The sequence below is a fragment of the Argopecten irradians genome, chromosome 5, assembly GCF_041381155.1.
Source record: "Argopecten irradians isolate NY chromosome 5, Ai_NY, whole genome shotgun sequence".
Classification (NCBI taxonomy): Eukaryota; Metazoa; Mollusca; class Bivalvia; order Pectinida; family Pectinidae; genus Argopecten; species Argopecten irradians.
Genome location: NC_091138.1, coordinates 22,669,237 through 22,809,698, shown reverse-complemented (window position 1 = coordinate 22,809,698; position 140,462 = coordinate 22,669,237). Strand labels below are relative to the sequence as shown.

Sequence of the window (140,462 nt, the reverse complement as noted above, 5' to 3'; positions counted from 1 at the left end):
CTAGGTCGGGTTAGCAGGGCGCGGCGCCCTGCCCTTAATTCCCAGCGCCCTGCCCTTTTTCCTTACGCCCTGCCCTTTTCCCAACGCCCTGTCCTTTTTTCGATTTCCCCATACTGTCCCGATATCGTATGTTGATTCGCCGGCTCTAATTCCGGACTTAGCAAGTCTAGCTAACACAACTTCCTGCTTCCTGTTTGCTCGCGCATATCATTGATGTCTTCAACTTCCGACTCACAATAAACAAATTTACAATGTTTTCATCTCGCCAAGAACTCAACAAATCGGCAAAGAAATGTCACAATCTTTTGTGGATGTTCAGGTATGTAGTTATATGCAATTTTCGTCGTATATTTTGATACATTTTTGCCTCGGTTGCTTAAAAATCGGTGTAGCATTTTCGCGGGTCGGCTTTTCTTTGATGTGCAAAAAGTAAATAAATTCACAAAATAAGAAGCTTTATCGATCAAGAAGCGAGATTTTGAATCGGCTATCATTATTCTATGCCACCGATAACACTTTTGAATTGATATCTTACGTAATTTGTTGTTTGATTATGCATTTTATGGCTAGTGTGAGCCGTGAGACATGGCTTCGTTAAGTCCAAGCACAAATCATCAAAATACACCGAGATATTTCAGTCATCGAATTCCTCATTTAATCCTGCACATTTATTCAAACTTAATTTGAACAAAAAGTATTACTATAAGCCGTAGTTTCCGTTCACCGAGTGTAAAATACATATTTCATGACCAGTATCTTAAAGATACTCCACCGCCGACAGAGCATAAATGATATTCATCATTTGAACAACAATTGGTGTTTAATCGTGTATATATATGCCTAATTAACACAAAAACTGACATGAAATAATTTGTTTTGCCTTTGGTGCATGCGTAATCATTACTTCATTCTATATGAAATATAGTGCCACGGAATTTTTTCGGGATGCAATTAATTATTTTTCATATTTTTAACTTGAAGTAAAATTAGAAGCTCAAACTTTTCAATGTTGGTAATGGTGTAAAGTAAGTAACTTTTTTAACTGAAGAAAAATACAAAATCGTCTGCTCCTGTTTTTGATAGTGTAAAAATAACATTTGTCAGCGGTGGAGCATCTTTAAACGTTATTTTTCAGAGACATGTAATTTCGAATAATTAACATTGAGAATAAAACTTGAATAATGGTCCAATTGTGTCTAATATTTTGATTTTCTTTTTAATTTGTAGATATTCCTTCTACTCCATAGATGACAAATCTGATGCTGAGGACTCCTGATGTCCAGTGCTAGCTTCACTTTTGAACACCTCACAACCAGCCTTATTTTATTGTGTGTTAGTGATTTAGTGTATGTGTGACAAATTTCCTAGGTTATATATACACATACTTTTATCAAAGAACTATTTTTGAAGTCAATTATAATTGTTGTCAACTACTTAATTTGGACATGCAACTTTGTTACAATTTATTCATATTTTTTATTTCAATTTAGTAATTATAACCTCTTGATATCATGGATCAAAGTGTGTTTGTTTTAATACTGATAACTTGTTATGTCTGAGAGATATGTAGGTATATCTACTGAGTGCATGGTGAGATTACAGAGAGCTGTACATGTGGATACATTGCTTTCAACATCTACTAGTTGTTAAATAAATTTAATTTAATTGAAAGAATTTTGTTTCTTCTCTTTTCATTCTGTAAATCCATTCAAGCTCATGGATAGAACTAAATTCTGAAACAAAATGGTAAACACATAATCACTTAAAGACAAATTGTGGCAATTTGTAATACTTATTTGGTAAATTTTACTTGATGTGAGACTGAATGGACTTTGCAAATGACAACACGCATTGCAAAGACAAATATATGGAAGATGTTTCTTGAAGTAAGACTTAAGGAATCAGCAGAGAGTACAAAGACAAATACAGAACTGAAACAAAGCAGATATTGTGACATCCTGTTAATCAAAATAAAAATTAAAAGAATCATTATCAAAAGAGTCAACAGTTTCTTAAATTTCTATGTTTTGGAAATTTTGGAGAATTAACAAAACATTCCCAAAGTCTACTTGATGCCATAATGTAGTTAATGATATTAGAATCATAGATGATTATGATGCAATAATATACATATACAGTTGATTCTGATATTAGCTGTGTCGTATATAAAATGCCCTACAAGTTTTATGTCGCGAATAAAAATGCCCTTTTTTTGCCCAGCGACCTGCCCTTTTCAAATCCTAGCTGGAACACTGGTACATCCGGGCGCTCAAAGGTACAACTCTTATATCTGTACACATAAACATTGTGGGAACACAGCCGCTTGCGATGTTTGTTTACATTTTATTGTAATAAATAGTACGCCAATCCGAGAACTATTGCGTTATTTGCATTTCAAAAAGTGTAAATAAAAATATTTTATAATACTATACAAATTTAAACATATAGTATTCATATATACATACAAATTTAAACATATAGTATTCATATATTTTACTCTGTTTATACTCCATTTTCGACGGCTACGAGAAAACACGGTCGCCATAACGTTTAAACATTGACATATATATTGCAAATATCAACTTGAAATTACAAATTAAATTCAAAGTCCCTCAAAATATAATTATAAGCAATTACTGCTTTCGAAGTGTTTCTTGATAAAACACTTTACGATTTGTGATTAGTGCAAAAAATTAAACATTTGCTTTCGTAGATTACCCCAAGCCCACGGCAGCCATTACAGTACAGCCGAGAACCCGAATTTCGTCCATTTTCAGTGTCATTAAATTACGTATTCTGGTTATTTTTTTTGTCATCAACTTTGGGATTTAGTTTATAACATACAAATGAGTCAGTTTGTAGGTTCTTTTTATCATATTTTTAAACAAAACTTTGAGTATTTAGGATTCTCGAAGTCGTGCGCAATGTATCCTGGTCGGCATTTACAGTACTACGATCTGTAATTTACATGTATATCAATTTAAATGAAGTCTACCTAATATGTATTCCAATTATCTAAAAGTAATTCCACTTCAGTTTGAGACTTAACACAGCAGTCCATGGCATAAAAGCGACTGAAAATAAAATATTAAAAATGAAATCTGCAGCATGAAAACTGAACGATTTCACCATATTATTTACGTGTAAAACAGTAGTTTAATTACTATTCGTAATTTGTTATGATACAAGAGTATTCCATTAAAACAACATGTACATATAAAATAACGAGTATATATCTTAAACAAGCACTTTTTGAGATAAAAGTGTTGGTAATTATTAATATGATTTATTTCCCTAACAATGCTGTGGCCTGCGCGCGGTGATCTACCAGCGACGAAGCCATACACGAGCGGCCGTGGTCTGGTCAGGTGCACGTTTTGTTTATATCATATCGTATTGTGAACAGTTTTTCATGTATAACAGAAACATTATAAATTGAAATAGATCATCTTTTCATAAACACCTTTTCACAACCTGAATTTATACGTATTAACAAAACCGGGTAGGCCTACGTGTGATGGCCCGACAGCGCTTCGATAGGTGGCTTCGACACTAAAATTTAGCAATAAACAAATGAAAATATAAAAATGTTATCATCCGTAACCTGTGAAACAATAAGAAACCATTTCAAAATCAGAATTTGCAAGTATGAAAGCGTAAACTTTTGACAAAGTATCGATTATGAAGCAGGGATGTACGTATCTGTTATTGTTTTTATCAGTCGCCATACTGTGTTTGTACCTTTGAGGACCCGGATGTAAACTTTCTGTGACGTCACGCCCATCTTTTCTGAAAGGTTACCTCTATGTACTGTGACTACATCAGGTCACCTCTCCCCTCTATGTACTGTGACTACATCAGGTCACCTCTCCCCTCTATATACAGTGACTACATCAGGTCACCTCTTTGTATTGTGATTACATCAGGTCACCTCTATGTACTGTGACTACATCAGGTCACCTCTCCCCTCTATGTACAGTGACTACATCAGGTCACCTCTTTGTATTGTGATTACATCAGGTCACCTCTATGTACTGTGACTACATCAGGTCACCTCTATGTACTATGACTACATCAGGTCACCTCCCATCTATATACAGTGACTACATCAGGTCACCTCTCCCCTCTTTGTACTGTGACTACATCAGGTCACCTCCCCTCTATATACAGTGACTACATCAGGTCTCCTCTATGTACTGTGACTACATCAGGTCACCTCTCCTCTCTATATACAGTGACTACATCAGGTCACCTCCCATCTATATACAGTGACTACATCAGGTCACCTCTCCCCTCTTTGTACTGTGACTATATCAGGTCACCTCCCCTCAGGTCACCTCTCCCCTTTATGTACTGTGACTACATCAGGTCACCTCTCCCTCTATGTACGGTGACTACATCAGGTCACCTCCCCTCTATATACAGTGACTACATCAGGTCACCTCTATGTACTGTGACTACATCAGGTCACCTTTCCCCTCTATGTAATGTGACTATATCAGGTCATCTCTCCCTTCTTTGTACTGTGACTACATCAGGTCACCTCCCCTCTATATACAGTGACTACATCAGGCCACCTCTCCCTTCTTTGTACTGTGACAGGTTACCTCTATGTACTGTGACTACATCAGGTCACCTCTCCCCTCTATGTACTGTGACTACATCAGGTCACCTCTCCCCTCTATATACAGTGACTACATCAGGTCACCTCTTTGTACTGTGACTACATCAGGTCACCTCTCCCCTCTATGTATTGTGACTACATCAGGTCACTTCTCCCTCTATGTACGGTGACTACATCAGGTCACCTCCCCTCTATATACAGTGACTACATCAGGTCACCTCTATGTACTGTGACTACATCAGGTCAACTTTCCCCTCTAATTACTGTGATTACATCAGGTCATCTCTCCCTCTATGTACAGTGACTACATCAGGTCACCTCCCCTCTATATACAGTGACTACATCAGGTCACCTCTATGTACTGTGACTACATCAGGTCACCTCTCCCCTCTATGTACAGTGACTACATCAGGTCACCTCTCCCCTCTATGTACTGTGACTACATCAGGTCACCTCTCCCCTCTATGTACTGTGACTACATCAGGTCACCTCTCCCCTCTATGTACGGTGACTACATCAGGTCACCTCTCCCCTCTATGTACTGTGACTACATCAGGTCACTTCTCCCTCTATGTACGGTGACTACATCAGGTCACCTCCCCTCTATATACAGTGACTACATCAGGTCACCTCTATGTACTGTGACTACATCAGGTCAACTTTCCCCTCTAATTACTGTGATTACATCAGGTCATCTCTCCCTCTATGTACAGTGACTACATCAGGTCACCTCTCCCTCTATGTACGGTGACTACATCAGGTCACCTCTATGTACTGTGACTACATCAGGTCACTTCTCCCTCTATGTACGGTGACTACATCAGGTCACCTCCCCTCTATATACAGTGACTACATCAGGTCACCTCTATGTACTGTGACTACATCAGGTCAACTTTCCCCTCTAATTACTGTGATTACATCAGGTCATCTCTCCCTCTATGTACAGTGACTACATCAGGTCACCTCTCCCTCTATGTACGGTGACTACATCAGGTCACCTCTATGTACTGTGACTACATCAGGTCACCTCTCCCTCTATATACAGTGACTACATCAGGTCACCTCTATCTACAGTGATTACATCAGGTCACCTCTCCCCTCTATGTACTGTGACTACATCAGGTCACATCTATATACTGTGACTACATCAGGTCACCATTATGAACTGTGACTACATCAGGTCACCTCTATCTACAGTGACTACATCAGGTCACCTCTCCCCTCTATATACTGTGACTACATCAGGTCACCTCTATGTAGTGTGACTACATCAGGTCACCTCTATGTAGTGTGACTACATCAGGTCACCTCTCCCCACTATGTACTGTGACTACATCTGGTCACCTCTGTTTATATTGCTCTTCTGATGTCAATGCACCTGAAAGATGTTATTATGCCACAAGACTTTCTCCTGATCATATATGACAACCAGTAATTTATCTCTGATACACATTAAGTTTGATTTATGTATCATTTCCTTTTAGGAAACTTTGGCCAGTTGTGGTATGTGAATAAACATAAGTTTTGATTGATGTATTATTTACTTTTAGGAAACTTTGCCCAGCTATGTGAATTTATAGGTAAAAGTGCAGACACACTAGCCAAGAATGCCAGCCACTTGGATAATGTATTAGCTACTCTTGACATTCAGCAACACTCTTTGGGAATTCTAGGAATTCTGTAAGTATTAATTCAATCATATCTATATGTATACATATCACTCTCATCCTCATATCATCATAAAGTGAGTGGAGCAACTGATTTGCCCACTGTGACATTGTCATTATAATGTTATCGTGTGGGATGTGCTTGTTAAATCCTAATGAATGTATGATATTTTAGATTGTGTGAAAGTTATCATGTAATTTATAACTGAAGCATTATGAGCACCATTGCCTCCATAATATAATCTATGAGATAGGTTTTACTAGTGTACTTGAAAAAAATATTACCTAGTTGAGCTTAAGTGATTTTGTGGTGACAATCTATTTAAGAGTAAAAATCCTTCTTTTGCAGTTGTGTGAAGTATAACATGCCGAATATCCCAGATTTTGAGACGTTATTTGTACAAACTCAAGAATTTATCAACAGCTGTAATGGAGAACATGTCCGGTACGCCACTGACAGCTGTGAGTATATATTGAAAACTTATCTTATTGGTTTATAAAGTTTAGCCATGTATTATGATATTGTACTTCATAGAAATGTTGAAAGATTGATGGAAATCTGGTTATCATTAATATACAGTAGGATTTCCCTTAACTGATATCGATCTTAATTGGTGCATAGAATTTTGGTAGGTTTAGAGAGGATTATGTCTTGAGAAGTGAACCCAAACTTAATTGTTACCATCCGAATATAGTTTGACTGTAACTTGTTTTCTGAAATGAGTATTGGAAAGTTTTAATTACTAATAATGTAGAGAAAGTTATTCTGTACATAACATATCTATGTTTGGTTTCAAGGGGTGATCAGTTTTGAGAAGGATCGGTTTTGGGAAATTACACTCTACATTTGTACTACTGGATCCTTTTGACATTTTCTTGTTGTTATTATAATATACATAAATAAATTCCACTAAAAATTATTTTGATACTTTTTTTGTGCATACATTTTAAATGAATGTTTCATATTTCAGATTCTGATCTATGTCACAAGCTGACACTAAACCTAGTGGAACACAAACAGCCATCGAGAGGAATCAGTATCCTTACCAAGTCCATTAATAAGATCCAACTCTCTGATTCTCAACTCACCTCTATACATGCTGACCTGTGTCAGGTAAATACTCTGTCTGCTTGACAGCGAGAAGATGAATGGATACCTTGAATCTGTTTTATTCCATTTTAGGTTAGTTGTATTGCCTTGTTAGCTCACCTGGTCCCAAGATAATGAAACAGCTAGTCTTTATTCTAAAACATTCCTAAAATTTACGTCATTTTTGATTGGCTGAGTAAAAACTTAAGTCTAAGACTTTCATGATCCTGAGGCGAGATTCAAAAGACCACAGAGTTTAATTATGCCATGGTATGTTGTACATCTGTCCATCTGTCAGTCAACATTTAATAGAAATCGCTTCTAGTCATAATGTTTTGCATGGATTGTAACCAAATTTGACTAGAAACACCCATGGAGGAAGAATCCTTTGGTGAAGGGGAACAGAGTTTGTATAAATCTTGGCTCTGACCCTGTGAGGCAGGTAGGCAGGTCTCAATAGGGAAAAATACAGGTTCACTGTAATTCTTTATATCGCTACAAGTCATTAAGTTTTGAATGACTTTAAATGAAATTTGACCAGAAACATCCTTTGAGGGAAGGGGATCTTAACTCCGACACCTCTGAGGATGATAGATGAAAATAGAGGTAATTTCTTTTAATTGCTATTAATAATACAATATAATCTAGTGTTGTAAAGAGATGACTCAATTGATTCTTAAAATTATCAATTAAGATACCCGTAATCTGTTGGATTTTCTTCAGAGGATTTTCATTGATAACAGTTTATAATCAACCATTTTATAGTCAATTTTTTTTTTTTTTTTAATGATGATGGGATCAGTTGAGAATCTTCCAATTGTCAGCTTCACTTTATCTTTGTTTGGTCTCAGGTTTTTATCTTTAAAATATTTTTTATGTCCCATGCTGCCATGTTTTTTCGTTATTTTGTAGTTATGCCTACTATCTAAGAATATGAAGCCTGCCCTGCAGTTCCTCGATGTCGATATTACAGACATCAGCAAAGAGGTATGTGTCCTTTACTTTCACTCTCTAGATTGTGACTTAGTCTTGTATGCTATCTCCATCTGAAAGAGGATGGAATTCATCTCGAAGACTCATATGCCATTTCTATGTACAACAAGATAACCCCTTCCCTGAAATGTGCCATATAGATGAAACACTAAACTCTGTAGCAAATTAAAATAAAAAATGATGCGCAGAAATTCTCCCATGAAATTTAATGGTCATTTTAAAAAGTCATGTGTTAATTGACCTATAGATTACAGTACAAATTTGTGTCTAAAACATCATTGAGGTGACGGTTAAGGCCCATAGGCCTCTTCTTTGTTTTTAAAGTAATTTAACAAAACTTGAAAATCCCCTCTTTTGTTTCTTTTACACTGACCTTTGTTGAACTCATTGTTTGATATAGAATATGGCAAAAGGGACGTTTCTTCATTTGAATGCCGGGATGGTAGTGATTTTTTTTTCCTGTTTACATATTTTCTTTCAAATTGTAGTTTCATTTCAGATAACATTTGGATTATCTTGTCATTTACAATTTTGCCTTTTTATGATTAATTGTAGTCAGTAAATAAACATTAAATGCAAAAAAAAAAAAAAAAAAAATGAAGATATGAGTAAATTAGGGACATAAATTGATAATAGGATTGGTTGTGGTTCATCTAGTAGTTGTCAGTCATCAGTATGACACTCATTTCAAACAAAGAATATTCTGAATGTATAACTATGTTGTGACAGGGAGGACACTACGATGCCAAAGATTTCTTGCTTTACTATTACTACGGAGGGATGATCTATACCGCCCTAAAGAACTATGACAGAGCACTATATATGTATGAAATCGTGAGTATAGAATTTACTTTAAGTTCTGTAACTGAACACTTTGTATTTACAAATTGTAAAAAAACAGTTTGTATGTACAATAAAACATGTTTATAATGAACACACTTACAACAAATTCATGGTTATAAATAAGTAATTTCATTCCCCATCAAAGTTTCTCTAAGATATTTGTTATATTTGTATCACAAATTATGATGATAGCGAAGTGATTTCTTTGGTCCGCAGAAGTTCATTATAACTATGTTTTACTGTATGATATTGTAAGTCGATCAACTTGCATACTGGATGACATATTCATGTACATCTGACAATAATTTCTACATATTAACTAAACAATATTGAGAAACAAGGCTCTGACTCGTCTTCATCTACCATTCAAATCTAGTGGACCGATATGGTGTCATGAAATAGTACCCGACAGAGGAGCTTATAGTAATAAACTACTTAACTATACAGCACACTGAAGAAAGGAGACAATTTATAACAAATATGTTATTTATATTGTGAATGTTAAAGTGTCTGCTAAAACTTCAACCATGCTCATACTAATGCTATATAGCCATTTATTTTTGCTTAGATGATGTTTTCAAGATTTTGGGATAGTTCTATTGGTTTTGAATTGTTCGTATTTGTTTATTTCTTTTTACGTGTAAATTAAAAAAGTTTTGATTTGCAAAAATAGATGGCTACACAGTTATTTATATCCACAAAAGAGATAAACCTGGCATTTATATATTTATGAATATTTTAGTATATATAAAATCCTCAAAAAACTGCAAAGCATTAAGTTTGTACATGTCTTTGTCTTTTCTCTGTAGGTTGTCACCACCCCCAGTATGGCAGTGAGTCACATCATGTTAGAGGCCTATAAAAAGTACATCCTTACTGCACTAATCTTACACGGAAAAGTAAGTACAATATAAGCTACATCCTTACTGAACTAATCTTACATAGAAAAGTAAGTACAATATACAGTAAAACCCTGTTATATCGCCACCCGTTTTACAGCCAAACCCGCTTATCGCCATGAATTTATTCAGAACAGATTTCCCTTCATAGAAATACACCCGTTATACCGCCAAACCCGCCTACCGCCATCCGCCATCACATTCGCGGAACAAATGATTAAAATAACAAAATAATGACCTTGTTAATATCGCCGAATTCTGTTGATAGGGACACATGTTTTTGTAAGGTGCTCGACTGCTGACTGACAGTTAATCATACAGCTACACACACTATGGCCGCAAGTACGATCGTGTGTACACAGTGAAATCAATTAACCATATGGGTACACATTTGTTATTGTTTAACAGGTAGTTGTCGCAAGTTGTGGTGAATAAAACTCACTTCTGTACATGTGTTTATTGACAAATAGGAACCCACAAGTCTGTTTCTCGATATTGCCGTTCATTTATATTGGACCATGAAATGCAACTAGTAATTTCAAGTGCGATATAAATATTATGTAGGTGCAGAAGAATCCGCCATTTACTAGTAAGATCAAATCGTCGTCTGGATGCTGTTTATTACCGGAATACCTATTTTGATATTTGCAGACATGTGCGCAGAAGTGAGGTCACGACCACACTGCGCTTGTTCAGAATTTCTATTATTTTACGGGCGGGATTTCCCGGGATAAAAATAACGGAGATAATCCCAGCTAGCAGGCAATTACAGCTCGATACTTGGTATCACAAACGAGTTCGGTTTTTCATATTTTACACACATAAAGCTTTCATATTTATTGAAAGACTACTATCAAAATTTACTTTGATTTTGGAACTATTCATATTACAAAATACAAAGTGGCCGTACAGTACACAGACTGACTAGAAAGTCTGCTTCAGTACGGCACCGACGGACTACATGTTTATGTTTAGGCCTAATTAAGATTTCAATGACATATCTGATATACCGCCAAACTCGATATATCGCCAAAATCTTGGAAAACAGAAGGTGGCAATATAACAGGGTTTTACTGTATGTACATCCTAACTTCACTAATCTTACACAGAAAAGTAAGTACAATATAAGTACATCCTTACTGCACTAATCTTACATAGAAAAGTAAGTACAATATAAGTACATCCTTACTGCACTAATCTTACACAGAAAAGTAAGTACATATAAGTACATCCTTACTGCACTAATCTTACACAGAAAAGTAAGTACAATATAAGTACATCCTTACTGCACTAATCTTACACGGAAAAGTAAGTACAATATAAGTACATCCTTACTGCACTAATCTTACACAGAAAAGTAAGTACCATATAAGTACATCCTTACTGCACTAATCTTACACGGAAAAGTAAGTACAATATAAGTACATCCTTACTGCACTAATCTTACACGGAAAAGTAAGTACAATAAAAGTACATCCTTACTGCACTAATTTACACGGAAAAGTAAGTACGTTATAAGTACATCCCTATTGAACTAATCTTACACAGAAAAGTAAGTACCATATAAGTACATCCTTACTCCACTAATCTTACACGGAAAAGTAAGTATGTTATAGGTACATCCTTATTGAACTAATCTTACATAGAAAAGTAATTACAATATAAGTACATCCTTATAATTACTGAGCTAATCTTACACAGAAAAGTAAGTACAATATAAGTTCATCCTTACTGCACTAATCTTACATAGAAAAATAAGTACAATATAAGTACATCCTTACTGCACTAATCTTACATAGAAAAGTAAGTACAATATAAGTACATCCTTACTGCACTAATCTTACACGGAAAAGTAAGTACAATAAAAGTACATCCTTACTGCACTAATCTTACACAGAAAAGTAAGTACCATATAAGTACATCCTTACTGCACTAATCTTACACGGAAAAGTAAGTACAATAAAAGTACATCCTTACTGCACTAATCTTACACGGAAAAGTAAGTACAATAAAAGTACATCCTTACTGCACTAATCTTACACGGAAAAGTAAGTACGTTATAAGTACATCCCTATTGAACTAATCTTACACAGAAAAGTAAGTACCATATAAGTACATCCTTACTCCACTAATCTTACACGGAAAAGTAAGTATGTTATAGGTACATCCTTATTGAACTAATCTTACATAGAAAAGTAATTACAATATAAGTACATCCTTATAATTACTGAGCTAATCTTACACAGAAAAGTAAGTACAATAAAAGTACATCCTTACTGCACTAATCTTACACAGAAAAGTAAGTACCATATAAGTACATCCTTACTGCACTAATCTTACACAGAGAAGTAAGTACCATATAAGTACATCCTTACTGCACTAATCTTACACAGAAAAGTAAGTACCATATAAGTACATCCTTACTGCACTAATCTTACACGGAAAAGTAAGTACAATAAAAGTACATCCTTACTGCACTAATCTTACACAGAAAAGTAAGTACCATATAAGTACATCCTTACTGCACTAATCTTACACGGAAAAGTAAGTACAATAAAAGTACATCCTTACTGCACTAATCTTACACGGAAAAGTAAGTACAATAAAAGTACATCCTTACTGCACTAATCTTACACGGAAAAGTAAGTACGTTATAAGTACATCCCTATTGAACTAATCTTACACAGAAAAGTAAGTACCATATAAGTACATCCTTACTGCACTAATCTTACACGGAAAAGTAAGTATGTTATAGGTACATCCTTATTGAACTAATCTTACATAGAAAAGTAATTACAATATAAGTACATCCTTATAATTACTGAGCTAATCTTACACAGAAAAGTAAGTACAATATAAGTTCATCCTTACTGCACTAATCTTACATAGAAAAATAAGTACAATATAAGTACATCCTTACTGCACTAATCTTACACGGAAAAGTAAGTACAATATAAGTACATCCTTACTGCACTAATCTTACATAGAAAAGTAAGTACAATATAAGTACATCCTTACTGCACTAACCTTACACAGAAAAGTAAGTACAATATAAGCACATCCTTACTGCACTATTCTTACATAGAAAAATAAATCTCAAATGGAAAAAACGTAATTATTTTCAATATTTACAGGTACCCAATGTTCCAAAATACACATCACCAGTTGTTGCAAGATACATCAAAGTAAGTGAATTGATATCATTAAAAAAGCATCTTTCAATTGTGGTTTGTTTATAATAGATCATGTCAGATATTTTAAAGAGCTACATTAAATAGACATATGTATTTTATCATTAAAACAAAAACTGTAGACATTGTTTGTATTTGTCTCCAGTTTAAAGGTCTACAGATCTTTCAGTATACAATAAAATACCTTATTTCTTTCATTTATACTTTAGTATTAATTAGACTGGTGTACAATACTTTCTCCAACATATTGTACAGTTTGAGGTTTATCTCTAACTTAAAACATAGCCTTTGTGTTAATAAAGTACACTTTTATTTCTAATATAAGCCAGTTTTTTGCCTTTGTATTAGTTAATGATATTTATTATCAAAATGAAAAATTGCATAATAATAGATTTTGATTTTGATCTTTCTGAGATGTAGCATCTTAGATCATAAAGTCATGTTCATGGTTGACCTTTGACCTATGACCTGTGTATTGACTGTCAGGGGGGACTATAAATAGAATGTTATCATTTTGACAGCCTTTGTGCCAGTCTTACCATGATCTGGCTTCTGTTTACGCCACAAATAACCCAGCAGATCTCCACGCAACTGTCACAAAACATGTGGACGTTTTCGCAAGGGTAAGTAATCAAAAAAGCTTTCGAGGTGAAAAGTATTATGAAAAAATTAATATTATGTTATTTGTGCAAGTATGTCAAATATTTATGGATAGAATGATAATTTAATTGCCATAATTTCATGATCTGTATTTACCTAATTCAAATACTGTTTTTAATTTGTTGAATTTATTCGAATTATTTTGTTTTGTAAAATTAAGGACAACAATATGGGCCTAGTGAAACAGTGCATCACATCAATGTACAAGAAAAACATCCAACGACTGACAAAGGCAAGTGACTAGCTAGGACATGTGTGCTTTTCCTTAATGAATTATACTACCGTAAATTGGGATAATTTAGATGTGGTCATATTTTGGTTTCTTTGGCACTTGGCATGAAAGTGAACTAAAACACCAAAATTTGACTGTTGGTATCAAAATTTGACATTTCACTTTCTGACTACATGAATATAATTATAGACTCTATAATTAGGTAGTGGTAATTCTATCTTCTATATACATACTAGATTGTGAATACAGCAGTATATTTTTGGTCAAGTTTTAATAAAGTATGAAACTTATGTTTGTATTAATTTCCAAATCATATAGATTGATTCATCTACACACAATTGATTACTAATGTGAACTGCACTAGCTGTCTGGTAACTTACTCAATCACATAGTGTAGACATATGGTTATAAGGTATACTAAGTCAGCTGACAGAATCTATAAGACCTGTTCAATTTTTGTTTTTTTCAATGAAATGTATGAAAATGTGAAGATAGGTAGAATTAGTCCATGGAAATGCCAAATTTGAACAGATCGAAATTTAACCAACCCATTTTGGTGTAAAACTGCCAAAATATCCCAATTTAATTACGATAGTTATCCAAAATTAATCATATCATACAAGCTGTACTGACACAGCTTACATGCTGTTTATTGCATGACCGATAGTAAAAAATTGAGGCGGCACTTCATTCATCATAAAATTGTAGGGTACATAATGTAATTCCTTTTGAAAGAAAACAGTGTAAAATTATCTTGAATTAAATGTGATGAAAATGTATCACCGATGCATTTTAATTATAATGTTATAAAGATATTTTCACTATTCATTTTTCAGACATTTCTAACATTATCCTTAACTGACATGGCAAACAGAGTGCAGCTCTCGGGCCCAAAGGAAGCAGAGAAATATGTTCTTCACATGGTTAGTGATTTTCAGGGACTTTGGCAACAGGCAATATGCCTTTAACGCATTGACTATTTCTAATACTTATTCTTAGGGGATAAGGATTCAAAGTATAAATGGCTAAAAGCTGAAAGTACCATAACATGATAAAATCGATTTTATCGAGATTTTGGTATTGTTTGTCCTTTAATAAAAGGAGAATCTGAATAAAACTTCTCTTGGCAAATGGCATTCTTCAAAAGCAACAGATAGATTTAGAGAATGCAATTTTTCACATGATGTACCTGATATGCAATGATTTAGCCCTTGTAGTATTTCTATTTTCCTGTCACGAGTGTAATATAACCTGGAATGATTTTCATTGGCTGTACGTGTACGAGGCAGAAAATCTACTGCAACATCAGAAATGATATCATGTCAGCTAGGATTCAAGGACAAATTGTCTGTTGATTTTCTGTAACAAATTTTGGTTTTTTGAGATCCTAATCTTTGGCTCTTGTAGTTTTATTGTATCTTAAATTTGTGTTAATTTCAAGTGAAATGTTTTAAAAATCTTTCAAAAATTTTAATTTTGGCTTGCCAAAGCTCTCAAAAATTTTTTTTTTTTTTATAAAACTTTTTATTATAAAATCTCATGAAATGTTCATTTGATTTTCATTTGCAGATTGAAGATGGTGAAATCTACGCTACTATAAATCAAAAGGATGGCATGGTTCGTTTCCATGATAACCCTGAACAATACAAAAGTGCCGCTGTGTTAGCCCAGATAGACAAAGAGGTACACATTACACTGTAACAATTACCATTTGCGAAATTTGTGATCCAAGTAAATTCGCTTAACGTTATCCCCACGAATATATATCTATGTACATTATTCTTTCATTGATCCATTTACAGGTAAATCTGCAAATATGTTACTCTTTACAATTTACTTAAATAATATTAACAGTGATGTCAGGATCCTAAATTAACGATGTTACATACCAAGCACATATCAGTGGTGATGTCACTCACCCAGGTATACAAATATTTCTCAAAATCACAATGCAATAAACTTCATAAACATACAATGCAGCATCACAATGCAATAAACTTCATAAACATACAATGCAGCAATTTATTTAAGGTACATTGTCCGTATACCAATACATGGTTTCAAGAAGTAATTTGTCTGTTCAATTATTTCCAGATGCAGAAATGTATGCAATTGGATGACAAATTAAAAGTAATGTATTTATGATGTTATTGGATTTTCATTGCAATAAACTTCATAAACATACAATGTAGCAATTTATTTAAGGTACATTGTCCGTATACCAATACATGGTTTCAAGAAGTAATTTGTCTGTTCAATTATTTCCAGATGCAGAAATGTATGCAATTGGATGACAAATTAAAAGAAATGGACAGAGAGATTGAAGTGAATCCACAGTATGTTCAAAAGGTAACTATTCACTGACTAAAATATTTATAAAATGTGGAGATGGAAGACTAGAGACCTTATATTTGGCATGTAGCATACTGGGAAGAAGAGCTACCAAGTCAATTCAGATTAATGACCTTGACCTTCATTTGAGGTCACAGGGAACAAATAGTCTTAAGTCTTTTTAGAATTCTTGTCAATAACTAAGAGGCCTAGCATACTGATATTGGACCTTACCTGTAGCATATATACTAGGATGAAGAGCTAAAAGTTTTTTCAAATGAATGACCTTGATTCACTTTTAAGGTTGAAGTCATCAAATATATTGGAAACTTACAGCTTCAACTAGAGTTCCTTGTATGTGTTAATTGTTAGCCACTACTGTATACTGCGAGTGTGTTCTTTGTGGCAATAGTCAGATGGACCGTTAAGGCCCACAGGCCTCTTGTATTAATTCAATATAATGTTCCAAGTAAGAGTTCAATGGACATACATATACTTGGATGCATATTGTAATTGTTCAACTGGTTTGGATGCATATTGTATGTAATTGTTCAACTGGTTTGTTGTGCCAAGTAATTTTCTGATAACAGGTTCATTGTTTCTTTTCTCAAGTATTTTAAATATTTACATCTAATCTCCCTATTTGGCCCAACCTCTCCTATCCCACAGGATTCAGAGCCAGGATTTAGACAAACTCTTTTATCCTTTGTCCAAGGATGTTTCAGGCTATATTTGATTACAATTCATGCAGAACTCTATGACAAGTAGCGATTTAATGAAAATGTTGACGGATGGCCAAGTGAGTTAAAAATGAAAAAAAAATCTTTGTGTCCATCATGTGTTAATTGAGAACTTTGTTTTCTGATCTTTTCAGAGTTCAGGAATGCATGAAGATGAATTACCAGGAAGTTCCACAAAAGGTCAAGGCTACTGATGGACCTTGTCAAATTAAAAGGTCAATTATAGACTATACATTTACATTATGTGAGGCCGTCAACTTGTATGTCAAGATTGCAGATGGGCTAGCAAAAATCAAGGCTACAGAAGGACAATTGTGGTCAAAGATATGATACAGGACAAGACTACTAAAACGATATAGTATTTATTGTGTTACCACAGGTCAAGGTTACTGATAGCATTGACTGTACTATATTTATAGTGCTACATTGGTGCAAATACATGTGCTTATAAGAAATGTTTTAGTCAAGTTCTACAGAGGACATGCTAATAAAATCTCCTGATTAAGGCAATTTCTTCAGAATTATAAATTTTAAATATACAAAGTACGTAATGAAGGTTTTAGACATTATTTGAACTAGTGAATGCCTAGGTATGTTCTGTAATGGTATCGACTGTGATGTCATGTGTTTGAGACCATAACGTCATACTTTTCAGAGAAAACAATGCAAATTTTACTCTCAAAATAATGATGTCACAATTGATACCTACCCGCAAGGGGGGCAAATCTGTAATATGCTAAGACAGTTTAGCACTTCTTAGGTGTACTTGAACATATCCATCTGAGCTTTAGATATATTGTTGACTCAAAGTTTGTTGTGTTGTTTGTAAATTTTGGCATAATATGCCAAAAATTGTACATTTCATTTTAATAGTCCACGGTTCAGTACATATTTATGTCAACAAATAACATGCCATTATATGTTTAATAGTGTTTATCTATTAGGAGTGCTTGTTTGACCCAATTGGACTTAACTAAAGTCAAAATTTACAAACAACACAACAATCTTAGACTCAACAGTAATACATAAGGTTAGGCCTTATGCATGTACACACTTTTCATCGACTTAGTTATGTTAAAGTATGCCAAAGAAGGGAAATAGTCATACAAAATAGTACAGGGTCTAAAACCATAAGTATGGCAGCAGTTATAAGATTTAAGGTTGAGAAAACCACATATGAAATGAAAATTCCAAGGATTTATAAATGGAGGTAATCAGAAGTTCACAGGATCCAAGGTGAAGATCACTTGATCTAATCAAGCTGAAGGTCATTAGATCTCAAGCTATTGGTAAGGTCACTAAATCTGAAATAAATGTTCACAGAAGTTCATAAGATCCAAGATGAAGGTAATAAGTTTTTAAGGTTATTGATAAGATCTCTAGATCTGAAATGGAGATCTCCAAATCCAAGATTATAGGGATAAGATCTGAGAATGTGATTACCAGTTCCATGGGGAAGATGCACGACTTTCTATGTGGTGATCATGTGTAAGGATATACATGTAATTAATGTCACTGAAATGCAAGTCAACAGAAGTGATTGGAATTCACCATGTCTTAAGTAGAAGTCACTAGATCCAAGGCCAATAATGGTAAATCTAAAGAAAGCTGGCATTCTACTGGGTTGGATCATGTTGAAACACACTGAATGTTGATTTAATTTTAAACAAATAAATTATCATTTTAATTCAAGAAACAACTCAAATTTTCTTTTGAAACAAAAAATTTAATTCAGGAGAAAAAGTCGTACTCTTTTTCAAATTTATCAAAGTCTCTATCTGTGAACACTGTGCTAGACTCCTGTTCTGCCTCAGGTAGAGGATTGTTTTTACTCAGTCGTCCACGGTTCTGTGCAACAATCTGTAAGTACACAAATGTGATTTTACTTATTAACAGTACTACTCTAAGTTAAACAATATCTTTTTGATATGAGTTATTTTGAAAATTTCAGTGGTCATGATCAAGGGTAAACTTTAAATGTCCGAGAGATATAAATACAGCACCGCATCAACATCTTGTCTTTTACTTTAGCACTATTTGATTCTAAATTATTGTAATAAAAAATAAGCTTGCTTTTTCTAATATACTCCTCAATAATCAATAAAGCTATTGATGAGTTAGTGGTAGTCATAATTTGTTCAAAATAAATTTTGCACTAAAATAAGAACATTCACTATGTACTTTTAAGCTTCATTAAAGTATGTAATTTTTACAGTATGACTAAAGTCGGTAAAAATGGTGTGAATGTATCCAGTATAATTTCTTATGAAATAGAAAAATAAAATCTCTCGCCAAAATCTGTCTGCGTACGAAGAAATTAATTTAAAGTATAGGAATCGCTAAAACGTCCTCCCGGCTGACTATGTCCGTGGTTACATTTCCACGCAGCCTCGCTTTCAATGCTTTCAACTTTCCTTTACTTTAATGGTCGGGAAACGTAAGCAGAACTTGGCCGTCGTATTAATATGTGAGAACTTTTGGAAGGCCAATGTACGCATTTAGACTGGTTTTCTTTGCCCGACTATTCACTTTAAAGTATGGAATTTTTACAGTACTGACTGAATATTGATATATTATTTTCTGTCATATGAATAAACAAAACCACGAAATTGAAATCAGACATCGCAAAAGTTGAAAAAATGGCAGGATCGACATTCGGACCGGAAAGGACTGTAAGCAAGCCATACCGAACAAGATTTTGCAATTTGCTGGACCGAACATTAATGTGAATTTTTAGCTCACCTGGCCCGAAGGGCCGGTGAGCTTATGTCATGGCGCGGCGTCCGTCGTCCGTCCGTCCGTCCGTCCGTCCGTCCGTCAACATTTCCTTTAAATCGCTACTAGTCATAGAGTTCTGCATGGATTGTAACCAAATTTGGCCACAAACATCCTTGGGGGAGGGGAAACAGAACTTGTATAAATTTTGGCTCTGTCCCCCCCGGGGCAGGAGGGGCGGGGCCCAATAGGGGAAATAGAGGTAAATCCTATAAATCGCTACTTGTCCTAGAGTTCTGCATGGATTGTAACCAAATTGGACCACAAACATCCTTGGGGGAGGGGGAACAGAACTTGTATAAATTTTGGCTCTGGTCCCCCAGGGGCAGGAGGGGCGGGGCCCAATAGGGGTGATAGAGGTAAATCCTTTAAATCGCTACTTGTCCTAGAGTTCTGAATGGAATGTAACTAAATTTGGCCACAAACATCCTTGGGGGAAGGGGAACAGAACTTGTATAAATTTTGGCTCTGACCCCCCGGGGGCAGGAGGGGCGGGGCCCAATAGGGGTAATAGAGGTAAATCCTTTAAATCGCTACTTGTCATAGAGCTCTGAATGGAATGTAACCAAATTTGGCCACAAACATCCTTTGGGGAAGGGGAACAGAACTTGTATAAATTTTGGCTCTGGTCCCCCGGGGGCAGGAGGGGCGGGGCCCAATAGGGGAAATAGAGGTAAATCCTTTAAATCGCTACTAGTCATAGAGTTCTACATGAATTGTAACCAAATTCTGCCACAAACATCCTTGGGGGAAGGGGAACAGAACTTGTATAAATTTTGACTCTGGTCCCCCGGGGGCAGGAGGGGCGGGGCCCAATAGGGGTAATAGAGGTAAATCCTTTAAATCGCTACTAGTCATAGAGTTCTGAATGGAATGTAACAAAATTTGGCCACAAACATCCTTGGGAAAAGGGGAACAGAACTTGTATAAATTTTGGCTCTGACCCCAGGGGGCAGGAGGGGCGGGGCCCAATAGGGGAAATAGATGTAAATCCTTTAAATCGCTACTAGTCATAGAGTTCTGAATGGAATGTAACCAAATTTGGCCACAAACATCCTTGGGGGAGGGGGAACAGACCTTGTATAAATTTTGGCTCTGACCCCCTGGGGGCGGGAGGGGCAGGGCCTAATAGGGGAAATAGAGGTAAATCCTTTAAATCGCTACTAGTCATAGAGTTCTGAATGGAATGTAACTAAATTTGGCCACAAACATCCTTGGGGGAAGGGGAACATAACTTGTATAAATTTTGGCTCTGGTCCCCCAGGGGCAGGAGGGGCGGGGCCCAATAGGGGAAATAGAGGTAAATCCTTTAAATCGCTACTTGTAATAGAGTTCTACATGAATTGTAACCAAATTCTGCCACAAACATCCTTGGGGGAAGGGGAACAGAACTTGTATAAATTTTGGCTCTGGTCCCCAGGGGGCAGGAGGGGTGGGGCCCAATAGGGGATTTAGAGGTTAATATTAAAATTCCTTCAGAAAAGAAACAAAGAACCTGTATTCAGAACATTACTTGGCATTACAAACCAGGTGAGCGATACAGGCCCTCTGGGCCTCTTGTTGATTTTTGAAGTAAACACAACTTCCTACTATTGGTATCCAGGCAGCTGTTTTCATGATTATCTTATGCAGTTTACACGATGTCTGGAAATGGTAATTTGTTATCAAAGGAACGAATATATACTGATTTCTTTTAAGAACCTTTGATAAATATTTATCAAAATATGTTACATACTGCCTGAGTAATCTTTGAAGAGGTCTTACAGACTTTTGACATTTCCTGTATTCTGTTTATACTGTCATCAGTCCAGTCTTCTGCTTGTTGCTGTTTGTATTCCTCTAGTTAAAGAACAATATATAGGTAAACATACATTTAGGGTTTAAGAATTATATAAAATTACAGTACTCACACATACATGTACTGTTTGCTTACCAAAAAATAATACAAGATGGCTATCATACACTGCCCTCCAAAAAATGTTTCATATGTTAAAATTTGGTGACAATTTATCTCTTGAGAAAACCCTTGAAAAAGAATATATTGATTTAGAGAAGATAACTGAGTTGGTAAATAATATAAACAGATGCCTGTATTACAAGGTTTGCAGATTTTTATATTTTATGTGTATTTGTAAAAATGCATGTGTAACACAACTTTTGGAGGGCAGTGTATATGGTTAGTTAAAAAACAGTAACACTTATGGACAAATTGTTATATTTTCTTAAATTCGATGGTTAAAGTTAAACAAGGTACAGTATACATATATATATATGTATGGTGACATACAACACTACATTATAGATTATTTAAGGGAGATCATATCCATATAATGATATATATTCTATTTTAGCTTTTAAACCAAAACATATATACAAACCTATTGTCGATTTTACAAATAACTTATTTTTCATGCTCTTATTTTCTTCCTGGCGTCTCTTCTGATGTTTCTTCAATTGTTGTCGCCTCTTCTGTACCCCCTTTTTACTGGTCCCCAAATCAGCAATGGTCCCTTTGGTTCTGGTTTTCTTGGTTTTTCCATCTGTAAAGGGGGGGAAATATGTACGTCTTTATAAATGAAAATAATCTAAAAGTTAAGTCGGTTCCGTTATTTCCATAAAATTCAATAATTTGTTTGACTAAACATCTGGCTACACCTTAAGACATTGCCTTCCGTCATATTTTCATTACCATCAAAATCGTCATCGAACATGTGTAAACATTGTTGTGTTATGGCCGCAGACATCTTGCTAACTTGCTTGAAACTGCGTCAAACAGACGCTTGGAACAACTAATATCAAGATCATAGCCCTGCCGGATTGACCGAAACAGACCGGAATGCACATATCATCGCTAGAATCCGTAGTCTAAATTTTATATAGTACACCTATTAGATGAAGCTGCGATGGCGTAGCTCTGAACGACAGACGGACGATTTCTGACAGATGGTAGTAGATGTAGGCCTACCGTGTACCTAGACTATTAGAACGAATAATCATACTCTGTCTCCACTCCGTTCCCGGCAGACAGAATAACGGGATTAATGAAGAAATGTTTTAGAGTCTCTACAAAACACTTATAAGGCCACATCTGGAATACGCCTCGTGTACGGAACCCTCTACCACACGTTTACGACGCGCGCAAAAAAAAGGTTATACTGAATACTGAAAGATTGCTTACTTAGTCCTGTATCCCATTTCCAGCAAATAGGGTAATTGTCTTTATAATGCTCTGGACATCACATTTTAAAGATAATTACTCCATTTTCTGGAAAAGGGATACAGCTAGGGCTTAGTAAATAACCATTCAGTATTTTTTTTAAGTTTATTTTTTGCGTGCGTCGTAAACCTGTACTTTTACCAGAAACATAGGCAGCGGGACCTCAGGTTTATAGGCATTTCCCCTTGGCTAACTACTTTTAAGTGTATTCTTTTACCCGGTAAACATGATATTTTTGCATCAACTCAAAGTTTAAAGGCCTTTCCGAAACGGCTTTTAATTTTTAAAATGGGAATGTAAAACAAGATCGATAATTTTGTAGAGTCTTAAGAATTATTAACTTACCGTTAATACTACATTCATCATCACCTTCTGAACGATTTGATTAAAATAAATAAAATGTTTATTTTCATAACGCGGGTCGTATTATGTTTCCCGCCTTCGTCCTAAATACCGCGCGGTAGTTGACTATCACTGCGCCAGACGGTAAAACAGCGAACTGACTCTCCACTGTTTTCATATATTTACGCAGGAAATCTTGCATACGTTTGGTGTCGTAACCTTATTTTAGGTCATCGGTATGCATTTTCTGATGTTATTAATGTTTTTTAAGAAACCTTTATATTTTGCTCCGGAAAGGTAATGGGCCTTTAAACCTTATATCATGGTTTGATGAGACCAGTTTTTCCGATTGATGTTATTTAATATGATTTTTGAAAGCATGAAAATCAGCAATTTTACCTGGTTTTTCGAAAATCAGACATTAAAAACCGGAAGTGCGTTTTGTTTCATTAAAATATAAGTTAAAATATATTTTTTCTATCCAAAATCGTACTCAAACCATCTGAAAATTACTGAACTTTTATAACATATCAAATTTATTTTGCTGTATTCAACTGTTAAAGAGTTGTTCTAAAAACCCCTAAGCACATATAGAGGTACATCTGCCGATCGTAAAAATGGCGGAGTTGCCAATCTCTATGTATATATGTTTCTGCTTTTACTAGCCAAAGATCAGGTCATGATTGAAAATGTACGTACAGAAGAGAGCCACCAAAAGGGTGAATGGCCTATGATCCAGTCTATAACATGAATAACGACTGAGAAGTTTAGGACTACCTAGTCTTCAGTACCGAAGGAAACGATTGTTGATGAAGACACGTTATTTAAATTGTCGCTAGATGGCACTCTCAAAAATATTGAAACCAAGTCACGCCTGGACCAACATTGGAAAAATGAACCAACCAAATTTTTCACCTGAGTGTTTTAGTGCATCCAATTACCAGGATACGCCTCCATAAGGCTTACATGTGTGACATAATTTACATAATTCAGTAAGATTTATATGCCTCAAACACGAGCCTCTTCTTAGTAAGATATTTAATATATACTGTAAACAGAAAGGGTACAAGAGATTCCCCCTCCTCTGCGGTTATGCATATGAAATTTGAGAGAGATCCCTTCAGTGATTTCTGAGAAAAAGCGGTAACTATCAAAAATCCAAGATGGCGGCCGGCAAAAATACAAAATACAATATGCACTGTTAGGATCCTAGGGGAACCTACGTATGAAATTTGAGATAGATCCCTTCAGTACTTTCTGAGAAAAAGCGGTAACAAACTTTTAACTATCAAAATCCAAGATGGCTGCCAGGTGGCCATCTTATTGACCGATCAGTCCCAAAATGTATTATACACAACTAGGGTCCTTGGGGAACCTACACGTGGAATTTGAGAAGGATTCCTTCAGTACTTTCTGAGAAATAGCGGTAACAGTCTTTAATTATGTAATCCAAGATGGCGGACTGTTGGCCATCTTGTTTACCGATCGATCCCTAAATGCAATATGAACAGCCAGGGACCTAAGGGAACCTGCACATGCAATTTTTAGACTGAAAAATAGCAGTAACAAACTTTAACTATCAAAATCCAAGATGGCGGCCTGTACATAGGTCATCTTGTTCACCGATTGGTATCAAAATTAAAAGTGCAAAACTAAGACCCTAGGGAAACCTGCATGTGAAATTGGAGACGGGTCCCTTTAGTACCTTTTGAGAAATAGCGGTAACAAATTTTAACTATCAAAATCCAAGATGGCGGCCTGTCGGCCATCTTGGTCATCGATCGGTCTGAAAATGCAATTTCCACAACAAGGACCCTAGGGGAACCTGCATGTGAAATTTGAGACAGATCCCTTCCTGAGAAATAGCGGTAACAAGAATTGTTAACGGACGAAAGGACGGACGGACGACGGACCATGGACGAGAGGCGATATGAATAGCCCACCATCTGATGATGGAGGGCTAAAAAGTTTATCACATTGATTAATTATATACAGTATAGCATCCGTGTGTTTAAAACTTTTGAATGACTGCAGTGTATTAAATTAGAAATAGAATTGTAATTCCGCTTTACTTCGATGCTCTAATTTACTGAGCGTAACACAGAACATTGTAGTGGAGCGGAAATACAAGTCAAATTTTAATTAGATTTGGGAGACTGCAGTATACTCGTGTTGTGTCTTATTGTTTAGTGGAACTCCTTCCCATTTTATAGTACTATATCACTGAAGCATGCCGCCGAAGACACCCCATCCGGTCACATTATACTAACAAAGGGCGAACCAGTCGTCCCACTCCCTTGATGCTGAGCGCTAAGCAGTAGTTGAAACTACCACTTTTAAGACTTTGGTGTTCGGCCAGGGGACAGAACCCAGAGCCTTCCTTCCTGTGACGTGTGCTCAACCAAAGGCTTAAAACCTAGCCTACATACAGGACAGGCTCCATATGGAATGACGCATGGATTACACATGCACCAAAAGCAAAACAAGTCATTTTATAAAACACGGTTTAACATCAGTTATTGTTCAAACGATGAGTAAGCTTAGGCAGGGCTATCCTCCGGTCATCCTCGATATTCCAGGGGTTCCGATCACTTACGATCTCTACACCCCTGGACTATCTCATGGTAAAACTGGAGGCAACAGAATAGAACAGGTAATTTAGTCATTTGATGTACATCAAAAGAGCCGTATAACGGTACACTGTGGTTGACTGTGTGGCTTTGATGTTAGGCGTCGCTCTCTCTGTAGTCTTCAAAGGAAATCTTTGCTAGCCTGTGATTGGTCAAATGTTTTCCGCTGAGCTGCCTTCAATACTCCGATTCCGGGATACAACATTCAGTCAGTTTAGTCATGTGACTTTCATCACCACGTGACTTAATTTAGGGCACATTTGAAACAAAATGGCGGCATATGTAATGATTGTACACGGGTGGAAAATTACATATCATGACCACAGGTGTTCGTTTCTAATATAAGTAGAAGTATAATACCCAGTATTATACTTATACTTATATTAGAAACGAACACCTGTGATCATGACAGAACATTTAACATTAATTATCAGAACAAATTGTATTAAATTTAATCCAAATATGCACGAAAATTAAATTTGAACACTTAATAAGGAAATGACATGTAAATTACCGCATCAAATGGAGCTGTCGCCTAGCAGTTGAAAATCAACGGTAGCTGACGTCTAACTCACATTTATTGTATAACTTACCGGGGTGCATTTTTCCAAAACTCAATAACAAATAAGAAACACAAAACATAACAGTTTATCTTAGTATCCGTTATCGAGCAAGTATTACCGACTATGACCTTTACCCGGACATTGATATTCTCTGCCTAAAAGTGTCACCGCCATGACGGAAAAAAGTGCCCTAAATTTTTCGCGGTCACATGACCAAATCAACATTTTCTACTAGACTGGTTCCCGCCTCAGTTACCTCCCTTGCGTATGCTTCACTGAGGACCCTAGTGAGCGGAGCGCAGCCTGGCGGAGAGTAGAGAACTAAGGGAAGGGAACCAGTCTACATTTTCTACCTCCTACCCAGAAGAGTTCCTTGTATCCCGGAATCGGCGTATTTCACTATGAGATAGTCCAGGGGTGTAGAGATCGTAAGTGATCGGAAGCCCTGGAGTATCGAGGATGGGCTATCGTCGGTGGTCGATCATCTTTAAAGCATTGTCTTAAGTCATGCTTAGAACATATTTTAAACTTGAACAATATTCATTTTAGAAATGAAAATATAGTATCACTATACGCCAGTAAATGCCAGTAGCATGTCCATTACGACACAAATCTATCAAATTCTGGTTTATACCCATACCTTCCCTCGCTTTCTTTCAAAACGTTTAATTAACCGCGATCGAAAGTTGTGTTCTCTAAACAAAGTTTTCATAGCCATATTTTCTGTTGGGTGTAAATAATTAAACAGACAATAGATTTGTAACATTTGAATAGATGTTTTACCCTCTTCACCTGACCAATTTGTGTCATTGTATTTTGTTTCTATTATTTACTCGAACAACAATTGTTTAGAGAGTCGGCACCGCCATATTTGATTCGCTGTTTTGGTTTCATGTTTACATCTTTTTACATTCGCTGCTGATTGTATCTGGTAAGGATGTCACAATTTAACATTTAAACATGTAGTTAGTTTGTAGTTAATGATCAACTCTGTATCAATTCAATCCGACATTTAGATGTGTTGCGACGGTTGTTGTTCAAAGAGTTGTCTCCCTGATCAGATATCTCAATAGAGGGTGTTCCCCGGCCAGTCCAGACCCACATACACACACGTACACCCTCCCACACCACATAGTCCAAATTAGTATAGGCAAATAAAGATTACTTCGGTTTGGTTACCGCTTTTGTTCTCAATAAGACCTCCCCACACCCTACCCAGCTGCGGAGCGATAATAATCAGGTTGTGTACAACCCTGCGTAAGGATCGATCTAATCTGGTACAATACCACAGCCTTAGGAGCATGACACAATATACATGCATACATAATACATATATACGTATGTTTTTTTATGGATTTTTTTCATGCAGATAAAAAATCTTACCTACCGTACAAAAACTAGCTGCCTACCTACCCTATTGTTTTTGGAGCTGAAAAGTAGAAACTCCTTCTTTGTCATTGTTGACAGGCAGAGGGGCCTCCGGTTTATAGAAGTTTTGCCTTGGCTAACTACTTTTAAGTGTATTCTTTTAAACATGATATTTTCATCAACACAAAGTTTAAACATTATATCATGGTTTGATGTGATTAGTTTTCCAACTTTTCCCGATTGATGTTAATTGATATTATTTTTGAGAGCACGAAAATAAGCAATTTTACATGGTTTTTTGAAAATCAGGCATTCAAAACCAGAAGTGTGTTTTGTTTATTAATAAATAAGTTCAAATATTTTTTTTTATCCAAAATTGTACCCAAACCATCTGAAAATTACTGAACTTTTACAACATATCAAAGTTATTCTTTTATATTCAACTATTTAAGAGTTTATCTAAAAACCCTAAGCACATACAAAGGTACATCTGCTGATCGTAAATTTGGAGGAGTTGCCAATCTCTTTGTATATATGTTTCTGGTCTTAGATAGGTTTCTATTCTAATATTTAATGATTTAAGGAGATTATCTTACTGTGTTTGTTTTCTTTTACCAGAGAATTATGGATATACCACAATGCCAAGCATCTAACAATGCGAAACTAATGGGGTCTCCAATAAATCGTTTCCTAGTTCCAAGTCCAATCCCAACCAGACGAGCTAGAACACAATCACAGTAAGTACTGTCAATTCAAGTCATATACCAACTTTTGTGTAGTCCATTTTTCGACACTTTAATAAAAATGCTATTCTTGTTGTTTTCAAGGTCAGAAGTTGCCTCCAAAAGTGCTGTATACAAAGGTATTGTGAAGAATTTCTGTAGAGAGAAGGGTCACGGCTTTATTCAGGAACTCGAGGAGGATCAGACTGAACATGAAAAAGAAACCTTATTTGTTCATATTTCCGAGTAAGTGTTTTATTATTCAATAATAAATACCAATTATGGACCTTTGATACAGTCCATATGGTGTTATAATGCCCTGATAGAACTCGGGGTATTGTGACATCACAATCGCAATATCGAATAGTGAGTGACGTCACAATAGGAATATTGACTCAGTGTTTCTAAAATTAGAAACATTGAGTCAATTAGAATGGTGGAAAATTGGAGCTTATCTAATATATATGAATATTGAATACAACTTTGAATATCCTTTTCGAACATCACTTTATATGCCATAAACTTACTTGAATTCTCCTTGCTACAGAAAAATTTGGTCTTTCAACTTTTGTCAAGTCAAATGGCATGGTTGCTGCCAAAATTTTAATGGCAATAATATGTTAGTCTGCTCAATAATATGACATTCTTTAAAGGAACAATTTAGTGAAGCATGGAATTCTTCCATATAGCAATGAAACAAAATTTACATACATCCTTTTGAAAAATAAAAAGAAATTCCTGGAAAAATTAATTCACAACATTGTTTACAATATTAATTGATGTCATTCATATTCCTAATCATATAGTATCAAGCAGATTGAATATGCCATACCCATATATACCCAATCGTAAATACTTTCATAGCATGAGAGTCAACTAGTCAGCCATTATTTTATCAGACGTTATTTTGCTGACTATCGACTCTTATTTCAGAAGGCTAATTTCTTTGATGCAGCTTCCGATGTCAGATGAAGACGGAAGGAAAAATGAAATAATATCAATATTTATAGCTCTAACAAAGATAACATTGATGTGTACTTACGTATTGAATATCACATTTATATAGTAAAAACATAACCCAAGGCCTCATAAAGTGGTATTTTATAGGAGTGTCACGGTTAACTGAAAATACGGTTAATCGAAAAATTCAACCGTACGGTTCGGTTCGGTACGATAATTCTTAGTTTCGGTTCGGTTCATTAAAAAAAATAACTGTCCTTTAATACCTGTAATTTACGTGTATAAACTGTATTGCAGATTATTTCATTGAAAATACGGCGAACTTGTTTGTCAGAATCCCGAGAAATACACCTGTTGACCGACATATATGTGTAACACGTGTGCAAGTTCAGTCATTCAGAAGATCGTTTTTTGCTGTCTGCGGACATTTTTTTGCACATACATAATATCTAAATGATATATTTCACTTATTGTTTGATATTTTATAATTGATGATTTTTTTATTGTATTTTTTTCGATAACAATCCTGCAGAATATCGGCAGCTAAATCAGGCTGCCATTGTGTTGCCGATTGTAAACAATCCCGTTTCCGTCGGCCAATATTCCGTGAATTAAACCATTTTACGATTGAACATGCACCTGGTACGTAATAATGTTTATCTCTATTATAATTCCAATGCATAATACTTTTTAAACACTTTTTCTGAGATAATACCGATGTATTGATTTGCGGTAAAACTTACGATTTTCACATGTCAATCATCACATAATAATGCATCATGAAGGATATGAGAAAAGTTTTAGTGACGAAATAATGTACCATAAAGGATACGAGGACATATATCTCTCTGTGACTGATTAATGTGTCAATTGTACTGAAAGAGTTAAAAAGATAAAAAAATGTTCAATTAGAATTTTTAAAGATGTTCCACTGCTGACAGATCATAAATGATACTCATTACTCAATATTTGAACAAAAATTGGTATTTAATCGTGTTATATGTCTAATTAAGACACAAAATGATATAAAATAATTAATGAATTTCTTTGCTGCATGCACTTTTAGTACTTCAATCTATATAGGATATAGTGCTGTGGATTATTTTTCAGGACACAATTAATTATATGTTTTTAATTAGAAGTAAAATTTTGATAAAGAAAAAAACCATTTGTTGAAGTGATATACCATCTTTAAATCTAAAGCAAAACTTGTTTTTGATAGAAAATAGACTTAAAAAGTGTTCAATTAAGATTTGTCTGAACCGAACCGAAAAAACCGAAAACCGATCAAAAAAAGTTGAAACCAAACCGAGCTGAAAAAACATGAACCGTGACATCCCTACAGTAGTAATTTAGCAGATGAAGTATGATGCATCCATTCAGTAAAATTTTGACCTAGTTTTAAATATGGAGGCTGGTTAATACAAAACACAGAATGTGAATTCAAGCAGACAGAACACATGTAAAAGTGATGGCAGATCAAGCGTTTCAGTGACCTCTCATTGCTGACCGAACACTAATATTTTGGTTACTGTACGCCATGCATCATATATGTATTACAATTGTTTGACCTCTTGTAACACACTGTTGAGTGTCAGAGTAAATAAATAAACCTGCAATGCAGATTCGGTGGTTTTGTTGATGATTATTTGATAATGTAATCATGATGAAATACTTATGAATTAAATTTTAATATTGTTGACTATGAAGCAAGAATTGCTATTCAGTTCAAAGCTAAAGGATGGGCAACATGTTTTGTCAAAGTTATGTTAACTTTCAAGAAAATACAAATAAATATGTATTGCCTTTAGTACTTTCAGTACTTTGATATCTATTTAATGTTTCAAAAGAGTCCCGTTTTGCAATACCTCTTACATTGTTGGAGTAATAATCAAGTTGAATTTCCAGAGGGTATACAAAAGCAAGAAATAATTACCTGTTTTATTACGTACTTGAAAAAGTTGTTAAAGCAATTTAAACTTAAATAATAGGACTTAGGCATAGGAATTTAGCTAGTCATATTAAAGGTGCTTTACTCTACTGGTGCGGGTTTGGCCTACTCCAACTTTCATAAGAACCAGTTAATTTCTGGAAAAAATGCAACATTCATTGCACTCAGACTCTTTCTACCAAGACAGTTGTCTACTACAGATGCTGCATAATACCAAATTATCATTATCAATGATATATGTATTACCATTTCTTTTTAAATGCTCAAAACCATGAAAATGTTAAAATTTATCATTTTCATAGTCGTTTCTGTATGTTTTAAGATATTTTGTCAGTGACTTTGGGGGAGTCAGCTAGATGAGTCCTGGACACATTGTATTCATGTTATTTTTTAAATATATAGTTTTGGTATTAGTTATGGACATACCTTAAAGCTTCTGCTAAAATTGCTGTTTTGTCATTGTAGTATTGAAGGAGAGTATGTACCGAAGAAAGGTGACCATGTGTCATTCAAGAAGCTTTTAATTCCACCCAAGATGGAGAAATATCATGCTGTCCACGTAGTGATTACTCATTTACAGGAGGGAGTTTCACACGAGAAGTGGGACGGCGGCCAGTGAGGAGCTGATACATCAGATATTTACATGTATGCATGGAGAACAGTGTGATAACATGTACAATGTTTGGTGACTAGTGCTATCATTGTCCTATACCTTTGGAATGTGAAAGAGAACTGTTCTAAAACCAATCTATTTATGGCCATGTGTCTGATTTTCAACGCTTGTAGGATCACCAACTCTTTGATTCCAACGTTGAAAATATAATCATGTGTCAAATTGATGTCTATTTTCTAATTATGTAATAGAAGTTTAACAATGACAGTGACAATTTATCTACCCAGTCATTGAGTCTTTGTTATTTATGCAGACACACAGGGATAGACTGCTAGAGATGAAATACTTTAATCTAAACTTAGAGCGTATAAAGTCTCACTCAAATGAAAAATAAGCTAACACTTATGTTTTTATGTTATCTGTTGATAAGGGTAGGTGGCATTGTTTAAAAAATTACGAAGGCTGTTCTTAACTTATAATTATATGAGTGGGAAATTTTAATCTAAGGGAGACAAAAACTTAACATACCATTACTACCTCTGTATCCAGTGATTGATACATGATACCATGAAATGTCATGTCAAATTAACATGGAGAAGAAGACGGAATTGTCAAAATTTTAAATGTACATTTAATTCATCCATGTATTTTAGGGGGAAGATACCAATATTAAAAATATCAATTATTTCAAGAAAGTCAACTGACAAGCAGTTAATTTAAACAAAGAGAGAGTATGTTTTGTCCATAAGATCTACATGTCTTTGTTTCAATCTTAACATTGATGCACTTCAGGTGTCGATTCCACTTAAAATTATGGACACAGGTTTGATCCAGGCGTTGGTCCATATTTTGTATTCACTGAAGGTTTCTCACCCTCACACTGTTTTCTTTGTACTTGACATAACACTTTTTAATGATAATCATTCAGAAATGTTTTTGTATTAATTATAGATGGACTATTGTAATTTCTTATGTATAACTGATATCATATGTAAACTTTGAATTTGTTGATTTTTAATGAAAGGTCCAGGGAGGTAATCCAGCAATACAATAAATGATTACCTGTTTAGTGCTATTCCTATCTATACAATGTAGATATATACTGTTAGATCATTAACACTTCCTTCTTAGCTACTTGATAGAAAACCCAGATTTACAGATTTATTTTATACAAATATTATTTTGTTATGGCGTTTAACCATTTTCTGATTCTAATGTCTTTTAAATAACATGTCAATTAGCTTCTTTTGATGCCAATGATAATTATCAGTTTTATGGTCATTATCTATAACGATAGTCTAAGTCAGTATTTTTAAAATGGCACTAGTTAGATTAAAGATGCTCCACCGCCATAGAGCATAATCAATAAGTATCATTTGGACAATATACATGTACATTGTATATGTCTAATTAACACAAAATACATTTAAAATAATCTATTTCGCTTTTAATTTGTTGTCTGCAATTATTACTTCATTCCATTGCATATAGACCATGGATTTTTTCAGGATGCAATTAATTATTTTAAACACTTTTATTAGGTAAAATAAGCTCAAATGTTTCAATGATGGTAAAAGTGTAAAAAAAAAAAACCAAACAAACAATTTGTGCGGTCTTTATTCAGCAAGTAAACATTACCATAATAATGGTATTTGTTGGCGGTGTAGCACCTTTATCCTAATGTTTTGGAAATAACTTTATACAAAAAACTTCTGTCATAAGTATTACTTGTTTTAGGTAATTACATTGGAATTTCAGATAATCATTTTAAGTTAGATCCGATGAAGGGTAGCAAGGGCAGTAACTCTGACAGGTCAAATAACACACTTTGCCTGTGTACAGGACCCATCCACATTTGTCAAAATGTTTGCGTATACCAATATTGTGTAAAACAAATATGGAATTTTCCAATTGTAATGACTGACAAAAATGTCTGTAAAATGATTTCAAACTTAACAAAATCATTGACCATGCTACTGCTTTACACATGGCTTGATAAGTATTATTTGTTTTAATAAATGTTTTTGTGTATCATTCTTATGCTGTAAGTAGATTCAGTTCTGCATACACATTTTCAGTTCCTTAATATTTTATCACTTGGCAGGTTTTGTTGTTATTGAAAGTGTTCAGTGATGCCAGGACGCAATTTAATATCTACGATATGTAATAGCTAAATAAAGTGCCCATAAAACCAATGGCGGCCAATTCAAGTATCGGGAATTTGTTACAGGAAACAATATGACTCATTTATGGTAAAGGAAGTAGTAAGGCTCATCTTTATTCTTATCATCAAACCTAGACTATACCAGTCTACGCATGTACCCAGTCTATACAAGTCTACGCATGTATCTCATCAAGTAAAGGGCACAAACTATTTTGATTCTTTGCAATTAATTGTGTATTTTTTTCATATTGGTCTCTCCCATGTTTATGTCTCATGATCATGACTTGCAAATAATTAAGGCATATTTCCTTTGATTTTGTACTTTCTATATGATATGTAAGTGTCATAATTTCAGATATGTAAGTGTCATAACTTCCGACCACAGGCACTTGTTATATTGGTATAAATTCTTTAGCCTCTGGTATTCTGGTCTGGTACGTAGATGGAACATTTGTGTCAAGATCCTGTGTTGTTGATCTATTATTTGCTGGTGCATTGTTATGTGTTGACATTTAACATTAACTTGTGAGCTGTATTGGACGAATGTTCTGACCATTGCAGAATTTAAATACATGTACTTAAAGTGTGTATATATCATTGTGAGAGAACCAGGGCTGATTGCACTACCCCACACTGCACTTATTGATAAAGTGTAAAGTCAGTACTGCAATCAGCTGTGTGTCTCCAACAGTGATATGTATATATGTGTTCATTATATTTCCTTTATTGGTGTGAATTTGATATTGTAATTTTATGTACTTTAAGAAAAGTATGTGTTAGTGAAATTTTCTGTGGTAAGAATTAATGGAAGGTATGTTCAGACTAAGTTATATATACTCCTTGTATAGGACGTCACAACTGTAGCAGATATCCTTTTGGTAGGCTACTCATGGTGTAGAAAGGCAATTGTCACCGCTGGCATATCCTTATAGTACTACCAAAGTGTATTTAGTAGGAATAAATGTTATCCATTTCCTTTAGACTTTAATAAAACTCGTCCAAATTTCACTGTTTCTGAGTTGTTTTGTTTTAAAGTATGTATATTTTATCCTTTAATAATGTTATTTTGGCAATGATTCATCAGTCATATAGCAAGAATAGAGGACAATTATAGTAGCCCTTGTTAGATCTAATGGACTCTTGACCGTTACTGTTCATGTGTATTACCCGTCCAAAATTGCTCCTAGGCCAATTTTCAAAATGGCTGCAAGGACCAAAAAGAAGTTTAATATTGTGTTGTGATATTTTCCAAATAAAAGTAAAAGGAACAAAAGGTCTCCTGGTAAAAGGTCAAGGTCATTTGGGACAATGAAATGAGGAAAAATTAAAGACAAAGATAAGTTCCTTTGAATATTTTTCAATCTCGAACAATGACTTGCCTATGTATTTCAGGTGCAATTTGAGTTTTTAAAGCCGATAACTTGTTGATGTCATGGACTGGCTTAGTATATTGATATACAGTTGTATGTATATATAAGTCTGGACTTCGTTGACAGTTTGGATTTCCATTTATCAAAAGGGAAATGTGCCTGCAAAATGTAGGGAAATGGAATACACAAAGTAAAAACAAAAGTATGGTATGCAAAGACGTTTTTGTTTACAGCTAAGCATTGAAATAAAATCCTTCATTAACAATATGACGATATGTAATAATGATTACTTGATTCATGATACACTGAAACCACTGCACTGTGAGCGATTTTTATTCCCTGTGATTAAAAATAGATTGTTTGGTGAATGTTATGTGAGTTGTACTTTTTGCACCGATGTTTGATACTACACGTTCCTTCCTGACGACGAAATCGTCGAGTGCCCGGATGAGGTTAGCCCGGAATGTATCCATAGAGAGGCTACTGAAGTCGCACGGATCGACCTCTGTCTTTGTTCTTTGTCTATGGTAGAGGAAGTTGTAGGTCTTCAGCTTTCCGACCACGTCCGTTTCTGATGCCTTCCGTGGCTGATCTTTATCAAGTAAACGTTGAAAACACCGATTTACGTTTAGATTTGTGGCCGGAAAACGCATCGGCAGCTTTCTGCAGTTTGTAGTATTTCTTTAAAACACCGAAAAATGCCGGCTTCTTCTTGTGGAAGTTTTTCCCACGCAATCGTTCAAAACTGTATTTTGTGTTAAGTTTTCTTGAATCGAACAAATTTTCAAAGTCGGGCGTATCATCTTGATCATCATCGCTTGATATACACTTTTCGCTAGGCTCAAGATCTACTGCTTTCGTTGATGGCCGATCTTGTTCGAATTCCTCTTCAGCGATAACACCAGAAGTATTTGTCACATGGATTGTTGTTCTTCTCTTTGTGTCGACCTTTGGCGCCACAGGTTGGTACAACATGTAGCTGGCACCGACAGGAGATGTGAGGTAGATCGAGGGGATTTCCTGTGATGGCGCGCCGGTGATGTCTTCTTTTTCTTACCATCCTTAAGAACAATATTTTTACAAAGGGATCCTCTATGGGAGCTGCGCCTTCCGCCGTGCTCCAACACGTGCTTTTCGCATGACTTTGAAGCTGTTACGACACCAACTTCATGAGCTGTTTTCTCATTATCTACTTTTTCGCTGATATACATAGTGGTCATGCTGTTTTTACCAAATGCGGAAATTCTACGAGCGCCGGTTGGGGTCCTAGACGACAACCTAGATTTGTTATCGCTTGATCGAAAGCTTTTCTTCCGATGAGTTCCTTTCTCTGAGATAGGAGGTAATTTTGAGGAGGTATTTTGTGTTTTCTTGTCAGATTCTACTCCCGCTATACCAGAAATATTTTCCTTTGCAATGTTGTACCTTCTTGCGATTTTCCTGCTGATTTGCTTTGCTCTTTTAAATCTAGGATCGAATTTGGAGTCTTCCTCCAGTATGAGAAGAAAATCCTCAAAATCGGGAACAAAATCGAGAAAGCGATATTGGACACCGGATGAACTATTGCTTTCTTCCGCGTCCATTTCTGCGTATTTTGATACGGGTTTGAACGCTGAAATTCGCCGCTTTTCCCATTCGGCATACATATCCTCCTGTTCTTTCTTCGCTTGGTACTTTTCTTTCATGTAAAGCATCTGAGCTTCATTGATGACGTTTCCAGAGTACCATTTGATTTAACATGTGACTTTCTTCACCACGTGACTTAATTTAGGGCACATTTGAAACAAAATGGCGGCATATGTAATGATTGTACACGGGTGGAAAATTACATATCATGACCACAGGTGTTCGTTTCTAATATAAGTAGAAGTATAATACCCAGTATTATACTTATACTTATATTAGAAACGAACACCTGTGATCATGACAGAACATTTAACATTAATTATCAGAACAAATTATATTAAATTTAATCCAAATATGCACGAAAATTAAATTTGAACACTTAATAAGGAAATGATATGTAAATTACCGCATCAAATGGAGCTGTCGCCTAGCAGTTGAAAATCAACGGTAGCTGACGTCTAACTCACATTTATTGTATAACTTACCTGGGTGCATTTTTCCATAACTCAATAAAACATATAAGAAACACAAACATAACAGTTTATCTTAGTAATCCGTTATCGAGCAAGTATTACGGACTATGACCTTTAACCCGGACGATTGAATATTCCACCCTGCTAAAAGTTGTCACCCGCCATGACGGAAAAAAGTTGCCCTAAATTTTTTCGCGGTCACATGACCAAATCAACATTTTCTACTAGACTGGTTCCCGCCCTCAGTGTTACCTCCCTTGCGTATGCTTCACGAGGACCCTAGTTGAGCGGACGCGCAGCCTGGCGGAGAGTAGAGAACTAAGGGAAGGGAACCAGTCTACATTTTCTACCTCCCTACCCAGAAGAGTTCCTTGTATCCCGGAATCGGCGTATTTCACTATGAGATAGTCCAGGGGTGTAAGAGATCGTAAGTGATCGGAAGCCCTGGAGTATCGAGGATGGGCTATCGTCGGTGGTCGATCATCTTTAAAGCATTGTCTTAAGTCATGTGTTAGAACATATTTTCAACTAGAACAATATTCATTTTAGAAATGAAAATATAGTATCACTATACGCCAGTAAATGCCAGTGGCATGTCCATTACGACACAAATCTATCAAATTCTGGTTTATACCCATACCTTCCCTCGCTTTCTTTCAAAACGTTTAATTAACCGCGATCGAAAGTTGTGGTCTCTAAACAAAAGTTTTATCATAGCCATATTTTCTGTTGGGTGTAAATAATTAAACAGACAATAGATTTGTAACATTTGAATAGATGTTTTACCCACTTCATTTGACCAATTTGTGTCATTGTATTTTGTTTATATTATTTACTCGAACAACAATTGTTTAGAGAGTCGGCACCGCCATATTTGATTCGCTGTTTTGGTTTCATGTTTACATCTTTTTACATTCGCTGCTGATTGTATCTGGTAAGGATGTCACAATATAACATTTTAACATGTAGTTAATTTGTAGTTAATGATCAACTCTGTATCAATTCAATCCGATATTTAGATGTGTTGCGACGGTTGTTGTTCAAAGAGTTATCTCCATGATCAGATATCTCAATAGAGGGTGTTCCCCGGCCAGTCCAGACCCACATACACACACGTACACCCTCCCACACCACATAGTCCAAAATTAGTATAGGCAAATAAAGATTACTTCGGTTTGGTTACCGCTTTTGTTCTCAATAAGACCTCCCCACACCCTACCCAGCTGCGGAGCGATAATAATCAGGTTGGGTACAAACCTGCGTAAGGATCGATCTAATCTGGTACAATACCACAGCCTTAGGAGCATGACACAATATACATGCATACATAATAAATATATACGTATGTTTTTTTATGGATTTTTTCATGCAGATAAAAAATCTTACCTACCGTACAAAAACTAGCTGCCTACCTATCCTATTGTTTTTGGAGCTGAAAAGTAGAAACTCCTTCTTTGTCATTGTTGACAGGCAGAGGGGCCTCCGGTTTATAGAAGTTTTGCCTTGGCTAACTACTTTTAAGTGTATTCTTTTAAACATGATATTTTCATCAACACAAAGTTTAAACATTATATCATGGTTTGATGTGATTAGTTTTCCAACTTTAAGTTTTCCCGATTGATGTTAATTGATATTATTTTTGAGAGCACGAAAATAAGCAATTTTACATGGTTTTTTGAAAATCAGGCATTCAAAACCGGAAGTGTGTTTTGTTTATTAATAAATAAGTTCAAATATTTTTTTTTATCCAAAATTGTACCCAAACCATCTGAAAATTACTGAACTTTTACAACATATCAAAGTTATTCTTTTATATTCAACTATTTAAGAGTTTATCTAAAAACCCTAAGCACATACAAAGGTACATCTGCTGATCGTAAATTTGGAGGAGTTGCCAATCTCTTTGTATATATGTTTCTGGTCTTAGATAGGTTTCTATTCGAATATTTAATGATTTAAGGAGATTATCTTACTGTGTTTGTTTTCTTTTACCAGAGAATTATGGATATACCACAATGCCAAGCATCTAACAATGCGAAACTAATGGGGTCTCCAATAAATCGTTTCCTAGTTCCAAGTCCAATCCCAACCAGACGAGCTAGAACACAATCACAGTAAGTACTGTCAATTCAAGTCATATACCAACTTTTGTGTAGTCCATTTTTCGACACTTTAATAAAAATGCTATTCTTGTTGTTTTCAAGGTCAGAAGTTGCCTCCAAAAGTGCTGTATACAAAGGTATTGTGAAGAATTTCTGTAGAGAGAAGGGTCACGGCTTTATTCAGGAACTCGAGGAGGATCAGACTGAACATGAAAAAGAAACCTTATTTGTTCATATTTCCGAGTAAGTGTTTTATTATTCAATAATAAATACCAATTATGGACCTTTGATACAGTCCATATGGTGTTATAATGCCCTGATAGAACTCGGGGTATTGTGACATCACAATCGCAATATCGAATAGTGAGTGACGTCACAATAGGAATATTGACTCAGTGTTTCTAAAAATAGAAACATTGAGTCAATTAGAATGGTGGAAAATTGGAGCATATCTAATATATATTAATATTGAATACAACTTTAAATATCCTTTTCGAACATCACTTTATATGCCATAAACTTACTTGAATTCTCTCTTTGCTACAGAAAAATTTGGTCTTTCAACTTTTGTCAAGTCAAATGGCATGGTTGCTGCCAAAATCTTAATGGCAATAATATGTTAGTCTGCTCAATAATATGACATTCTTTAAAGGAACAATTTAGTGAAGCATGGAATTCTTCCATATAGCAATGAAACAAAATTTACATACATCCTTTTGAAAAATAAAAAGAAATTCCTGGAAAAATTAATTCACAACATTGTTTACAATATTAATTGATGTCATTCATATTCCTAATCATATAGTATCAAGCAGATTGAATATGCCATACCCATATATACCCAATCGTAAATACTCCCATAGCATGAGAGTCAACTAGTCAGCCATTATTTTATCAGACATTATTTTGCTGACTATCGACTCTTATTTCCGAAGGCTAATTTCTTTGATGCAGCTTCCGATGTCAGATGAAGGTGGAAGGAAAAGTGCAATAATATCAATATTTATAGCTCTAACAAAGATAACATTGATGTGTACTTACGTATTGAATATCACATTTATATAGTAAAAACATAACCCAAGGCCTCATAAAGTGGTATTTTATAGGAGTGTCACGGTTAACCGAAAATACGGTTAATCGAAAAATTCAACCGTACGGTTCGGTTCGGTACGATAATTCTTAGTTTCGGTTCGGTTCATTAAAAAAAATAACTGTCCTTTAATACCTGTAATTTACGTGTATAAACTGTATTGCAGATTATTTCATTGAAAATACGGCGAAGTTGTTTGTCAGAATCCCGAGAAATACACCTGTTGACCGACATATATGTGTAACACGTGTGCAAGTTCAGTCATTCAGAAGATCGTTTTTTGCTGTCTGCGGACATTTTTTTGCACATACATAATATCTAAATGATATATTTCACTTATTGTTTGATATTTTATAATTGATGATTTTTTTATTATATTTTTTTCGATAACAATCCCGCAGAATATCGGCAGCTAAATCAAGCCGCCATTGTGTTGCCGATTGTAAACAATCCCGTTTCCGTCGGCCAATATTCCGTGAATTAAACCATTTTACGATTGAACATGCACCTGGTACGTAATAATGTTTATCTCTATTATAATTCCAATGCATAATACTTTTTAAACACTTTTTCTGAGATAATACCGATGTATTGATTTGCGGTAAAACTTACGATTTTCACATGTCAATCATCACATAATAATGCATCATGAAGGATATGAGAAAAGTTTTAGTGACGAAATAATGTACCATAAAGGATACGAGGACATATATCTCTCTGTGACTGATTAATGTGTCAATAGTACTGAAAGAGTTAAAAAGATAAGAAAATGTTCAATTAGAATTTTTAAAGATGTTCCACTGCTGACAGATCATAAATGATACTCATTACTCAATATTTGAACAAAAATTGGTATTTAATCGTGTTATATGTCTAATTAAGACACAAAATGATATAAAATAATTAATGAATTTCTTTGCTGCATGCACTTTTAGTACTTCAATCTATATAGGATATAGTGCTGTGGATTATTTTTCAGGACACAATTAATTATATGTTTTTAATTAGAAGTAAAATTTTGATAAAGAAAAAAACCATTTGTTGAAGTGATATACCATCTTCAAATCTAAAGCAAAACTTGTTTTTGATAGAAAATAGACTTAAAAAGTGTTCAATTAAGATTTGTCTGAACCGAACCGAAAAAAACCGAAAACCGATCAAAAAAAGTTGAAACCGAACCGAGCTGAAAAAACATGAACCGTGACATCCCTAGTATTTTAGCAGATGAAGTATGATGCATCCATTCAGTAAAATTTTGACCTAGTTTTAAATATGGAGGCTGGTTAATACAAAACACAGAATGTGAATTCAAGCAGACAGAACACATGTAAAAGTGATGGCAGATCAAGCGTTTCAGTGACCTCTCATTGCTGACCGAACACTAATATTTTGGTTACTGTACGCCATGCATCATATATGTATTACAATTGTTTGACCTCTTGTAACACACTGTTGAGTGTCAGAGTAAATAAATAAACCTGCAATGCAGATTCGGTGGTTTTGTTGATGATTATTTGATAATGTAATCATGATGAAATACTTATGAATTAAATTTTAATATTGTTGACTATGAAGCAAGAATTGCTATTCAGTTCAAAGCTAAAGGATGGGCAACATGTTTTGTCAAAGTTATGTTAACTTTCAAGAAAATACAAATAAATATGTATTGCCTTTAGTACTTTCAGTACTTTGATATCTATTTAATGTTTCAAAAGTGTCACGTTTTGCAATACCTCTTACATTGTTGGAGTAATAATCAAGTTGAATTTCCAGAGGGTATACAAAAGCAAGAAATAATTACCTGTTTTATTACGTACTTGCAAAAGTTGTTAAAGCAATTTAAACTTAAGTAATAGGACTTAGGCATAGGAATTTAGCTAGTCATATTAAAGGTGCTTTACTCTACTGGTGCGGGTTTGGCCTACTCCAACTTTCATAAGAACCAGTTAATTTCTGGAAAAAATGCAACATTCATTGCACTCAGACTCTTTCTACCAAGACAGTTGTCTACTACAGATGCTGCATAATACCAAATTATCATTATCAATGATATATGTATTACCATTTCTTTTTAAATGCTCAAAACCATGAAAATGTTAAAATTAATCATTTTCATAGTCGTTTCTGTATGTTTTAAGATATTTTGTCAGTGACTTTGGGGGAGTCAGCTAGATGAGTCCTGGACACGTCGTATTCATGTTATTTTTTTAATGTATAGTTTTGGTATTAGTTATGGACAATACCTTAAAGCTTCTGCTAAAATTGCTGTTTTGTCATTGTAGTATTGAAGGAGAGTATGTACCGAAGAAAGGTGACCATGTGTCATTCAAGAAGCTTTTAATTCCACCCAAGATGGAGAAATATCATGCTGTCCACGTAGTGATTACTCATTTACAGGAGGGAGTTTCACACGAGAAGTGGGACGGCGGCCAGTGAGGAGCTGATACATCAGATATTTACATGTATGCATGGAGAACAGTGTGATAACGTGTACAATGTTTGGTGACTAGTGCTATCATTGTCCTATACCTTTGGAATGTGAAAGAGAACTGTTCTAAAACCAATCTATTTATGGCCATGTGTCTGATTTTCAACGCTTGTAGGATCACCAACTCTTTGATTCCAACGTTGAAAATATAATCATGTGTCAAATTGATGTCTATTCTCTAATTATGTAATAGAAGTTTAACACTGACAGTGACAATTTATCTACCCAGTCATTGAGTCTTTGTTATTTATGCAGACACACAGGGATAGACTGCTAGAGATGAAATACTTTAATCTAAACTTAGAGCGTATAAAGTCTCACTCAAATGAAAAATAAGCTAACAATTATGTTGTTATGTTATCTGTTGATAAGGGTAGGTGGCATTGTTTAAAAAATTACGAAGGCTGTTCTTAACTTATAATTATATGAGTGGGAAATTTTAATCTAAGGGAGACAAAACTTAACATACCATTACTACCTCTGTATCCAGTGATTGATACATGATACCATGAAATGTCATGTCAAATTAACATGGAGAAAAAGACGGAATTGTCAAAACTTTAAATGTACATTTAATTCATCCATGTATTTTAGGGGGAAGATAACAATATTTAAAATATCAATTATTTCAAGAAAGTCAACTGACAAGCAGTTAATTTAAACAAAGAGAGAGTATGTTTTGTCCATAAGATCTACATGTCTATGTTTCATTCTTAACATTGATGCACTTCAGGTGTCGATTCCACTTAAAATTATGGACACAGGTTTGATCCAGGCGTTGGTCCATATCTTGTATTCACTGAAGGTTTCTCACCCTCACACTGTTTTCTTTGTACTTGACATAACACTTTTTAATGATAATCATTCAGAAATGTTTTTGTATTAATTATAGATGGACTATTGTAATTTCTTATGTATAACTCATATCATATGTAAACTTTGAATTTGTTGATTTTTAATGAAAGGTCCAGGGAGGTAATCCAGCAATACAATAAATGATTACCTGGTTAGTGCTATTCCTATCTATACAATGTAGATATATACTGTTAGATCATTAACACTTCCTTCTTAGCTACTTGATAGAAAACCCAGATTTACAGATTTATTTTATACAAATATTATTTTGTTATGGCGTTTAACCATTTTCTGATTCTAATGTCTTTTAAATAACATGTCAATTAGCTTCTTTTGATGCCAATGATAATTATCAGTTTTATGGTCATTATCTATAACGATAGTCTAAGTCAGTATTTTTAAAATGGCACTAGTTAGATTAAAGATGCTCCACCGCCATAGAGCATAATCAATAAGTATCATTTGGACAATATACATGTATATGTCTAATTAACACAAAATACATTTAAAATAATCTATTTCGCTTTTAATTTGTTGTCTGTGCAATTATTACTTCATTCCATTGCATATAGACCATGGATTTTTTCAGGATGCAATTAATTATTTTAAACACTTTTATTAGGTAAAATAAGCTCAAATGTTTCAATGATGGTAAAAGTGTAAAAAAAAAAAAAAAAAAAACCCAATTTGTGCGGTGTTTATTCAGCAAGTAAACATTACCATAATAATGGTATTTGTTGGCGGTGTAGCACCTTTATCCTAATGTTTTGGAAATAACTTTATACAAAAAACTTCTGTCATAAGTATTACTTGTTTTAGGTAATTACATTGGAATTTCAGATAATCATTTTAAGTTAGATCCGATGAAGGGTAGCAAGGGCAGTAACTCTGACAGGTGAAATAACACACTTTGCCTGTGTACAGGACCCATCCACATTTGTCAAAATGTTTGCGTATACCAACATTGTGTAAAACAAATATGGAATTTTCCAATTGTGATGACTGACAAAAATGTCTGTAAAATGATTTCAAACTTAACAAAATCATTGACCATGCTACTGCTTTACACATGGCTTGATAAGTATTATTTGTTTTAATAAATGTTTTTGTGTATCATTCTTATGCTGTAAGTAGATTCAGTTCTGCATACACATTTTCAGTTCCTTAATATTTTATCACTTGGCAGGTTTTGTTGTTATTAAAAGTGTTCAGTGATGCCAGGACGCAATTTAATATCTACGATATGTAATAGCTAAATAAAGTGCCCATAAAACCAATGGCGGCCAAGTATCAGGGATTTGTTACAGGAAGCAATATGACTCATTTATGGTAAAGGAAGTAGTAAGGCTCATCTTTATTCTTATCATCAAACCCAGACTATACCAGTCTACGCATGTACCCAGTCTATACCAGTCTACGCATGTATCTCACCAAGTAAAGGGCACAAACTATTTTGATTCTTTGCAATTAATTGTGTATTTTTTTTCATATTGGTCTCTCCCATGTTTATGTCTCATGATCATGACTTCCAAATAATTAAGGCATATTTCCTTTGATTTTGTACTTTCTATATGATATGTAAGTGTCATAATTTCAGATATGTAAGTGTCATAACTTCCGACCACAGGCACTTGTTATATTGGTATAAATTCTTAGCCTCTGGTATTCTGGTCTGGTACGTAGATGGAACATTTGTGTCAAGATCCTGTGTTGTTGATCTATTATTTGCTGGTGCATTGTTATGTGTTGACATTTAACATTAACTTGTGAGCTGTATTGGACGAATGTTCTGACTATTGCAGAATTTAAATACATGTACTTAAAGTGTGTATATATCATTGTGAGAGAACCATGGCTGATTGCACTACCCCACACTGCACTTATTGATAAAGTGTAAAGTCAGTACTGCAATCAGCTGTGTGTCTCCAACAGTGATATGTATATATGTGTTCATTATATTTCCTTTATTGGTGTGAATTTGATATTGTAATTTTATGTACTTTAAGAAAAGTATGTGTTAGTGAAATTTTCTGTGGTAAGAATTAATGGAAGGTATGTTCAGACTAAGTTATATATACTCCTTGTATAGGACGTCACAACTGTAGCAGATATCCTTTTGGTAGGTTACTCATGGTGTAGAAAGGCAATTGTCACCGCTGGCATATCCTTATAGTACTACCAAAGTGTATTTAGTAGGAATAAATGTTATCCATTTCCTTTAGACTTTAATAAAACTCGTCCAAATTTCACTGTTTCTGAGTTGTTTTGTTTTAAAGTATGTATATTTTATCCTTTAATAATGTTATTTTGGCAATGATTCATCAGTCATATAGCAAGAATAGAGGACAATTATAGTAGCCCTTGGTAGATCTAATGGACTCTTGACCGTTACTGTTCATGTGTATTACCCGTCCAAAATTGCTCTAGGCCAATTTTCAAAATGGCTGCAAGGACCAAAAAGAAGTTTAATATTGTGTTGTGATATTTTCCAAATAAAAGTAAAAGGAACAAAAGGTCTCCTGGTAAAAGGTCAAGGTCATTTGGGACAATGAAATGAGGAAAAATTAAAGACAAAGATAAGTTCCTTTGAATATTTTTCAATCTCGAACAATGACTTGCCTATGTATTTCAGGTGCAATTTGAGTTTTTAAAGCCGATAACTTGTTGATGTCATGGACTGGCTTAGTATATTGATATACAGTTGTATGTATATATAAGTCTGGACTTCGTTGATAGTTTGGATTTCCATTTATCAAAAGGGAAATGTGCCTGCAAAATGTAGGGAAATGGAATACACAAAGTAAAAACAAAAGTATGGTATGCAAAGACGTTTTTGTTTACAGCTAAGCATTGAAATAAAATCCTTCATTAACAATATGACGATATGTAATAATGATTACTTGATTCCTGATACACTGAAACCACTGCACTGTGAGCGATTTTTATTCCCTGTGGTTAAAAATAGATTGTTTGGTGAATGTTATGTGAGTTGTACTTTTTGCACCGATGTTTGATACTACACGTTCCTTCCTGACGACGAAATCGTCGAGTGCCCGGATGAGGTTAGCCCGGAATGTATCCATAGAGAGGCTACTGAAGTCGCACGGATCGACCTCTGTCTTTGTTCTTTGTCTATGGTAGAGGAAGTTGTAGGTCTTCAGCTTTCCGACCACGTCCGTTTCTGATGCCTTCCGTGGCTGATCTTTATCAAGTAAACGTTGAAACACCGATTTACGTTTAGATTTGTGGCCGGAAAACGCATCGGCAGCTTTCTGCATTTTGTAGTATTTCTTTAAAACACCGAAAAATGCCGGCTTCTTCTTGTGGAAGTTTTTCCCACGCAATCGTTCAAAACTGTATTTTGTGTTAAGTTTTCTTGAATCGAACAAATTTTCAAAGTCGGGCGTATCATCTTGATCATCATCGCTTGATATACACTTTTCGCTAGGCTCAAGATCTACTGCTTTCGTTGATGGCCGATCTTGTTCGAACTCCTCTTCAGCGATAACACCAGAAGTATTTGTCACATGGATTGTTGTTCTTCTCTTTGTGTCGACCTTTGGCGCCACAGGTTGGTACAACATGTAGCTGGCACCGACAGGAGATGTGAGGTAGATCGAGGGGATTTCCTGTGATGGCGCCGGTGATGTCTTCTTTTTCTTACCATCCTTAAGAACAATATTTTTACAAAGGGATCCTCTATGGGAGCTGCGCCTTCCGCCGTGCTCCAACACGTGCTTTTCGCATGACTTTGAAGCTGTTACGACACCAACTTCTTGAGCTGTTTTCTCATTATCTACTTTTTCGCTGATATACATAGTGGTCATGCTGTTTTTACCAAATGCGGAAATTCTACGAGCGCCGGTTGGGGTCCTAGACGACAACCTAGATTTGTTATCGCTTGATCGAAAGCTTTTCTTCCGATGAGTTCCTTTCTCTGAGATAGGAGGTAATTTTGAGGAGGTATTTTGTGTTTTCTTGTCAGATTCTACTCCCGCTATACCAGAAATATTTTCCTTTGCAATGTTGTACCTTCTAGCGATTTTCCTGCTGATTTGCTTTGCTCTTTTAAATCTAGGATCGAATTTGGAGTCTTCCTCCAGTATGAGAAGAAAATCCTCAAAATCGGGAACAAAATCGAGAAAGCGATATTGGACACCGGATGAACTATTGCTTTCTTCCGCGTCCATTTCTGCGTATTTTGATACGGGTTTGAACGCTGAAATTCGCCGCTTTTCCCATTCGGCATACATATCCTCCTGTTCTTTCTTCGCTTGGTACTTTTCTTTCATGTAACGCCTGAGCTTCATTGATGACGTTTCCAGAGTACCTTTTGATTTAACATCGCTTAGGTACATCATCTCTTCCCATAACTGTACCACTTCCTCTGTTGGCGTGCTTTCACTTGGAAGACGTATCTGTTCCATCATTCCATTTGCTGTATACGTCGTCTTTTCCGAACAAGGGAGCCTGGACAGATTTCTAACGATTGCGCTTGACGTTCGGAAATCGCTACTCTCACTGCTAATGTACGACTGGAAATCGGGAAGTTCCAGTAGACCTGGAGTTTCAAATTCTCCTGTTAACTTATTGACTTCCTCTGTTGTGCCAGGGAGTCGAGATAGGCGGCGCTGTGTGCTTTTTGGCACATGCCTTCGGATATTTGGGGCACTCTGGCGCCTTCGACGAGGGGGTTTAAACACGCCTACAAAACAAAGCATTGAATTAAAGACAATGAAAGTTCTTTGAAAAGAGCATTTATTATGGGTAGATGTACCAGAGAGATTAACAGACATGCATATAGAATAATCCACTGATAGTAAATAAAAGTACAGGGTAGGTCTATCTAATTAAGAAATTTACCGACAGTGTATTACAGAGACAAAAAACAGTTTACAGAAGAATGCATAGAAAACACAGTGGACGACAGAAGAGACATTGAATTTAAGATAACGGGAGGATTGACAGTATATTTAGAAAAAATATAGAGTAAATAATGAACAACATTTAAGAGGCAAAAGACAGTCCACAATAATGTAGGAAGGCATTGACAACGTTTTAGAGATCATGTTAATACTACAAATGACATCAGTAGGTATACAGAGAAAGGCAAATTGGAGATACAAGAGGACTTCACCGGTACATGTATGAACGAAAGTGGAAGACATTGGCAAAATGTAACCAAGGGTGGGCATTGAAATAAAAGAATGGGTGCAAAGGAAACGATTGTCATAGTATTGAATACAAGATTGTCACCGCAGGGTACATAGTCACATCTTTGCTAGCTTAGGCTTTTGATTGATTACGTTACACTCAACTTAGGGAGTGTTAATCAGAAGCCTAGGCTGGCGAAGATGGAGTATACATTTTTAATACTTAATGGTCAAATCATGGGCCTGCAATGGTAAACTACAACACAGTCTTATAGTTACAAAAGCATCGTGTACATATCGGCTTACTTTGTGCGTTTGGTGAACCGTCAAAGTTTGGTGCATTAAAGTATGCCTCGTTGCTAGACGGACACGAAGGAGTTGCAGATCCCCATGTGGTGGTGGTGGTACCACTGCTGTTACCAGGATAACCACTACTGGAATTAAACGTAGTCTGTGGAGACCGCGGCTTCCGGCGGCCATAATAGGTAAACTCTAACAGGAGGATTTCTTGCACCGTATCACATCCCTGAAATATGCGCAAAAATGATAAATGACAGATATGGAGCTACCCGTATTAGGCGATCAGTCGACTAATTACATTGTCATACCAATTTCCTTATAATCGTTAAAGTAATACTATTTCAAACACTTCACCTTTCTGCAATCTTTCATTCAATATCAAAAGAGAAAACGACATTTCTGAGATTCAGAGAGATTTATTCAAGTGTTATTCAAGTGGATTTATAAGAACACCCGTTCACCAAGACCAAGTTCGTATTTTCATTTTGACGATTATAAAGTTACCTCTTGATTGGCCAGCCTGTAGCAGCCCCTCCTTTCTCGCTCATTTCGTGCATATGCGTGAGTTTTCTTATGGATGACCTCTCCATCCCCCTCGAGTACGTGTAGGACCGCCACCATGGTCTCCAGTAACTGTCCCTCCATTACACGTATCGAACAGTGACCGCTCCATTTGTCTGAGTATAGGAAATCCCAGAATCCACCTGTGGGTTAACAAATCATGTAATTTGTAGATTTCAGGTGTACACGTGTTTCTGATCTTGACTGCTCCACATGATTTTATATTTTAAATACTGCCTCCGGTAGGCATCGAATACGGAACCTCTGGTTTACTAGTGTTACGCTCAGTTGATCGAATTACTCCCTATCTGTGAGGTATATTGAGGCTAGTATTCACCATGGTTACATGCACCCCCTCTATAAATATCTCGCTCTCGAGTTTCCAGAGGCCATCATGGTTCCTTCACAAGAAGAGCAAATAATTTTATATGAATTTAACCATTGCCTCAGCAAATCATCTAACTCGGAACTTCATTTTTACTTGTCTTACGCTTTTAATTATAATAAATACATGTAGCGATATAGGTTTATTGCAGCTCAGTTTAGACTTTCGGCTATATATTTGTTAGTAATGATTGAAGAACATGGTCGAGTTACAAAGTTGTTGGTACACTTGCACCAGTTTACAGTGGTCGGTACATGAACAGTAGCTGGGTCGGTAGAGCACTCGGCTAGTGTTCGGAAGGTCCCGGGTTCGAATCCCGGTCTGGCCGCTAGATTTTCTCCTCTCCTGTTACAGAATTGGCGCCTAACTAAATATTCCACGGTGATAGTGTTTGGAACGGTCTCGTATGCCTTCGAGGGCGAAGACTTCTAGAAAGAGGGATCGAGGAGTGTAGCGGGATTGGACTGGGTCGATCATCGCTGACCAGGTAGCTCGGTCGATAGAGCAACTTGACTAGTGTTCGGAGGGTCCCGGGTTCGAATCCCGGTCTGGCCGCTAGATTTTCTCCTCTCTTGTTACGTGCAGATGCTATTCGGGTATCACAATGGCCATCCTCGATATTCCAGGAGTTACTATCACTGACGTTATGTCTACCCCTGGAAACTGAAGACAGATCACGAGAATAAGTTCCTTTGAAGATTACAGAGAGCGACTCCCGACTTCAAAGCCACATATATAGCCAACCACAGTGGACCGCTAATTGATTCTTTTGATGTAAATGTTTTTGCAAATAGGTTGAAAAAATTAGTGCAAATAAAGAATTTGAATTTAATATATAGCAAAGGACCAAATTCAGCTGAAATTGCCTGATGTTGCCTTCAGTTTTAGTATGACATAGCCCAGGGATGGATGTAAATTCAGTGAGAGTAACTCCTGGAGCATCGAGGATCAACAATCGCCAGGACAAATGATACTCGGGTATCACAGTGGTCGATATACAGATGATACTCGGGTATCACAGAGGTCGATATACAGATGTTATTCTGATATCACAGTGGTCGGTATACAGATGATACTCGGGTATCACAGTGGTCGATATAAAGATGATACTCGGATATCACAGTGGTCGGTATACAGATGATACTCGGGTATCACAGTGGTCGGTATACAGGTGATACTCGGGTATCACAGTGGTCGGTATACAGGTGATACTCGGATATCACAGTGGTCGGTATACAGATGATACTCGGATATCACAGTGGTCGGTATACAGATGATACTCGGATATCACAGTGGTCGGTATACAGATGATACTCGGGTATCACAGTGGTCGGTATACAGGTGATACTCGGATATCACAGTGGTCGGTATACAGATGATACTCGGATATCACAGTGGTCGGTATACAGATGATACTCGGGTATCACAGTGGTCGGTATACAGATGATACTCGGGTATCACAGTGGTCGGTATACAGATGATACTCGGGTATCACAGTGGTCGGTATACATATGATACTCGGGTATCACAGTGGTCGGTACAGATACTGATACAAATGCAAAGATTCATCACATTACAATGACAAACACGAAAACATGAATGCCAAATATATTTTACCTATATCCAACTCCTTGTGTTCTCGTGTTTCATGGTTGAGCAAACTCTCGCTTAAAACAGTGGACTGCAGAGGCTGAATAAAACGCGTCGGTGACTCTGGATGTGCATCAAGTGTGTCCTTCTTCTCCAAATAAGGATTAACCTTGAACCAGAGTCGCTTGATGTTCTGGTTGAGAACACCACGCGCTCGGTTGTACAAGGCATCGTGGCGCTCGTTCATGCCCTATAATTACTAAGCAATATTCATCCTGGATACCAACAGATGCCGTGATGGTGTAAGTTAGTATTGCTGTGGACTCGTTAGTCCTATGACGTCACAATGCCATTTTGATTGTGACGTCATTCTTCTGTTGTTCTGATTGGTCATAACTTTGAACTTATGACGTTACGGAAAAGCGATGCTTTGTTGTTATCAATAAAAAACATACGTAAGGGAATTTCTTTTATTGGGACACTGCTGCCAGAGACATATCACAATTGTATATATTAAGTTTCTGTTCTATTGGGTCGTTCGGGACAATAATCCGAGATGTCCCGCCTTCTCCATCCTCGATATTCCAGGGGTTCCGATCACTTACAATCTCTACACCCCTGGACTATCTCATAGTGAAATTGAAGGCAGCTCAGCGGAAAACATTTGACCAATCACAGGCTAGCAAAGATTTCCTTTGAAGACTACAGAGAGAGCAACACCTAACATCAAAGCCACACAGTCAACCACAGTGTACTGTTATACGGTTCTTTTGATGTTACATCAAAGGACTGAAATACCTGTTCTGTTCTCTTGACTCCAGTTTTTCTTTGGGATAGTCCAGGGGTGTAGAGATCGTAAGTGATCGGAACTCCTGAGTATCGAGGATGCGCCTTCTCTCGAAATAGTATTTCATAAATGTTCGCGGTTTGTATCATTTCTGATTTTTTGCGTTGTTACTTAATAACCCCACTCACCCCACCTTCGTTTTGTTGTTGTTACAATAACATCTATTTGATAACCTCATTATATTGGTGTATTTTTTGCACATTCAAACTTCGCCCATTGTACATGTACGTAATTTTGAAACGGTGTAATCAGACCTTCCACTAATTTATTCATCCATCAGCTATATAGCTAGTTACTGGTTACCGAAAGTCCTTGCCATATACTGCACCGAAAGTACTCTGTGCCCAAAATATCTGTTCTTGCATTTTCCCTATGTAACAAAGTTGCAGCCTGCTGTGTTTTTTCTAGTTGTAGACCATCCCGATACTCTAGGGGTCACTATCACTGACGTTATATCCACCCCTGGAATATGTCATTGAAAAAAACTTGAAGCAACAGATAATCCAGTCCTTTGATTATATGAAAAGGATCGAATAACAGTACACTACATGGCTTTGAATCTGGACGTCGTTCTCAATTATTTTCAAAAGAAGTCTCTACAGGCCTGTGATTGGTCAGTTTTTTCTCGTGAAGTGCCTCCAATTATATTCCGTTGGGAGTTGGAGATATATCGATCGTCAGTGATAGAACTCCTGGGCTATTGAGAATGTAACTGCTTGTATAAATTCTTTTTTAACACGCTTTTTTTTATATTCACACAACTAATTATTATTTTGATGCTATTGCACCCTAATTTTAATTGAGATGACCATATTAGTCCAAAATGTTTTCGTTAAATAAAAAACGATATTGAATAAAATTTCCTTTATCTTGTATTAAGCAGTAATTCGTTAAAAAAGAATATTGAAAAGAAAATAGTTAGAAAAAAAGGATACATTATGCATGTTGCCGAAATTTTACGTAAACAAATTTAAATCATGTACATCAATTTTTTATGTATGTATAACCATATACAAAATGTACCTGTATATATATAGTACAGGTCTATATTAGTCCTCGGTTTGGCGCGCGGGTAAATTCCGTCTTTGCATATTACAGAGTTAGCTCCCTTTCGAGTAGGTATCGATTGGTACGTCATATTTTTTTAGCACAATTCACGTCATTTTCTCCGAAAAGAATGATGTTACGCTCGCAAACACGTGACGTCACAATCAATACCTACCCGCAAGGGCAGATAACTCTTAAATATGCAAATACAGAATAGGCATTTTGTCATGAATTATTGGTAAATCGATCCTCGCATTGCCGGAGTAGTACATGTATATAATATATACAAAAAATGTATATTGAAATTATGGGGTTGTATTGGACAAGGAAACTTAATAGCATTCAATTGTTTGGTGAACACTGTTTTGGCTATGTATTTTATGTGTTTGAATGAGACATGTACACATATTAAGATATGAAACATTTTTTACGCTCAGTTTGAAATGATAAAATAAATAAAAATAAATAATAAAATCTTTAATACATGCACTAACATGCTTCTTGTACTAACTCCGGTACTTGTTTTGGTTAACCCAAATATGAGGTCTTCAAACGGCTATAAATAGCATCAAGGATTTTCCGTAAGACAAATAAATAGAAATCACAATCACAGGCACAACTAGTCGATAGTATTTGTGTACTTAATAAATAGAATTGTTACATCTCTGATATTTCTGCTATTTTTCTGTTGTGCTAATGTCAAATATTATTAAAATATTGAACATCTGTTTTGAAATTCAGACTGAAGAAATTAAATTATTTTCAAAATAATCATGTCCGGAAAATAAAACCGCATTCCGGGTTCAAAATTAGAATATAGCACGTACACGGAACCGAAACTAGAGATTAATATACGTGTACATGGCTTCGGCAGTACTAACAATAAGTTGTTGAAAATTCTCGTCTGAAGTCGGAATGGCAGAGAGGAGACTTAAAAAGGTAACCGCGGGTCTTAGATATGATTAATTCTCTTTAAAACTTAAACTTGTATACAGGCATTACAACCAGTACAGTTAAATGTAATGCTTGTGTACATTTCGTATGTTCATCTTATTATGTGTACAGTAGTTGCTGATAGAGTGTATATGGAGCAGTGGAGTAATCAATTAACTTGTTATAATCTTTTTACATATTATATCTTAAATATTGATATAAATGATTGATTACAGTGTCTGTCGCTCAGTATAAACGTATACGTCTACATTTAATTAATGATAAAAAAATTAAGATGAAAATTAAAGTAAACTATAGCTACTTTTGTATAATGTAAATTGTAACTGAAAAGTATATTTGTATTTATACAAGCATTGCTGTAAATAATGTCTATCTATCTCCGTCGCCCGTACACATGTGACTTAACTCTTATGGATGATTGTCATTGTTATATCAATTATTTGAGGTCTATGTCACATCATTTATTGATATTTTTGGCTTTGTTGATGTTCAAATAGGAGCTAAAGGCGATGCAGACTGATCCTCCGGAGGGAATCACAGCAGAACCTGTAGACGACGACTGTAAGTGATCATGAACATCAGCGGCACGTTTAGGAACTCTGTACTAAAGCCGACAACAAAATTGTGTTACAATTGAAACAACTTAAAGTTTGATAAGTACTTTATAATGAGCTTTTGTATCATTAAGGTAAAATTCATCATTTTGTTCACTGAAGAAAAATATTTTTAACTACTCTTCAGGTACAAGTCTCTTACCTTTCTGACTTGATGTTTGTGTTATACATGTACACATACAAAAATGTATTTTATATTTTCAGTGTACCACTGGGAGGCCACCATTAAAGGCCCAGTAAGTAAAACTAAAAGCCCGCCTTTGATATGCTGTCTTATGATGAATGGCTGCTCGAATCTCTGTTCTACAATCATCCTCTCTGACCCATTAGGATATATTTGTTATGGCATATAATTATAATTCATAAATATATTTTATGTGAGTCTTGTGAGGGTTTATGATTTTACTAAACTTCCATGTAGGTTCCACTCTGCTTTTAGCTGCGTTTTTGGTTCTTATTAAATTGTCTTATTTGTTATAGCATAATTGTTTATACTTCAGGCTGACACAGTATATGAAGGAGGTATATTCAAACTGGACATCAGGTTTCCAGTAGACTATCCATTTAAACCACTCAAGGTTAGCTACATTGTATTGTAATTCACCTTCATGTATAACCTCATTTTCTGTTTTATTTAGTTTGCAAAAGTTTACGTAAGTTTTGATTTTTTAGATATGTGTGTGCTGACTTATTGAAAAATAAATGTTTGTTGACAAATTTAGCTATTCCTATTTAGCAATTATTGACATTGGGCAACGATGTTTCTTGACATATTTACCAGGTTGAAAATGTTTGCTGAGATACTGTGTTTTTTTTAACAGATCCAGTTCAAAACAAAGATATATCACATCAATGTCAACCACAATGGTAATATATGTGTGGACATCCTTCAGGATGCATGGTCATCTGTCATCACGGCAGCCAAGGGTAGGTTACTCTGTTATTATATCAGTCCAGGGCAGATAACCCTGTCATCACGACAACCAAGGGTAGATAACTCTCATATCATTGTTCTTACCAGTCACAATATCAACCAAAGCTAGATAATCTGAATGTTTACATCAATCAAAAGCAGGAGGTTATTTAAATCCTTGAAGTATCAATTAATTATAACTAAAATATGATATAGATTAAGAATTCACGTGAGTAATTCGTGATCATGTGTTCATGGTTCTTTAATGTTAGCCCACCATCATCACATGGGCTATTGAAATAGCCCACCATTATCAAATGGGCTATTGAAATAGCCCTCCATCATCAAATGGGCTATTGAAATAACCCTCCATCATCAAATGGGCTATTAATATGGTCATGTCCTTGGTTTTATGTCCATCGATTCTTCCACCAGTCTGTAAACAGTTCTTAGAAATTCCTGAAGGAAACTTTTTATCTACTAACATATTACGTATAAACTTCTTTTGAACGGGTGTAGCATTTTGAGACCAATTGAAAGACCAAGATTGCCGACAACATTTTTATTATTTATATTTATTACCACTATTTATCAGAAAACACCAAAGGAATATATGTATATTGCATTTTAAGGCAAATCATGGATTTTGACCATTGGAGATTGTTACTGTGTTCTTTATCCAACAAAACTCATAAGTATGGGAGGGATCTGTCTTTGATCTGTCTCAGATTCCATATTTACATTTAGGCGACTCCCCTTGGTCCTTAGTGTCAATTTAATTCAAATAAGACTTATGCTCAACGATACGCTCCAAGAACGTATCGTAGAGAATCATTGTGGAGCGGAATTACAAGTCTTATCTTAATTAGATTGTCTACTTGTGGAACCGATCGAAAGACAAGATGAAGTACTGAAGGCCATTTTCTTAAATCTGATGTTTGTTTCTGATATTTTGCATTTTTGATATTTCGTATGTTCGTATGCACATTATGTCAGTTTGGTGATTGAAAAGAATTCAAAGATAATTGATACGTGGCATAATGAGAGAAAGTGTCGATCTTACTGATAGAGAATGCTCAGAAGTGGAGGTAAAGAACATTGCGATATTTAACCTTATGTTGGATGTAAATACACTGTTTATTGTCCTTGTATGATTTTTGGTGATGAAATCCTTTGATGATTCCATTGTAGTTCTGCTGTCAGTGAGCTCCCTCCTCTCTGATCCAAACCCTAACCATCCCCTGATGCCAGACCTGGCACAGCTCTACGTATCTAACCGTGTACAATATGACACCAATGCTCGACAATGGACGAAAGACTATGCTATGTGATCGTCATTATATATATAGTGTTGTCTGTACCACAATGTGTAGAGAATAGGGTCGATTTCGAGATACCAAAATAACTGAGTGAAGTACTATTCACTGTCGATTTAGTCCCAGAAATCATGTCAAACTATGACGTCACAATCACCGGAATGTGAGAATATTCATGGTAAATCGTACTTTACCAGGGTCGTGGATTTTGAATCTCGAAATCGGCGTATTACTGGTAATGAAAACATCCACATTAGTTATGTTGTATTCTGCTTTGTCTAAATATATATGCAATGTACGGACTGAAAGTTTAGGTTGTTTCAGTCAAATGTGTCCCAGATATCATTGTCATGTCCTCTACGCTAACCATAAGTGTAAAGGTAAATGTAAGGAGCGTAGTGCGATCATCCATGGGTCTCGGTTGACACATATTCATGTCATGACTTTGATGTCGGTGTAGAACACTTGTCAAACAATTCTAACCAGCAAATTCAAGAAAATGTAATCAAATTGAGATAGGACATTGTGTCAACATTCTAATTGAGATCTACATTATGATGTCTGTGATTTTTCTTATACCACCAATAAAATAATAATTATAATACATCTACATGTCTATCAATATATGTACCGGTTTGACACAATGCCATTTTCAATTTGATTTACATTGAAATAGCATACACTATCTTAATTTGCTTGTTTTAATAGATCAATGTGAAAAAATGACTTCATTATGTATGGTTGACTAAATTGTTGCCTTAGGTATAGCAAAAATAACAAACAAACCGTAGCACTAATACACTCATAGAGTACTTATTAAGAACTGATAATGTTGTATTATTTCATAGCTAAACATGAACACCGTATTGTGATAAGTGAAACTAAACAGGACGGACAGTATTGAATATGTAATTTCAAGAATCAATCTACATATCATCAGTCGTATTTAGTCCATGTGATAATGACACATTTGAAAGCGTTAATAGCCCAGTTATTGTTTGTACTATGAATTGATTACAAACGGTATTATTTTATTTTTGATTTTCTTTAATGTATTGCCTCTTGTGACCGACGAAGAGAAGTGTATTAAACAAATTGTGGTTAACTTTTTAAAGTATCATTTATAACTTGTTAATTCATGCACCCCTGTATACACATTAGATTTCTTCTGATTCAAAGGAAGGAACGGTTCATTATGAACTCGAAGGGGTGAATAGCAATATATGTAGATAAGATTGTTTTTATGGTCACGATTCTCACGTTGTAGAATTTGCCGTATTGTTTTTGTAAATACTGATTATGCGCACTTGGTACCGTGTTCATCCTATATGAAATTAAAGTTAGATATTTTACTACACAACTTTTCATTTCACGTTTATGGAAGTGTAATTAATTGAATACTGTACATTATTTTTATTAGATTGCAGCCTTGTCCACTATTATTTTTGATATTGCTTTTTTATTGGATATTTTTGTCAGCTTCATTTACTTTCCTTGAGTATACAGGAATTTGTTGCTGAGAAGTATTTTGCGTGTTCCGTTTATAGTTGGCATAACAACTGATCATGTAAACAAACTGTTGTGAACTAGATGTACATTCCCATTGACTTGCATATTTTATTTGTTTTATTTTAAAAGCAGGATAGCTTGTATTTTTTTTATCACTGTGAAGATCACAAAATTAATATTTTTGCTGTTTTGTAATAAAAGATCTAACTATTACCTACTTTACCGTTTCCTGTACATTTTATGTTCCGCAAAAGATGCCTAAAATCATGAAATGAGGCGATGAGGAGAGTATGAAGATATATCTAGTGAATACAAATTCATCTTGGTGATAGTTCATTTTGTTTGATTGGCACCATAAATCGACAACAGTATTGTGATATCACACGATGGAAAAAGGTAAACGATAATTTCTAAACATCCAAAGTAAGACTTTGTCGATCAACACAAACACCTTAACCTGTTTACTGGAAGCGGAGAACACTAGCTAGAGATTACCACGGTACAATGTACTTTACCAGTAACCTCTGGTGTGATAGTGTGACGAGACCATTGGCAAATTTATAAAGTAACATCTGGTGTGATAGTGTGGCGAGACCATTGGCAAATTTATAAAGTAACCTCTGGTGTGATAGTGTGGCGAGACCATTGGCAAATTTATAAAGTAACCTCTGGTGTGATAGTGTGGCGAGACCATTGGCAAATCTATAAAGTAACCTCTGGTGTGATAGTGTGGCGAGACCATTGGCAAATCTATAAAGTAACCTCTGGTGTGATAGTGTGGCGAGACTATTGGCAAATCTATAAATCAAAGTATGAAGATTTTATGATCCAAAGGGAAGATTATCTGATCTCATATCTGGACAATATTGCCATTTTGTCAAACGATTATAACCCATTCACTCCGAAAGACACATTTTGGACTCTTCCAGTTGAAGGACAGGAACCCTCCATTCATTATAAGGTTGCAAGGGTGAATAGATTAACTAATAACATTTAATCATGCAAAGTCAAATTCCATATTTGAAATGTCAACATTAGGTTCTAAAGCCAAAGTTTTGCTTTATTTGAGGGAAAAAATACGATACTGCTTCCTTCATCTTAAGTTAGATAAATCAGACAATTATTTATTGAATATTGCCTTCGAGCTACTTAATTTTATTAACAAGAACAATATGCTGCTTGTACAATGTACACTGTCTTAATATAGACTCCATCAGAACACATGACTTGCAATGCAGAATTTGCTGACCCCATAGAAACTTAGACCTTGACGTGGTGAGGTCCAGAGCGAACTGCTGACATACGTACATGCTCAGGCTTGTAACTTCTTTATGGCTCAGAGTCGATGATGTCTTTATATTCTTCTGTTTGTGTTTGGTTAGTGATAGCTGTATCAGAAATTTAAATAGCGATACATTACTAGCCTCTTGTGTGTCGCATAAAAAATCACTTCAATGGATGGGCGACATTCGGTAACCAACGGAACAACACGATCAAAGAGCTGATAATAAAATGACAGATGTCACACTGAGTGTAACCTTGAGACATGACAACACCAAGTAACAAACCCGAGTCGAAATGACTAACACTGCATCGACAGTAACACTAGATCAATCCTTACTGCTTCTCCAGCTCATTTCACCCAGGTTTCTCAACACGTATCAATCCCAAGTCAATTAAATGTCTATCCCCTTCCATGCTAGATGAAAATGTTCGATCGTAATTAAATTTCCTTAAATGATTGCTATGAGTTTATTCCCTAAGGTAAAAGAAAAGTTTTAAGATTAAATCGTAAGCGTTTATTTATCAGTAGGCTGGCTCATGTACATCTATATATGTGCCACCACTCACTGCAGTATCTCAGTTTGTGCTCACATTTCTGTATGCCTTCATAACTTAAAACTACAACGTCATATTACGGAGGAAATGTTAAACGTGATCGTATACTAAAGTAAATATATTATTTACACCGACGTGACGAGCTGAGAGTGACTTGAGATATGTAAATATTATAAAGTTCGTGTGTAGTACATACGTATGCTGACCACTGTGTTCACAACCAATCCCCGAATACCTGTGCGACGCCAAGTGATGGTTACCAGTCTTACTAGACGTCGTCATTTGGAATATGTCGTGGAAGAGTATCAGTATTCGATAATTGATAATTACTTCCTGACATCAATTAGAATTAATTATTTTTATGGGTTCAACAGTTTTGGAAAAAAACATGCCTTTGCTTTTTAATAAGAATTTTATCAAAATCTCGTCATGGTATTGTTCAATATCTAAAGTGCTACTTCATTCACACGTCACTAAAATATTGTTTTAATGCGTTGTTTTATAAAAACGTTCATTAAAAAAAAACTTTTTCGCATTCTCGGCTGCACGTACACCCAACGGAACGACTTCCTCGTTTCTCTGACTCCATTAATCAGATTTTTTTCTGTGCCATCGGTTGCGATACTCCAAAAAATGTCAGTTTTAGACGAGTTAAAACAGGGTCGCCATTATTATTAAGGGGAAATTGATGGACTGTCATCTAACTGCATTTAGTTTCCCAGTGTCATGCAATAGGACTGTACAATGTATATGGTTCATTGAGATAGGAAATTTGATGGATTCTAAAAAAACATCCCTTACGTAAATTTTCTATCTACATTTTTAAAACTTGAGGAATAGACCTTTCCAAATATTTCTTTTTCTAAAAAACAAGATCTGAAAAATGTTCCATCAAATAGACTTTATTAGTGTAAGATATGTAACGATATTCCATCATATGGATAATTGTTTTTTTATTTGTGTTGCAGATGATAGTTTATTTTGGTCAATTCGCGATGAAAATATTTCAACAAGCTCCCAAAAATTGTGTATCAAGAAAATAATTGGAATGTTATCTGCTGATTCATAGAACGCAATTGCTGTAAACATTATAGTAAAAAAAATAACATTCATACATTGGTGAAATAGAATAGTACACAGATAAAACAAGATAAAATAACAATAAAATCAAACAAAATAGATATTAAATCAAATGAATATAACGATAAATGAAAATAATACAATGGCAACTTGAAATAGAACAATAATACATGCAAATCAATTACATATGTCACCAAATCAAATAGTAATGAAACTAAATGTTTCAATGATAAAATACCTTAAATATTGGTAAAGGCAAATGATATATTGGTCAATATTAACTCAAATAATGATAAAACCATGTAATGAAAGCCTTATGTGACAGCTATGATTTTCCATATTGAACATTTTGTTCATTCGTGGTTTGGATATTTCAATACATTTTGTGGGTAAAACTATTCATGATTGGCATATGGAACATCGATCCCAATGACATATATATCCATTGCTTTTACATTCATGGTTCAACAGTTATCACGAAAACAACAGCAAATCTACACAAAAAAATATTTCATGTTGTATATCCTGGTCAGAAATTCTACATCCGGGTACAGTGTGTTGTTGTCATGGTAAGTCCTGTAGCGCTATGACTAGAATCGTCCATCTTGGACAAAGTTGTGTATCGCTGCTTCTTGTAACAGCCGAACATTATTTTGAATCCTGAAACAAAAAGCAATAATTAAAAATATAACTTTATGGAATTTGATAAAATCGTTAAAAATATTTCAGCAATATCATATTTTTCGTTTTTTTAAGACATTGTATGCCCGGTTTCATTCCCTTCGTCGTTTCAATGGCGATAAGCGATACGACAAGAATACCAGAAACAAAGTTACATTGTTGTGTATTTGGCATCTCATATGTATTGTTATCTATCTTACCTTTTCTGAAGTTATTGTTAAATCCAGCGTAGATGACCGGGTTCATCGCACTGTTTGAAAAGGCAAGGAGTTTGGCGAAGAAGGTGAAGTCATTGTACCACGGATCAAGCTGATGGTGAAAATGGCATTATATATTAGACACATCACAGCAATCGAACATGGTTTTAATATAAAGTGGTGAAAGTGGTGAAATGGAAACATCATTGTGAATAGAAAGGAAACAAGTGGTTCAAAGAGCCATAACGGTCATTTGACAATTTTGACACCAATTGAATAGGAAAAGTATTGAAGATGATGATTTGGCGTCGCTCTTGGATTTTAGACTGACCCTTGGCAATACGTTTGGGCGACTAAGCATAGCAGCACTAATTGGGCCTCCATTCTGTTACACCCCTGCCACTTTTCAGTTCAATCGTAGAACTAGAGAAGAAGTTTAAAATGTGTTTTTGTTTTGAAGACGGAGACTTTCACGCCAATCTTGGATTTCAGACCGACCCAAATATAACAATATATATATAAATATTGCTTGTGCTGATAAAACTGTGATTGTCATGTTTTGTTTTCGAGGTCGAAAAATAAAAGCACTTCATGAACTGCCTTCCCTAAGAGGAACTGAGACAAGCAGTAAGATTTTTAAGGTAACGGTTGTGTCGTCCATCTTAAATTATGCACCCACCCGAAAAAAACCCACTTTGTCAGCACAATCTCAGATGACAACTTCTAGGCAAGTCTCAGTTTAGTCACACGGGTGGAATATGAGAAAAATGAAAGTTAAAGGACGGCAACCGCGCATTACGACTTACGAAACACTTTGAAATTATCCCGATTCTTCAGGTCAGATGGTATAAAAGCAATAAGCAAATCGATGGTTGATGAATCATAGGTTTGTTTTTTCACATTTTGCTTTTTACCTGGTTCTGGCTATTCCAAAACAAAAAACGATTAATCCAAGTTTAAGTTGACTCGACTCATGATGGAACTTAAATCAGTCAGTTTATGACTTTTTTATCTTGTAAAATTGGTTCATAATCTTTGACTGCATGCTAACTTTATTTGTATAAAGGAGGTATTGGATTAATTGCCGGGGTGTTTTGATTTGTTGAAATATTTGTGTACTTACTGGAGTATTTTGATTTGGTCTGTACGCATCATACAAGACGGAGAACTGTAGTGGAAACCAGCAAACGAAAAATACTACCATGATGAGGACTAACATCATCACTACCTGTAAATATACAAAGGACAATAACTCTGTAAATAAAAAAGGCAAATGACTCTGTCGAGATTAAAAAGGGTCAGCGGGTCCATTATTTTTAAGACTGGTATACTTCAGTCTGAAGTACCTTTTTACAACACGGACCTCAAAGTACTGCTCCATGAATAACACCAATTAAGCGAAAATAGCTAACAATATCGAGACTGAAAATCTTTTACAGAATGAATTACATTCTGTGATGAAAACTAAGTCTCTGTGTTCGATGTAATGGTTATGTTAAGTAAATTCGATTGTTCTAAAGTATAAAGTTTCGCATATTTTTAAAACCCCTATTCCGCACGCACACGCAATATCCAGATCGATATAACGCATTTCTTACAGAACCGTATATATATACTAGACGAAGTCTACGTCGACTTAGTATTCTCGACTAATATTGTATAAATTTGGAAACGATTAACTCTAACAATGATACTGCGTTTTATAAACGTCTTTTTTAACACCTATGATTATTTAAGGTCAACCTCCACTGTAATGTCGCATGCAAGACAAGCAAGATAACAGCGATTGCATGGGAGATTTTGAAGACATCATTGACTGGAACGATTGCTACTTTGCAGCGCTAAATGATTAACGAATGTTGTCAGAGACATCCGTCAATGTACCCAGTCACACTCGGCTGGTACTATCACAGGGCTAGATATAGAAGTAAGGATGATACTTAGATACTTAGTTCTCAAGACAAAATGCCAGGAATATGATTGAGTAATCAGTTGCATGATACCAAAATTATTCGCTGACAGGACCAGATCGTTCTTATACCAAAACAACTGGTCGAGTGATGAAGATGTCCCGACATGTTGACCATAAGTCACCCACCCCTGGATTGCAGGTTTGAATCCCATGTGGGGCAATTGCTAGGTACTGACCACTGGCTGGAGGGTTTTCTCTGGATACTCCGGCTTTCCTCCACCAACAAACCTGACACGTCCTTACATGACCCTGGTTGTTAATAGGACATTAAAGTAATAAAACCAAAGCGTAACATTTGTTTTATCAAAAATGAAATACGAAAAAAATCAATTCACTAAAAAAACTATTGCAACTATCTTTTCCATAGAGGCATGAAATAGACCTATTTTATTCCGATAATTTTAGTAACACAGCGATCGACCAAACGGAAGTGCTGATTGGTTTTATCCCGTAAAATCTGATCCACTGTTTTCCTGAAATTAATTCATTTCCGACTGGTGTTGACTAGCCCGGAAACGCCGTAATGAGTATCTCACTAATTTCGGGGACAGTGCCTACAAGTGTGGTATACAGATGGCAGGTAAACACGGACATCACATCTGTCAGGACGTACAACACTTACTGATGTCAAATCACAGTATACAGGTATACAGATGGCAGGTAAACACGGACATCACATCTGTCAGGACGTACCACACTTACTGATGTCAAATCACAGTATACAGGTATACAGATGGCAGGTAAACACGGACATCACATCTGTCAGGACGTACAACACTTACTGATGTCAAATCACAGTATACAGGTATACAGTTGGCAGGTAAACACGGACATCACATCTGTCAGGACTTACAACACTTACTGATGTCAAATCACAGTATACAGGTATACAGATGGCAGGTAGACACGGACATCACATCTGTCAGGACGTACCACACTTACTGATGTCAAATCACAGTATACAGGTATACAGATGTCAGGTAAACACGGACATCACATCTGTCAGGACGTACCACACTTACGGATGTCAAATCACAGTATACAGGTATACAGATGGCAGGTAAACACGGAATCACATCTGTCAGGACGTACCACACTTACTGATATCAAATCACAGTATACAGGTATACAGATGGCAGGTAAACACGGACATCACATCTGTCGGGACGTACCACACTTACTAATGTCAAATCACAGTATACAGGTATACAGATGGCAGGTAAACACGGACATCACATCTGTCAGGACGTACAACACTTACTGATGTCAAATCACAGCGGGATACAAAAGCAAAAATAGAAATCTCACCACATTATCATAACTGGTATGGAATTTCATATATACGTCACCAAATATAATATTGCAACTTTTACCATATTCTTAACTCTCCTCACGTGAAACGATCACGTGCAATTAATCATTTCCAAGGCCCTAAGTTCAGATAGTATTTTAGTATGCCACAATGGCAACAGAACAGCTACACTAAAATGATTTTTAGATAACGCCTAAACCTAGCATGATATTGACATTTGGTTTTGCATTTGTTTTCGATATGCTGTTGTAAATATTGCATGTTTCAGGGGTCTACTGTATGATTATGTCTCCTCGCCACATTGTATGGAACAGAGCCTACAGATTTTGCGCAAGACCAAACCCTCAAATTCAGGCCAAATAGAAGTCGGCATCAGGGAGGAAGACATGAAGAGAGGACAAAATGAGAACATCTCATATCTAGTCGCCTTTAACGTTCATGCAGCAGGTGCAATACGCCGATTCCGTGATAAAAGGGACTCTTCTGTGTAGGAGGTAGAAAACGTTGATTTGGTCATGTGACCGCGAAATGTAGGGCACATTTTCCGTTACGGTGTCGACACTTATAGGTAGATAATACCAATGTCCGGGTAAAGGCCATTTTCGGTAATACTTGCTCGATAACGGAACGAAGATCTACTGTTTTGTTTTGTGTTTCTGATTTTTGGAAAAGTACCAATGTAAGTAATGAAATATATTTGTAAGTGAGATCTCAGATACCGTTGATTTCCAACTGCTAGGTCACAACTCCTTTTGATGCCGTAGTTTCATGTCATTTCCTTGTGAAGTGTCTATATTTAATATTCATGCAAGTTAAGATTATATTCAATACAATATGTTTTGATAATTAATGTTAATTGTTCTTTCATAAAATGAAATTTTCCGCCCGTGTACAATCATTGCATATGCCGCCATTTTGTTTCAAGTGTGCCCCCAATAAAATCACGTGACTAAACTGACTGAATGTTGTATTCCGGAAACGGCGTATTATAACGCAGGGTAAATAATATTGACGCTCTCTTTGACATTAATTTTAACACAATGCTTGGGTATTTTCTATTTTTGTTTTACCTGATTAAACAGATATATATTCAAGTAAATATCCTATAATCAATAACTTGTTTTAAAACATAAGTAAAATCTTATTAGTTTAATGTTTTTAAACCTTATTAGTTTAACAATGTTTTATTAAACGATGACAATAAAAAAGTGTAATAGATAAGTGGATAAATAAAACCTTTGTTTAATGATGCGCCCTGCCAGTAAGGCGATGCACATTGCATCCTTACGGCGACTAAATTTGGGATCTTAGCTTTGCTATTCCTCCTAACTTATTTTGTTCTTCCTAACGTCTCTCTAGACGCTGCCTCACTTTTGACATTTAGTTGAGTGCTCGCCCCTGTACGGAAGGCTGTGGGTTCTGTCCCTGGTCATGAGGTCCACTATTACGATGCGATACAACGCTGAAATACAACAACATGCGCACATCTAATCACAAAGCGCATTGTAAACATGGGAGGATTTCCTTAAATGACTTTAGCTGTTGATAGGAAGTTGAACCCGACAAGCCAAACCAAATGCTAATAATATATATGTGTAACGATAAAATATTATAAAACTAGTAGCAACCAAAGAGACATCATCTGCTGATTTTGTTGAACATGACATGATTATAACCATCATAGATTGTTTGTGTTGTGTTTCCACTAGTCTTAAGATGGTTTCCAAGCGTCTTGCTCCTGTATCCGATCACGATACATACCATAATAAAGTTGGTAAATTTCTTATAATGAACTAGTCAGCAATATGAGGGTTTAGGTACTTCGTAGAGCAACATAACTCTTGGCAGCCATAAGGTAATAAAATTACCAATAGTTCATTGCTTAGGACGTTATTTGACCTTTCCTGTTTGCTCATAAAACGACAGTATTGCCAACATAGCTGTGGATTATCAAAAACCTTCATTTTGATTGGATATAATAGGATATTTTTGTCACCCTATTCCCAAAGATAAATCTTTATAATGTTAAAATCGATTGCAAATAAGAGAAAACGCTACCGGAAACAGAATAAATTCTTCATGATATTCGAAAGAAGACTTATAAATCTTCAAGGGACATTTACATCGGAAACAATTGTGACAGCTAAGCATAGCATGTGTCTTTTTATAGTATCACGTTCCATATAAGATCAAACTTATTTTATACGTCATCAACAATCATGGCATAATCTTATAAGTAAAGGGTTTTGGGAATTTCTCCATTCCATTGTTTATTTTCGTTTTTACAAAACGTTTTTGATAAGGAACATATATACTTATTTATAAAATATAAAGAGGTTATTTGGGTGTTTTAAATTCAAATTAATTTTCTGCATTTTGCGATACAGAATAATGAAATGTTATTAATACCTAGAACGTGAAAGTCTTGAAAGTTTATTGATTAAAGTTATACTAGAAAATATTCATGCATACCACACAATATCGTGTGTTTTGAAATTGAAAAATGGAAGTTTTAAATTGACTATTGGAAGTACATTACTATTATACATACAATGTATTTACAAACAGATATCAATCACTGAATAAATTAATTTTGATTATGCGAATATATTTTAATTTGTGTAATGTTATGAAAGACAAGCTGTGGATTTATGCTATTGATTATTTCAGCATTCAAGTACAACAAATTGCTGTTCTATGCAATATAATTCTCTCCCAACAGCTTTTAACAAGCATTTTTCGCGCATATAATGAATTTCGTCAAAATGGGTACAATTAAGAAGAGGAGAAAAGGTATAAAATATTAATAATTGTATATTAACTTGGTTTAAAATAATGGAACATCGCTAGATTGGCAATGATATTTCGATGTAACTCTACTGTTTCTGCATTCCACAGACACGAAAAAGTAAAATACATGGTTAAAGTGTTAATTAATGATGAACCCTTTTTTCATCTCAAATATCAATAAATTAATTTAGAAAACAAGTAGATCGTTTACGATTAGAAAAAAAATCGTTATGACAAAATACACATACATTCGCACAACAACACATTGCAATCAGGGGAAACTGTCTTAAAAAATTGGACGTTATGTTCTACTAACATTTTCCCATGCCATGTGAAGACTTCTATTACTACTGTGGGCTGTCGGTAGATGTGCACTAAGCGTTAAATACAATTCCTTTTATCGTTAATAATAAATAAAACCTAAAAATACTCCAACAGTTAAAACTCCACCTGATAGTTGACTGTGTAACATGCCTGGTAGTAGTATTGTAATACCTAGACTGGGCAGTAGGTACAGTCGTCATTGCAGATTTCCCACAGGTCTTAAAACTAGTACTGACACTCAACTGTCTCTATTTCAGGAACAGTTTCACACTAATCCTGGTCCTAGAATAAACTATCATGCAAGACCTGAGGACTCGCGTGTGCCGTTAAGCAGAATAAAATCACAATAGACACAGCGATACCATATACTCTGTTCACGCTAGCTTCATAGTACAGCATCGACGTTCTATACTGAAAAAAATCATCATCTCTAATTCACCATCTTTGTGTTATCATGAGAGACAAATGGAAGGGTCATTCTTCATACTTATTAGTCTCCTGCCGGTGAATTTGTTCAATCGTCATGCAATGATAGTATAACTAAGCAGTGATAACTGGCCATACAATGTAGATTAGAAAAATGTAATTGACGGCAGCGGACGTGTGTTGCTTACAACACTTGAAGACCAAAAATTAAAACTTCGAGAAGAGTTTCATGAAATATCATATGAAATGAACACAAACTTAAAATACTTTTTATAACATAACTCCAAATACCTACAAAACAAAGAGTTTCACGTCAAAATGTATTCCAAAATACAGCAAAGGCCGCCATTTTGTCCCGGCGTCCTTGAAATCCTGATGTCACTTCATTTTTCCTGCCGTCATTTTATTGTTTCTGTCTGACGTCTCAATGAATTTCCAGCCAATTAAAACGCTCCAGGTCATATTACACTAGTGACATATACAAAATATTACACGGACGAAATCACTGGATATCAGGCGGATTATGTGATAAAAAATATTTCATATATTAATCAATATTCCAATGAGAAAATATTTCCTGAACGGTATTAAAGAATTGCAAAAAGAACTTCTTAAAGCCTTCAAAAGGAAAGTCATAAAATGACGGTATAGAGTTGATATACAGTTCTCGATTCTTAACCATATTTTTGTCTATCAGGCACCATTTGACCTTCATGATTTTATTTTGAATTGCGTAGTTTTGGATTTTTTTTCCTTACCGGAACACATGCGACATTTATACAATAACAGTTGTTAATGCTAAACCAAGATAAGGGAATTTGGATAACCGGTTTGTCTTTCAAGTATGTTTATACTAGATAAGACAATTGTTCGTCAGTTATATGATGCATGCTGTAATAATAATAATAATCAAAAAACAATTAAGATCAATGTAGAATTGTCTTTGGTAAACGTACCTTGCGTTTGACCTTGGTTTCTACTTTGACGTCACTGGACAGCCTTTCCCCAGGCACCTTGGCCTGCCATAACGTTTTGATGATACCGACGTATGTGCCAAGCATGATCAACATGGGAAGAAAAAACATGACGATAGTTATAACAGTTAAGTAGGCCACTCGGCCCGGTCGGTGGTCCATCCTTTGTCCTGTTTCGGGCGAAACTCTCTTAACAACTTCCCATTCCCCTTCACACCACAGTTCTAAATGATCCCGCCATTGCCGACTACGGACTGTTCTAACAACTAACATGGGAGCGCCCATGGCAAGGGAGATAATCCATATCCGACTACGGACTGTTCTAACAACTAACATGGGAGCGCCCATGGCAAGGGAGATAATCCATATCACAAGAATACTGTGGCACGCTCGTCTCTCTATAATGTGAGCCTTCATCGCGAATACAATCCCGAAGAATCGATCACATGCTATCAAGGTCAACGACATCACGCTGGACACCAGCGAGGCAACTGAAAAATATATAGCAATAAAACATCAATATAATATATATGAACTGTACACTTCAATAATATTGACAGAAAATCAAGTATGAAACGTTCGGTTTCGGTATTGTGCTGGAAATACTTTGGAGTTTCAAAAATCTAGAGTCGCAAAGAATGAATGCATTTTGGATTTAGTGAAGTTATACTTTTAATCTTTTATTGAAAATACGCGAGTTCATCATCACATTGACGTGTCAGATATAATGTTGACACTGAAGTTATTTCACTGAAATTAGTACTTTTACACTAACAAAGAAGTCACCGATAAATGAAACGGTATATTATACGCAATATGGATATTTCTAACTTTGAGTGCATGCTTCGTTGTTGGCTTTTCAATACGTTGTCTGCGTTCTCGTAATCATCTCTTGTTTGCAATTGACTTTCATTTCATGTAGTGTATCATTGTAAAAATGAAATATTTTTACACATACATTCAGCTTCAATTGATCCCGTAAAGACAAACCAGAAACAAATGTGACGTTAACATATATTCTTAGATATTTGATACATCGTAAGTGCTTTTGTGTGTCAGTCTCCCCGGAGTAACAAATCAAAGTGTGTTTGTGACAAGAGTATCTATACGACCCTGCCATCAACAGGTGTCAAGCGGGACGCTTTGCAGTGCTATACGTCATCAGATCTGCTTTGACTGCTTTCAGACAATAGGGCTCCTATTCTGAACATAGTAACACGGACGCAAATAGCTTTTTGTCGTGGACTGACTTATAAATTACACGGAAATTGTTTGCTATATTTAATGCGCTTTCCAAACGAGATTTCTAAATACATCAGCCTTCAGGTAAATGGCATGTGTGTGGACGTCACTTTCATATCTAAGAGAAGGCTAATGTTAAAGGGAGTGGGAATTTTGAAAACAAAGCGGCGACCCGTAAAATAAACAACATGTACAAGTTCCTTAAAGTCCATGAAGGTATATTTATTTTAAGGAAATACTACTATATACAATGATTGTAGGTATTTATTTCATAAGGTAATCGTTATTACTCAACATACATGTATATGTGATTACATTCCCATCACCAGAGAACAATTTACATGGCATTTCGAAAGTTTAGAAATGGTACGTTACTCTTTTTTCGAAGTTTTAGAATAAAAAGAGAAGCAAATGGAATATCCGTTGATTGTTTTTACCATCAAGAAATTGAGAAGAATTCACTGTTTTATCACCTTAATTTCATTCCTGGCAACATTAGGGTAAAAGACCAACTGTATAATGTGTCCTGCTGAATGTGCCACTCACTGTCTTTGGCAATATGTTTCATTGAAAGAAATACATTATACATGGTAAGAGTCTTCCTCTTTCACATGTACCTTGACCATATACACTCACTCATCCAATGTAGTTGAAGCCACCCCTAAAAGATGTTGAATACTGATGGTAACGTTTTGACCTTTGACATTTAGATTAAGAGCTCAATCGACAAAAAAGTTTTTTTTGATACTGTGGCGTTGGCGAGACAAACCAGCGAAAATGTTTTCTGTTTGACCTGTTCTGTCTAAGCATGTTAGGAATGGTGGCCTCGTTATTAGTAACACGTGACCAGTTTGTAAGTAGCCCTCGGTATGTTTCAGTAACATAGTGTTATAGTGTCATCCGGAACTCCTCGGGGAATAGATATTCTCGCGATAATATCCGATGAGTTCAGGATGGTTATAGTGTAAGAGTCTCCGCTGTCACGTATGCACGAGTCTGCTAAAGGGAATTAACCATTAGGAGATTAATATAAAACCAATCCAAACCTTTAACAGTGCACATGATCTATGGAAAAGAAGACTAATTTTGTTGCACTACCAGTATTGTTACGGGTGTCAATCGTTATAAGCCTTGATGAGATAAAAATCAGACGCAATCAGCCAGTCGTGCCTGTTATACCATTATCGGGAACCACACAAATCATCTAACCGCCTGTTTATGTAATCTGCAGCAGCAATCACTGATAGTTTTATGTATCATAACTGTCGGCACACTGATATCGTTGGCTGACCAGGATGGAGTGGACGTACACAAAGCAAAGCATGATATTGTAGTGATAGAAACGACCCCCTAGTAATACTATCAACCAATAAGGTTGTCTGTTTTGTACTTTGTATAATGGGAGGTAATGAATTATTGTTCTCAATTTTTGTAGGATGATTCACAATGTCATACAGACCTGCTTTGTAACGTTTGGGTTAGCCTATTAACAATTTCCGACTTACTCGGCTATCTTAGATTTTACCAATGAACAATTGAAAAATAAGGTATGATCAACTGAACATGTTCAATGCATAAGTTCAAAGATTAAGGTTAAATTTCACTTTTCTGTTGATAGATATTTAACGTTATTATTATTGTGAGCATTACTACATTTGAAGCAAAGTTGTTGAGGATTTAAGCAAAGACTCACCTGACCATAGGACAATGGGTCACCATTTCTGATTTAAGAAATTCGCCATTTTGTAATTATGAAGCTGTTCAGATTAGTTGTTATGCCTTTATCAAGTAAAGTTATTTTGAAGTAAGTAAGTGACCATGAACATCAAGTTAGAGCACAATGTTTTTATTGTGTACAATTTCTGCTAGCAATTTGCATATTGACGGAGACTTTGCTATCTTGCGGTAGAGTTTGTTGTGGGGCCTTCCTAATTTGTCAATTGTCTACTTGTGACTAAAGATGCTCCACCGCCGATAGAGCATAAACGATACTTATCATTTGAACAATACTTGGTATTTACTTATGTAACCAATGTATCTCTAATTAACACAAAAATAATATAAAATAACTCGTTTTGCATTTGGTGGACACACAATCAGTACTGCATTCCATATAGCCATAATTTTTTTTCTGGTCGCAATTATTTATTTTTCATCTTGAAGTAAAATAAGAAGCTCAAAGTTTTCAATGGTGATAATGGTGTAAAGTAAGTAACTTTTGTAATTGAAGAAAAATATTTAATCCGTCTTCTTCTATTTTTGATAGAGAAAAAAATGTCATTTAGCGTTGTAGCATCTTTAAACCAATGACATGGCGAACATAGAAATAGATATAAAACGAATCAGGTGAACCAATCAGTCGAACCTTGTAATAACTTTAATATTTGACTATCAGTTAATGTGATTGTGTACAAATTCTATCTTAAACAGACATAGTCACGGCAAAAAACGGCCCAAATCATACATGGTCCTTTAATGATATTAAATAGCTTTCTCTTCAATTACCAAGGTAACACTAATGAAATCTGCACCATGACTGATACGGTATCAAAGCTAGCTAAAACTAGAATAAAAATCAAATGTCTCCACTTTCATTTTAATTGTTTCAGCTTCACATAAAAATCTAGAGTTTGTTGGTTTTCATGGAGTTAATGTCAATACTGAATTTCTCGTAATGAAGTATTTTATGAAAGTCGTATCTAAACTGATAGTACGTGGTTTGATAGAGTTTTAATGATTAATCAGGAAATCTTTACGATTCTTCGAAACCCTACATCCCATCAATTTCACGTCTTGAATATGGTCTGACACAATAAGGCAGCTGCATTGATTTGATTTCTCTGTGTCTTTCTTTATTGTTCTATTGGACACATTTATGTCGATTTCCAATAACCCATGACATGAAATCTGTATCCCGTACTTATATGTCGATTTAGATTGCCATGTGACCAGTATCTTTGCAGAATAAATCCTATAATTTCGTCGCCATTTTTATCGTGTCACGATCACAGCGCCCTCTTCTGACAACTGGCAATTAAGCGTTGTTCTGACACAGACACGGAGCTAATAGGTAAATTTAGACAGTGATTTCGTGTGCAGATAAAACACGATACAAACAATAGCGCGTATGGCGTTACACATTAAACTTAATTGAAGTGAGATAGGAGGGGAATGGAGACTTTCTTTGTAATGAAGTATAGATGTCGGATGTGACACGGCCCGCATGGCGACTGTAAAACCTAATCACTTTATCTGTTCTTGTGTAATAAAAAGTTATCGCAGAAGTCTTTACAAAACTACAATGACGTAAATTATTGCACGTATTCGTCAAAATGATGATTACACAAAGAAGAAACAGAAGACTATAAGGACAGCTTGAGTGTTGGTCACAATTGACACCATAGATATGTAGCGAATTTTGGTAGGTTAAGTATCAAGGTTTGAATCCTTTTCATTTTCACCCAAGGAGGTTAGAACCCTCGCCATTTCCAATCAACCTTCGCCATCAGCACCCAATACATACAAATATAGGAAAACTGATACATAAATTTTGAACAAAAGCCGCCTGTTGGTGCTCTTAATTGATAGTGTCTTCTATAATGTCATTAGCTAACTAAAATAACAAAAAACAAATGTATCTTATCATGAATTATGTTTGTTAGACACATTTGCTAAGACAATAAAAATATCTTGTACCAGCTTCGAAATGACTTATTTAAAGTCAATTTAAGCGTGTTAATGGCAGGTAACAAATGAATGAGACAAGGTCATGTGTTTTCTTCCTTAATCACTGATAGTCGGGAACAGTGAACCTGTGAGCCTGGCAGCAGGGGTGTGTCCAAAACAACGTTGTAAGCAAAGAAGATGAATTATTTATAAGCTCTAGCTAATCTTGACAATTGATTTGCATTTGATTATCTTTAATGATTTAGGATATTTATCAGTAGAGAAAGCCCATATAGGGAGTGCCTGCATATTTCGCCTAATTGGGTCTGCCTAATTCTATCTTAACAATGGACATTGTTTTAGCGTTAACATTGACTAAATCTTTAAGGTTAGCGTCATATCCATAAACAACCAGCATATGGAGAGACACGACCCGTTCCTCCATAGTAATTGTTGGGAGACGTAATTACATAACTTATGGTGGGAAGGCTACCTGGGGAATAGCCATTCCAAAAATCCGATATCGGCTGAAACAACAGAACCTGTGAACAAATCAATTACAGTTTTGGAAATCAAATTCCATCCGCACAGAGTGACCAGACATTTGAGGTGATTACCATAGGTATTGTGAAATTGAAGGTGCTGTGATAAGTCTAGTGTTTCACTGGCCTTTCAGTTAGGACATTTAAGGATAGCTGTCTCTTTATGTCTCTACGGTATACTAGTAAAAGGACTTACAATAACAGATTCCTGTCGACTTGGTTGCATTGTCTCACTGATGACATTGAAAAAAGATCTATCCTCTGATATCATTGTATTTACACCCTAAAAGCTTCATTGTTCATGTACGCTATGTGGATGTCTTTTCTGTTGTGATGGCTATTCCTCCAGATGTGTCCACTTCAGAAGCGCTTAAGGTTGAAATATTTTAATATATAACGATTTTTGTTACAAAGAAAGGAGTGGCACTCCCAATGATATGATTGACACATTCGGGTGTAAGTGGTACTTATGAGAAGGCAGCAGGACAGACGGGATTACATTAGCCATTGAGGTCAAACAATGTATACAATGACCGATACAGTGGCACAGAGCTGATAGTGATCTGGTACAGTGACATAGAGCTGATACTGATCATGTAGTGAAATGTATGATATTTTCATTTATGCGACAAATCTGAATATCAAAATTTCATCGTTTACGTTGGTATTGCAGGTTTGATGTCGTAAATGATATTTTAGTAGAAGATAACTGAAAGTATTTAAAACTGGAAGTATTTAAGCTGATATATTGACTAATGACATAAGACGGCCTGCTCCGTATGCTCTCGTGAGTGTTAAAGGCGACCGTGCTCTACAAACGATAGATATCCTAACACCGTCCTTGAAACCGTCACACCTTTGGTCTTCAGTCTAGCGCCCTGTGGTGAAGCTTTGTGATGCCTTCGACGACAAAAGTATCACTAGAACAAGGCGACATACACGAATATACCACAGCCTCCCGACACACCTCAACATAACCCAAACAGCATCCAGCACTTTTATTCTACGGTCGCTTGACATAAAAAAAACACAGTCTTGTAAACGTAATAACAATTCCCCGGAAGTTTTCTGGCTCGTGTTGTACCTACAGGATCCTGACCTTTGACCTTGGACATAACCATAATTTGTGTGTGAACCATAGGACAAATAGACGTCTGATTGGTCACCATATCCCACATGGTCAGTCTTCCTATTCCCGTTGACGCTTGTTTCGGCCTTCCCATACTAACAAGCGTCTCTCCGGGATGTTTATAGTTTACTGCTGGAGAAAGTGTTCATAATGGAGTTTATCAGATCTAGAGTAAGGAAAGGATTCCGATGGCTTATAAATGGGCATTCATGGCCGTTCATCGTGGGAAACTGAACAAGTATAGCCATGGGATTTGTGAGTGGATGATTAGTCTGTTTCAAAGTGAAGTTACTTATTATTGTACGGCAATGAGGGGATTATGGGACGCATGAACCTGGCGCCAATTCCCAATGCCTGGCCAATTAAATATTTATCGTTCCAAGAACAAAAATGTTAGGATGACATTAAAAATAAAAACAGATTAACCTAAGGTCAACAAACTTTTACTTCCTGATTTGATATTCCCTGGTTTCATGATGGAGGACCACGTGAATTAAAATGATACTTTTCACGAAAAATGGCATCAAATTCTGCCACTTCGGGCATATTTTCAAGGCAGGACAGCTTACTAAGTATATTATAACTCAAACCTTGTAATATTTGTTTGATGGTATGTCGGAACAATTTTTACTTTATGTCATAAGCTCATAAATAAGTTACCAAGCTCATATCTTTAAAGTATATACGCTACCAAAATTACTTTGTTATTTGCTGTAAAAATATTTTTTAATACTGGGACGAGGTTACCTTTTGTTTGAAAAGCAGTTGTTTTGTACCCATGAATGAACAAAACGCTAATTTGTTACCTTTTTTGTTTTACCATTGAACAATTGTATGGAGAATAGAGGTATACCGCAAATTCTATTTAAGTTATTATATAGAATAGAAACTTGTGTCTGATAACCTTGTCTCTTGGTGGCCTATAAAACTGAATTGTAGGAGCATTTGATCGGGAAACTGGTCACTAATGGCACGCTAATTATCAAAGGTAAAATAAACAGATGTGACGTTTATGATGGTGTGAACTGTACTGCTCTTTATGACCCGCTTGTGGTATTGAAATAACAATTCCAACTCAAAATCGATAACAGCACTGAAATAGAGGCAAATAATGTGATTGCTGTTCTATTGCAGTATTCGTAAAAGAAGGTTATATGTAAACCAATATTAATTCAGGAACTATCTCACTCAGTCGAAAATTTACGTCTTGTTCATTTGACTTTTTTTGGCCGAGACACACCAAAGTCTAAAAAAGTGATAGTTTCTACACTTCCTCAGCACTCGACATTCATGGAGTAGGACGACTTGTTCGCCCGTTTTCGGTATAATGTGACCGTGTGGGGTGTGTTGCTTGGTATCCTCGGTGGTGTGCTTCAGTGATATAACACTATAAAAAGTTCAAGATTTCCACTATATAAGAAGATATCACACGAATATACCGCAGTCTCCCAAAAACACGTACCGCGCACTTCCTGCACTCTACACATTGCATACATGGGAGGCCGTCCTTACATGATCCTGACTGTTAATAGGACGTACATTTAATCAAACAAAATTCTACTCTACTCTTGTGAAAGTTTTGGCTCCCCAGCTTGAGGCTTACCGAATGCTGATTAGCGAACTCATGTTGATATCACCATATCTACTTGACTCATGTAACGTTATACCAGTCTTAGTTGACACTCACAGATGCTCGAACACCCATTGAAAATATTATTATGAAAATATTATTATTGATACATGAATTTTTCTTTGCATTTTGTTATTTCATAGACTAATATGTCGCGGGCAGGCAACAGACATTGGGGCTTTCCTTAAAGAAGCAATGTTTAATTATAGGACAATAGTAAACCCATGTCAAAAAAGGAAGTTGATTCCTGAAAACAATGGAACAGTTCAGAAAATTATAACATCTTACAGTCATAACTTGGGACAGCAGGTATTATTCCTAGGGCCCTATCACAAGGGAGCACAGTCTCTCAAAACTTACAGACACTCACATACACAACACATTGTATACATGGAAGGCCGTCCTTAAATGTACAGACACTCACATACACAACACATTGTATACACGGAAGGCCGTCCTTAAATGTACAGACACTCACATACACAACACATTGTATACACGGAAGGCCGTCCTTAAATGTACAGACACTCACATACACAACACATTGTATACACGGAAGGCCGTCCTTAAATGTACAGACACTCACATAAACAACACATTGTATACACGGAAGGCCGTCCTTAAATGTACAGACACTCGCATACACAACACATTGTATACACGGAAGGCCGTCCTTAAATGTACAGACACTCACATACACAACACATTGTATACACGGAAGGCCGTCCTTAAATGTACAGACACTCACATACACAACACATTGTATACACGGAAGGCCGTCCTTAAATGTACAGACACTCACATACACAACACATTGTATACACGGAAGGCCGTCCTTAAATGTACAGACACTCACATAAACAACACATTGTATACACGGAAGGCCGTCCTTAAATGTACAGACACTCACATACACAACACATTGTATACACGGAAGGCCGTCCTTAAATGACATTTTCTATAAATCAACCAACCAACCCCACCTCATAGATGGGCAGTGCAGATCAAAACATCCAATTATCACCAAGCATCTTAATAACACCCGATATATCACGTGGAAAATATAGACTATTAAATACCTATATCTGTTGATATAGCGCTAAAAATAACGCAATGGACCAAACTAATCAACCTCTTTAAACTAAATACAATTATCTGAACTAACCTCCCTCGGTGTACGCCTACACTTCGTTACTCTGTGAATCTATATTTTATGACCTCAGTCACTCAGTGCCTCTTAAGGAAATGCACCCAGAAAACATTAGAAGTTGTGATCGTACTTAAAGGATTATAATTATCTGGACCGAATAAACCAAACAATCTACCACACATTGGAATCATGTCTTCGCTCCGACCGTTTGGTCTTCTCGATCAATACATTGATACAGTCAAAGTATGAAATCGCTAATCTGGTTATGACACTTGAGAGATCCAATCGTCTCGAACAGCTGCTGCTGAGGGAACGTTTGTTTTTGTGATTTTTTTACCCAAGGTAAAAGTCCAATTATCACTGTAGTGGATTTAGTGGTACGGAAACGTTGAGTCAAGTTCTGTTAAAATGGGACCCAACAATGTCAGGTATTTGAAATACTTAAACAGCTTAGGGAGAGTACAATCAGTCCCACCTTCCGGCGAATGCAACGTCAAAATAAGACGTCATTGAAGTCACAATTAGTAAAAGGCGTGACTTATCGACGGTAATCGTACTTTCCCGATATATTTGTGTTATCTCGAAACTGACTATCGAAGGTGATTTAAGCAGGTGCTTGTTATACAGATTTGATTGCTATACCATGGTAGGTTTCTATTATAAATGACTTTTCATGATTGGGAAAAACATGTTCAAATCTCCGTATTCTAGAACTAAACGATTGAAAAACAGCAAAGAACGGGCGAACATACGCGCTAACAGGTAAACAAAGGCATTGTAGATAACATACAGGATCAAAGTTTTAGATAGTGATTCGATAAATATTTATTGTGTTAGTGCACGTGGTATAAAGAGTCTAGATTAATTACCAATTAAGTGAGATTGTGACGACTAGCCTACCGTCCACTAGTTATCATCGTGGTAGACGTGTAATCAGCTGATGGTTATATCGTTGACGCGATCAGCTGTCAGGTAAACCGGACGTCGATCTCTTCTGCGCATGTCCAGTATAGCAACAGCGAATGAAAACGATATAATTGTCACACAACATTTGACGTTATCGTATGACTGCATCATTTGATATTGTCACGTCAAATCGTTTTAATTTTGTCCAACACAAAGCCAAGCATGGTCCTTCATCAGAACTGATACTATTTACAATGAAACCGGAGATCGTGAATGTAGAAAACCTTTAACCAATGAGGGAAACTGGACATTTCTGTTAAAAACTCCATAACTAGATTGTCTTTTGATATGATGTAGACAAAAGATGACTAACTTTCACAATGTTGTAATTTACAAAAGAAAACATATCAGAATCAGGCCGTTTTTCATCCTAGCATTTAACTTCCCAAAATAATCCAGGCGTATCATTTCGGTTCTGGTTGTTCGTAGTTACGGTCCATTCTAATAGATATATTGGTACAGATAGAATAGATGGCCAAATGACTAAAATATATCGACAGATTATCACCAGTCATGCACGTGTGTAACTTGCATTGTCCACCATGTCCTGTGTTCCAAACTGACTGTGAACTACGCCATATTTGCCTTGTTTGTGATCAGAATAATTTTCAGACATTTAACATTTTGATTTAATACCACACAGTTATGTCCTGTCATGGTTTAAACATGTCATTCTTAATGAAAATAAAAAGCACAATGGCGACGATTTTGATACTGAAAGTAGGATAAGAATATCACAACTGACATGAAAAGCTTGTCGGCATTATGATTATAATGCTGTGTGCATCTAACATTAGCGATTAAAAGTTATGATGGGTCATCACGTGATAGGTCGATTTATCCAATCAGACCAGCGTTAATCTCACTTTACACAAGATTTAATGCAAACTGCCATACTGGAAACTGAAATGGTATTGTATTAATTGTGGTATTCAGAAAAAGTATCAAGCGTAATTAAGAATAATTCAAGCATAACATGAGAACTAGTGACAGTTCCTGTCCAGGACCGTTTTACACGGTTTGAATGGAAGGACCTAGCTGTTCGTTTATGAATTAAAGACAGATCTGGATTTCATTTTGTTTTCAGACGAGCTCTGACAAAGCCCTCACCGGCCTGTATCAAAAACTGCAGGTTCGTCAGGATTTATACCTAAAATAATTACTTTAACAAACGGTCGAACCGGTTGTTTCGAATAAACGAAAACGGCCCAGGGCATGTTACTTCTGGTAATGAATGGGGTCCCGATAATTTTCTTGTACTACTGTTTCTAACGATTGATATAATAGTTTGTTTAATGTTTTCTCATTAATAACTCTTTATTGGGGACATTTCTGTTACGTTTGGTTCTGTGTGGTGTTGTTAAATATGTTGAAAAATACGCTAATATGATATTTATGAATATCTTATACAAGTTTATGATTGTTCGAAGTTGTCAAAATTAGATGAAAAATCTTATCACGCCTAAACGTTTTATTTGTCATTGATTTATCCAATCATTACCCAGATATTAAAAATACAATTCAAATAAAACCCCTCAAGCAAAATCTTATTTTGCCATATATTTTTCATGTCTGCTGCCTCTAGCATCTTATATTAGAATAAATGGCACAATAACGCGCACCATTGGATAACACCAAAGCATATAACAAAGACAACCAGTGCTTAATTGACAGTATTGGGGTCCTTATGACATCAATCATTTGTGACGTCATAATTGTAACATTTAGAATTACTATTGTCTATTATAACTGTTGATCAACCTGTTTCACTGATTGTGTATGAATCAATTTTATACGTTAATCAAATTTTTGATCTGCTGAAATGTAAACATAAAATTAATATTGTTTTTCCTATTAAGACATACATTGATATTTAACATACAATGGGTTACCTACATATTTAATGGCAATGCCTGTCAAATATATTACAAAAAAAATATAACTTCTTACATGATTCTGATTTAAACTGGTCTTATTATTATCAAATGTTTTATATTCTCTTGACCAACCACTGATAAAATATGATCAAATTTCGACGTCCATAAACTACTGTCACTTAGTCGCAATCCATTGTGATATTAAAATGTAAATACAAATACGGCCAATGACTTTGTTAGCATATGCACCTTCACCTAACAAACGACAATAAGGCAACCAATTGAAATTGTTTTTCAAATGACACATTGACTTACAGAAACCATGTCTATCTTAACACTCTGTAACTAAATTATTTCAGACACAAGACTAGAGAATGATCGGAAACATAAAATCTACACCACTTTGGGTTAAAAAGTATGTGTTCATACAATTTAAAACACCTGGAATAAAGAAATATTTTCAGGAGCAGTTTCGAAGAAAATCAAATTTATTAGTGAAAATCTTTTTCAGAGCTCTTTAGAAGAGGGTTGTTTTATGAAGAGGATTGCATTTTGTGGTGAGATAATAAAGGAGCCCTTTGTCTGCTCTGAATCGACAAGACGGCATGCTTATGTGTTGCTGGTGTCTGTAATTAGTAAACGACTCCGCTACACCGAGGTGTCAACAGAGTTTATTTAAAGATCGATCTATAACCATGAATATACCTGAAATCCATTACAGAGCTCGTTTGGGAGTGATGTAAATGATAACGATTGAAACTCTCTCATTTTGAACTTCCGTATAAAATTTCCACTTTTTTTCTTCAGTTGATATCTCTCATATTGAAACTTTTTCATCCTTGTCGGATCATTCTTCATTAAAACATCTATTTTAAGCATACACATTGAACCGCTATCTGGTATTTCGATTATAGGTCCCTCTCGAAGAGTAAAATATAACTTTTATTCTTAAATCCACCTTCAATGTGAGAACATGCGGGTCCTCCTCGATAATTTTTGGTATAGTTCAGGGAGACAGCACTAGTTATTATAGAACATGATGCCATGTTTGATGTCTTTAACAGTATCATTCAGTAAGGTAACACTATAATGTGACTGTGTGGGGTATCCTGCTCGGTATCTTCAGCAGTATTATTTATTAAGGTAACACTATAATGTGACTGTGTGGGGTATCCTGCTTGGAATCTTCAGCAGTATTATTCATTAAGGTAACACTATAATGACTGTGTGGGGTATCCTGCTCAGAATCTTCAGCAGTATTATTTATTAAGGTAACACTATAATGTGACTGTGTGGGGTATCCTGCTCGGAATCTTCAGCAGTATTATTCATTAAGGTAACACTATAATGTGACTGTGTGGGGTATCCTGCTCGGAATCTTCAGCAGTATTATTCATTAAGGTAACACTATAATGTGACTGTGTGGGGTATCCTGCTCGGAATCTTCAGCAGTATTATTCGGTAACACCTGTGGGGTATCAATCGGTATCTTCATCAGTTAGGTCACTATAATGTGACTGTGCGGCGTATCCTGCTCGTTATCTTCAGCAGTATTATTTATTAAGGTAACATTATAATTTGACTGTGTGGGGTATCCTGCTCGGAATCTTCAGCATCATTATTCATTAAGGTAACACTATAATGTGACTGTGTGGGGTATCCTGCTCGGAATCTTCAGCAGTATTATTCATTAAGGTAACACTATAATGTGACTGTGTGGGGTATCCTGCTCGGTATCTTCAGCAGTATTATTCATTAAGGTAACACTATAATGTGACTGTGTGGGGTATCCTACTCGGTATCTTCAGCATCATTATTCATTAAGGTAACACTATAATGTGACTGTGTGGGGTATCCTGCTCGGAATCTTCAGCAGTATTATTCATTAAGGTAACACTATAATGTGACTGTGTGGGGTATCCTGCTCGGTATCTTCAGCAGTATTATTCAGTGGAGATGTAGCAGTATAATAATTCTGCACAATACTCTGCTTATCTTCTGCTTAACTCTTGATAACAATAGAATATTATTTTAAAATCCATAATTGTTCCGTTTCTTGACGCTCGATTACAAGTAATATAGAGGATGGGAATCAAGTTCTTAAACAAGTTCAAAAAGGAAGAACTCTGTCGGATATTTTAATTTCACTTCAATATCTGGTATCGAATGGCAATTGCTTCAGGATATAAACATATAGATGATATCAACACAATAAATGATTACTATAAGTAAATGGTGTATGGATAATCCTTTAATATGTTATCGTTAATTTCTCTAAAACTAAATTCTTGGTTTTATCACACTTTATTATATGGGGCCGTTCTGAACGTTCTATGACGTAATGACCAAATCACCATCCAAACAATCAACGGTTTGCTGTTAACCATACGATTTATGCTTTCAGGTGATTAACGTGGATTCTATAGTTCTATTTCACATAATTCATTTTTTCAAAAGTTATACAATTGCATGATATGTTTTAGTCAAAAGCTTAGTGACATTTCACCAATGCCAGTTTTACCTCAACACTGCAACAAACCGTTGGCTGTTCCCTTCGGGATTACCAATTGAGTTATCGACACTGTGTTCACACTTAACTTAGCCCTCGTGAGCTCGTGCTATTTTTCGCTATTTTTCATGCATGATAGAAGAAAAACCTTTGTCGCCATGTACATTTAGATTTCATCATTTACAACATCAGCAGACAAAAATTTACATTTGACTTGATTGTCTGGTAAGCAAGCTGGCGCTAATGACAGCCGTATGGAGATATCTGTGTCATTGATGTTAGTTTATGCAGTTTAATATTGCATAGATCGTCGAATGCATATACTAATTTTAATTATGTATTTATCATATTGCAATTAAAAATTGTTTTGGCGGAATGCATGTGTATATATTGTTTTGGCGGAACTGAAAACAGCAATCGCTATTTTCATAATCAACTATTTCCGAAATATATCTATCAGTTTTAAACATACCTTGTGCAAAGCTGTTGAATTTGCAGAAGAACGTTCCCAGAACCCATCCCTCTGTCAAGTCGTCAACGACGTGAACCCATGAACAACCCAGAGTCACTAGCAAATCCGACACAGCTAGGTTCACAATGTAGAAATTGGTGGTTGTCCGTAGTTGTTTATTCCAGATCACAACAAGAATGATTAAAACATTGCCTATAGCGGACAGTACTATGATATTGGAATAGACGGCTACTTTGATGACCGCTTCGAGAAGGGGCACCGCTTTAAGGGGCTTTAAGTAGTCAAACTGCGAGTAGTCCAAGACGTAATCGTAATCGAGGTATTCTTCTGAAAAATTGTAGAGAGAAGTTCCATTTAAGTGAAGTAGCGAGTTGTTCAGTACAACCTTCTCATGGTCGTAATACTCAGGTCCTACGTCCATGTCTAGGCAGGATGTTGTACAGTTTCCTGGTCTCTATATGTGGTGAAGTCTCCAGAGCTGGCCGACCTTACCTTAGGCCTGCTTGGCTCGAGCCAATGATTGCCAGTATGATCAGTAGCTATATAAAACAGGTAGGATGATAGCTGCTGGAACGGTAACGATACGGGGTACGCTGATACAGTGGCTGTCGTACCAAAGGCGGGGATACACCATAGGCTTTAGATGTGTTACCGTCAACACGGGCGGGGATAAATCATTGTAGTGTTATAATCACCACATGTAGTTAGAATATCATAGGCTTTAGATGTGTTATATAATAGAAATAGAAGATATACAATTACCGATAGATGTACTGTGTGGGAGATATACCACTGCTAGTTACATCTACCACAGATATATACTATAGTTATAGAGATATATTCGATGACATTATTGAGAGATACACAGACTATCCTGTGTTATATAGTTGTTATAAGGTGGGAATAGGTGCATAGTGTTATAGTAGCCACAGTTAGGGAATGTTCTAGGGAACCATCAACTAAATGAAAATAGACATTCGAAATTTGAGCCCAGGATAGAATTTCAAAAGTAAAAATGTTTTCTGACAGGTACTTATTCCTAGATAACAATGATATAAATTGGAAATTCAGATTGAAATTTAGGTTCAAAATACCAATTTTGATAATGATTAGGTAAAAAATGTAAACTATAAGAATTGTTTATTTCAAACTTTACCCTTGTTGGACTTTGAGCTGATCCCAACTTTTTTTCTTTCAAGTGTTACATTAGAACTTAGACTTTAATAAGTGATCACAATAGTTAACTAACATTCAGCTGTTTTAATAATACATTACAAAACAAACTTTAACACTGTGGTCTATGTTAAATTATTTAGTTGGTTGGTCTTTAAATTGGCTTCACATACATATGTTATAATTGTGAGGCTATGTGCAAAAGGCAATTCCTACGTATTTGTGTTCAATGTTTGTTATTAGAAAAGATATTTCGTTTTATGAGCTGTTTCGTGGAGAATGAAACGGATGGCAAGTTTGCTGGGTACCGATGATTGTCTAAAATGTTGCCTCTCTGTGGTCTAGAATTTAATTAAGGTACAAACCTAAACCGAAATGTCCTGGAAGTTTTAAATGCGAATATAAAACGAGTTGGATGATTTTGTAGGTTCGTGAAACAAATTAGGTTTTCGTTAATAAGACACGTAACACCCAGTTCAATTGTAAAAAACAAATATGATAAATGTTGGTTTTCACAACGCAAGTCGTCTTATAAGTCCTTGTGTTGTCCTTATAATTTCGATGTAATGAACAAAATGGACCTTCATTGTTAACATAGATTTATGTAGGAATTCTGTATTTGTTTTATTTTGGTTCATCGATGTTAATGTTATTGACACTCTTCTAAGATTTGTTTCTGAAACGTACTAGACCTTTAGTAAGAGATCGTAGTCCAAATATAAAAGATGTGGATAGGAATTAAGGATGGGGTTATTCTACTCAATAGTCACAAAAAGTAGAAAAGTCGGGAGTTTAAAAGTGATACTTGGCTGGAGAATCAAATTCTTCATAATTATCCACATGTGAAAGATAATTTTTGTCTCCTGCTTGGATGCTTTTATTCCAGTTAACTATTATTCTACATAAATAAATATCAGAGTTATGAAAATTCACAATCATTAATAAAGAATGCCATGACTGAAAGTGAACTCTTCCAACATGAAATTGACAATATACCGTTTTAATGTTAAAATACCGATTTTTACGACGCCGTCATCTCAAGCAGTTGCAATGAATTGAGCGTATTCCAAGACATTTCAATACTTCTGATTTTGCTTTGGTTTACTTCATTAGATTAACCTGCTACGGACTTCCTTCGATGTGTGCAATTTGTTGCGGTGTGTGGATGTTTGGGGAGGCTGTGGTATATTCATGTTATGTTTCCTTGTCATAGTGAAACTCTAAACCACATAATAGTGCTATCTCATTAAAGTATGCCGTCTAAGACATCGACAAATGTAGGATATTGTCTATTCTCTTATTCTTAACTAACTTTCTTCTTCTTAATGTCTACCTTGACATCAAATCATTTTTTGGTCTTCTGTTGAGCGTTTGTTACTGTGAGATGGGCTCTGGGTGATCCCCTGACCGAGACACATCATAGTCTATGAAAGTGGTAGTTTCTGCTCCTGCATAGCGCTCAGCATATCGCACTTCACACACGCAAGGCATCACTGGTAAAATGGCGTAAACAAAGAAAACCAAACGAAACCTACCCGAACACAACACACGTATGTATGACAGAAATGTCAAATGTCAATATCCGTCTTCAAAAAACCCCAAAAAACCAATAAAAAAATCCCCAAAAAAACAGGCGACATACATGTATATAAGATGTTGTCCGCAGAGATGCTCCATATAGTAATCCATTTCTATTAACCTTTACGCAATGTTTTCTTACCAAACGTGCTTGCTTGTGATTCCTTCTGATATCCTAATATTAAAGATCATTACTACTATTCTAATAATAGACTTTATGTTTTCCTGGATAACTAAAATTGCAGGCAACACAGCCATATAAATGTAATTCTATTTTCATTCTGTAACAAATGAGTAAAACGAGTACAGATGGGCAAGTGAGGATATTTGAAAAAAAATATATCTACGAATGTTCTGTTCACGCATGTTGTTCTTTTTAAACCTTCGGGTATGTGAAACGTATTGTCGTCTTTACACTTGGCATACTTTATACATTCTGAACATATCACAGATCAACATCTAATAGTACTAACGTCAATATTCATTTATATCTGGCATGTACCAATAAAGGGACACGGTCCCGGAAGTATTGTTGTATCATATCTATATAATATTCAAGGTCATTACATATTAACCAGCTGATACCAACTTCTCCTGTATTAAGATTGTGTATACGTAACATAATATGATTGGAAATTTCTATCTCTAGTGGTTGATAAAGCGAAATATTTGTTGACGCCTGCAGTCGGAATACACGTGTCTATCAGGTCTAAAATGAAATTCTAAGTTCTTTGCCAGAAGCTTCCAAGATAATAAGATGTCTGCTCCATCGTTTTAAACTATAAGAACTCATTTTCTTTCAAATGACACATGTTTTTTATTTTGTTTGTTGCACAATAATTTAATTTCATATGTCACACTTATGTCTAATGGTTAGCTATTTGAGGTTATTTTTCCACAGACTGAAAGAATGGTATTATGACGTCATACTTCATAAACCCCAAATATAGTGAGAATAATGCTTAAGAGGCCGTGTCAATAAGCATCAAGCTTTAGGTGGACAGTGAAAAAAAATACAAATTCAAAATATATACTTTAAAGTAACACCCTTTGACTAAGAAACAAATTCCATAAAGAATTAAGTTGTTTGGAAGGCCATTTTTACTGATTGGCATGGAAATTTGGTTGCCATGGCAACAAGGTCTCATAATTGGAAAAATGTTGAAAAAGAAGGATATATGTATGGACAATTCAAGCATTTATTCAAATGACATTAGTATGAAAACAATATATATTCATAATATGAAGTATATCTGATGAAAATAAATCATCTAAAACTATCTCATCAACCGTTGTGGTCATTTTACGAACGACTTACGTTTATGCTATAAATTCTGAAGCCAATACATGTGTTTCGCGATATTGTGACATGTTCGTGTTCTGTCAGCCTGAGAAGTGCTGAACATTGTTTGTTTCAGTGTTGACCCCATACAGCACACCCTGTCACGTCACATTATAAACAAGCAAACTTGATACCCTGCGACCTGTGTATTGAACCTTTATTTGTATCAAAAATAAAATACCATTTTCTGTAAATAATGATTATCGAACTCAGATTCTTTCTCAACCCGAGATTAAGAGTTAATCTGTATAGCCGATTTCTCCGAAAAGTATGACGTCACGCTAGCAAACACGACGTCACACTCAATATCAACCCGCAAGGGCAGATACTATGTAGAATAAGTAAAGGTGGGAAACAGAACTGTGAAACAGGTGTATTTTACCTGGAGTATTTGTGTTGTTATTAAAGGGTACCAATGTCACCTCGTCCTGCTAAAAGAACATAGACACCCCCGACTGTTTTAATAATGTAGTCTTTTATTCTTGTGTTTTGATCTTAATAATGGATACCCATTGCAGCATGTTGGTAATCTTATATATAATTTTTTTGAAAGTAGCTTTACTGTGCTCTCTTGTTCTTTGATTGATACAATACAACAATGTTTAGGTTCATTAAGGGCGTCATCAGGTAATTGACTTTAGCAATGTAATGGAAAACAAAGAGAATGTCATAAGTTACGTAAAGGTGAAAACAGACCCGGTCCCAGGAGACACTGCTGGAGATCTCTGTCATAGATCTGCTCTTGTGACTAAACATGTGTTGTAGATTTATCATGTTACAAAGACAAATATCTTAATGAATGTTTTAGGTGCTAATGTTTTTATTGTTAAGAGTTTCAATGTTCTATTTGATATAGGTATTATTTGATGATTTCATTCATAGGATTATGTTTGTATTTAATTCTGGTCACTTAACAGGTTAATATTGAAGTAGATAGTTCATGTGTTTTCATGTCGATATTGAAGTAGATAGTTCAAGTCGATATTGAAGTAGATAGTTCATGTCCATATTGAAGTAGATACATCATGTCGATATTGAAGTGGACAGTTCATGTTGGTAAGTGTAGTCATGTCGTATTGAAGTGATAGTCATGTTCATGTTCATTCGGTATTGAATAGATAGTTCATTCGGTATTAAGTAGATAGTTCATGTCGTTGAAGTAGATATCAGTCGTATAAGTAGATAGTTCATGTCGTATTGAAGTAGATAGTTCATGTCGGTATTGAAGTAGATAGTTCATGTCGGTATTGAAGTAGATAGTTCATGTCGGTATTGAAGTAGATAGTTCATGTCGGTATTAAAGTAGATAGTTCATGTCGATATTGAAGTGGATAGTTCATTTCGGTACTGAAATAGATAGTTCATGTCGGTATTGAAGTAGATAGTTCATGTCGATATTGAAGTAGATAGTTCATGTCGGTATTGAAGTAGATAGTTCATGTCGATATTGAAGTAGATAGTTCATGTCGGTATTGAAGTAGATAGTTCATGTCGGTATTGAAGTAGATAGTTCATGTCGATATTGAAGTAGATAGTTCATGTCGGTATTGAAGTAGATAGTTCATGTCGATATTGAAGTAGATAGTTCATGTCGGTATTGAAGTAGATAGTTCATGTCGGTATTGAAGTAGATAGTTCATGTCGGTATTGAAGTAGATAGTTCATGTCGATATTGAAGTAGATAGTTCATGTCGGTATTGAAGTAGATAGTTCATGTCGGTATTGAAGTAGATAGTTCATGTCGGTATTGAAGTAGATAGTTCATGTCGGTATTGAAGTAGATAGTTCATGTCGGTATTGAAGTAGATAGTTCATGTCGTATTGAGTAGATAGTTCATGTCGGTATTGAAGTAGAATTCATGTCGGTATTAAGAGTAGTTCATGTCTATTGAAGTAGTAGTTCATGTCGATATTGAAGTAGATAGTTCATGTCGGTATTGAAGTAGATAGTTCATGTCGGTATTGAAGTAGATAGTTCATGTCGGTATTGAAGTAGATAGTTCATGTCGGTATTGAAGTAGATAGTTCATGTCGGTATTGAAGTAGATAGTTCATGTCGATATTGAAGTAGATAGTTCATGTCATGACATATTGAGTGATTATATTGAAGTAGTAGTTCATGTCGATGTAATCATGTCGATATTGAAGTAGATAGTTCATGTCGGTATTGAAGTAGATAGTTCATGTCGATATTGAAGTAGATAGTTCATGTCGGTATTGAAGTAGATAGTTCATGTCGGTATTGAAGTAGATAGTTCATGTCGATGTTGAAGTAGATAGTTCATGTCGATATTGAAGTAGATAGTTCATGCTGGTATTGTTCAGGGGAAAAATCTTTTGTTATTTAAGATTGATATTTAAATAAATTTTAGTGAACATGTGTCAAGTATTTAATTTGCGAAACGATACGACAATTGAATTATTGATATGCTTTCCCATCTTTTCATCATTTAAATCAACTTTGAATGAACAGGTTTCGATACGTGTGACAAAACAAATAGTTTTTGCAAATTTTCGTTATTTCCTATAGATAAATCACAAAAGGTAATGTCATTTTCTCTTTATGTAACAAAACTTATTTTGATTCTACGTTTCCAAGCTATATAACCCACTAGTTATTTAGCATATCACTCTCCAACGTTGGTATACCTTAAGATATACGGAGGACAAAGCTTGCTTAGCCTCGTCCAATAAAACATTTTTCCCTGACCAAATATATTTCCGTATCAACCTTGTAAACCACTATGTATACAACTAATAGTTTTGAGAATTATTACATCAAAGATTCTCCACCGCCGACAGAGCATAAACGATACCCATCATTTGAACAATAATTGGAGTTCAATCGTGTATGTGTATGTATAATTCACACAAAAATAATTTAAAATGATCTATTTTGCTTTCAGTGCATGCACAATCAGTACTGCACTCAATATAGGATATAGTGCCGCGGAATTTTTTCGGGAAGCAATTACTTATTATTTAATATTTTTATCTTGAAGTAAAATTAGAAGCTCAAACTTTTCAACGGCGGTAATGGTGTAAAGTAAGTAATTTTTGTAACTGAAGACAGATGCGAAATCGTCTACTCCTGTTTTTAAAAAGAAAAAAAAAACATTTGTCGGCGGTGGAGCATCTTTTAGGGTACACCATATCTTTCAAAATCGATGCACTAGACATATACATGTATGGTCTTGATGTTACTGTAATGCATTAAGACATATTGATAAATTATGTGGCCTAACAAAAGTATTAGACATCAAAATTTTATTTCAAAATAAATGTCATTACTTCGTACATGTGTATAATAAACTTGATTTTGTTTTACTTGTACATGTGGGATTACTTGGTGCTCGGATCAGGTGTAGGTAACAATATACGTCAATGTTTATCGGATAGCTCTTTTTGTGTTACGTTGTGTAAAAACCAAGGAATGGAATCTATACATGTTCTGATTATCCTTTTATGTAAAATCACATGAATATCAACGTGATGACCATAATCCATTTCCATGTTTATTTGTAGAAACAAAGAGTTAAGTGGACGTCTTCCGCCTCTTCATATACGTAATTTTGTCTGGACAATGGTAAAGTTCTTGTCTAAAATATATATGCTTGCAATAAATATATGTTTCCGTTAACACTTTGAAAGATTCATATACGATGTCATGGTAATTTTAAGAAAGTGGATTTATGTTTCTATTCAGTAAAAGTTTGAGCTAATTTGAGAATTCATGGGGATGTTTTATATGGCATTCATATTATATGAGGCAAAACAAAATTGATGAAAATTGGCAGTTTGTATATGGATATTGGCAGAAATAATCAGGGAGAAGTGCTTCAAAAGGATCCAATCATTTGAATAAAAAATTATCATTTAGCGTGTTAATAAGGAACAATCAACTAAATCAAAAATAGACTTAGGATTGAGCCACAGGTAGAATTTTGTCCAGGTAACTGGTTGTCTGGTTAATTATGAATTTCAAATGGTTTTTTTTTTTTTTTTTTTTTTTACTTTTCAGGTAATTATCTCCAGGTGAATAATGATATATTTTCATTCTGAGTGTTTCGTCACTATTTGAATCAGCCAACTGACACTTATGAATACATTATGAAAACAACGATTCTCGTGCATCGATCAGCTGATTTAAAACAATGCGTCAGTTTCATATCAATAAAAAATAATCCCCCACAAAATTTAAATGTATAATATCTAATGTGTTGTTTCTTGATATAAAATCAACTAAGGTTTACTGTAATAAGTCAACCAATTCTTATTTTAACTATATTTCTTGTTTATAGTTTGTTATTTGCAAAAAAGGTCGACCGGATGGCGGAAGCTTGAAAACGCGACGTTGTGGAACGACTTCGTCATCCAGCAGTTCCATTAATCTCGTTTCTGGTCGTATATGGGTGTCATTATTTTAAATACAATATAAAAACCTTTCAATGAATTTTATTTTCATAATTATTCTAATGTAGATATATGGATTGAATGTATTTTTCTAATTTTCTTAGCGGCTATGAATAGCAGAAGCTATCTACATATCTTCCGAGCTTCTGCTATTCATAGCCGCTATGAAAATTAGAAAAATACATTCAATCCTTATATAAATTTGAACATTAGAATTTCTGGAATTTTCAGTGCAGAATGCACCTGAAATCAAAACGATTATCCTGTGGGAGTGTAAGCTATAGGACACTATCTGTTTTCTATCAACTGTTATATGATAACCTAGACATTAGTTATATATCACGATAACTCAGATTTGATAGTACATTAATAGCACACTGTAATAATAGCCAATGTAAAATAATTTATTCGGTAGTTGCACCCTATTATAGCTAAATGAATGTCTTCTTATAATTTCCAGACACACAAAGGTTAAAGTTTTATCCAACGACAGGATTCTACACGTATCTGGGTGTTATAATCTATTTATGTAATACAATAATCGGGTAAATATCGGATAACCAACAGACACAATCAACAGTTGGAGATGACTTAATCGTAAGCGAATCAATAGGCAGCTTATTGTATTGCGTCAAAACGAGGTTTAATGCCTAGAGAATCACGACAATGCACCACAGATAGCGGGAGAGGATAATTATACACGGTAATACTTTGAAATGTTAATGGCGTTCTCATCAATATCTGACCTAGTGTTGAATGGGTTTAGATATGCAACTGCCTTCATTCATTTTATAAAAACACATCTACATGTCGAATCCATGTCCTGTACTTCAATTGAAACTAAAAAAAAAGAAAATTAAATAAATTCCAACTGGTGATGAATGCTCGTCTATAAATTATCTGCCTAAAATTCAAGTACTGCAATGTGTGATTGGAAAAGCTAAATAATTGATGTATTGTTGAATAATACATAATCTCTATAAGACGTTTCGGGTTTTTCCAAATCTGTGAGACAATGATTTATTATTACACAGTGTAATTTAATTGATATTTACGTAGATCACTACCATCTACTGTCAGACAAAAGTACATTACTGTAATTCTTACTCCTCGTATATCCAGGTTACGTATCACCTCAAAATCAAAACCTTTGCCTATTAGACTTATCTGCCCTTGTGGTTAGATATTAATTGTGGTTGTGGTTTTTAATGCATTTTCAGATATTTTTGTCCTTGGAGTTTTCTTACGAACAATAGAAATTAAAAATAATTGCTTTTCTTTATTTGGTTTTCCTCAATTACCGGTGTACTAGGCAGACAAGTTATTGACACTCCGACAATTAATGCCGGGGGTTTCAACATCCGGTACGCCAAATTCAGACCTTCTTAACTCAACCCGTCCGTCATTTCAAGACAGAAAATGTATGTTCGTTAACACTCTAGACAGAAGGATATGTATTGACCTGATTTCTAGCATTTCCGAACATCCGGAGGAACTGAAAGGATCGTTCATCAGTGTCAGAACAGTAAAAGCTAGCTATTTATAAAATTGATGTCCGCGAGTTTGTCGTCACTGGTAATCAGCACAATGGTCAGTAGTTGGACAAGCCATTAAACACCATGGCCTATATAAATTATCAGTCCACTCGCATCTATTTTTTTTTTTGACGCTAGTATTAGGATAATTAAAAGACAAATCCTGGTGTCTATGAAACGGACTAGTACAGGCCCAGCATGTTGTCTAATCCATTTGTTTTTTCTGTATTGTTTTATTGGCAGTAAATTATTTTAAATTTTGAAACAGGGTAAAAAAAGACTGGATGTGTATGATTTCGTGAAGTCGAAACCGGTCAAAAAACCTCTCTTTGTAAATGTGCTGAAGCCTGTGAATTTGCTAAACAGAAATGTACAATTGCAAAAGAGCCATTTACCAGCAACACAATAATTTACGACTCAACAGTAATACCTTAGGCTAGGCCTGATGCATAAACACTTTTTATCAACATAGTTATGTTTAAATATATCTAAAAAGTGGAATATAAGCATATCTAATTTCACTAGGTTAAACAAGTTCTATAACCGATACTTCGTTGTCAATCAAGTTATTGATTACAGTTAATCGATTTAATATATTTTCTTTCATGTTCAACTGTATAACATTCACAGGAAAACATCGGTGTACGATTGACTTGACTAGATTCTACTAATATATTTTAGTGTGCGTTTTAAAACCAATAATTCTTAAATTTGGTGCGCTTTTGACTACCAATATTTATTCCTAGAGTGTGTTTGACTACCAATAATTATTATTCTTGGTATGCGTTAAACTACCAGTAATTTTCTTTTTCGGTGTTTTTGACTACCAATAAGTATTATTTTTGGTTGGCGTTTGGCTACCAATTATTATTCTTGGTTTGCGTTTGACTACCAATAAGTATATTTTTGGTGTGCGTTTGGCTACCAATAAGTACTATTTTTGGTTTGCGTTTGACTATCAATAAGTACTATTTTTGGTTTGCGTTTGACTATCAATAAGTACTATTTTTGGTTGGCGTTTGACTACCAATAAGTATATTTTTGGTTGGCGTTTGACTACCAATAAGTATATTTTTGGTTGGCGTTTGACTATCAATAAGTATTATTTTTGGTTGGCGTTTGACTACCAATAAGTATATTTTTGGTTGGCGTTTGACTACCAATAAGTATATTTTTGCTGTGCGTTTGACTAACAGTAATTGTTTTTCGTTTACGTTTGGCTACCAATAAATATTATTTTTGGTGTCCGCTGTACAGCCAATTATTAGTATATTTTTTTTGCACAATAAATAATGTGCAATGTAAATGTTTGTTTGGAATATTTCGGATTGCCACTTATTTTAGCCAACTAAACAAGGTTGTAGGATAGGGATCGTCAACGATGCCGGGCCCGCTTACACCTCAGGAGAACCGGGGCCTGTATTCCATTTAATGTACATAGTTTTTATATTTGTTTTAGTGCCAAATGTTACCAACATTATGAGACTTATTAGATTTAAAATGCATGTTTTATATTTACGAAGTCAAATACATATACAATGTCAAAATTAATTTAGGCATTGTGATATAATATTATATTCACGCCTAAAGTGCAATAATATGTGTATACACGGTAAATTAATACAGTGTTATTAGTAATTTGCACTTCCTATAAACGTTTTCGTCTGAACAAAATAAAGAATAAGAGCTTTCAAATATGTGTTGATATTACAGTACACCCCCCCCCAAGAAAAAGAAAAAAATTATAATAAAAAATAATAAAAAAAGAAATAAAAAGAAAAAACTTGTAATGACACACTGTCATCACCAATTTTTTGTTGTAAGCTTAAATTTATTACGTTTAAAATGAACAATACCCGTAGTTTTGAAACTCTTTTCATGGTCGGTTGTCATTTTGTATACTGCGACAATACGATTATCTTTGGTATGCCAGGATAATGCTTCCCCGTGTGCCGTTCTACATCATTGGTTTAAATCTACAATTATTACATGATTGTCTATGATAATTAAAATAATGTGAGTTGAAATTCCTATGTTGTTGAATATTTAAGGAGCGTTCCACTTGTAATAAAGTGTACTCAATTGACATGTAATAGTTTCCGTGTCAAAGGGATAACAACGTGTTCTTATTTTTACCTTTTATATGCTTTCACTTTTTCTTAGAGATCATTCCGTAATCTATATAACATTTTACACCATATTTGTTGTTTAGTACTTATTTCCAGCGTAAACTAACCATATCACACCGAGGCAGCGAACCATTTTTTGAGACAAAGCATATTGACTAGATAAGTCAATAGAAGCATCCGTAACAAGAGCTAATGTGACATTTGTGTCACATTGTCGCTGCTATCCCGATTTATGGGTATCGTTAATTGGTAGTTTCTCCCTTGGGTAAAATTCAAAGGACTGTACCCTATATCATAACTATTTAAAACTTAGTGACGGTTTGTGTGTATATCTAATGAGTATGGTTACCGTTTACAGCTAAATTAGATGCATGCCTTTGTTTGTCAGAGATATATTTGTACAGTTTATAAATATAGGCTAAAACCTTAAATATATAATCATTTTGTATCATGTTAATAGCGTTAGTGTTGATATTTAACTGGCCTTGATATAGTATTTCCTGTGAAATGTGTGGATACGTATTGATTTTGACTATGTTCGTCCGAGAGGCGTTTTTGGAATATGACTTACAGTAGCTTCAAGTCGTTCAACATAGTTTTGCCCTTCCGTATTGTGTATTTCCCAATTCCGATGGTTTTTTTTCTGTTACAATGAAAAAAACATTGTCAAGACTCAAAAGCATAAAACTGCGGTTTAATTTTCCTTCCAAGTTGTGACCCCAAAACCTGGATTTTGACAGTTGAATGTTATTATAACAACTTCTTTATTGTTTTCCTTAGGTCTTAGCTATGTATAGTACATGTGAAACCGAATGAAAACAACATGGCCGACATGCAGACATAGGTTTTCCTCGGTGCCAAATTATGCATATTGCTTTTTGAGAACTTACCTGAAAACAAGATGGCTAAGAGGCAGACATCGTGAATTTTGACTTTTGTAAAACGTCATCGATATGTCTCAGAAAACACTAAAGTGATCTATACAATATGCTTTCTAGTTATACATACATATTCTGTACATGTTCTTGAAAATATTAGAAAACAGAGTGGTCATCGCTTGGTCATCATGGTGTGTGCTAATTGAGGTTTTTTGCTGTTACAAAGGTTTCAATTGAAGAAGTAAAGAAAGGAAAAAAGCACAGATATTCCTCTTTATTCCTCTTTGATGTTTTGTAATGTAAAGATTACATCACACTAGTTGGTGTTCCGCTTCATCTTAGTGCATCTTTAGATTACTATTACCTGACCATATATTGTGTCACTTTCAAACAAGATCAAAAGACGGAAGACTTGTGTACCATTAATCTAACCAATGCTATCCAGCACATTTCACACCCCTCACGAAAGCTTTCCGACAATTTAAATAAGGATGCAGAAGCAATTATTTCAATTATCGTAACGTTCATCAAAGTAACGGTCGGAACAATTTCATAAACAGAAAACAACTTCTATATTTAACAATCCAACGAACAGCTGGATACTGCTAAAATTCATGTTGCTCTTTCGATTTAAAAATATGCATGCACTTTTGTCTCTGCTATTACATCCAATCACGCCTTTGATAGTCGTTATTTGATTTAAAAGGCAACTTCGTACCCTACGGCTAAACAGTTTTTAACATTTTCCCCGATGTGTAGAAGCCATTATATTACCAATAGACTCCTTGAGCTGTTATTACGTCTAAACAGTGTTTATACAAATGGGCATACCCCGGCAAAAATGGTCGATCATTGAATTCCGTCCAAAATTATAGTGAATTAATTTACTTACGTTTAAGACTAGCGACCGCAATGTTTTGTTGCAATATGCTTTTAAGAAGCCTCGGCTTATATAACATAGCTACCATTGTTACACTAATTGAACTCTTAATGCTATTTAAGATTCTTCAATTACAGTATATGTGTTATTTCACTAGCTGATTATCTATTCTAATTATATTTAGTCAGTTTCTTTTATAAATTTCCGATAAAAGTAATATCTTTCATTAAAAATGCAGGGCATTATTCCATTAGCTTAGCGCTCAGCACATATGGAATGAGACGACTGATTTGTCCGATGTCAATATGATGTGACCACGTGAAGTGTGTTTGTTCAATTTTTCAGTGAGATAACATTATAAAAGGGCAAAGGTTTTAGAATTACACGCAACTCGAATATACCGCAGCCTTCCAAAACCTACATCTGTTAACCCAAACCAAACTACCAGTTACTAATAACTTCCCTATAGAAAAGGATAACTGTACCTGCAACTACTATTGTATGATCTTGAAAGGTAATTACTGATTCAGTATCTTTCTTTTTATTTCTAAATCAATTTTTCCATGCATGAATTCGACCGCGTTTTTACGTACAAAAAAACTCACTCAAGCATGAAAAACAATAATATGGCGGAGAAAAATACGTCGGTAACCAACGGGTAGGAAAGATATCCTTTATGTTAATGTCCGCTTAATGGATATTGTACAGTCAAACCTGTCTATAAGGTCATGGGACAAAAAAAAGTGATCCCTTTAGCAAGGTGGTCTTTATTTATAGGTCAAATTGTGTTATGAATGACCATTTGCTATCCTACGAATGTGGTCTTTATAATCAGGTGGTCTTTATACAGATGTGGTCACTACGACATCTTACAACGTATTTCTGTTATATAAAGTTTGTGTATTCCAAATATAGGGGCATCAGTATATTTACATTTATTTACACTTTTCCATGTAGAAAACATCACAGAGGATATTCCCAACAGGCGTCACGATTTGTAAGGTTTCTAGGTTTGTTCATGCTTCCTACGTAGTCTGTTAGATGTGATTTGATTGGTAATCTTTGGTAGCATATTACCCTAGAAGTGGATTTTTTCCACCATCACAAGAAGTCACAAACACACCAACACTGGCCGAAACTAACGATAGTTATATAATGTAGTTGCTGTTCCACCTTGACTGTCATTATGAAGGGAATGGAACATTGAAGTCATTATAATATAACGATACATTTGTTTGATCAGAATCTTTGGCTGTAACCTAATACAGTAAATTTATATAACTGACAACATTTCTGTTGTTACAAGAGAACCTTTCACATTTATTCCTCACCACATGTAAACATGCCATACATACGAAAGGTCGTCTTTTTATAAAGATAAAATTAACCAAAATATTACCCTAATGATCAATAATATTGCCGCTCGTATACCATGATAAATGCAGTTTAGGTTCCTCTGCTGGGACAGAAAAATGATACATTACCACATTTTCCGAGTACACGAAGCTTATAACTAGTTATATTCCTACAAATGATCTTACTGTATGGACTTAGATGAGTGGTAAGCGGCAGGCTCCATTTCTCTGAATAATTCATTTAATCTGATCCTGTTTGTGGTTAATTATTGCAATAATCACGCCTTCCACAGTAGTACATACGCGACAGTAAACGGATCCTACTATACAATACCAGCATCAAAAAGCCGAAATTGTATGGATCGCGCAGCACAAAAGCACAATAATGTATATGTAAAGGGGAAATTGTACGATTGACATTATTCGTTAGTTGAAGGAATTGCAGAAGCATATAGAGACAAACGCAGATATTGTCCTTAAGCTATAGTCGTCACTAGTGTGTATATTCCAGACAATTTTATGATATTCAGGCACATAAAGATTTTAGAATATGGAAGTTCCATCATATAAAGAAAATAATATGGGCGTTGATTGATTGGTTAAAAATATTGCAAAAATGTTTTCAATATCAGAACGAAAAAATATCGTTTGATGCTCTGGAATTCCAATGACGTAGTCAAAGTCTTCAGCAAAAATACGTTTGGAACTAAGGAAAATTTGATATTTAAATTTTTCGAACATTTTTGAACATCTGTGTATTTAGTGGGTACATTTTGAGTGACACATTCAGTGTTCCACATTAATCAAGTCCGTGTGTTCATGTCCGGCGCCATTTGATAACCTGGCACGTCTTTGAGACTTTGAGTCTGTTCTGGTTTTGTCGGTTTTAATACCATCGAGAGATGAGCATGCCTTTAAGGGAAACACTCTGATGTTGACGCACGCGTATAATTGTTTGCACTTCCGTTTCGGTGACATCAGAGAACTGATGTAGTCCCTAACGCTTGATGCCACACACAGAGGTTATTGTTAATTTTAAGGCATTAAAGAGGTCTGATTAAATCGTGAGATGGGTTTTGAATCATCCCCACAGCAAGGAAATAGGCATAACGCCATCGAGTGCAATAGAGTTACGTATATACAGTATCCTTACAAAAGCATAGCTCTTGATATTAAATGAGTGTTGTCGAGTTTCTTTACACGAAAGAATATTAAATCAAATACGAATCTCAGATATATTAAACTATTCGTGACCTTGAATTAAGTTGTTGTCGTTCTTTTCTGAAAAACAACCGCCACCTGACCACCAACCGAATTTCATCGATGACGAAAATCGATGACGAAGCTTCATATACTTTCGATTAACTTTTCTTTGTTTTCATACCAAATATGACTTTTTGTTTGATCTACACTTTTTCCTCGTATCCCTATGAGAATAGTGCTAAAGCCTGATGTTAAGGTGACGTCACAATACTATTGTGACAATATTGACATCGATGTTGTGAGTTGATTTGAGAAAAATCCTTGAAAAAACAATGGACTTGTACGATGAGAAGTATTTTATTTTATCAAAATAATTAAACACACTACATTCAATAGGAGGCCGTCCATAATTGACCCCGACTGTTAATATGACGTTAATTTAATAAAAAAACAACAACAAAAAACCAAAAAAACCCAACCAAACAGAAGCTATATAGAAAGTGAGTCAATCAGTAAATTTAAATTCCCAGGTTTAAGTCAAATACTCCATGAAAATACCCGTTGGGTATTATTTATAAACTCTATGGTAAAACCTTTCAGGATACAACTGTACACTTATCATACCATGTCATGGTTTGTATACGAAGTTGATGAGACACCATTTCTAAAGGCTGATGACTATGTCACATTTACAGAGATGTGATGCACTAAGAAGACTTATTTTCAGTAGAAGACGTGACTTTAAACCCAATTGCAAAAAATGATGACATTCATCGAAAATTAATGTTTAAATTGTATTCAAGAATTTTTAAAACAATATAATTGTTGATTAAAATATCAACCATGCGTAAATTCAACTCTATTGCATGAACATTGCTTTAATCGTTAAAATATAGATAAAATCTTTTTACATATGTGGCGTTCTTTTTGGCTTTGATTTGATGAAGATTTGAATGACACGTGGTGTTAACCCTTATGTTTATGGTCTGGAATTGAGATTTCCTTTGATGACCGATTTTCACGATTTTGCTAGACATTGAAATATTGGCTAAAATTTAAAAAAAACTTCAAAAAATAGAGGCGCGATTAAACCATATTCTTCACATTACCTGATCACTCAATTGAGATTTTCGAAAAAAGTCGCAAACGACGTAGGTGGCTAATTTATCATTACTGAAAGGACCTATTTAGTCTCATTGAAGTGGCCAGATCGAAAGAAGTACAACACAGTTGTTATTGATTTCTTTCATGTTATACCCAATAGAAGACAGCATGTGATCAGTGTAAGACTGTGATATGATAAATGTCAACTCCTCCATCCACCTCCTTCTTCAGCAATTTTTTGTTCTTGGTATCGTAGTGTTGTCTTCAAAAAATTGATTTATCACTGTCCACAGGGTAAATAAACGACTATTTCGTCAAAAGACAATATGATGGAAATATGAGTTTGAAGATTAAATTGAAATTATATCAAAGGTTTCACCACATTATGCAGCTTCAAAAAATGTTTTGTATGAATAGAACATAAGAGTTGTCAGATTTCTTGAATACGGCAGTTTAATGACCTGTCGAAATGGACCAGAGGTCGGCTGTCCTGTCGCAGCGCATTATCACACTTAGTTGTCTATTTTTCACGATTTAATTTTTTTGTCATTTTTATACACAATTATGTTGAAAAACATACTTGGCTCTATTCACTAAAACAAATCTTTGTCATAATGAGAGAGACAGGTACAATGGTACTAGTATAAGGATACACATCACATTTATAATCTGATAGACATTCGATATGCAATGCATCACTTGGATATTGGATATCATAAATGCACTCTTTCGTTTTCCGTAAAGGCACTATCAGTCGGTGAATTTTGATGTAAATCATTTTCTGAAACGTGCAGGCAGACGTTATAGTCAGTGGTTTATACAATGGATCAATATCGTTATTTCCACGTTTGACAGGTTTCAGTCTCGCCTTGGTGACCACGAGGTGTGGGTGGGATTGGTGTAGGATTCTATTGCTTTATTTTAATATGTTCTCTATATAAATAACTCGTATTTCACATCCTTTCATCTAAATTACAATGCACATTTAAAACATATCAGAGCTTTAGCCCTCCCTTGTTTTATTTCGTCAGATGCGATAGCTAGTGAACCGTTTAGAATTCATATACGTTCTCTACATATCCTCAATTTTAATTTACTTTGATAACAAAAGTCAAATTTAGACTATTTCCAAAGTTTAGATTTTGTTTGTGTCCGTGACACATTGATGATGCAGAATGCAGACTACAGACAAACAGCCAACTCTTTGTTATGAGAAGAAACGCAAAAGCTTCATTATCGGTCATTTGATTGGGAAACAATTTTCTAATGCGGTTTCTTTTGAAATAATATGATGAAGACTTGAATGACACGTGTGGCGTTAACTCTGGTCTTGAAATGAGATTTCTTGACCGAGTTTCACGATTTCGCTAGACATTTAAATAATGGCTAAAATATATTAAAAAAAAATTCAAACTATAGAGGCGCGATCAAACCATATTCCTCACATAACCTGATCACTCAATTAAAATTTTCGAAAAAGTCGCAAACTTTTGATCTGAAACATATTCGGTTACACGATATTTTACTTATCTTATTTCCAGCCAAGTTTCTTATTTCGTATGATAACCTTCTTTTCATAGAAAATTTATCGTTGGACCATACACACAGTCATGCTGCATGCTATGAAGACAAAGGAATGGTAATTATGAAAAATTGTATGTATAGTTTCCAGAGCTATAAAGGCTATCGAACCAGTAACAAATAATAATAATAAAAAAATTTGCTGTCGTTTAAAATCTAAAGCTATTCCCGTCATGGTATTTTTTTTTTAACTTAACTGCAGTTGACGACAATTATCCCTAACGATGGTGTCTCCAGCATGTAGATCTCAAGGGAGCTCCTTTTAATTGGACTACCATCCACGCTACAAAGCTTTGCCACTGTGTCTGTCATTTATCATTTCTGGTAGTAGTAACAAAGAACTCGGTACACATTATCACTGCTTCGTATGTGCTATTTTGGTATATGTACAAATGGCACTTGTCAATTGCTTTAAAAAAGGAGGGGATCGGAGTTATCGAAATTTACTTCACAAGGCTTTGTTTTTAATGTAAATGTAGGTTACATCATCGGAAATCTAGGTTCCATAGCAGCCACCCATATTGCATATCAATATAAAATTGCTAAAGAAGTTTTTCTATCCCAAGATTTAACAGAAAACGCTAATTCTTATGGATTCCATATGTTTTATCTTTTCTTTTAATATATTGGCAGTCTATTTAATGAACCTTGAGCTAGGATGCCGTTCTAGTTACTGAATATACATAGTACGTATCCAATATTTCGTATTCCCTAGGCATGGCCTTCACGGTGACACTTGTGTTCATCTATCAATCAAATCCACACACACAAAACAATATGTCAAATACGGTCACTGACCGAAGGGAAATGTAGAATGAATTTTTGTTTTAGATTCCAAGATGATCATTCCATTTCTCTGAATATATCAATACGAATTTTCAAGTAAAAAATAAAATTATCCCCGTTTCCTAATAACGCTAATAACACTATAAAAATCGTCGAAAATGAACGATTTATATGTCTGAGTATTTTCAACAAAATCTTCTTTTCTATGCTTGGCAACACCGTATCATCAGTAAATAAAATGAATTGTATAACAAGATAAAAATATTTTGTATTTTTAGTGATTTTGGGAACAAAATAAAAACAAAAAGCAAATGAATAACAATATTTGATTACTTCAATTCGTTACAAAGGAGTACTTGTATAATGAATTTAATTCCATGGTCCGGTGCAACTCGTTCTAAAACAGTTTTACTTTAGTTCAAAAATAATTGGAAGAAATAGAAAATCAGTCTCTTAAATAATTGATACATCTAGTATAGCAAGCCTCAATCCAACCCAATAACTTGTCATATGGCACGGAAAATATCGCCTTTCAGTCCACTTAGGTGGTATACTCACCTATAAATCGAAATATTCATAAGAACCATCATTTATCCATGTCTTTAAAATATCCTAACAAGAATTTTACCCGTTGCATCCATTGCATATAAGGCGACTAAATTTGAGATATTATGATTTTTTTAAATGCCTGCATTAACACCGGCTCACTTTTAGCCTTGTGTTGAACGCTTGTCCATATGAGGATATAGCCCTGTGTTTTATTCTCTGGTCAAGGATCATAGTAGTCTATATGTGGTAGTTTCTGCTTCTACTAAGTGCTCAGCGTAAAGAGAGTGTGGTGGCTGTTTTTGGTTGTTCACTATAATGTGACCGGGTCGGTGTGTGTTTTATTGGTGTCTTGCTTAAGTGACGAGAATCCCGTAATTACAAGGAGACACGACACAGTCCTGCTACACAAGACATGCTGGGGAGGTCGACCTTATAGGCCACGGCTGGTAATAGGACGTTAAGCACAATCAATTGTAAAAACCTAAGTCCACGAACTGACTTTTTATATCATATTTGTATACGATTGCTTTTCATAAATCATACATGAGTCTAGACATTTACATTCCGTCATTGTATCCCCTATCCTCGCTCGCTCCAATCAAACATTAGGTATGACGTCATGATATAATAATGGAAACAAGTCATGAACAGTACAGTAGTTACAGTATTTTTATCTACACATTTAGCCCAGACATCAATTTCCTTTTTCGATTCAAAATCCGTGACTAAACGTCATTGTCTATATTATAATTACGACAGAAATGTATCGACGTCTGTATATCTTATATCAGTAGTGAAAAACTGTAAAAATACTTTTCACCACCGCCTTTTTATTGAAACGCTAATTCATGTTCAGCGCTACATTTTGTAAAAGGATATTTCGGGTATTGGATTACCGAGTTGTGCTTATTTATATTTGAGCTATTAAATTACAATTAACAGTTTTTGTATTTGCCCTGAAATTTGACTGTGCTAAAATAAGTACGTTTACAGTAAAAAATACAATAAATAGCAAATCGTGTGATAGAGGATACAGTGTGGACTCATAAGACTGGATTGCCTGCCGAAGTTTTTCTACTCTCCGCTAGGCTTTGCTCCGAAAATACAACTACAGGTTAGGGCTACCGATATTGGGAATTTGATCGACTTATATCAATAACGTTCAGGGAATCTTTCTTTAAAAAATGGCGTCTGCATATTTTCGCAGAAAAATACAAACATCTATTTTTTTTATTTTTTTGGAATTGCTCATAAAAATGCTGATATTTAGTCTAATATACGTCGGTAAATTGTAAACAATATCAATAATTTATTGATAGAAACAACTTAACATACCTTCCGTTTGTTTGTTTGTTTGTTTGATTAATTAACGTCCTCCCGTGTATGTGGTGTGTTGCATGTATGTTGTGCAAGGTGCGTGTTTTGGGAGACTGCGGTATATTCATGTTGTGTCTTCTTGTATAGTGGAACTATTGCCCTTTTTATAGGGCTATAATTATGAAGTATACCGTCGAAGACACCAAGCAACACACCCCACCCGGTCACATTATACTGACAACGGGCGAACCAGTCGCCCCACTCCCTGTATGCTGAGCGCAGTTAGGAAGAAGAGAAAAGATAAGATCCTAAATTTAGTCGCCTCTTACGATCATGCAATAGGGGCAGCAGGTACAATTCTTACGCCCTACCTGCAGGGCCAACATACCTTTCGTTGTGTATTAGATGTTGAAACGCGAAGTTGTCTTTTGAAGTAGGCGCTTGGGGTTTTTCCATTATGCTCATCATGATGTCAAAGTATAGTATGGAACTTCAGATTTCGTGCGTTAGTAGATATCTAGTAGCTGCATTTAAATTGTAACGGTTCTTACACTTTTTCAAATAACTTTTCAATGCTGAAATGCTTCCTAAACAATATCGAAATTTCATATCTACCTTGTTGCCATTGTAAACAGAAGGGAATCCCGGGTCTACATTAACTCATCGATTTGTTGATTGAATTGACCAATCAGAATCTCTTTGGTCAGGATCTTGACCAAAATGGCGGTCCTGACCTGTCTTAGTATTAATGAGCGCAGCCTAGCGGAGAGAAGTGTAATAAGGAAGCTAATCCAGTCTTATTGGAGTCAAAGACCCCTCACACGCTTACAGATGGGTCATCGAAAGAAAGTAATCTGTATTCATACGATAACCTGTATTTACTGTAAAATGAGTTTATAGTTTACTGTATGGGTTGGATGTAATAACCCTTGGTGACCGTAAATACTAAACTAATGGATACATCACTGTAAGGTCTATACACAATGTGCAGCATCTTCATCCCTCTTCTATATAAATATAGCAATTTAAGAGAAACCATAAAGCTATTACAGACAATACACTATGTATTATAACTAGCGTGCAGTATTGCTTCATTCTCAATTACAGCAACATGTTTTAGAATGACACTTATTCTAGGTCTAAACAAACAATGTCTGTATAATGTGACAGGGTGGGGTGTGCTTGTTAGGTTATTTAGCAGGATTTTTCAGCGATATATCACCAACCATAAAAAGGGCAAAACCTTTCCACTTTTACTATGAGTATACCACGGTCTCCCAAAATACGTACAGACGTAAGACCGCAGCCCATAAATGACCCTTACCGTTAATGAAACGGGCAATATAGCTGCAATACACACACACACACAATTATATGCAGAACGAACTGTCAAACAGATACATACAGGTCATAACAATATATCACAATGGGTGTTAACGAATTAAAAGAAAACCATTGCGTCGATACAAGCTGCAAATTACAGGAAGCGTGCTTAATGAAATATTATCTCACACAGAGATTGCCATATAATGTCCATTATTATTATCATTAGTATAATGACGTTAAAGCAAACCCACCTATACATTACATACAATTAAACAGGGGGTTGTTTACGTAGAGTTATATAATTTGTGACATAAAATGTACCAGATCTAACGACATAAGAATTATGGTTATCAGGAATATTGGCTGTTCATAATGCGACTGAAAAGTCTGCAATCGAACCAGATCACGTCTCGTCAATAAAGAGCTACGGACGTGATATCATCTAGTTATGAAAGATGGCACAGTTTTTATCCAATTTATCAGACAGTTTCATTTGCCTGACGAATATCAGTTGCCACATGGGAATAGCTGTGATTTCTTTCTCTGCTGTCTTGTCGATGGGTACGGAGTTTTTGCATACCAAAGCGAGGACCTGTAGAAAAAAAAAGAACACGCGCAGTAATAATATTTCACATCAAAGACGATACGTGATTTGTTTTTTGGCATTGCAGCTTTCCTTGATAAAACATCCATGACCCTGCTAGTGGAATCACAAGGTTTTATGTGTATGACCTATTTACAACATTAAAACATATATAAACATTTTGAAAGCTGCACGTCTTGCATATATTTTCAAATAAACCCAAACTTTTTCTACCTCCTAACGGAGACAACACGAAAATGTTTTTTCTTGTTAACTAGTGCTATATTCATAACATTGAAAAATATATGTGTTTTTCGCAACAATGGACCACATGTCGACTAAAAGTCGGTAATATTGCGTTTTCAAAGATATTTCAAATGAATAATGAATGATGAATAATGATATTAAACATTTAAAAGCAATTAAATAGTTTAAAATCAATATCCAGAGGTGAAGCCCTCTAAACATGCCACTGCTATGTTTTTTGGGCCATAACTGTTATTCTTATACAGTTTATATAATAATGAAATATTTCATTTCCAGAAAAAAATAAAGAGATAATTTATGTACAAACATAACGTGCCCAAGCCCTCTCCAAACGCCTTGTGGAATAGAATTGTATTGTAATACCTGTACTAAACATTTACAGGTTCACAATGTTCGTGAATACAGTCTCAATTAGCTAATAACTGCATCACATTAACATTGTTTACACAGACCAAACAATGACTGATCAGGGTAATGTTCTGATCAGTGATGCGTTAAATGGCCCATTGTTTTTATTGGGGTAATTTGTCATCAGATGTCATTAATATGTTATTGTTCGTTATTTTATCTGTAGTTCTTGATTAGGTTTACACATTAAATGTCCAGACAACTGATATTTGATCACCAACATTTCAGTAAAACCGTTAACAATAAGACGGATTTGTCTATGTCATTACTTTCGTTAAAGTCTGATCTACTCTGTCACTGTTGATAATATACAAAGTAGCACGACAATGTAAATGAACTGTGTTTAATTAACGGACAAGGTCATTTGAGGACGGTCTTCCATGTTTGTGGTGTGTTGAATATGTGATATTTATTTACATGTTTTGGGAGACTGGTATATTCGTGCCGTGCATTCTTATAAGAGAGAAACTCTTGCGCTTTTTATAGCGCATTCACACTGAAGCATGCCGTCGAAGACACCAAACAAGAATACCTTACCCGGTCACTTTAAACTTGTTTGTTTGATAAATAAACGTCCAATTAACAGTCAGGATCATTTAAGGACGGCCTCCTCCCATGTATGCGTTGTGTTGCGTATATGAAGTGCGGAGATTGCGCTATAATCGTGTTGTATCTTCTTGTATAGTGGAACTCTTGCTTTATCACTGAGCATGCCGCCGGAGACACCAAGCAACACACCCGACCCGGTCACGTTATACTGACAGCGGACGACCTAGTCGTCCCATTCCCTTAATGCTGAGCGCTAAGCAGGAGTAGAAACTACAACTTTTAAAGACTGGTGTGTCTCGACCAGGGGACAGAAGCCAGAATATCATCATGCAATAGGGGCAGCAGTTACAATTCTTAGGACCTACCCGCAGGACCACACTTTATACTGATAACGGTCAAGCAAGACGTCCATTCCCTTTATACTGAGCGAACAGACTACCGTTTCATAGGCTATGGTGTGTCTCGGCCAGGGGACAGACCCCAGAGCCTACCTTACATGGGAGAGCGCTCAACAGAAGGCAAAACAGTGAGACGGTGGCAAGGGAGACGTTATGAAAAGAACGTCAATTCCGAAGAAGAGAAATAAGTTCCTTAATTTAGACGTCTTTTAAGATCATAGGAATAACGTCCTATTAACAGCATGATTTATGGACGTACCCCTTACATACCTGGTACGTTTTGTGCGTGGATGTTTTGGTAGACTTAAGTGCGGTAATGTATGTTTGTGTCATCTTGTGTAGTGGAACTCTTATCCTTTTTTATAGCAATACACCCCACAATAGGGACAGCAGGACAATACCTATGGACGTTAACATTAAGTTACACATGTTAAGAGTTCTCCTTAGTTCAATGTGACTGAAACATATTCTCATTATAGTCTTCTTTTTTGAAAATTGCGTGAAACATAAGGATGATGTATGTATATTCTGGCTCTCTTCCTGATGTGACAATATAAGAATATATATATGAATACGTCTTCGGGCAAACAAGGATAACAAATGATGTTGAGATGCGCCGTGTGTCATAAGTCCCGGCTTTGCTAAATTCGTGAAATTGCATATAAGTTTTGTTTGTTTGATCAAATAAATGTCCCATTAACAGCCAGGGTCATATAAGGACCGCCTCCTATGCATATGCATGTTATGCGTTTTGTGTGTGAAGTGCTTGGTACATATTCTTGGAGGCTGCAGTATAAAGGTGTTGTGTCATATTGTATTAGAGGAACTAATTATCTTTTTAAGTCACCTGATTATAGGTCATGGTGACCTATTGCGATACTCTTTTGTCTCTCGTCGTCTGTCGTGCGACGTTTATTTCCTTGTGAATGCGATATCTTGAGTAAATGTAAACGATCTTAATGAAACTTTGCATTAAGACTAACATAGAAATATCTCGGACGAGTTCGATAATCAGTATGATTCAACGGTAATTGACAAAGTTATTGCCTTTGCACTTATAATTACTATTGGAAATGTGAACGCGATAACTTTAGCAGATATGAACTGAATTAATAAAACTTTGTATGTAGACTAACATTGAAAAGATCTTGGACGAGTTTGAAAATCAGCTTGATTCGACGGTAATTTATGGAGTTATTGGCCGTTGCACTAAAAACATTATTGGATCACATTATACTGTACAACGGGCAAAATATTTGCCCTACTCCCTTTATGCAGAAACGTAAGCTGTTAATAGGACGTTGATTTAATTGACTATCCAACCAAACAACCAGCCAACCAACCACCCGACTTTCATGATTTGGTTCCATCGGGAACAAAAATCATAGCGTCACAAGAATTAATTGGCAGGACAATGAGAGACGAACGTTCAACATAATAAACAAAGCAAACAAATAAGGTAATGTCAAGCGAGCCTTAAGAAAGAAGATTTCCATTCTCTTTCTGCTTTGGCAAATAACGTTTCATTAATTTATCATCATCACTATTCTAGCGTTAAATCTGTAGATCAGTTTGTAACCCCAGGAGGGTTAGGTCTAACGACACTCCTCTCCAAATTAAGATTAATCAAGAGACAATGGCGCATCGTTAATGATCACATGATAACCTTGGATTGTTAAAGTAATCTGGAGTGTAGGCACGGATATTAGGATACATCCGGTGGCTTTTTTATAAACTAATGACGTTTCATTCTGTTAGAACACATGATTTAAATGATCATATGGATTTCTCGTTAAGTTATATATAGGCGAATCGTAAAACTTATAATGAATGTGTATATCTATTTAATTATTATGCATGTATATACGGATATGTTTTAGCCTCATGTGCAACGAATTATACAGAAAATAAAAGAATCTTCATTGAATGATTTTTGGAAGGATTTTCACAGTTTATTGCGTTTATTGCAAATGCATAACTCATTTTCAAACATTATTACAGATATACAATGGAATTTTCTTCACTAATTGACCTATATTTGTGAAGTATCTGCATCGTGAGATATTTATACCATGCTAATTTATCTGTAATTACACGGTTTATTACAAACTCTATGGAATTTTAATGGTATTTTCCACGACAACAAGGCATTTGTGTGATTAAATCTTCGTTATCTAGGAATGTAAACAACATCTTATTCTACCGGAAGTAGAGCTGGACTCTGTAAATATAATATGTTGGACTTCCTGTTTGTAGAGCTGTCAATGTCGGCGTGATTATATAACAGACGAGATTTTAATGCTATGAGAATAGTGATGGCAATTAAGTGGAACCATGGCAAAGCAAGATATTTTACCTCATCTCAGCAGCACAACTGACGTTTGGTTTGGAATCACCCTTAGTAATAATCAAAATCTACTTAACTAATACAGATGTTAAAATTCCCAACTGTGATGAACAGGGAATCGGACACATATCAAAGTTACGATAGTTTGCTCAACAAAATGGAGCAAATAGAGAATACCAACAAGTAACCGAGACTGTACTTCCTGCAGAAGAAGCATACCATGGTCAATATTAAGAAATAAATGGGTACATTTAGGTGTACTGCATAGGAGCCCTGAGGTCAGAGGATTCGGGGCATTAATCGCTATTCAATGGCGGAATATAGCATTATTAACACCTCAATTCGGTTTATTAGATATATGAAGTATTTCCAAGTATAATATGTCAATTATTTGAAGTTCCTTTTATCCATATGGATATTAAAACATCCCGAATTGATATGTTTAGTAGTTTTATTTGTATATAAATTGGTATAAATACATATATTGTTGTTAATGTGTCATACATTACACGTAACCAGAAAAAACTTGATAAATAGATAAAGCCAGTTTGTATAATTATTTCAGAGTATATTGTTATGGCAGGACAATGATTCAGTGCGACACAAACTGGGTTGGCATTACATATGCTTGAATTATAGTGCATTGTTATAAAAGATAATGAACTGGACGGGTTTTTTTCAAAATGTTATTATGTAAATGTTTAATTATTCGCGATCAAACAGAAGATATCAAATAACATTTGACATGAATAAATACCCTTTTGATGTGCCCTTTGAATGGTAACACGCAACATCAGTTACGGCTATTTAAGGACGGTGTGCATGTGCTGCGTATGTCAATGTCTGAATGTTTTGCGAGGCTGTAGTGTATTTGTGTCGTTTTGTAACACTGAAAGTAGAGCTTTTGTCACATTATAAACCATTCGTCCCACTCCTTTTATGCAGCGGCAGATCGAGACTGTCAACACTTAGACCCAACCTGCAGGTTAAAATGGTTAAATATCATGTATATAGAAAAGTACTTCCTTGTTTTTGTCATGTTTTTTCTTCCTTTTTTTAGCACTCAGAAACAGTATAATACTAGCTAGTTTTGATTGTGACATGGAACATTTTTAGGTTTTTGTTTTTAAATTTATATTTTGACACAACAAAAGAAGTAGTACTTGTTGTTATAACGCTTATTGATGTTAACATAGTGATAGATATGGTAGACGTTTGATGTAACGTCAATAAAACACAATACGGTACATTTATTTTTGGTGGTTTTATTGTAGAACTCATCACCTAAAATATCAATTTGTAAACCGCCATTATAGGCAGTTTTAGAGGCTTCAAGTAATATAGGCACCCAAAAACAAAATATTATTTGTTAGCCTCTTTATCCAACTAAGCTTAAGATATTTTATGAAGTACTCTAGATTTATCATGCTTAGCCCTCCCTTCTTCTTGGATTGTATAATCTGTTTTCTTGCAACTGTATCTGTTGAGTTTCCCCAAAGGTAGGAGTTGATAACATTATTCAGTCTCTTTAAATAAATGGCATCTGGGCTGGGGAGACTTACATGATGTATAAACAGATGGACAATCTTAGACATAACTAATGATTTAATAACTGTAATACGACCCAATATTGTTTATCTTCTTTTTGACCAGTTTCGAAGAAAGGTCTTTATTTCATTTATTTTTGCCTCGTAGGTAAGTTTAAAAGATTTCATCCAGATAAGTATAAAAATAATATCTTGGGACTCTATTGGTCAATCTGTCTAATTTAACTTGAAGTCCCCACAAATCCTTTCAGTGGAATCAATCTTACTTCCAACCACATTACATTATTTTTTTCAATATTTGGTTTTATACCTGAATGGTTAGCATATTATCCAAGTAAATTAAAAACTGCAATAAGGGAACTATCCGAACCATCTAAAAGGAAACTTGTACCATCAGCAAACTGCAATAACTTTGTTGTTGTCCCTCATAATTACAAGACACAACGTGAATATACCACAGTCTCCCAAAACACGCACCTTGCACAACATACACGCAACACACCGCATACATGGGAGGCCGTCCTTACATGACCATAGCTGTTAATAGGGCGTAAATTAATACAAAAACCAAACAAACAATCCTTCATAATTAACCCTTTAATGTCGTCATTTTTCCTGACCATAATAGCAGGAATTTCGGCTCAAAGAATGAAAAGGTATGGCGAGGCCGAGTCACTTATAAATTGTACTTAACCCACGTCGTTTTGAGATCTCGAAAGCCCCGCATTGATTGTGTTGTTTCTGGGGTGAAATCTTGGAAACATTACTCGTCTACAAAGAAATAGATAATGTGCAGATAAATGTTTTTTTAAAGAATCGATATACACAAAATCAAAAACAAGGTATCCTGGTATTATCTTTTAGACAAAGTAGATCAGGACAATGTTGAATTGCGCAAATATTTTTTTCATTTTAAAATTCAACTTTATAATATAATTTCTAGCTACGCAAGCATCCGCCCAGCTGTATTTATCATTTCCTCTGGCCAAGCATTAATACCATAGTTTACTTTCTATTGACATCTAAAATTACGGACGTGTCAGAGGAAATGTATCACTGGAAAACTTCCAGAGAAAACTCTAAAGTATAGAGCGAAATATCCGTAATACACTAATGGTATTCAACGTAAAACATCTTAAGATTATATCCAACAATTACATAAAGCGTGATTTCTGGACGTATATACTTACAAAATTCTCAAAGCTTTTAAACATATGACAGGATAATGAAGTTTTATAACGTAGAAGGGGAGTAAAGCCTGTGGTGTGAGATGTACTGGGATCCGACAACCTGTCATTGTAGATTGGAAGGATCAACAGCCAAACGTCATAAGATAGTAGGGCTTTAAATTGAGAATGTCAATCAATGAGGAAAGCCAATGAAAATGTTCTGAGGCAAACATGGAGGAACACCAAAATATTGTAAAGACATCGGACAGGATTTATAAACAAGGTTTTTTTAAGATTCTTTTTTCATAATGTACCGCTTGTAATTGTATTTACATGTTGTTCGTTGTTATGGAAGTGTGACTAACTTTATGAGTAACTTCTATCAATCAATTTAAGTTCCATTGCATCATTCATTAAGAAAAAGATTTTAAAATCGTTCGGCACGGATTCTGTAGGTAGTATATTGCTATGATAATCAAAACACTTCTTGGTTTAACAATGGTGATAATATACAACATTGTACATTATTGAAAAGGTATGAAGTCTGGCCTTTGTATAAAGGGAACAAATGAAACGAACAAATGAAACGAAAAACATATAATTCTATTTTGCATTTTTTGTTACCCAATGATCATAAACACATAAACAAGTGTGACGCTTGGACAACTAGTTATCGTTTTTTGTAATCCGTTCGCAAAAATTACAAGACTCGTTTTTAGTCGTCTTTGATTATTAATACGAAGTACATCTCAACATCATTGAAGATCTATTGAAGATACAATTAATTATGAAAAAAGCTTGACATCTCGCGTTCTTTTAGACACCTAAACTATACCTGAAGTTTAATATTCGAATGGATTCTACCCGAATTGAAATAGTATTGACACCTGCACTGTGGGGGGATGTTAGCATTTTGTCTGCTGACCGTATTGTATTATTTAAAAAAAAAACCGGCTCAAATTCATCTACTTTTTTATTTGTAAATGTTTCTTGCGTTGCGCGTTTGCCTCTATGGTGAGGTTCTAGATTATGCCCCTTGTTAGAGACTTACAATAGTTTATAATGATGTTGGTTGCTGTTAGTGCTAATAAATTGCGGTACATGAAATAGATAAAAATGCAAAGTTTGGAATCACATCCAGGAATCACTGATGTATAATGTTTAACTGAATCCTTATCATTTATCATTGAAATGTATTCTTATGTACCAATTAAAGGTGTGTTAACTACATAGGATGGCTAGCAGAAAAATAACCGAAGATGATAAGCATTTGCTTCTGGATGTAACAAAAAGATGTCAAGTTGTGGACATATAATCAAGTAGCATAACTTAGGCCTCGTATCGAGATGCCCTATAGTAATCAAGTTATTCATCCGGGTTCAAACAGGACTATTGCTCTTGTTGAGTGATTCGCAATAATACCTAGATATAGTGTGTAAATTGGTTGGGCGAACTGGACTCAAAATAGTTGCTCATACCAGTGGTCATCTTATTATTCAGCAATGACAAAAATACTGTTTGTCTCTTTAAAAGGAAATGGTTCATTGTTCTGAAACTTAATACGATATTTCCCCATACCATCTAGATGTACAGTGTAACGTTTTGAACTAACAGGATTAAAAATCACTGCTCTGCGGCCATCTTGGATTTCAGCAAAAACATGAAATCAAAGGGGTTTTTTTATGGAAGAAAGAGATTTGTTCTAAAATTTAGAAGGATGACTTCCCTTTCTATTTAGATCGATCTGCTGAGTGATAATTTGGGCAAACTGAATTAAAAATGGCTGTTCAGCAGCCATCTTGGATTCTAAAATCAAAACATAAGTAGTTTTTTACCAGACTGGTACATACTGCATGTTGAAAGATATTTTAATTCTTGCTGATACAGGAGTAGGTTAGTCATTTAGCGGGGCTTATTATGACTCGTTAGCATTCCAGTTTATCAACCTGCAATTTTCTTATTAAAACAGCTAGAAAACACGTGCTATTTCGTCAATATCGAAAATCGTTCATAATATGTATTAAACAACTTACCATTTAATAGTCATCTGCTGTATCAATAACATCCATGTGCTGTTTATATCAATTGTTCGTATTTAAAACAGACGGATATGCGGGATATCGTTTTTCATTTCCGTTATAGTCACATAAGATGACAAGAAAAGGCGAAAGAAAAAGGGAATTTTAAAACCATTTAGCAAATGAGAATTCCGTGTGGCTTGTTACGAAAATAGTCACATTTAAAGGTTTGTATTTAGAAAAAAAGGTTTTGACTATAAAACCAGCGACGTCATCTGACGCAAATGACATAAAATCTACATAACATTCATGATTAAGAACGTCAAACCAGGACTGTAAAACATGCCTGACGTCATCATTAGAAACCATGGATAGATCTACCACAATCAAGTGACAAGGGTATTTATCAATGTGGTGAATCATGCGGCTAGGGGTAATATCAGGTAAAGAATATCGTGCCGTAAATCTGATATTTCGTGCCGTTTATCAAATAACCTTGTCACTATATCTGATGCTTCTCTCCCACGTCACGTCACACTATTATCTGGCAGTTATACGGCATTGTTTTATAAAGTGCACAGTAAACAGGCAATCTCTGGAGTGAGAAAGGTCATGCGCGTGTGGATCTGATCGCTGACGTGATGTGGTACTTATCACATCCAATATATTGTGTTTACACACAGGATTACATACACCAAAGTCTATTATATAAAATATCATTGTAAATAATAAATTTCTCTTCTCGGTTCCGACACAAAAATAAAAAAATGTTACTTGTCTGATTGTAACGTGTGTATGTCTGCGATGAGTTTATTTTATAAGAATGTTTTTTGATTACAATTTTTGCAAGTCTTAAAGTAATAATACATAAACACATAAATACGTGTAATTAACATATTTTCATCAATTTTTAATCAATAATTTCTATCAATGCGATGAGTCTTATTGTTGAGAAATATTTGAAATGGGTGAAAATTTATTGTTTACTGCATTTGTGTATGTTATGTGTTAATGATTTATTGCTTTTTTACCCTTAATGTTATCCATGCACGTGTAAGCGGCTGGAAAAGAGGAGAGCATAGCCGAGTTAAATATATCAACATGGATACAACAAAAGACTAATGAACAGTTGAAAACTTCATCACGAAATGTTTCGGACTAGCCTTGTAAGGAATGGTTTAGTGTTTAGCATTGGGGACGGGTTTGTCAGCAGCAATATGGACAATGATATTACCTTATCTGTCTATCACTAAATAACATACAGCAAGTGTGAGGCCAGCCAGTACCGTATTAACAACGTAACAAAGGCAGCGACAGACAGACATATAAGAATATCACAATGAACCGACGGAGAATCCTATGATTTATTCATTTTAGCACATTTCTCTTTCCTTATATATGCTATGAGCTGATATGATGTCGTGAATCATTACGTGTCAGCTAGACAAGAATTTGATTGCTGATATTGTAGGTCGCAGAACGCGGGTGTGTTTTATTGTCGGATGACTTTGCCTTCAGATATCTTTTAAACATATTTCTGATATATTTCGATCAACCTCTGCGTACAAATGGTCTTAGGTGATAGTCAGTTCATAAAAACACAAAATTAAAACAAATGACATTAGCTATAATAATTCATTGAAAATTATGAAAAATATTGGGTATCAGTGTGTTTATAGGTAAACAAGCAACGACAAATTAATCGTAACCAAAGGATAACACATAAAATAACATATGTCTGGTTATAGTTAATTTAAAGTAACAGTATTGTCATGCATAATGATATACTTAATTTATTTTTTATTATTGTTTCTTCAAACCAGATAAGTTGCTACCAATTACCAATACCTTTTTATTGACCATAACCAACATGAATTTGGGTGCAATGTGTAATTATAATTTGTTAAACTATAGGAGTATTGTACACTAAACTACATGGGTATTGTACACTAAACTATAGGTGTATTGTACACTATACTACAGGGTATTGTACAATTACCTACAGGGGTATTGTACACTAAACTATAGGGGTATTGTACACTGAACTACAGGGGCATTGTACAATTACCTACAGGGGTATTGTACACTAAACTACAGGGGTTTGTACACTGAACTACAGGGGCATTGTACACTAAACTACAGGGGTTTGTACACTGAACTACTGGAGCATTGTACACTAAACTACAGGGGTTTGTACACTAAACTACATGGGTTTGTACACTAAATTACAGGGGTTTGTACGCTAAACAACAGGGGCATTGTACACTAAACTACAGGGGTATTATACACTAAACTACAGGGGTTTGTACACTAAACTACAGGGGTTTGTACACAACTACAGGTTGTACATGACTATGTTGTACATAAACTACAGGGTTTGTACACTAAACTACAGGGGTTTGTACACTAAACTACAGGGGTTTGTACACTAAACATTGTACACTAAACTACAGGGGTATTGTACACTGAATTACAGGGGCATTGTACACTAAACTACAGGGGTTTGTACACTAAACTACAGGAGCATTGTACACTAAATTACAGGGGTTTGTACACTAAACTACAGGGGTTTGTACACTAAACTACAGGGGTTTGTACACTAAACTACAGGGGTATTGTACACTAAACTACAGGGTTTTGTACACTAAACTACAGTGCTTTGTACACTAAACTACAGGGGTATTGTACACTAAACTACAGGGGTATTGTACACTAAACTACAGGGGTATTGTACACTAAACTACAGGGGTATTGTACACTAAACTACAGGGGTATTGTACACTAAACTACAGGGGTATTGTACACTAAACTACAGGGGTATTGTACACTAAACTACAGGGGTATTGTACACTAAACTACAGGGGTATTGTACACTAAACTACAGTAAACTACAGGGGTATTGTACACTAAACTACAGGGGTATTGTACACTAAACTACAGGGGTATTGTACACTTAACTACAGGGGTATTGTACACTAAACTACAGGGGTATTGTACACTAAACTACAGGGGCATGGTACACTAAACTACAGGAGTATTGTACACTAAACTACAGAGGTTTGTACACTAAACTACAGGGGTATTGTACACTAAACTACAGGGGTATTGTACACTAAATCACATACACGTTTTGTCTTTCTTTGCTTGTAAATTCCTATTAAAAAATTCCGAAAAAATAAAAACCTGCCTAGCTTCTGAATTTAAAATTATCTCGTTTACCTTGAAGCAAAATGAAATGCGTGATGGCTTTACTTCCACAATCAGTAACTTGACCTGCACGTGACCTCATTTTGTAGGACGAAAACAAAGAATGACACAAACTAAATATAGTAGACATAGTTTAATCTTAAAGTTATAGTACAATTGCATGCTTTAATGCCATATCAATAGAAAATTCCTCTAGACTCTTTCGAGGAAATCGTTTTTCGTATTAAAGACGTTCCTGTAATATAAAATGTTTCATTATAGATAAGCTTCAAAAGGTATTAACAGTGTCTTACGTAACATATTGCATGATACCGGAATTTTGTCAACCATATCCCTGCCAATGATATCGATTTAGTCTCTTCATGGCAATGGTCAGAGAATCTAATCCGCTCGAGTTACTCCGCTTTGTGAAGGAGAAAGTCAATGTTCACATCAATATCGTCTAAAGGTTTCGATCGTCAATACTTGCTATTATTATCGCTAGTTATGATATGTTCCATAACCAAATTGATATTGCACACTGTGTCCAGTTTATATCCTTTATTGTTGGCTCTTAGTGCTGTTGACAGATTCACAACAATTTGTTTACAATTTACAATGGAATATATACCGTTAACAGTCGCAGATATTTACAAATGTACTTGTTTTAATTCATTTCAATAGCTTAAGTACAGCACTTGAACATTTGATACCAGTTGATTGTCATTACTTTCTAAAATCTTTTACGTATTTAAGCGAAACAACCTGGTATGGAACTTTAAGCCATGGGGATATGCTTTTAATGAAAGTAGATAAATAAAGGTAACATATCAAATTTCAAATCATTATTAAAGACCGGGTGCACACTTTGATCAAAAGGGCATCATCACATTTTGCAAATGAAAATTTAGACATTAGGGGAACACTCAAACGGTGACGTGCCCCTGTAATTACTATCTAACAGTACTACTGAGATATGCTTATTATTGATAATAAATCTCGATATAAATGCTAATCGAAGTGTCCATGCTCTGCTCTTTTTCTATCGTCCGTCTACACACAGACATATTTGGTTCGTTGCTTCCTTTGGTAAGGAAAGGCCTGAGTGGTTGATTTAACGTCCTATTTACAGCCAATGAATTTGATATTCAAAATGAAAACAAAAAAGATATAAAAGATATTAATATACTTTCATCACTTTGAGTTTTTTACACTGAAAATATGTATATATATATAATGAAAATAAAGTGAAACAAAGGAAATAAACGTAAGAAAATGTTCATTGGAAATAGTAAGAATTTATCGATAAATTGATGACATAGATCTCATGTCAAATCATGGTTATGTTTGACATTAAACGAATGTCTGGTGAAATACCAGATCAAATAGCTATGTCGAAGGCGATATTGTCGACTTAATTATACATTTAATAATATATACGCGCATATAAAAGTTTTATAATACATATGATTAACTGAATTCTGTTTAGTTGATTCACGAGATCGACTAGTCTTCAAAGTGATTTTGGAATTCTTTATGATAACTGCAACAAGTAATTACGTTATTGAGCAAAATGCTTTTAGGGGTTTCTAATCGATATATCATAAACATCATTTGCTTATGACAACATCATGCCGAGATATGAAAACAAAATAAAAATGAAACAAGAATAACGTAAAATAAGTGCAGTTTCCCTTATTAAATCATTTGATTGTGGATTTAATTTTGGCGAATTTTAAATATAGAACTATCTTTTTAAGTTTATTAATTTCGGATGTTGACCTACTTTAACAATTGGTACGAGTACCGAAATATTTGGAGGATTTCATTGGTCAATACCATCAGAGATATACCATATCACCAGACAGGCCCATTACCAGTGTTTTGTAAGCCCTATAATAGTGTTAGTGTAACCACCATCCCACCAAGCAATTTATTACGATGTTATAACAACATAAACGACAAGTAAACACCAACAAGTCATACGTATTGCTTGGCGGTGTTGCCGAAGGGAAGGTTAGTTTAAATACATCAACACTGTGACTGTATTAGATGTTGCTACACAGCTCAGAGTAATTCAATTAGGGCGCCTTTATTTTGCTTTGAAACTATAAATTCATTTTGTTTTAGTACCATTAGATCCGAGTATATAGCTTTGTTTTGATACAAAAACACATCTGAGAGAACAGGTTGTAATTACGCTGTATATCATGGCACCTGTTCACAGTGGCAGAAATGCTCGAATTGCTATGGCAAATCTATTACATGTACATGTTTGTAATTAACGCAGGCTGGAGTGTTGCTGTCATATAGTTAATGCATGTAATTCGAATTAATATGTCAAATTTGTATTTTAGCAGGACTGTATTTTCTATTTCATTACTTAAAAATAGATAATAAAGGATACTAAAAAGGCTATATCTAAATGTCTAATTGGAACACATGTTTATATTTAATATGTCAGTGACGCACTGATCCATAGTGTCTAATTGGAGGCACCCAAATATGCAACTTTATTGTAAGAAATAATAAATGACTCGTAAAACACGATAGCAACTCTATAAGATGAAGATTCTACAGACCAAAATAGGTAATTAAGTGGAAGGCACGTGCTTCAATAACATCATCGTCATAAACAGTTAGAATATGGAAGGAAATACCAGGAACACTCCTCTACTTTACAAAGATGGACTTTGATTAAATCAAAAAATCGTGTCTGACTAATGTAAAGCTCTATCTTTGAAATCCAGTATCAATATCATAAAAATAATATTCCTTTGAAATTGATTAGAATCGTAATATAAGCCAAACTCGTACGTAATAAATCGTAATTGATTACAGATAATCAAGACTTCGCTAAGACATTTGTACTGATAGAAAGTGGTGTTTTACGGGATCAAGTTTGTTGTGAAGAGAAACGATATTGCTGTCTGGTCCACGATGTAATAATGGTCTTTGATCACATTACAGACAGTCTAAAGAAGATATCTGGTTTACCACGGATCACATTCGCCAGAACTTAGGGTTGTAAGTGTTTACAATAGAGTAAACGAAGGGGGATACAATAAAGAATATATGATGTGAGTTACATATAGATTGATAACGTTTAGAAAGAATAAGTATTTTATGGATGAAGAAACTATCTCTGACAGCTGCAATGATATTGTAAATGTGGTCTTGTTGTTTTTAAAGAGGTACAACTATAAATACACGTTATGTGAAATACTTGAAATTTATTCACTTCACAAGAAAAAGCGTAACCAGATTTATCACATCTAACTGTTATAGAGCTGGACGATTAAGGGAATGTAGCTGGAATAGAGGTGTCCTTCTTACAGCATAAAGCTTTCAGAAAAACTGACCACAAAATGACAAAATATTCATTTTTCTTAAAGATGCTCCACCGCTGACAAATGGTAATTTTTCAATATTAAAAACAAGAAGAGAGGATTTAGTATTTTACTTCAGTTACCAAAGGAACTTACTTTACATCTTTGCCATCATTGAAAAGTTTGAGCTTCTAATCTTAATTATATGAGGTATGAAATATAAAAAAAATAATTAATTACATCCCGAAAAAAAATCCGTGGCATTATATCCTATATTGAATGAAGTACTGATTCGCATGCACCAAAGGCAAAGTAAATTATTTTATATTATTTTTTTTGTGTTAATTAGACATATATACACACGATTAGATACCAAGTATTGTTCAAATAATGAATACCATTTATGCTCCGTCGGTGGTGGAGCATCTTTAACATTTTCTTCAGGTTGGAAAGAATGGTTTATGTGATAATATTAGTTCTACAACCGTCTATAGATGATTTACGATGACTAGTACGATGTATACCCTGAACCGCAACATAAAGGAAAGTGATTGATTACAATACTAAATATACACAACAATGAGAAAAGAACAAATAGGCAAATAGTGAAACCATGTCTTAACGAAGCTGTATTATTGTACAAGCTCACATCTGGAATTCATAATCAAAATAACCATGTTGTGGCAGAAGAGTGACCGTCTCTGTTTTAAGTTGAAGATGTTAGCTTACAAATCCATATCTAGATCAAGTCAAAACATTTTAGTATTGGTGATGATATAGGCTTAATAATGGTAGACTAAAATCTTGTTGTTGCAAACACTGAAATAGTACACAACGGGAGTAAAAGGTTAATTATCCAGTGCTAATCCATAGTGTTTCAGAACAACTCTGCGTTCTTTGAAATGTCTCACGCACTTTAAGTCAACTATTTTGACTTTTTCAAGAACTAACAGTGCAAATGTCTTAACCATTGGGAGGCATTTTGGGAGGCATTACTGATATATACAACTTAAAGCTGTGAATGAATACTTCAGTACCCTATTTAATATCCTCATTACCGACTTGGGGTAGTCGTTATACAAGTCACAGATATTATAGTTAAAACAAATAATAGTGAAGTAACTTATCCAATACCTTTCCCAAAAAGTCACGTTTACAAGTCACCTTAGCTTTGCTTAAGTTAGGTTTTTATTATCGCGATTGGAATGCCGTAATTATAATACTTGGTTACGTGGGTTAAGCATTCGTTCAAAATCAAATGAACAGCCTCACAAAAAATGGAAAAAAGTAGTTATGGTCCTACAGCAGATCGGATATGAAATTTTGACATGATATTAAAACATTTCATCCTACTGTAATGTTATAAAGAAAATACAAACGAATATTGATTTATAACATCGATCTTTTATATTCAAATATTCTCATCACTGCTTATTTGTGTAATCAATATCGAATGTAAAACTTAATTGTATTATTATATCTTATCTTAGTATTTTTACACCAATGTCATCCGTACAAGTATATGTAGATTATGTACACGGTACGAGTTCGAATACTTGCAACCCATAAATTTCAAAATATTGTGATGTTCATTAAAGAAAGTAAGTTGAAACGTTTTCTCCTCTATTATTCAATTATCTGTCTTAATTAACCTCATAGAAAAGATTTTTCTTTTTCTTGAAAATAAAACAATTGTCTTCCCCCGATGTATTTTTGAATTTGATTTTATAAATGACAAGGCGTTTCCTAAAGTACCCTTGTAATCAACATATCCAACAGTTGGGGGGTTTATCCTTATATAACTTCATGCTCCTACAACTTAAAATTAACTCGATACAGAATAGACATTGAAATAGCCACCATTTGGTCATTATTTGGGCGAAATCTTAACAATAACATCAAATTGAATCGTTTTTCTCTGAAAAGTTAATGGAAACACCATTACTAAATATTATAACACGTGGCCCTAGTTCGTCTATAAAAAAATCGTTCAGCTGTTGATATGCCGAAGCTGACAACACAAGTTAACACATATATATTTTTAACTTGTATTGTCAGCTTTAATCAACATAAAACCAAAATGTAGAAAGGCCAGTAAATATATGTAATATAATTTTATAATGAATGCTTGCCGATAATCTTTAACAACTCAATTTATCAAAAGAATTGTCAGTAGTTAGTGAACAATGCCTCATAAGTTTGAGAAAAACAACATCACATGGTGCCCAATTTGCATTGCGTTTTTGCGTTATGTTTATCACATAAAAAATTCGTTTCGATGTTCAAAAGAAGTGTTTGTGTAAACAATAATCAAATATTAATAGAAATAAAGGAAACACCAGAAATATATTATGTAGAGATAAGTAGACATCTTTATGATTATCATTAGACTGTTGTGGTAACCATTAGTCACATTTCAGCCATTCATATCTTAATTGCGAAATCGAGGTCATTCTAGAACAAATGATAAGTATGACCTTCGATACAGGTCTATATTTTCTTACCTCCCATAACCCTTTGATGCCATTAACTGACAGTAAATGTAGGTAGGCCGTATACATGACGTAGATGAGAGTATAGCTATTTTAGTATTACAGAATGATCACAAACGTATCCTTCGAGAATCACTACAGAAATATGTCCCCATTTCAGACTTAATTAGGCTCCGTAGTAGCAATTTTAGTAGTTAATTTTATTAACACAGATATAGCATCTTTTGCCGTCGTGTTAATGGTTTATACGTGAGAAGCTCTAATAACCATCATATTGGTTTAATTCCATCGTGACCTTGTGGAACGTAATAAACACGCTATTAATCTTGCTGATAAGTCTCGATAGGTTACAACTCGCGATACTGACAGCTACTCGTTATTTATAAAGTTTTATTGTTTGTGCTTAGCTGACATATGTTGCGTGGATTCTCCTGATAAACATCTGAGGTGTTTCCACCATTAAAACAGGACTTCTATATGAATATGGGAACTTCTTTAAAAATAAACTTTAATTTACAAAAGCATGCCTAAATCAGTAACCTGTAGTTTGATTTTATTGACAGCATAGGTCGGTTTTATCAGTCCATACGAATAATTGGTACCTTTGCTATAATATAAGCAAATATGTAATATATAATTTCTGTTAATATTTGACTTTCGTGGTAATTATCTTCGGATTATAAGAAGCTTACACAATGGTTAAGCAACAAATATGGGTTAAGAGGATGTCAGGACTATTTAGTGAGGTTTTCAATTTCAATGTCCCAAAAATCCTTAGTAATAATTGCTGTTTATCTAATAACGAACAATTTCTTTTGACCGACGACAGAGACTGTTCATTTACTGGTCTATGAATAAGCCGAAAACTTCCCATTTTCAGTTTCTTATGTATAGTTTTTAGCTCACCTGGCCCGAAGGGCCGGTGAGCTATTGCCATGGCGCGGCGTCCGTCGTCCGTCGTCCGTCCGTCAACATTTCCTTTAAATCGCTACTTGTCATAAAGTACTGCATGGATTCTAACAAAATTTGGTCAGAAACTTCCTTAGGGGAAGGGGATTAGATTTTGCATAAATGGTGACCCTGACCCCCATGGGGCAGGAGGGGCGGGGCCCAATATGGGTAATAGAGGTAAATCCTATAAATCGCTACTTGTCCTAGAGTTCTGCATAGATTGCAACCAAATTTGGCCAGAAACTTCCTTAGGGAAAGGGGATCAGATTTTGCATAAATGGTGACCCTGACCCCCCTGGGGCAGGAGAGGTGGGGCCCAATATGGGTAATATAGGTAAATTTTATAAATCGCTACTTGTCCTAGAGTTCTGCATGGATTGCAACCAAATTTGGCCAGAAAATTCCTTAGGGGAAGGGGATCAGATTTTGCATAAATGGTGACCCTGACTCCCCCCGGGGGCAGGAGGGGCGGGGCCCAATAGGTGTTATAGAGGTAAATCCTATAAATCGCTACTTGTCCTAGAGTTCGGCATGGATTGCAACCAAATTTGGCCAGAAACTTCCTTAGGGGAAGGGGATCAGATTTTGCATAAATGGTGACCCTGACCCCCCTGGGGCAGGAGGGGCGGGGCCCGATAGGGGTAATAGAGGTAAATTCTATAAATCGCTACTTGTCCTTGAGTTTTGCATGGATTGCAACCAAATTTGGCCAGAAACTTCCCTAGGAGAAGGGGATCAGATTTTGCATAAATGGTGACCCTGACCCTACTGTGGCAGGAGGGGCGGGGCCCAATAGGGGTAATGGAGGTAAATCCTATGAATCGCTACTTGTACTAGAGTTCTGCATGGATTGCAACTAAATTTGACCAGAAACTTCCTTAGTGGAAGGGGATCAGATTTTGCATAAATGGTGACCCTGACCCCACTGGGGTAGGAGGGGCGGGGCCCAATAGGGATAATAGAGGTAAATCCTAAAAATCGCTACTTGTCCTAGAGTTCTGCATGGATTGCAACCAAATTTGGCCAGAAACATCCTTGGGGGAAGGGGAACAGAACTTGTATAAATTTTGACTCTGACCCCCTGAGGGCAGGAGGGGTGGGGCCCAATAGGGGAAATAAAGGTAAATCCCATAAATCGCTACTTGTCCTAGAGTTCTGGATGGATTGTAACCAAATTTGGCCAGAAGCATCCTTAGGGGAAAGGGAACAGAACTTGTATAAATTTTGGCTCTGACCCCCCGGGGGTAGGAGGGGCGGGCCCAATAGGGAAAATAGAGGCAAATCCTATAAATCGCTGCCTGTCCTAGAGTTCTGTATTGATTGTTAACAAATTTGGCCAGAAACATCCTTGAGGTTAACAGAATTCTTATAAATTTTGGCTTTGACCCCCTGGAGCAGAAAGAGTGGGGCCCCAATAGGGGAATTAGAGGTAAATATTCAAATATCTTAAAAAAAGAAACAATGAACTTATTTCAGAACATTACTTGGCATTACAAACCAGGTGAGCGATACAGGCACTCTGGGCCTCTTGTTGATGATTGACCTATATCGCCTGTCATGCGGTTTATTGATCTAGAAAAAATGACGAAGGGAAATAGGTTATCTTAAGCACTGACCATTACGATGATACATGTTCCTCTCCGTACGTCTATTATGGCGATACAACACATTTATCATCATCGGTGTCGGTTAAGCTATATGGTATTTATTTTCTCATTATTTATGCCTTTTTTCCTATTTTATTAGTTCAGGATTACATTATGTTGCATTTTTCACTAAAGTAACGGTATGTTGTATGTTTAATTAAAACGTTTTTAATTCCTTACCCCACCCAGCATTCATTTGTAGGCGGAAGGTATATCGTTTTTCGTGTTTATTTTTATGTGTATTCATAAAGCATTCGTCGTAGGAGAGCCATGGGTGATCGCACTACACATATCAGTGATCAATGTAGCGTGTTGTGATCTCCGTCGGTCTCCAACAATGTATTATAGATAGTTTTCCAAAGTCTTTAAAATAATTTTCATACCTTCTAAACATTTATCGCATGTTTGAGAGCGGGTTTTCTGCTGAAAGTTTCCTTTCAAGTTCCGATTCCCCAACTTCATCAAAATCTAACAGCAGCTCTTTTAAAGAATTTACATGTCAAAAGCATAAAAACTAAAGGAAATAAATTTGTTGAGTGGTTGGTCGGAAATAAATTACAGTAGCTAATATATGACAATTACATTTTAGGTTGTAAATGAATATGACAGTCTGTAATGTAAATTTAAAACCTCGCTTCAAAAACCAACCAACATCACACCATCTCTTCAGTATGATATTACAAAGTTATTGATCAACGCGCACTGATAAAGACGTATTAATTGTTGTGGTGAAGCTTTGGTTAAATAACAAATAGAGTTATGGGATCGACTGATTAAATTAGCGGATACATGCATTTAATACAGACATTGCTCTTTTTGTAGAATGGATTTGTTGTCTTACTTAAATGTCTTACTATATAAGTACACACGAACTTCTATAGGGCCACAGAATTGACAAATGGAGTGCAAGAATGATAAAATAGATGTCAGTGAAGATAACAGATCCGTCCATATATAAGGAGGAAATTTAATTATGTAGATTGGAGAGTGAAAGAGTGGTCAATAGTAATGGAGATATACAACGTCTCGGAAAACAAGACAAGACATCATGTTGCCACCGCATCTCTCATTCAACTTGACATGGTAACTAGATGTTCTTGTGGTAGAAACAGAAGCATGTCTTGTCACATAGAACCAAATAAGTCGTCCTCGTTCTCGACAATCACATGGGGTGACAGCGGCGGCTGGGGTTCGGTTAAAGAACAATGAACTATTCCTTATAAGGGTCGACAACAAACACAAGTACGTTTTTATCATGTTTTCATGTCTTTATTGTTCATGAACCCGGAGTTCCAGTCCAAGAACAACATTCATGTTGTTTAATGTGGTCGTCCTTATACGATGGAATTAAAAACAGAGAAAGTTATCAATGACGAAGTTTTCCTTTTCATAGAGAAACGACAAAAATATGTTATTAGTGTAAAATCTGTCTAAGCGAAGTTTTATTATTTAGATATAAAAACGACACTACTTTTTGAATCTTTTTTCTTAAAGCAATTATAAACTATAATTTCCTTGTTTGTGGGATTAACGGAACCAAATAAGATTTATACTATCGATTTTAGTCTTATCCGGAAAATGGTACGATTTGTACTATAATTGCTTCGTCCTAGATTGTTGATTCCGTCCATACATTTTCAAGCCTTCACATATAACACTTAGTATTGTAGGGGTAGTTTTGTTGGTTAAGTTGTTGATTTCTTTCACGAAGGCGAAAGTGTAATGGAATTAAAATCGTGGTCGAATTATATAGCGATGTTTTAACCATTTCAGTAACTTGGACAGGAAAATAGACGATTTTTTATATTGTGGGCGATATCTCTCGAAGGAAACGCCTTTCAAGAAAATTTGATTTATCGATATAAATTTTTAATCTCTAGATCCATCATGATCACTGGTCCTTTAATCACCTGTGTCATCCACCCCTACTTCCGACGCTCGCGCTAGTCCAGACATTATTGGCACCTTTAGACGAGAAGACGGATTGACGCTGGACATCTAGTCATGATCTAGGTACTGTGTGTAATACATCTTATACAAAATTCCGTAATTTGAGTTTGAGGGAGTTAATGCTTCTTTTCACTACCTATAGACCTTCATCAATAACAGCGATTTGATATAGCCAACTATATTCCTGTTAGTTTATGAGATAGATGTTTTACTTGCAATGATGTATTTGTGTTACACTCACGTGAATCTCCGAAATGGACAAACATTGTCAGATTTAGATAGTAGATACCAGTATATGAATATCTATAATCGTATCAAGTCACCATGAATAAATCTTAACTGATTTTATGTGGTTATTACTAGATATCCAGGGCTCCATCTAAAAGGGTGCCGCGTGCACTTTGCATCCCACTGCTGCTGTTTATTAGATTATCAAATGATGCCTGTCATTGCTCGTGTATTCTGTAACTGAGGAATCAAGAATTGGCTTCTACTGAAGTGAAATAATTCATTAAAGGAATTTATAATGTCATTCATCAAAAGTACTCGTGAGGAAATACGAATGAATTAGATGTATAAATCAATATTTGACAATCAAAACCAAGACGAAACGGCAAGGAAGTACAAACAGGTGATTTATGTTATTCTCTTCGCAACGGCTTTTGTCTCAACGTCTATCGTTTTATCAAGATAAACAGTACTTAACTATTTATTATCATTTATGTTCATGTAACTATATGCTGTAAACAGAGGCATATTTCCATAGTATTTATCTAAGATACATAAACAAGAATTCCTGATGAAGATAACTAGACAGTAAGCAATGAGATATTATCCGGTTCTAGTCCTAGATATTAATGAAATGAGGGAATGTGAATAGTTGATATAATAGTTATCTAAAAGCAAAATTTTAAAATATACTTGTTTTAACATATTTTTAATTATAAAAACCATGCATACCATACTATTCGCAGTAGAAAAAAAACTTCGTTGCATAAGTCCGATTGCGTATTCTTTCCAGCAAAGTGTGATGGTCGTTTACACAGTACCACCTTATACTCTGTGGGAATATATTAAGAAATTGCGGGATTCACATCACATAATGATACATTACATTTGCATTAAAAAGCTTCCGAACAAACATGTAAAAATACAAAATCAATGATGACAACTCAAAACAATTAAGTTCTCGATTAAATGGAAAGAGAAAATGTATTTGTTCTCAACCAGTCCATCGTAAATGGATGACGTCGAGGTAGTTAATCCATTCAAGCTGTTTTGACGTTAATGATGTTGAACAAATAGATGGTATAAACCGGTAAATACAAAGTTTGTATTTGAAACTGACATATAAGTATGTTAGCAGATCAATAGAGTTAATTTTATATAATCCACAATATAATGTTGATAAAATGCTAAAAGTGCATGCTGGCAAAGTTTTACTACTGATTTATCAGTATTTCCAAGTCATTCAATCTCTTTAATTTTTACTTACATTGAAATTAGGATCATAGAGAAAAAGAACAAAATATTGAGATAGACAATTTGTTACTGATAGTCGATGTTACCGAGAAGAAGCAGTTATTTAAAGGTAATGCTGGGAATATTCGTATAAGTCTAAATTGAACAGTTCAACAAGGATGATATTCCTGTATTCCTGTGATTGTTTTAGGCTTACATTTAGGTGTATCTGGGTGGTATTGTGGAATATTTATAAACAGTACAGTAGTAGAGCACTGAACAATACAACGACGGATAGACAACTAAAATGACCCGCTTTCTGTGCAGAAAAAGAGCCAGTTGTCCAACTTCTGTGTTACGTGTATTACGTATAAGAATATAATTGTGTATAAAACATATTCAAAGTTTGTTTTCGAAAACCAAAGTAAAAAATAATGTTCTCAGAGGAAAACACTCAATTTGATTTAAGAATATTCTTCTAAAAGTCAATAGATAACGACTTTTGATTAAGTCGCCTTCGAAAGCATTCATTAATTTCATATTCTCTCTCTGCGCGCTTAATGAAGAGTAAGAAAACTTATATAGATATTATCAAACTCATTTAATGTTATTTATAGTCTAATTACGTGAGATATAAACTGTAGTTGAATGATTATGTCTATCATTTGGAAGGCTGTAACCCAAGTACAATGTCATTAAAAGTAATGCATGGGTTGTTCCACATAGTGAATGTTGGTAGGTTTCATAGGTTGTTCCACAGAATGATTTTTGTTTGTTTGTTTGAGTTATTAACGTCCTATAATGAATGTTGGTAGGTTTCATGGGTTGTTCCACAAAGTGAATGTTGGTAGGTTTCATGTTGTATCATGATTTGTTCCACATAGTGAATGTTGGTAGGTTTCATGGGTTGTTCCACAAAGTGAATGTTGGTAGGTTTCATGGGTTGTTCCACATAGTGAATGTTGGTAGGTTTCATGGGTTGTTCCACATAGTGAATGTTGGTAGGTTTCATGGGTTGTTCCACAAAGTGAATGTTGGTAGGTTTCATGGGTTGTTCCACATAGTGAATGTTGGTAGGTTTCATGGGTTGTTCCACAAAGTGAATGTTGGTAGGTTTCATGGGTTGTTCCACATAGTGAATGTTGGTAGGTTTTATGTTGTTTCATGGGTTTTTCCACATAGTGAATGTTGGTAGGTTTCATAGGATGTTCCACATAGTGAATGTTGGTAGGTTTCATGGGTTGTTCCACAAAGTGAATGTTGGTAGGTTTCATGTTGTTTCATGATTTGTTCCACATAGTGAATGTTGGTAGGTTTCATGGGTTGTTCCTCATAGTGAATGTTGGTAGGTTTCATGTGTTTCATGTTTCATGATTTGTTCCACATAGTGAATGTTGGTAGGTTTCATGGGTTGTTCCACAAAGTGAATGTTGGTAGGTTTTCATGGGTTGTTCCACATAGTGAATGTTGTAGGTTTCATGGGTTGTTCCACATAGTGAATGTTGGTAGGTTTCATGGGTTGTTCCACAAAGTGAATGTTGGTAGGTTTCATGGGTTGTTCCACATAGTGAATGTTGGTAGGTTTTATGTTGTTTCATGGGTTTTTCCACATAGTGAATGTTGGTAGGTTTCATAGGATGTTCCACATAGTGAATGTTGGTAGGTTTCATGGGTTGTTCCACAAAGTGAATGTTGGTAGGTTTCATGTTGTTTCATGATTTGTTCCACATAGTGAATGTTGGTAGGTTTCATGGGTTGTTCCACATAGTGAATGTTGGTAGGTTTCATGGGTTGTTCCACATAGTGAATGTTGGTAGGTTTCATGGGTTGTTCCACATAGTGAATGTTGGTAGGTTTCATGTTGTTTCATGGGTTGTTCCACATAGTGAATGTTGGTAGGTTTCATGGGTTGTTCCACATAGTGAATGTTGGTAGGTTTCATGGGTTGTTCCATATAGTGAATGTTGGTAGGTTTCATGTTGTTTCATGGGTTGTTCCACATAGTGAATGTTGGTAGGTTTCATGGGTTGTTCCTCATAGTGAATGTTGGTAGGTTTCATGTTGTTTCATGGGTTGTTCCACATAGTGAATGTTGGTAGGTTTCATGTTGTTTCATGGGTTGTTCCACAAAGTGAATGTTGGTAGGTTTCATGGGTTGTTCCATATAGTGAATGTTGGTAGGTTTCATGTTGTTTCATGGGTTGTTCCACATAGTGAATGTTGGTAGGTTTCATGGGTTGTTCCTCATAGTGAATGTTGGTAGGTTTCATGTTGTTTCATGGGTTGTTCCACATAGTGAATGTTGGTAGGTTTCATGGGTTGTTGGTTGGTAGGTTTCATGGGTTGTTCCATATAGTGAATGTTGGTAGGTTTCATGTTGTTTCATGGGTTGTTCCACATAGTGAATGTTGGTAGGTTTCATGGGTTGTTCCTCATAGTGAATGTTGGTAGGTTTCATGTTGTTTCATGGGTTGTTCCACATAGTGAATGTTGGTAGGTTTCATGTTGTTTCATGGGTTGTTCCACATAGTGAATGTTGGTAGGTTTCAAATTGTTTCATGGGTTGTTCCACATAGTGAATGTTGGTAGGTTTCATGTTGTTTCATGGGTTGTTCCACATAGTGAATGTTGGTAGGTTTCATGGCTTGTTCCATATAGTGAATGTTGGTAAGTTTCATGGGTTGTTCCACGTAGTGAATGTTGGTAAGTTTCATGGGTTGTTCCACATAGTGAATGTTGGTAGGTTTCATGTTGTTTCATGGGTTGTTCCACATCGTGAATGTTGGTATGTTTTATGCGTTGTTCCACATAGTGAATGTTGGTAGGTTGCGTTCAAATTGTTTGACAATCGCTTATAATTTTGTTCATACTTTGCAAGATGATAATGAATAGCAAATTGAATCGTAGACATTTTACGTTCGGTTTTATTTTATATCTTACCTTTCAAATTAGCCAAGCAATAAAGCCAAAACGCAGTACATGTCGAGTTTTCGTTTCCATAACTGTGTTAAAACGTATGGTATTTATTTGTATCGTATCTAGACCTGACACCATAGATTATGTCATTGCTATGATTTGCAATGTGAGTCAAAGTCTTCAAGGTGCTCGAACATATCATTTCCGTCCTTTCTAATGAATTTATTTAATTCAAGATCAATTCTATCCAAGCTTTTAGTTGCCGTCCGCATATATAGAAGTCTATGTCTATCAGTTATGGATATTTCAGAATATTGTGACAACAAAACCATATCCTGTTTTTATGGACGTAGTTAAACCATTCATCATTCTATAGGGCCGTTTATGGAAGGTTTTATGTATGAGTCCTTCAGCTTTAATTTGACATATTAATTGATAACAGAATATTCCCAATGCGACTGACACATCTGTTATTTCCGTGACGATTTCGGTATAAATAGTGCTCAATGTAATGTAGGTCAGATGTATGGCGCATTGACATATTGGCAAAGGATGGTGTGTAAGAACTGAGAAACTGGCGGAGACGCGTGGAATTCCCAAGGGATATAGCATGATATATAGACCCGTAATATGTTCAATGACATTTACATACTGACCATGTCTTATACAGAGGAAAAATCAAGACACATTATAATATAGTCTGTAGAAATTAATGTAGTGTTAATTTCGATACAATGGAGTCTCTTTAGAAATTATTTCATTTTCTGCCTATGGTTACGTTTAAGCATTGAAAGTCTTTCAGTTGGCATTCATTGCCAATGTGAATGCCAACTGGACAGAGACAAATTCTATGAAGCGCGCTAGAATTTTCCTCTGTCAAGTGCCAACTGAAAGACGATCAATCCTTATATTTATATTTGATAGCAATTTTACGATGGAATTCTAACATATTATACAATCATTATGAATAAAGAATTCATTGATCGCTCGCAAGACAATTGTGACATCACAATGATAATGACCTCATAACAAGCGGAAATCAGTTCATAGACTGATGAATGTCAACTGCTTTTGGTATGGTTGTATAGTGGGACTGCAATTAAAATGTTTATATTACTGAGCACTCCGTAAAATGCCGTTTATTGAACTGGAAAGGCTATATCGGTATTCCTGAACACTGTTTTGAGAAGAAAATGGAAGCTACATGTATGTTCGTCAAATTCTAAATATCATATTCATAAATCTGATATACTTATTTCCTAAAATGACGAGGCATTTGTATGACAATTCTAATTATTTTGGTCTTTTCGTTTCCTGGAGAATGAATACTTTTATTCGAATTAAGTGAAAAATATTGGCATACCAAAGCGCTAATAGAATTGGTTCCCGCTTTACGTGTAAGAACCAGTTAAACGTTTCTTGATTTGTTCTGCTGCATGCTAGGATGACAAAATCACCCATTTCATGGCGTTGTTTATTAATATTAATTTTTCGTGGAAACGAACGTGCCGTAATACAATAAATCACGTCAAAATGGTATTGTGTTAAAGTAATACCGCATTCGTTTTTACAAACATGGGAGATATACGTGTAGAGCTGTTCTGAGATAATTTACAATCAAAATATATCACATAAGTCAGCTATATATCCACTAGGAAACGACACACGTTGTATTCCAGTGACAGGGACAAAAGATTGGGTTTCCTCTATGGCCTTAGCTTTTAGAAGGACCGATGCTGATTTACTAATCGCCATTCAAAGCTGTAAATGTTTCATTTTACTATCTTCTTATTCCGACTTTTCTTTCTTATAATATTAGTTTAGATGTTAACATGTTCGATTTGAAACACTCGATTGAAATTGGGTATAAGTTACAATTTATTATCTGATTCCTTTTCTGTGTATATATATTCGATATTCATAACAAGGAGTCAAAACACGAATATAAACCGCAGCCTCCAAACCAAACACACCCCAACGCATTGCACAGATGGAGGTCGTCCTAAAATGACCTTGACTGATAATAGTTTGTTAATCTAATAACCCAAACCAAAGTGATATTCACATTATTATGATCCAGATTATGAAGGGAATATTGATCTTTTGTAGCAAATTTCAACCAATTATTAGCCTACATGACCGACAATGCAACTTAAAAGATGCTATTATTTCAGAAACTACACCTCTAAAAATCAGACATTGTAATGGATAGCTGGTGGATGTTTTTATTAGGTCACCTGACCAAGGTCATGGTGGCCTATTGCGATAGTCTTTTGTCCGTCTTCGTGCGTCGTGCGTCGTCCGTCGTGCGTTAACATTTCCTTGTTACCGCGATAACTTGAATAAATATCAATGTAGACTAACATTGAAAATATATCATACGAGTTCGAAAATCAGCTTGATTTGACGGTAACTTACGGAGTTATTGCCCTTTGCACAATAATTATTATTGGTTTGTTTGTTTGTTTGTTTGTTTGATTGATTAATTAGCGTCCTATTAACAGCTATGGTCATGTAAGGACGGCCTACCATGTATGCGGTGTGTTGCATGTATGTTGTGCGAGATGCGTGTTTTGGGAGACTGTGGTATATTCATGTTGTGTCTTCTTGTATAGAGGAACTGTTGCCCTTTTTATAGTGCTAAATCACTGAAGCATGCCGCCGAAGACAACAAGCAATACACCCCACCCGGTCACATCATACTGACAACGGGCAAACCAGTCGTCCCACTTCCTGTATGCTTAGCGCCAAGTAGGAGCAGAAACTACCACTTTTATAGACTTTGGTGTGTATTATTAAACTTTGTGAACACGATAACTTAAGTAAATATCAACCGAGCTTAATGAAACTTTGTATGTAGACTAACATTGAAAATATCTTGGACGAGTTCAAAAATCAGTTTGATTCGACGGTAATTAACGGAGTTATTGCCCTTTGCACTAATGATTATTATTGGACTTTGTGAACGCGATAACTTGAGTAAATATAAACAGCGCTTAATGAAACTTTGTATGTAGACCTATTAGATATATATATTCCTGATTCGTGAACAAAAGACAACCGTTGGCTATTAAATGACATAACTAATTTGTATCAAGTATCAGGTGACCGTTAAGGTCGATGGGCAAGCTGTTACATATGTATGTATACATGTATGGTAATGTACTTTTGCTTTTGTAAAATTGTGGAAAATTATTGGGGAAAAAAACCCAGAAAAAAAGGTTATTAGGCAGGTGTAATATATAGTTTTTCCGTAAATATGCTTTTCATATCGACCATAAGAGTCATACTAAGATAGTATCTAAGTGCCACTTTCTAATCGTTTTGTTTTGAGGTGACATTGTCATGAACTTGTACTGGACACTGCTGTGACGCCTGGGAGACCGGCCTGATAATTGTATCTTCCTGATTAAAGTTCAACATTGATTACATCGCGAAAGCCTCCAGACATATTGATGGAGTGTCCTTACCAGCCCGTCGATTGATGAACAGCATTCATACTATCTGTGTCACCAAGACACTTTTGTGACCAGATATCGTCCAACATTGC

General features: G+C 35.3%; 7 protein-coding genes and 1 pseudogene across 8 annotated transcripts; 4 read left to right on the top strand and 4 right to left on the bottom strand.

Moving 5' to 3' along the window:
* The first annotated feature begins 6,140 nt into the window (after positions 1–6,140).
* On the top strand, positions 6,141–17,776 carry LOC138323248 (COP9 signalosome complex subunit 3-like). Of its 2 annotated transcripts, XM_069267680.1 has the most exons (13): positions 6,141–6,304; positions 6,641–6,753; positions 7,263–7,405; positions 8,294–8,368; positions 9,104–9,208; positions 10,027–10,116; positions 13,251–13,301; positions 13,829–13,930; positions 14,128–14,199; positions 15,036–15,122; positions 15,769–15,882; positions 16,468–16,548; positions 17,405–17,776. In XM_069267680.1, exons 1-13 carry the CDS (start codon positions 6,156–6,158, stop codon positions 17,462–17,464), a joined length of 1,242 nt encoding a protein of 413 aa, XP_069123781.1. In that variant the 5' UTR covers positions 6,141–6,155; the 3' UTR covers positions 17,465–17,776. The 2 variants fall into 2 exon arrangements, with proteins under 2 accessions (XP_069123781.1, XP_069123782.1); XM_069267681.1 differs by lacking the exons at positions 16,468–16,548; positions 17,405–17,776 and adding an exon at positions 16,294–16,359.
* A 1,199-nt stretch (positions 17,777–18,975) lies between these two features.
* LOC138323249 (active regulator of SIRT1-like) lies at positions 18,976–22,863 on the bottom strand. Its single transcript, XM_069267682.1, has 4 exons — positions 22,735–22,863; positions 22,424–22,585; positions 21,781–21,884; positions 18,976–19,130 (listed from the first exon to the last, which is right to left on the bottom strand). Exons 1-4 carry the CDS (start codon positions 22,787–22,789, stop codon positions 19,002–19,004), a joined length of 450 nt encoding a protein of 149 aa, XP_069123783.1. The 5' UTR covers positions 22,790–22,863; the 3' UTR covers positions 18,976–19,001.
* A 4,756-nt stretch (positions 22,864–27,619) lies between these two features.
* LOC138323247 (calcium-regulated heat-stable protein 1-like) lies at positions 27,620–35,583 on the top strand. Its single transcript, XM_069267678.1, has 4 exons — positions 27,620–27,728; positions 28,784–28,902; positions 28,993–29,133; positions 32,264–35,583. The coding sequence occupies exons 2-4, from the start codon at positions 28,790–28,792 to the stop codon at positions 32,415–32,417; spliced, it is 408 nt and encodes a 135-aa protein (XP_069123779.1). The 5' UTR covers positions 27,620–27,728; positions 28,784–28,789; the 3' UTR covers positions 32,418–35,583.
* Positions 35,584–35,731: 148 nt separating this feature from the next.
* Positions 35,732–38,941, bottom strand: LOC138324329 (uncharacterized; annotated as a pseudogene).
* Positions 38,868–46,828, top strand: LOC138323246 (calcium-regulated heat-stable protein 1-like). Its single transcript, XM_069267677.1, has 4 exons — positions 38,868–38,978; positions 40,040–40,158; positions 40,249–40,389; positions 43,519–46,828. Exons 2-4 carry the CDS (start codon positions 40,046–40,048, stop codon positions 43,670–43,672), a joined length of 408 nt encoding a protein of 135 aa, XP_069123778.1. The 5' UTR covers positions 38,868–38,978; positions 40,040–40,045; the 3' UTR covers positions 43,673–46,828.
* Positions 46,829–46,977: 149 nt separating this feature from the next.
* On the bottom strand, positions 46,978–52,903 carry LOC138323245 (uncharacterized). Its single transcript, XM_069267676.1, has 4 exons — positions 52,596–52,903; positions 50,537–50,736; positions 50,039–50,258; positions 46,978–49,284 (listed from the first exon to the last, which is right to left on the bottom strand). Exons 1-4 carry the CDS (start codon positions 52,813–52,815, stop codon positions 47,522–47,524), a joined length of 2,403 nt encoding a protein of 800 aa, XP_069123777.1. The 5' UTR covers positions 52,816–52,903; the 3' UTR covers positions 46,978–47,521.
* Positions 52,904–55,247: 2,344 nt separating this feature from the next.
* On the top strand, positions 55,248–59,986 carry LOC138323243 (ubiquitin-conjugating enzyme E2 D1-like). The gene is made up of 6 exons (XM_069267675.1): positions 55,248–55,401; positions 55,914–55,977; positions 56,235–56,266; positions 56,531–56,608; positions 56,852–56,957; positions 58,135–59,986. Exons 1-6 carry the CDS (start codon positions 55,378–55,380, stop codon positions 58,272–58,274), a joined length of 444 nt encoding a protein of 147 aa, XP_069123776.1. The 5' UTR covers positions 55,248–55,377; the 3' UTR covers positions 58,275–59,986.
* Positions 59,987–62,493: 2,507 nt separating this feature from the next.
* LOC138324328 (QRFP-like peptide receptor) lies at positions 62,494–135,116 on the bottom strand. Its single transcript, XM_069269404.1, has 7 exons — positions 134,877–135,116; positions 86,547–87,000; positions 71,678–71,854; positions 71,346–71,617; positions 64,689–64,793; positions 63,569–63,677; positions 62,494–63,347 (listed from the first exon to the last, which is right to left on the bottom strand). The coding sequence occupies exons 1-7, from the start codon at positions 135,114–135,116 to the stop codon at positions 63,226–63,228; spliced, it is 1,479 nt and encodes a 492-aa protein (XP_069125505.1). The 3' UTR covers positions 62,494–63,225.
* Positions 135,117–140,462: the final 5,346 nt, after the last annotated feature.

What these genes read in the sequence shown, in the direction of transcription:
- LOC138323248 (XM_069267680.1), top strand. Translation starts at nt 6,156, where the DNA reads ATGTATTATTTACTTTTAGGAAACTTTGCCCAGCTATGTGAATTTATA. An exon ending in CCGGTACGCCACTGACAGCT is followed by an intron (nt 6,754 to 7,262) that starts GTGAGTATATAT and finishes TTCATATTTCAG; the next exon opens with ATTCTGATCTATGTCACAAG. An exon ending in TAGCCCAGATAGACAAAGAG is followed by an intron (nt 15,883 to 16,467) that starts GTACACATTACA and finishes AATTATTTCCAG; the next exon opens with ATGCAGAAATGTATGCAATT.
- LOC138323249 (XM_069267682.1), bottom strand. Translation starts at nt 22,789, where the DNA reads ATGTCTGCGGCCATAACACAACAATGTTTACACATGTTCGATGACGAT. An exon ending in ATTTGTAAAATCGACAATAG is followed by an intron (nt 21,885 to 22,423) that starts GTTTGTATATAT and finishes TTCTTTAACTAG; the next exon opens with AGGAATACAAACAGCAACAA. An exon ending in CTTCAAAGATTACTCAGGCA is followed by an intron (nt 19,131 to 21,780) that starts GTATGTAACATA and finishes GTGTACTTACAG; the next exon opens with ATTGTTGCACAGAACCGTGG.
- LOC138323247 (XM_069267678.1), top strand. Translation starts at nt 28,790, where the DNA reads ATGGATATACCACAATGCCAAGCATCTAACAATGCGAAACTAATGGGG. An exon ending in CGAGCTAGAACACAATCACA is followed by an intron (nt 28,903 to 28,992) that starts GTAAGTACTGTC and finishes GTTGTTTTCAAG; the next exon opens with GTCAGAAGTTGCCTCCAAAA. An exon ending in TTATTTGTTCATATTTCCGA is followed by an intron (nt 29,134 to 32,263) that starts GTAAGTGTTTTA and finishes TTGTCATTGTAG; the next exon opens with TATTGAAGGAGAGTATGTAC.
- LOC138323246 (XM_069267677.1), top strand. Translation starts at nt 40,046, where the DNA reads ATGGATATACCACAATGCCAAGCATCTAACAATGCGAAACTAATGGGG. An exon ending in CGAGCTAGAACACAATCACA is followed by an intron (nt 40,159 to 40,248) that starts GTAAGTACTGTC and finishes GTTGTTTTCAAG; the next exon opens with GTCAGAAGTTGCCTCCAAAA. An exon ending in TTATTTGTTCATATTTCCGA is followed by an intron (nt 40,390 to 43,518) that starts GTAAGTGTTTTA and finishes TTGTCATTGTAG; the next exon opens with TATTGAAGGAGAGTATGTAC.
- LOC138323245 (XM_069267676.1), bottom strand. Translation starts at nt 52,815, where the DNA reads ATGAACGAGCGCCACGATGCCTTGTACAACCGAGCGCGTGGTGTTCTC. An exon ending in ACAGGCTGGCCAATCAAGAG is followed by an intron (nt 50,259 to 50,536) that starts GTAACTTTATAA and finishes CGCATATTTCAG; the next exon opens with GGATGTGATACGGTGCAAGA. An exon ending in CGGTTCACCAAACGCACAAA is followed by an intron (nt 49,285 to 50,038) that starts GTAAGCCGATAT and finishes TTTGTTTTGTAG; the next exon opens with GCGTGTTTAAACCCCCTCGT.
- LOC138323243 (XM_069267675.1), top strand. Translation starts at nt 55,378, where the DNA reads ATGGCAGAGAGGAGACTTAAAAAG. An exon ending in CAGAGAGGAGACTTAAAAAG is followed by an intron (nt 55,402 to 55,913) that starts GTAACCGCGGGT and finishes ATGTTCAAATAG; the next exon opens with GAGCTAAAGGCGATGCAGAC. An exon ending in AGAACCTGTAGACGACGACT is followed by an intron (nt 55,978 to 56,234) that starts GTAAGTGATCAT and finishes TTATATTTTCAG; the next exon opens with TGTACCACTGGGAGGCCACC.
- LOC138324328 (XM_069269404.1), bottom strand. Translation starts at nt 135,116, where the DNA reads ATGAAACCTACCAACATTCACTTTGTGGAACAACCCATGAAACCTACC. An exon ending in AACCTACCAACATTCACTAT is followed by an intron (nt 87,001 to 134,876) that starts GTGGAACAAATC and finishes CACCACATATAG; the next exon opens with AGACCAGGAAACTGTACAAC. An exon ending in GACCAAATCAAAATACTCCA is followed by an intron (nt 63,678 to 64,688) that starts GTAAGTACACAA and finishes TTTCACCATCAG; the next exon opens with CTTGATCCGTGGTACAATGA.